General features: G+C 39.1%; 3 protein-coding genes across 7 annotated transcripts; all 3 read left to right on the top strand.

Moving 5' to 3' along the window:
• Nucleotides 1-3,576: 3,576 nt before the first annotated feature.
• Nucleotides 3,577-5,371, top strand: LOC308697181 (uncharacterized protein). The gene is made up of 4 exons (XM_081376326.1): nt 3,577-3,673; nt 3,777-4,109; nt 4,421-4,465; nt 4,585-5,371. The coding sequence occupies exons 1-4, from the start codon at nt 3,613-3,615 to the stop codon at nt 4,761-4,763; spliced, it is 618 nt and encodes a 205-aa protein (XP_081232452.1). The 5' UTR covers nt 3,577-3,612; the 3' UTR covers nt 4,764-5,371.
• Nucleotides 5,372-27,854: 22,483 nt separating this feature from the next.
• Nucleotides 27,855-72,431, top strand: LOC308697132 (protein NLRC3-like). 5 transcript variants are annotated; one of them, XM_081376248.1, is made up of 15 exons: nt 27,855-28,059; nt 28,222-28,276; nt 29,090-29,161; nt 29,502-29,618; nt 30,875-30,991; nt 32,559-32,675; nt 57,303-57,419; nt 61,146-61,262; nt 62,143-62,202; nt 62,287-64,077; nt 66,339-66,512; nt 67,165-67,338; nt 69,181-69,354; nt 71,080-71,282; nt 71,730-72,431. In XM_081376248.1, exons 3-15 carry the CDS (start codon nt 29,112-29,114, stop codon nt 71,774-71,776), a joined length of 3,258 nt encoding a protein of 1,085 aa, XP_081232374.1. In that variant the 5' UTR covers nt 27,855-28,059; nt 28,222-28,276; nt 29,090-29,111; the 3' UTR covers nt 71,777-72,431. The 5 variants fall into 5 exon arrangements, with proteins under 5 accessions (XP_081232374.1, XP_081232373.1, XP_081232375.1 ...); XM_081376250.1 differs by lacking the exons at nt 27,855-28,059; nt 28,222-28,276; nt 29,090-29,161; ... (1 more) ...; nt 30,875-30,991; nt 32,559-32,675 and adding exons at nt 35,859-38,191; nt 38,656-38,797; nt 39,328-39,399; ... (1 more) ...; nt 49,352-49,393; nt 49,495-49,689; XM_081376251.1 differs by lacking the exons at nt 27,855-28,059; nt 28,222-28,276; nt 29,090-29,161; ... (1 more) ...; nt 30,875-30,991; nt 32,559-32,675 and adding exons at nt 35,859-37,161; nt 38,081-38,191; nt 38,656-38,797; ... (1 more) ...; nt 49,352-49,393; nt 49,495-49,689.
• Nucleotides 72,432-115,886: 43,455 nt separating this feature from the next.
• On the top strand, nt 115,887-127,578 carry LOC308697168 (uncharacterized protein). Its single transcript, XM_081376308.1, has 6 exons — nt 115,887-116,173; nt 121,762-121,817; nt 122,111-122,398; nt 125,747-125,992; nt 126,103-126,165; nt 126,297-127,578. Exons 2-6 carry the CDS (start codon nt 121,763-121,765, stop codon nt 126,437-126,439), a joined length of 795 nt encoding a protein of 264 aa, XP_081232434.1. The 5' UTR covers nt 115,887-116,173; nt 121,762; the 3' UTR covers nt 126,440-127,578.
• Nucleotides 127,579-134,470: the final 6,892 nt, after the last annotated feature.

The following is a 134,470-nucleotide window of genomic DNA, read 5'->3' on the forward strand; positions in this document are numbered from 1 at the left end:
TTAATAATCTCTCCTGAGGGCCTGTAATAATCTCTCCTGAGGGCCTATAATAATCTCTCCTGAGGGCCTGTAATAATCTCTCCTGAGGGCCTGTAATAATCTCTCCTGAGGGCCTATAATAATCTCTCCTGAGGGCCTATAATAATATCTCCTGAGGGCCTGTAATAATCTCTCCTGAGGGCCTATAATAATCTCTCCTGAGGGCCTGTAATAATCTCTCTTGAGGGCCTATAATAATCTCTCCTGAGGGCCTGTAATAATCTCTCTTGAGGGCCTATAATAATCTCTCCTGAGGGCCTATAATAATCTCTCCTGAGGGCCTATAATAATCTCTCCTGAGGGCCTATAATAATCTCTCTTGAGGGCCTATGATAATCTCTCCTAAGGGCCTGTAATAATCTCTCCTGAGGGCCTGTAATAATCTCTCCTGAGGGCCTATAATAATCTCTCTTGAGGGCCTGTAATAATCTCTCCTGAGGGACTATAATAATCTCTCCTGAGGGCCCGTGCGGAGCGAGATTAAACTGTAAAGTGGCCCAGAACATCCAGAGACTTGTAATTCACCTTCAGAGTCAACAGTTTTACAGAGGATTCTGTCAGCATACTGAATATCTGCAGCTGCAGGTGTGCAATACATATCATCTACAATAATATCAGAATTATTTCATTATTATTGTTTAATGATGTGGAATCAGACATTATTGAGTCACTCATTTTGAAAAAACAGGCCTTGATAGTGCACACTTTCACTGTGTAATGTAGACTAGCAGAATACAAGTCAACTTTTATTTATATAGCGCTTTTCACAATACAGATTGCATCAAAGCAGCTTCACAGTATTAAATAAAATAGTACATCAGTCAGAATGACCCAGGAATTCAAGATATGAGATCAAAATACCTCTGAATGAGTCTTATATTTATATCATATAATATAGTTAAAGGGTCATCGGATGCCCATTTTCCACAAGTTGTTGTGATTATTTAGGGTGTTCATGTAAAGTTTGTTACATACTTTGGTTAAAACTCCTCAATGGTTGTGTAAAACAACACCATTTTTACCTCCTCTAAAACAGCTCTGTCCACAGCGACCCGTTTCAGTGCATGTCTCTTTAAATGATAATGAGCAACTGCCCCCCCCCCCCCTTCCATTGGGGGGTGTGGACACAAGACACGTAAAGTGATGCCTTGGTGGACAGTACACTACAGAGCCCCTAGAGGGACGTGTTGGTGGAAAACATTTGTGATGGGAGAATTTTTTTTATCAAATCTTTTGCGTTCCCACGCAAAACTTAGTTTGTTTATATTTGTTTATATATGCAAAACTTCCTTTATATTTGAGTCCAAGTTCAAACACTGAAACGCTACATTAACGTACGTAGCTCTTTATTTTTTATCCCATCCTAATTTGTATCCACCCCCACATCCCTTTAGGGGCTCCGTAGTGTACATAATGTATGAGGGCAGACATATGCTAATATGGGAAATATGCTAATAAAAGAAATATGCTAATACGGGAAATATGCTAATGCGGGACAGTCCATCTGTGGTCGTGGGCGGAGCATGAGCATTATGATTATGATAGTGCTCAGAAAATCCAAACGGCCTGATTATTGAGAGTGTTTAGGCTTTTCGAGGATTAAAGAAAAAGAAGTGAATTTTTCATTGTGTAGTGGTTGTGTCCACACACTGCAGAGACACATTTATATGCAAACACCATATAAAGTGAATTTTGCATCCGATGACCCCTTTAAGCACATCTGGTTTTTAATATTCTAACTGAAATTATTGATTAAATGAAAGAATTTGTCATAAAAGATGATGCATGCATCTAGGTTAGGAAAATATCCCTGTAAAGAAAAGAAAAACCCTTGGAAATCAATTTTAAGGGAGAAAATATCAGCTTGATATATGAAGAATAAAAGTTGAGTCAGTCCTAAACCAGTCAAGACAAACAAGCACAAAAACTCATACCGACAAATAACGTCATATTATCGTCATCAACAAAATCCCAGAAAATATCGAGATATCATAAGTGCCTAACAGTGAAGGTCTTGAAGAAAATACTTAGTATGTTTGCTTTGTATAAATGTCTTTAAATAAGTGTAAAGATGAGGAAGAGCGAGTCCAAAGTTGAGTCTGTGTTCCTGCCAAGCCATTTTTCCAACATTAAACTTCTTTAGAGTTTTTTTCCATGCCGCTGTTGCTTCTAACTGACCACTAGGGGATTTTAAGATGTTTTTTGAAAAAATGAACTACAGTACGTCCTTTTAAATATATATTTTTTTTACATATGTTGTAAATCACTTTTGATAAAATTTTGACTGTAATATCTTGTTGGTTTTTAATGACCTATTTTTGTATAAAATGGAATATTGAAGATATTCAAACTCAGGAAAAAACTAATTTTCAGGTATAAAAATAAACTTTAGCCGCTCTAAACATTATGCAGAGCCGTATTTGGTGCTCAGAAGCCAAGAGAAGCACAGTGTTTGATGGACTTTACACTCCTTCTGTATAAACCAAATGGATTAATATTGTGTGTTTTCTGCTGTCCTCATTACCTCACTGTGACTGTGAAGTTTTTAATCATCTAATATGTCCAAATGTGAGCAGTCATGTCTTCTGAGGACAGATATTGTGTTTTTCCACTATTCTGCTTTGAAGGGATATTGCAGATCAAGCTGTATGTGATCTGTGAAATATTGATTATTGTAGATCTAGTGAATGTGATGATACAGCTCTCCAGTACTACGGGAATACCTTTAAAACTATGTGAATTAGACATGTCTTCATCATTTCAGTATGCTAATGTCTACAGTATCTGTCAGAATTAATTCATCATGTTGAGTATTGTTGGGATAATTTTAAATTTATGGTTCTTTTGTTTTCATTCAGTTGTTTTCTGTTGCTCAGTATTGCTTTGCTCAGGGTATAAGAGGGAAATGAACTGTTGATTTGGTCACATGATACAGTATATTGTTCCCGTCTGTATTTAAATGCGTAACTTAATAAATAAGTGCCTCCTTGAAAAGTTTTGAGCATCTTTCCTTTCATCACTGATGTTTCTCACCTTTCAGAATTGCAGCGTAAGCTTCCTGTCTTACATTACCTCAGAAAGATAGACTTCCTCCTTCAGTAGAAAACACATGTGCAGTAATGCAGTGACATGTGAACCGAGAAGAGACATCATTTGTGTTTGTACATATTTGTAAAGAACTTTTTATGTAATCTGGTCAAAATAATGAATTAATCTTCCAGAATAGAGCTTCACTTGTATGAAACCTGTAATATTTATGATCATGGACTCAAATCTACACACAATTATAGCCAAGTTTTGCTCACCAAGTGTTTTTGCAAGCTAAATTAAACCACATATAACATATTTTTGAGATGTTAAAATATGTGTACAGGTTGCAATGAAAACAACAACAGCATTCATAATGTTTATTATAAGGGGAAAAGTACAAATACGAAAGTTGCAACACTTGAACTGATAGACTATTATTCAATGCTTTATATTTCTCTGACGGAAGTGAAACTGTGGTTTAAGTGTCTCTGCATGGATTTGAAACCTATTGTTTGACTGACACCTTTACGAACAACAGACACAATGGAGAAAGTCATTTTCTTCTGTGTATTTTCTTGTTGGATTATGCAAATCACATCCAGTGGTAAATATATTCTATCTCAAACATTCATGAAATTAACATATCAATCTCAAATATAATAACCATAAACATAGTCTAAAAGAATGTGTGTTTATTAATTTGTCAGCGGGAGGATCTTCTGATGTGAGAGTTCGGATGGGAGAAAACATCACTCTGAACTGCAGCATGAGAAACAGATATGAAGTCGCCTGGTATCATCTCAGATCTGAAGAGCTCGTTCTGCTGATTTCTGCTGAGAAGGACAAAAACGGGAGAAAACTCCTGACCAACTACAATCCAAACAGCAATCGCATGAAAATAACAGCAGACAGTTGGGTCACCAGAGTCTCTTTAACTATTTCTGGAGTAACAGAATCAGATTCAGGACTTTATTTCTGTGGAATAAAGTCTGACGCTCCAGAGATGTTCTTCGACAAACCCATCAGACTGAAGATTGAAGGTAACATATTTCAGTTTTCCTCATTATATCTTCACAAACTAGTCAATGTAGGAGGGGGTGGGTAAGATGAGCCACTCAAGATGAGCTCTGAACATGATTTTTGTTTTAGTGGTTTGTGACTGAGAGCAGTACATGAGAAGATATATAAACTTAGCACTAGACATTGCTTAACTAACCCACATTTTACAGTTAATTGAGGCAATTAAAAAATGGTTATAAAAACTTACAGAAAAAACTTACATCAAATTACAGAAGCAGGTTTTTGTGTGTGTGTTCATATATTTATGGATAAACATATAATATATTCACAGGTCTTTTTGTAATAGAAGAGACGAAAACAGAAGTTGAAATCACAGGTAAAGTTTCGCTTGTTATCTTGTTTGTTTAATTGATTTTTTATTTGTTGTAACTGCTCTTCTGTGGAGATCTGGCACTAAATGTTGTATGAATATGAATAACTCTTGTGTCTCTCTAGACGAGGTGACGGTGACGGTGACAGGGCGTGTGTTGATGTTCGGTGGTGTTGGACTGGCTGTGTTTGTGTTTTTTCTGACTACAGTCATCGCCGGAGGAATCATTTACCATCGTGGACAGCAGAAAGGATGGAGAGCAGCGAAACGTGCATCTATGATGAGCCACAAATCAGCTATATGACACATTTATGTGCTTTATTTGAAAACTTAAGCTTTACACTGCCTCTAAAATAAGCATCGCTGTTGGGAAACACAAATGACAACAGACAACTTTGGCTCAGATGCTTTTCCTATTTATCAGATTTCACTTTAGGAACTGAAAAGTGAAAGGGAAAACTGAGAAACTGAGATGTTGTGGTAAAGGTCGCCGTTATTCAGCACCAGTGAAACTTAAACAGTCTTTAATGGCTGTGGTGATTATTCAGGTTTGTGTCATTCAGTAAATGTTCAGTTAAAGTGCTGTCTTTAATGCAGTGTTTGTTAATTCAATATCAATGAACAAAGAATATGCATGCTAGAGTTTTGTAGAGAACGTGCCAATGTCCTTTTTTTCAAAGCAAACAGTTTCTTCTTAATGCAAACAAAAGCTTAATATCATCAGACCAGCAGGACTCGTAATAAAAATGAACATTGTGTCTGGCTATATCTTTAGACATTATATTTTTCTAGAGGAGCATTAATATGTACATATAAGATGTTTTCAAGAGAAAATATAAATGTAAATCTCTTCTGTGGCACATAAAGCTTTAATAAAAAAATATTTAATAAAAATGTCAACAGATTTCAGAGAAAAGGTTTCTTATCATTGTCATGCAATGCAGAATAATGATTTCCTGTCTGACTGTGTTATGTTTATGCAACTAAAACCACAAAATATGAGGTAAGGGTGATAACAATATGCCATGCTGACTCTAGAAGGGCAAATAAAGTAGTGTGTGTGTGTGTATACTGCGAACACCAGCACCTGTAAAGTTATAGTTCAGACACGCGCAGGAATTTTACCCTTGCTATACACAAGTAACAGACTCACACCAAAAGTCTTATAAAAATACAAAATTTATTTATACAGTAATTTAAAAACTAAACAACCGTATGCATAATCAAGAAAGTAAAAACATTAGATATGACTTCAATTCAAAGACTAGGGATATTATCACAATCTGGCGCCCTGGTTAGACAGCGAAGGAGAAGGGCTAACACACAAATCACGCCAATAAAGTCATATATAACAGCACACAGTCACACGTGAGATTTACACAGCAAGGACAAATAGCAAGTTTGAAACCGGTGTAAACACTTCAAAATAAACCCCACACATTAAGGAATAATGATATAACTAAATTGATTTGATCAGTATAAGAGCCCTAAAACCAATTCACATACAAACAATTGATAAATAAAACCTAGACGAGCAGCCGATATCCCACTAGACCGAGAGAAGTTTACATAAACAAAACATCACAACTATTACACAAAGCAGAGTTTCATTGAACAGTCAACAGTTTCGTCACTCACGACCCCGCCCACTTGGCGCTCGTAGTGCTAAGGGAAGGAGACGCTTAGGTGAGGCGATGACAGCGACACGCACACGCAAATCCCGGCTCTGGCGAGTTCCAGGACACGGGGACCAGCGGGGAAAACCGGAACTGTAGAGCCAAGCTGGGAGACAAAGGAAGGGCAATCAATCCCAAATAAATACACGTCAGTGCCCACTCTTTCGTAAACGATAAGAATTCACACTTCCCTCAATATGAATGAATAGCGCGCGTTGATTATTCTCGTGGACCTCTCGCTGCCAGGAGTCGATCGCGATCGTTGTCACTGCGCAGAGTCGAATACCCAACAAATCGGCACCAAGGCTGTCAAGCTTATCTCGTTACGTCCTCTCTCACGGTCAAGGAACCTCCCCAAAGGACTGCATGCTGGTTCTTATATTCAGTGGATCTACCAATAGCGTTGTACCACTGGCTCATCAGTAACATTGGACACACCTGCAACCAAAGACTTGCAGATACACATGTACACCTGGTAGACATTAACCCACCCTCACAAGTTGTCAGACAGTCAGTGTTATCCTCCCGTTACATTTTCCCCCCAACCTTTAATAATGGTCGCCCCGAACATAGTCCATAAAAGTCAAGCGGACAATGCCATGGAGTGTCCAGACGGTTAGAGTATGTAGCGCGCAGGTGTTTTGCCACGGGTAGCACGCAAGGGATATCGACGAGAGTCCTGATTGTCAATGACTGCACCAAACTCTAGGGCTGGGTCGTGACTCATAGCTACAGGAGGTAATATTACAGGGTCAAGCTCAGCAAGAGGCAACAGTTCTGGGTCAAGCCCAGGGGCTTCATGGGCTTGTGTGGCTGGTGCATAAGGAAGGGAAGTACTAGCGGCCAAGTCCACAGGCTCACAGCGAGGACTTGGAGGGTCAGTCTGGTGTTGGAGGGCAAGAGGGAGTGAAGCTAGAGGAGTGAAGGGCCAGGGGTGTTGTCCTGGAGGGTCAGTTTGGTGTTGGGGGGCAAGAGGGAGTGGAGCTAGAGGAATAAAGGGCCAGTGGTGTTGTCCATGGCTGCGTTGGTTGGGGCACTGACTTTCACTAGAACAACCCTCTTCATTGCGGCTGGTCGCTTGTTGGTCCCCAGGGCAAGGCCGCAGGTTATTGCGGTGAATTGTTCGAATGGGACCCTCTTCCGTCTCGGGCCGAATGCTAAAAACCGGTTGATCTTTGCGTGGCTGAGCCACCACTACAAAGGGTGTAGGGAGCCATTGTGGAGCTAGTTTTCCTTTGGCTCTACGGCGAAAGTTCCTTAACAGTACCCTTTCCCCCGGTAAAAGGGGCAAAGTTCTAGCATGCCTGTCGTAGCTAGTTTGGTTCCAGTGCTGATGACGTTCAACAGTGTTGCGTACAGTGGCATAAGCTTGAAGGAGAGTTCGATGGTGGTTCCTAACCCAACCTTCCACATCATCCCGGTACTGTGGCGGTGCGACTTCATGAAGCACATCCACTGGCAGTCTGGCATGGCGGCCAAAAAGCACATAATGAGGAGTCATCCCAGTGCTTGAGTGAGTAGTGTTGTTATAGGCTTGCAAAAGAGCCGGCAACTGGCTGGGCCATTTATCGTGCGAGCCTGCATCCATGGTGCTCAGGAGGGAAAGGAGGGTACGGTTAAACCGTTCACAAACTCCATTTCCCTGTGGGTGGTATGGCGTAGTGCGACTTTTCTTACAACCATACACTGCACAAAGCTGGTACATCAGGTCTGACTCAAAAGCTCCCCCTTGGTCGCTAAGAATACGCTCTGGGCAGCCAAATGGGAGAATAAGTGCCGTCCATAAAGCCTTGGCAGTAGTGGGAGCAGATTGATCTCTGGTGGGCACTGCCAATGCGTAGCGGGAGAACAAATCTGTAATCACAAGGATATATTGAAATGTGTCAGAAGGCCTCCCGAGGGACAGATAGTCTATTGCCACAATTTCAAAGGGGTAACTGACAGAAATGGGGCACAAGGGTGCTTTTTGTGATCCTCCCCGTTTGCCCACCACACAGTTAAGACATTCTGCCGCCCACATTCTGGCATTTGTGCTCATCCCCACCCAGTGGAATCTCCTCCGCAGTAGCGAGACCATTTTGTCGCCACCTGCATGACCTGCAGCTTTGTGATATTCTTCCCACACTTGTCGGGCTTGAGCTACTGGCACAATGATTTGTTGCACTGGAGCTCCAGTGTCTGGCTCAGTGACAAGTCTAACAAGGGCCCCATTATGGAATTCCAGCCGGTCCCACTCCCTCAGCAAGCAACGAAGCTGTAGAGACAAAGCAGAAAGGTCATTTATTATTGGGGGCTCACCTTGTGTTTTCCAGATGTGCAGCTGCTGCAGGTCAGGGTCCATCTTCTGCTGGCGCTCCCATCGTCCTGCCCTCTCGGGTGACTGCGGGGGTGTGGCGCTCCGTGCTGCATGTACCGCAATATCTGCTGTGTCTCCTGGTATTCGAGAAAGCACATCTGCATTCCTATTAGCAGTTCCTGGTCGGTAGCGGATTTCGTAGGAATAATTAGCTAGCTGGGCCACCCATCTCTGCTCCGTCGCCCCCAATTTTGCAGTCTCCAGATGGACTAAAGGGTTATTGTCAGTGTATACCGTAACCTGAGCTCCCCACAAATAGTCCTTAAATTTCTCAGTGATGGCCCACTTCAAGGCCAACAGCTCTAACTTAAAGGAGCTATAGTTTTGGTCACTGCGCTCTGGGGGATGGAGGCTACGGCTAGCATAGGCTATAACTCTCTCCCTGCCCTCTTGGACTTGGGCAAGGACAGCTCCAAGGCCACTCAGACTTGCGTCTGTGTATAGTCTAAATGGAAGTTGGAAATCAGCATAGGCCAGTATTGGGGCACTGAGGAGGGCCTGTTTAAGTGACTCAAAAGCGACCTGGCACTCGGGGGTCCATTGGATGGTTGATGAGGGGCGATGGGCATTTCCCTGCAGGAGCTGGTTGAGGGGGGCAGCTACCTTTGAGAAAGCAGGGATAAATCTCCGATAATATCCTGCGAACCCCAAAAATGAACGCACCTGTTTCACTGTTGATGGTGTAGCCCAATCGCGGACGACTGCAGTCTTCTCTGGGTCTGTTGCTACCCCCTGGCCGCTGACTACATGTCCCAGATAGGTCACCTTTTTCTGGAACAGATGGCATTTACGAGGTTGCAGCTTTAGGCCATGCTCCTGGAGACAACGAAAAACCTTCTCAAGATGCTGTAAGTGGGTGTTGAAGTTGGGCGAGTACACAATAACATCATCAAGGTAAATGAGAAGAGAATCGTAAACCTGAGCACCCAGGCAGCGTTGCATTAGCCTCTGAAACGTGGCTGGAGCATTACAGAGGCCAAAAGGCATGCGTTCAAACTGGTATAGACCAAAGGGGGTGGTAAAGGCAGTCTTTTCTTGGTCTACAGGTGACACTTCCACCTGCCAGTACCCGCTTGCCAGATCCAGAGTTGAATACCACTGGGCCCTAGTGAGGCTTGTAAGAGATTCTTCTATACGCGGCAATGGGAAAGAGTCTTTGTGAGTCACTGCGTTAAGTCTCCGATAATCTACGCAGAACCTCCACGACCCATCCTTTTTCTTTGCCAGAACAACCGGGGCAGCCCATGGACTTGAACTCTCTTTTACAACGCCACTCTCCAACATACCTTGTAGTAGTGTCCTCAAGTCGGGGTAAAGGTTAGGAGGAACTGGTCGGTACCTTTCTCGAATCGGTGGAGCTGTGCCTGTGGGGATCTGGTGTGTGACAACCGCAGTCTTCCCAAAGTCGTCTTCATGGGCCGCAAACACGTGAGACCACTTCCGCAGGAGGGCCGTCAGTTGGGCTTGCTGGCCCCTGGTCAGGTCCTCACCGCACAACGCAAGGGCTGGGTGATCTTCAGTCTGCGTCTGTTCTATGTGCATAACATCAACTTCAACCAACTGGGGTTCGAGGTTTCGTAGCACGAGTCTGGAACGTCCCTTTACGTCCCTTGGGTCTATCCGGGTCACCGAAGCAAGGGGGCGCCGTTGTGGCAACTCTAGGGGGAATGGATTAGGATTGCAGACACGGAGGGGAACCTTTCCACCTTGCACCCAGCTCAGCGATCTAGCAACACACCACTCCTGCCCATGGCGATCCAAATTTTCAACTAAGACAGCACAATTAGGCTGGTTGGTAGCTTGTGGGACATGGGCCCAAACGATCATCTCACTTTCAGGGGGTAACACTACAGGTGGTTGTCGCTGGAGTTTAGCCACTCCTTGGAACTCTACCTCAAGCATGGAGCTGTTTACTCTTTGGCAGGCGGCGAAGGCTGCATCCCAGGCTTTCTCTGCAGAAGGAGAGAACACAGATTTAAAAGCTGCAATACCAGGGTGTCTACCCTGGAAAATGCCCGCCCAACAGTCTGCCACAACATTCATCCCTAGAAGTCCATATTCTGTATTTATGCAGTCATCTCGTACGATAACCACCCCCTTCTCATGCACTTCCACACCCCCAATGTTAAAATTCAATACTGCATAACCCACGTAAGGAATTTGAAGTCCATTAGCAGCTCTCAAAGCCAACCAAGATATTTGACTGGGATCTTGCATACATTCGTCGCTAAAATGACGCTGGAACAAGGCTTGGCTAAAGAGGGTAACTTGAGAGCCAGTGTCTATTATGCATGGGATCCGTCGCCCCTGGACCAACACTTCAACCTCTGGGCACTTACCCACCATAGAGGGCCTTTGTAGGGACGTGGTTGAGGGCCCCTCCCGGTTCACTGGCCCTGCTGTGACCGGGGGTATCGAAAACCCGACTGAGCTGGACGTCTCCTTGGACAAAAACGCTGTATGTGTCCCCCTTCTCCACAATCATGACAGATGGCGCGGCCTTGAGCATCCCACTGGTAGCGCTGTTGGTTGGGGGGGGCTGACCCCAAACGTTGGCGACGGGGGTCACGGTCAGAGTGAGGACGCCAATGTGGCTGGAACGGTGCCTCAGTTTCTGGGGATTGTGTTGCTGAGGCTTGGCCCAGATGCCCCTTCAGTTCTTCTACCAGAGATTTCCCCAAGAGTGTTAGCTGCTCTTTTAATTCCTGTTGTAATTCGGTTCGCAATGAATCCTTCATTCGTTGCCAGTCAGAAGCATTCGTCCCTTGGTCCTTCACCCCAGTTGGTGTCGCTGCTGACCTTGATGGAGGAGTCAAAAAGGTTGGACAAACCTGAACCTCTTCCTCTGGGGCCAGCTCTTGTTCTAGCGCCTTCGCTTCCCTACAGGCATCAGCAAAAGTGGATGTTGGGGTCCGGCGGAGCTGTCTTGACAATTCCTGCTTTATCAGTCCATGTCTCAAACCCATAACACATTGAGTTCGCAGCAATTCATCATCTGTTCCAGCAGTCAGGGGTTCTCTGGCCCGCCACCTATGATGCAGCTCACGTAGACGAAGGGTAAATGGTCCTACTCCCTCCCCTGGTTGCTGTTTACAATTAAAAAACTGAATACGTAGTTGAGCAACAGGCTGCTGACCACCATACAATGAAGCTAGGGCATCTAGAATTTTTACATCAGTATTTCGTTCTCCTTCAGCTAATAGCAGAATTTCTCTTTTAGCATTCCCCTCCAATGCACTCAGCACAAAATCAACCTGCTGTACCTCATTCAGCCCCTGAGCCCGAATAAAAGCCTCAATTTGGTTTCTCCATTCTTGAAATTTAGAGGACTTCCCTCCACCAAATTTTGGGACCCATGGCCCCCCCATAAACCATGGCATTAACGTATTTACCTGGGGCTGCTCGTCGTGACTCATATCACTTGTGTATGTCAAGATCACCCTGCCGACTACGCCAAAAATGTAAAGTTATAGTTCAGACACGCGCAGGAATTTTACCCTTGCTATACACAAGTAACAGACTCACACCAAAAGTCTTATAAAAATACAAAATTTATTTATACAGTAATTTAAAAACTAAACAACCGTATGCATAATCAAGAAAGTAAAAACATTAGATATGACTTCAATTCAAAGACTAGGGATATTATCACAATCTGGCGCCCTGGTTAGACAGCGAAGGAGAAGGGCTAACACACAAATCACGCCAATAAAGTCATATATAACAGCACACAGTCACACGTGAGATTTACACAGCAAGGACAAATAGCAAGTTTGAAACCGGTGTAAACACTTCAAAATAAACCCCACACATTAAGGAATAATGATATAACTAAATTGATTTGATCAGTATAAGAGCCCTAAAACCAATTCACATACAAACAATTGATAAATAAAACCTAGACGAGCAGCCGATATCCCACTAGACCGAGAGAAGTTTACATAAACAAAACATCACAACTATTACACAAAGCAGAGTTTCATTGAACAGTCAACAGTTTCGTCACTCACGACCCCGCCCACTTGGCGCTCGTAGTGCTAAGGGAAGGAGACGCTTAGGTGAGGCGATGACAGCGACACGCACACGCAAATCCCGGCTCTGGCGAGTTCCAGGACACGGGGACCAGCGGGGAAAACCGGAACTGTAGAGCCAAGCTGGGAGACAAAGGAAGGGCAATCAATCCCAAATAAATACACGTCAGTGCCCACTCTTTCGTAAACGATAAGAATTCACACTTCCCTCAATATGAATGAATAGCGCGCGTTGATTATTCTCGTGGACCTCTCGCTGCCAGGAGTCGATCGCGATCGTTGTCACTGCGCAGAGTCGAATACCCAACAAATCGGCACCAAGGCTGTCGAGCTTATCTCGTTACGTCCTCTCTCACGGTCAAGGAACCTCCCCAAAGGACTGCATGCTGGTTCTTATATTCAGTGGATCTACCAATAGCGTTGTACCACTGGCTCATCAGTAACATTGGACACACCTGCAACCAAAGACTTGCAGATACACATGTACACCTGGTAGACATTAACCCACCCTCACAAGTTGTCAGACAGTCAGTGTTATCCTCCCGTTACACACCTTCCTCTGGTACGAGCGGTTCGGTCTCCTTTTATGCTTATGCAGGGTTTGTGCCAATGACATTGGCAGCTTGAGATACAGGGGAGTGGCCAGACTCATGCAGGACTCCACATCACACGCTAAACAATGCTGGGTTGTTTCAACCCATGTTTGGGTCAAAGGTGGACAAACCCAACATTTGATTTAATTTTTTTTTATTAAAAATTGAATATGGTTTGTCCACACTTTCAGAAAAAGGTACAAAAGCTGTCACTGGGACGGTACCCTTTAAAATGGTGCTACCATTTAGGTATTGATAAGCACTCTTTAGGTATAAATGTGTACCTTATGAAGGGTTTTCTGCTGCTTTCATGGATCTGCACTGTGACCTCGCTCTGGGGTGCGTTTCCTGAAAGCATCGTTAGCCAACTATGGTCGCAATTTCAGTCGTTATCAGCAGTTCAATGAGTCGGTGTTTCCCGAAACCATCGTTCCAACAAACATTCGCAAACAGTATCGCAGAGTTGTGTGTTTGGAGCGACAGCTCTCTACATGACATGTGGACTCAATAAATCCTGATCTTGAGCAAAATAAGCAAGCTGACATTCATTACAACCTGTGTCTTTTATTTAGAATACATACAAATGTCATTTACATCTTTTAGTTTGTCAAGAGATTTAAAGCACAGTTTTTGAAGAGCGCATGTGTGAACGAGCTCTACTATGTAAGAACGAGCCTATGATTGAATCTGGAAATAATGCAAAATAGTCCTCAGATGCATGTCTGTAATTTATATCAAAACATCTAGCGTTAATTCGATCTCAAACAGTTTCATTAACAGTAGTTATTACTCCACCACATGTATGACATCATTAACCAACGTGGTTGAATGACCACTTTGCGACAATATGGTTTCGGGAAACAGTCGTGACTAGTTGATTTCTTCAACAATGCATCGTACAATGGTAGTGAAGCAGCGAGCTACGGTGTTGAGCGGGAAACAAACCCCAGTGCGCTATAAAGACAACGGCCAAGGCGATCAGTCGTATTATCAGCAGTGGTTTAGTGGTGCTCAAAGCGCCACCTATGGTAAACCTTGGACAACCTTGTGCCGCGTCTTCTCTCTCCGTCTCTCAAAATGGGTTGGACAGGTCAGGACAAGCGTCAAAACTACACTCTCGCGTTTAGGAGTCGGGACATGACGGAATTGTCACTTGCACAATCGGGCCAGCATTGCATCGTAACTGAAGTTGATTATTTTCACTTCTTTACGTCTTATCAGTTTAAACAATCAAGCTGAGAGAGTTTATGGCTTCGGGAGAGGCGTGTGCACGTGTCATTCAGAACACAAGACTCCAGTATATATATGTTCCTGCAAAACAGAACATGACAAAATAATCGTTTTTACTCGATTGTACTATTTTGGTGATCGTTGGGAGTCGAAATCGAAATCGAAATTTAATTAATTGCACAGCCCTAGTTTCTCGCTTTTGGACGTGCCTGACAATCACTCCGACTCGAAATAAGCAATATCCCGGAGTAAATGTTACTCCAGTAACTCCGACAGTTAACTGATGGAGCTGAAGAGCACGAGCAGCTGACACTGAGCAGGCGTTTACTGCCGAACACACAGTCAGGTTCAGTCACGCTCGCTTCGGCCAGGTGGTGTTTAGAGGGGGCGGAACTTTAGATTCTAGAGAGCATTTGATTGGACAGGAGATGTGATGAGAAGCGGTGTCGTCATAAAGATCCGTGATCCATTTTAGCAGAAGTGAGAGACTAAGTTTTGAATACTTGTATCTCCTAAGTGCGAATTTTGTCATTTTTTTGGAACACACCAGCTTATTCATAACCTTCAGGCTAACATATTCATACTAAGAGCAAAAAAAACTTACATTTTGATTTCAGGGGGGCTTTAAGATGTCTGAACAGCACTCCGGTGAAGCGGACAGTATATTAAAGGGGTCATATAATGGTACATGCACTTTTACAAGTTGATTGCACTGAAATGTCTGTTGGCAGTGCCTGTACACAACCATCCTATCATGATTAAAATCCATCCAGTGGTTTTGTTTTAATCTCCGTATATGTTTGACCATCTATGAAATCAAGCCGTTCGATATTGTGATGTCATAAGATCGTACGCCCCTCCCGCGATTGTGATTGACAGCCGTGTTTCAACACAAGACCCGCCCTGAGCGAGCTGTGACAGCCGTCGTCATAGTAGTCCGCCATTGTTGATATGCTGGAGTAGAATGGCGTCGACGCGATTGTGGTGTTCTGTTCTTAGATGTAATAAGGAACACAGCAGTCATTTGGATGTTCCTAAATCTGAGCCGTTGAAGATGCAGTGGCTGAGTTTTGTTTTTGAAGCGATATGCCCAAAGGATTGACGTGGGGATTCCCTCACGGGGATTCCCCACGATCGTCCATGCTTTCATGTTTACGCGAATCATTTCACACCAGACAGCTTTACAAACGAGAAAAAACGGATCGGTACCAACGTGTTACTGCTGAACCTCCAGAAGATGTGAGTGTAATGTTTTATTAACCTTTATATTAGTATTTATATTAATCTTTGCGAAATTTGCAAACCTTGCTGCAGGCTTCACAATTAATGCGTCTAAGGTTTACACTCAGGGTACATTACGGCATGTTTTCTATGTACGACGTTCTCAATATAATTCATAATCACACGTTTATAACGAATAACACGTGGTTATTGTGTTAGATACGGTGTACCCACAGAACAGAGGGGCGGGGTGAGCAAAGCTCATTAACATTTAAAGACACATGCACTGAAACGGCGTGCTGAAAACAGAGCTGTTTTTGAGCAGGTAAAATTAGTGTTTTCTTACAATACTAATGAGAATTTTTAATTAAAGTATATTACAAACTTTTAATTTAGACCCTAAAGAATCATATTAGCTTGTACAAAAATGGCATTATATGACCCCTTTAAAGGTCCCGTTCTTCGTGATCCCATGTTTCAAACTTTAGTTAGTGTGTAATGTTGTTGTTAGAGTATAAATAATAAATAGTATAAATAAAATTATAAAGCTCAAAGATCAATGCCAAGCGAGACATTTTATTTAACAGAAGTTGACTACATCGAACGGCCCGTTTGGACTACATCCCTCTACTTCCTTTTTTAAAGACGTCAGTAGAACCGTTTTTTGACTAACCTCCGCCCACAGAAATGCTCCCTCAACTCTACCGAAATTCGTTTATGTAGCCTAATTGCGCAAGTCTGTGTTTACTCAGCTCTTACGGTGATTTTCTGAAGTAAAACTGACGCTTCATCTTTTGTGTGATGTACAATAAACTTTATTAAACTCATCAGTATATGTTTGATCATCATTCAGACAGCAGACTTGTAGGCTATTAATAATGAATGCATACAAGCAGATGACAAATACGTTATAATAACCGTAATTAAACTACTAAACTATACCTGTTTCATCTCTATACAGCACTCTGACTCTGTAGGCATTATTGTCGACTCGAAATGAACGCCGTTACTGAGAGTTTCTGATATTATCATCATTCCATGAGATGAAATTGTCCTGAGAGACTGTGCACGAGCTCATGAAGCTCCGCCCCCTAGGTCGTCCAGCAGCAGCTCATTTGCATTTAAAGGGCACACACTAAAACAGCGCGTTTTTCTGAGCCCCCAAAAATGACAATTTAAACATGCTGTAAAAAATGATCTGTTGGGTATTTTGAGCTGAAACTTCACATACACACTCTGGGGACATCAGAGACTTATTTTACATCTTGTGAAAAGGGGCATAATACGGGACCCTTAACGTTGAAACAAATCAACAGATCTTGCAGATCTTTTCCCTATGAGGTGAAAGGGAGTTTGCATCCTAAATTACCTCGACGATTGGTTGCTCTTAGCCCAATCAAAGGAGGAACTGTGAGTGCAGGTTGAGGAAGAGTGAGGAGGAAGAGATCTTCAGGGTAGGATGAGAGTAACGCCGGTTTCACACCGCAAGCGTCAGCGGCGCGTGAGCAGCGCGTATTTTTTTCGGCGTCCATGTTAATCAATGAGTGCATTTACACCGCACGCAGAAGCGGCGCGGCAGCGCGTAGCAAGAGCAGAGCAGGAACAGCAGTGCCGCGATAGTTTCGGCGCCCAGTCTATTTTTAACGCGCCGCTTACGCTGAATTAAAGTGACAATGCATTGATCATGGCCAAAATACACCGCTGTTTTATCCAAAAAGTGCATTGATGATATCTATTGTGTTTTAAACAGTCAATCAAATGACCAACAGCAATTTAAAAAGAAAACAAATGTCCAAAAACAAACTTGTTGCCAGAACAATAAAAACAAAGATAAACCAAACGTTATATGAATGAAATTATTAATAAAATAAGCTTCTTGACAAGTCTTTTCTCTTAAATGTATTTGAAAACGAAATAAAGCAATGCCAACTTATCCATTATAGAGTGCTCTGTTTGTACACAACCCGCGGTTCAGCCGTGCGTGACAAACGCTGCCAGTGTGAAAGCAAAACGCGCGTGTCCTGCTCCTGCTCACCATACGCACTGCTCCTGTGCTGCTTACGCTCTGCTCACGTGTGCAGTGTGAAACCGGCGTAACACATACACTTACACACTGCTGCTCACTTCTGCTGCGTGACGCTTCTGTAAATGTCAAATAAAAAAGATGCAACGTCTGGATGGAGGTTCCTTGAAATTTGCATTCTATTTGCTCTATATATTTGTATTTACTCTATATTTAGACTGCACCTCATGCCATTTGTTGACTGTATCAGCATTTAGTTTAAGTTACCTAGATAAAGACGTGGTCTGGTAACTGAAAGATATCCAATCATAATTCATAAAAAAAGAATTACTGTTTCTAATAAATCCATCAACTATTATTAAAGACAATATGGAAAGTATTCACAGTATAGTGAGCTTGTATACATGCCAAACTGAGAAAGGCTGTTCATGATTTCAGTGTAGTTTATATTGACTCTGGTCTACATTAGCTTGCATTGACACTTATAAAACAGTGTGTGTTTGATTTGTGAGTTCATGATCATCAATATCCAGGTTTCATAAAAGTTAAAGAGCATCTTGCATGTAAAAAAAAATCTAAATGAATATATAACCGTGTATGAAAATACCATATGAAAAGATAATGCAGGATTTAAAATGTTTTAAAACGACATAATGACACCAATTTAGTAGATAAAGTGAGCGTTTCTCTGACTGCTCGTACAAACCGCTTTTTTTCAACATCGCGTCATTTTACGTCACACGAGGGAGACGTGTGCTGTGCTCTGCCCAGCTCAGTGCAGAGTAGGCTGGCATTCAGTAAGAGCGGTCGTGAGTCAGTGTGTTTTCAGTAGTTTTTGTATTTCAATTTATCATCGTCATGGTAAATTTTTGTGTTTGTGGAGCTTGCAAAAACTCCAGCCTGTCAGGACATCGAGTCCACCGGTTTCCTAACAAGAAAAAGGACGATGCTATCTTTCGTGCCTGGGTGCGGTTTGTGCAGGTGAAGAGACGGGATTTCTCTTCCGCGTCGGCTTCGGAAAATGCACTTCAGATCGGAGGATTATCGTCCCGGCGATATGATGGAGTTCAACATGGGATACCGAAGTAAGAACCGGGTGAGACTCAGAGCTGGTGCGGTTCCTTCAGTGCACGCATCTTCGGGTTCTCCCGCCGGATGTAGGCGCGAGCACAACATCAACTGGCTAAAGCCTGTTTTATACTTCTGCGTCGAACTGCCGCCGTAGCTACGTCGTAGGCTGTGTGTAGCGCGCGTACCCTACGGCGTACCCTGACGTGCACCTCTCCAAAAATGTAACAACGCGTCAATTCTACGCGGACACAAGCGCTGTGATTGGTCTGCCAGAACCCCTCCCTCGGGGTTTCACATGCTCCCTAGGTGCGCGTCAACGCGGACAACGACACAGAAGTATAAATTAAAACCAACACGTTGCCTACGGCGTATAGGCTCCGGCGTAGGTCCGACGCAGAAGTATAATGAGGCCTTAAAGGCTGATTTATACTTCTGCGGCGGACCTACGCTGGAGCCTCTACGCTGTAGGCAACGCGTTGGTTTTCATTTATACTTCTGCGTCGTTGTCCGTGTTGACGCGCGCAGAGGGAGCATGTGAAACCCGAGTGAGCGGTCCTAGCAGACCAATCACAGCGCTTGCGTCCGCGTAGAGTTGACGCGTTGTTACATTTTTGGAGAGGTGCACGTCAGGGTACGCCGGAGGGTACACACGCTACACACAGCCTACGGCGTATGCTACGCCGTAAGTTCGACGCAGAAGTATAAATTGGGCTTAACGCAATGTAAGCGGAACGAAACTGAGCTACTCGTTATTGTGTTTGTGCCTGATCAAGCAACACTGTAACTGCGAGATCTATAAAGCATTTGAATTCGCCACTGAAGTAATAACATCGCTGCGAGATCTAGTGAGAAATATTTGCATTTCTCCGTTATTAACGGATCAAACATCGCTGACGTGAAAACCAGGAATAAACATTGTGTAATGAATGAACGAACTATCCAGTGTCCACAGATCAGCAACATTCACCATGGCTTTACTGTAGTAACACTAACTGCAACCATGGAAGTTTGTCATTTTCCACTAAGGCCCAGTATGCATCCACCTCCCTGCAACACTGACTTTCCTCAGCTGTAAACATTGCCTCGCATTTCCCACACAAGCACCTATGGAACAAAAAATGTATCAGGAATAAATATCTCTCTGTCTCTCGATGAGAAACCACTAAGTTATATCACGTAACGTTAGTCTGGGCGGATATTAATGAGCATGACAAACGCCTGATCAAAGCTTAGTTTCTGTTATTGTAAGTTCCAATATGTTCTGTCTAACATTAATCCTGGCCTGTCCCTGCTCTCTTGGCAGCCTAGCAGGCTCATAATTGTATGGCTGTGGTCCGTCAACAATTTCCTCAGCGTCCGAAATGTCATTGCGATCCACTTTTCCCTGTTGTTTGAGTCGACCGCTCTCCCTCGTGCTACGTCACACCCGTCACGACCATTTTCAGATGCGGAAGTAAAATTTTCTCACAAAAACGACTCCAGAAGCCACTGTTTTTTTCACCATTTATTTTTAAAGAAAATCTAGTTCCCACATTATTTTTCTATACATTGACTTGTTGGGTCTTCTAACCTGCAAGATGCTCTTTAAGCTCTATGAACAGCTTCTGGGAGATACTTTTAAGTAATGAAAAATCTTTACTATATTTCATAAATCCACACAAATGTAACAGGAAAAATAAATTAATTATTAATTGTGCCAAAATGTTTGTTGATGCTGTAAAATAATTCAAATATCTTCATTATTGGGGTGTATTTTTCCCCATTCTGTTCAGTTTAGTTTTGTCTTCATGGACTTTCAGTTTTTTGTCATTCATTACATGTGTTTCTTTGTTTTTGGCCCCATTTACACATACATGGTTATTTTGAAAAACTGAGACATTTCCCTTCGTTTGTGCCCTTCGTTTACATGCAAATGTAACACAAGGGATGGAAGGGACTACAAGGGATGGAAGGGACACAAGGCACTACAGGTAGGTAGCGGCTGACAGTGGGCTTTTTCTTTTCACAGGCCAGCATCAGATAACTGAGTGTCACCTTTCTTTCACAGGGCAGCGGGGATTGGACAGAGGACCAGGACCTTCCAATGAAGAGCAGCAGACAACAGTATGTGACGGGCAGAGAGCAATGACCGTCAGATAAGGCGCAGCACCCAACAGTAGGTGGTGGGCAGGACACAAGGGACTACAGGTAGGTAGCGGCTGACAGTGGGCTTTCTCTTTCCACAGGCCAGCAATGGCAGAATGCAGCGGCGGATGACAGGATCTCTCTGTTCACAGAACAGCAATGGTGAGTACAGAATCCAGCAGTTAACAACTGAGTCTTCTCTTACCACAGGACAGCAATGGCAGAATGCAGATCTTCACAACGACACACTGAGCTGAACTTCTCCTTTCTTTACCACAGCGGCATGAACTGGGACACCTGTACAGAGCTTTACCCACAGCAGTTCAAATTATTTCCTGACGCCCCACCGGGCTAAACGATCCCCGACAAAGATTTCAGAGTGCTGGCAACGTCTAATTTTTCCTTACTCGTGCATGCATCAAACCACTGTAAATCTTCACACGTTCTCACTTCAATCTTCAGGCACTGCAATGACACACTACTTCACAGTGAAAAGTATACCTTCACTCCATCTCGTCGGGGCCGGCCAATCCACCGTCGTGATCTTCAAAAGGGGGACATCAGGTTTGACGAACGATCCGAAGATCGGGTCCCACTCGTTTCTCTCACAATAACAACCTGTATGTCCAACAATGCTTGCGCTTGTTCCGTTCTCCCAGTCCTACTGGCCAGTCTCTTGTCCGTTCTCGATCTCAATCGTGCCCCGCGCCTCAGCCGCACTTTATTCTTCCCGTCTCTGCTTCTGTTGCTGACCCACCGCTTTTGCCTCTCTTACTCTCGTGACTCACACTTTGATCGCGACCTCTTTGCCTCTCGTGCATCTTCGAGCCGCCACTTTTAAATCCCCCGTTGGAGACACGCGCTCCAATGGCTGCTTGATTAGCCTCTGCAGCTGCCACTTGTCAACTCGATCGGCCATGACAGGCCGCCGGAACCGGCCTAGTGTCGCACCGGAAGTCTCCCCCAGGGCAACTTGTTCCGCTCCCAAAGTTCCTTCTATGTCACCCGGTGACATACTGAAGGGAAAGTGCTAGAAGAGATGATCATGGATGAGAAGGAATTTCCGAAGTTACCGGTGACCCCAAGTAACAGGCCAATCACCTGCTGTGAAGAAGAAAACAATGAAGTCCGTTAAGACTGCTTCCTCCAATGCTGATGTCATCGGCACACTGTCCCAACTTATCAATGAAAGGTCCGATTGCATTGAAAAGTTGGTGAGTGGCAACACTGAAAGAATATAATGAGCTGAGTAAGAAAGTTGACACTGCTTTTGCTGAAATTAAAGAGATGGAGAATAAGATGTGCAAGATGGAGGGTCGCATGCTTGCCTTGGAAAAGCCAGTCAAAATGCTTGAACAGCGAATGGATGAGATGGAGTCTTACTCCAGACGATGGAATCTAAGGCTATATGGTGTTTCAGAAGGTAAGGATGAGAATGTACGTCTGCAGGCCATCAAGATCTGCAAAGCTGTTTTACCTGAAGATTCAGGGCGGCTCTCGGAAACGATTGACATTGCACATCGATTGGGTAAGAAGAGCGCAGCTGACTCCCGTCCCCGACCCATTATTCTTCAGTTAAAATCGCGAATAAGAAATGAAATCTGGAAGCAGGCTAAGACTTCTACCTTTCTCCGAGCTAATGGACTTCTCTTCAAGGAAGACTTCTCAAAAGGTGATCGTGAGAGGCGCTCGAAGCTGTGGCCATTGGTGAAACAGGCTCGGGATCCGGGGAAAACGGCTTTCTTCGCGGCAGCTCGTGCATTTATTCACGGTGAAGGAGAAATTAAGATATGAATCTGTTTTTAACTTCCTTTTTTTCAGTCAAGTGATGGTTCTCGAGTTTTTTTCCCTTTAAACTGAAAGACTGTCCAGTAATGTTTTAAGTTGCTGTTTACTTGAAGTTGCGGGTTGCAGCGCACAGAGTCTGTTACGGACTTTTCAAAGGCTTTTTTTAGTTTTTGTTACAAGTGATGTTGCTTGGACAAGTGATATACTTTCTTCTAGTTACTGGACGATAATTTGTTCTTCTGTACTACTTGTTTTGTTCTTCATTTATGTCTTTATCTCTCGTTTCTCTTAATACTAGGGGGTTGAGAGACATTGTTAAAAGGAAGGCTTTATTTTTATTCGCAAAACAACTTAAAACTGATTTTTTTTTTTTCAAGAGTCACATTCTGTTGCTAATGACACAAAATTCTGGAGATCACAGTGGAATAATGATTTGTGGTTTGCTCATGGTTCTGAGAGATCTGCAGGGGTAACATCGTTAAAGAACACTTTTTCTGGAAATGTTCTGGATGCATTTCCAGACCTTTTTGGTCATTTTTTATGTTTACTTATTTCTTGGAACAATTTATTTTTAATATTGGTTAAAGGAGCTGTATGTAATAAATTTATTTCAATTAATCATAAAATGGCCCTGATATGTCACTAGCCATTAAGAAATCATGTTCATTTCAAATACTTATATCACTGACAACAGTAGTCCGGCCAGGATATTGTCATTTAAAAAGTGAATTTGCAGCCCTCAACTGATGTTGATGTTGTCATCTTGTGTTTTGGCCTGATGTCCCACCCTCCACCTATCTACCAATCACGAAGATAGTTGTGTTTCAGCATCCGGGTTGCCAGCTCTGCTCTAGTTACCACAGCTGCAGCTACAAACTGTAGCCTACGTTCCTGCTGGATCCTGCAGCCTATCTGGCAACCTCGAGTCAGGGGGAGGGGGAGGGGATACAGTAATTTGAAAGTGACTGCAGTACCAGTTTTGGCCACAATCTTACATACAGCTCCTTTAATATTTATGGATACAACTTTAATACAGAAAATGACAAACTTTTTGAGTCTTTAGATGATAGATTTTCATACTGGTTTCAGTAGTATCCACAGGCGTTCTTACTGGTGGGTGGTGATTTTAATATTACTTTAAATGACTTGGTCGACAGATGGCCTCCTAAGCAGTCGGGATCTTCTAGTAATGCTTTGAAAACCTTTATGCTAAAATACAGTTTGGTTGATATTTGGAGGGAGATGCACCCAAATCAAAGTACTTATACCTGGAGTAATAAGAATGGTACAAGGCAGTCTCGCATAGATTTTTGGTTAGTCACGAGTAACATACCAAAGGAGAATGTTTTAGTTAATATTCTTGTTACTCCCCTAACAGACCACAAGGCAATTTTTATAAATATTAGATTTTCCTCTTTTGTAGCGCCACATTGTAGTTCCTTTTGGAAAATGAACATTTCTCACTTAAGGCATGATTCAGTTAAATTAGAACTTAAAAAAATTAAAATTATTTCTGTACATTGGGATTTGGCACAAAAAGAAGGAGGCTTTGGCAGAAATTGGGAACTTTTAAAATATGAAGTTGGTAAATATCTAAGGTCCTATGGTGCTTTGCTTTCCAAACTAAACAGAATTTCAGAGGAGAAAATTGTGTCTGAAATCACCTCTCTTTCTATGGTGCCTCCTGACAAGATCTCACCTGAGGAGAGATTGCGATTGACTAGTCTACAATATAAATTAGATGAGATATGAACGCAAAGCAGAAGGGGCCTTTGTCAGGTCGAGAGTTAAGTGGTTAGAAAAAGGTGAACAAAACTCATCATATTTTTTCAATCTTGAGAGACAGCGGGGTAAGCGTAACACTATTCACCACTTGAGCGTCAATGGTCATGTTACTGATGATTGTCAAACTATTTCTCACTTCTGTCATAACTTTTTTGCCAATCTTTACAAATCCAGCTATTGTGCTGATACTGCCACTGTCTTCTTAGACTCTTTAGAAAGTGTACATTCAATTAGTGCTATAGAAAAAGATTTTTGTGATCAGGATATATTATTAGAAGAGGTTGCTGGTGCCATAAAACATCTCAAATGTAACAAGTCACCTGGCATTACAGCAGAATTCTACCAACTATTCTCAGATATTCTTCCCCCTTTTCTTTTGCAAGTATTTATTGAAAGTATTAAAAACCACAAACTTCCTCCCAGTGTGACTCAAGGAGTAATTTCCCTCATTCCTAAACAGAACAAAGATTTGCTTTTTATTGACAATTGGCACCCAATAAGTTTATTAAATAATGATTATAAGATTTTGGCTCACATACTTTCCAAAAGAATAAAACATGTGCTCGATTCTATAATAGATGAGGCTAAATCTGGTTTCATTAGTAATAGATATATCAAATAATATACGTTTATTTTTAGGTATCTTAGATTATTCTAGTCTAGTTTCTGATGATAGTTTTGTTCTTCTTTTGGACTTTTATAAAGCTTTCGACACTCTAGACTAGAGCATAGCTTTATTTTTCAGTGTCTTGAGAAACTTGGATTTGGAGATTTCTTCTGTAGTGCCATAAGAACTTTATACACAAATGGCAGTAGTTCTGTTATTCTAAATCATGGTGCAACCCACCGTTTTGAAATTTCAAGGGGAATAAGGCAGGGCTGCCCCATTTCACCTTATCTTTTTCTTCTCGCTGCTCAGCTTCTCTGTGCTCACATAAAAACCAGCAATCTGAAAGGAGTAGCTATAGCTGAACGAGAGGTGATTATCAGTCAGCTTGCTGATGACACGACCCTCTTTCTTAGGGATGCTATGCAGATCCCTTTGGCAATAAGTGTTATTGAGTCTTTCTCCAAAGCCTCTGGCCTGCGTTTGAATGTACAAAAATGTGAGCTTTTGGCCATAAAAAACTGCAATGACTCCTTTATTCACGGTATTCCTGTGAAAGAAAAGGTTTGTTATTTAGGAGTTTATATAGTGAAGGACCAAAAAGAAAGATTTAACATTTTTAACATTTTTAATTTTCAACACCTTACGGATAAAATTCAGAAGAGATTTAACCAGTGGCTACAAAGAGATCTCTCTTAGAGAGGCAGGGTACTTCTTAGGAAGGCTGAAGCCTCTCAAGGCTTATTTCTGCTGCTCAATCTGTTCATTTGGAGTCAAAGCCCAGTAAAAATATTGACTCTCTAAGTTTTTGTGGAAAAACTCAATTCATTATATTAGAAAATCCGTTGTAATGAATATTAGTGAAAAGGGTGGTCTTATGGATTTTAGTACTTTAAATTATACCTTTAAAATTAATTGGTTGAAACAGTTTAGAAAGAACCCAGGGTCTTTATGGAACTTTATTCCTAATTATATTTTTTTCCAGGTTTGGTGGTCTGGATTTTCTTCTGTTATGTAACTACAAAATTGAAAAATTACCAGCAATATTTTCTGCTTAGGCAGTCTCTTTTAGCATGGTCTTTGATATTTAAGCATAACTTTTCACCTCATACATATTTTATTTGGAATAACTGTAATTTTGTACAAGAATAAATCTATATTTTTTCAGAATTTTTCAGAAAAAAATATCTTGTTAGTCAGTCAATTAATGAATTAATTCTCTAATTGTTGTTTTCATATAAGGAATTTCTAGATCATTTTCAATTTCCTGTTTCTCCCAAAGAATTTTCAATAGTTATGTCAATCCCATCAGGTGCTCTTGCTTTATTGAGAGGAACTCAATCTCTACTCCGTCTCTTTGAGTTTGGTTAATACTTCTGTTGGCAAATTGTGCTTTGCTTTTCCTTATAAAAACAATAATAGATCAGTCCGTTCACTATTTCAGCAAGACATTACCGCCTGTGACCGCTTATCTGTTGGAAAAAAGTGTGGATGCTTCCATATCTCTTTTTTTTACCAATAAAGTAAAAGAAATTTCTTTTAAAATAATTCAGAAATGCTACCCTGCAAATCAATACATGAAAAAGTTCAAAAAGGATATTTCCTCCAGTTGCTCTTTCTGTTACATCTCTGACGAAACTGTAGTTCATCTTTTTTGGCATTGTCCATTTACGAAAATGTTTTAGCAAGATGTTTTAGGATTTATTAGGTCTGAAATCTATAATGAATGTGTGTTGTGTTGGAAGAATGTGGTCCTAGGCTTTGTTGATTTTGACCAATCTAAAAAATGCCATTTTTATGTGATTAATCTGATCTTGTTACTTGCAAAATTCCATATTCATAAATCTAAATATCTTATTACTAAACCTCTCTTTCTTATATTTGTGAAAGAACTTGGAACATACTTCTTCTCAATTAAGTTGTCTGAGAACAAAAAAGCCTTAAAAACATTATCTGTTTGTAACTCTTTTCCTTTTTTCAGTGTCATGTAATTCTCATAATTTGTTAATGTTTAATTTATATTATTTGCCCCATTGTTTTTTTTGTTTTGTTTTGTATTCTGTTGTTATCTGTTATTACGTGTGTATTGTTTTAAGCATTAATAATAATAAAAAAGAAATAACAAAAAGATATAAACAAATGCGTTTCGACTATACAGTATATCTACTGACATACAGCGCTTTTTTTCTTTGAAGAATTATATAAATGCCAAACGTCTGTTTTGTAAAGTTGATCGAACATATTGCGAAAATGAAAGGGAAAGTAGGCTACATGAGTGATCCGAACTTCCCGGGTCAATAACTCGTGAGCTAAACGTCCTTAATACACAAATAACAGCTCTTTTTAATCGTAGTAACGTAGACAAGCAGCTACAACATATTTTTCCTCGAAACCATAGACCGAAACGAGCTTTTATTCGCAGTAGACAAAATACATTGGCCTCTATGCGCAGGCTGAGAGACAGAGCTGAAGGGAACGTCTGCAAAGTGCAAAACCCGAAAAGCGTTACTACGAAAAGAGTCAATAACTTCACTGTCAGAGAAGTTATTGAATAATTTTCATAAAAATCATAGAAATTATACATTTACAATTGTATATACAATAAAAAATACCCCCCCCCCCCCAATAAAAAAGTGTTGTTGTATAACCAACAGGACAGCAGTGATGTGTGGAAGTTATTGAATATTTTTCATAATATTTATATCAATATATATATTCAATATTTCAACATTTTCTTTTTTCCAAAAAAAAGTGTTGTAGTATAGCCAACAGGACAGCAGTGGTGTGTAAACTGAATTTGGTGACACTAGTGCGTGACATTGAAGTTATTGACTCTTTTCGTAGTAGCGTTTTTCGGGTTTTGCCCTTTGCAGACGCTCCCTTCAGCTCTGTCTCTCAGCCTGCGCATAGAGGCCACTCAGGCCAATGTATGTCTACTGCGAATAAAAGCTCGTTTTGAGGAAAAATATGTTGTAGCTGCTTGTCTACGTTACTGCGATTAAAACATTTGTGTTATTTGTGTATAACGACGTTTAGCTCACGAGTTATTGACCCGGAAAGTTCGGATCTGTGAATTTATTGCCAACTTTACTGAGGTGAGTTACTGTTAACTTAGTTGTTTACAAGCGCCATTTTACACCCGGGTTTAAGAGCAACGGATCATCCAAGTATAAAGTGATGTTTGTATAATGTAAGTTTGATTTAACGTGCTGTTGATGGAAAACTCGAGCATCGAGGTGTTTAATAACTTTATTCAGAGCAAGAGTTCGGTGTGGCGCATGGAAATTAACTTAGCCTAACTTCCTCACTAACGTAAGTAACCATGAAATAACGTTACATTAAACACGAAATTATAATGCATTTTTTTTACTTATCAATTATTGGACATCACCCCATATGTTAGAATACACTTTTACACTTTTTATGTAGGTCTAATTTTCGTTTTCATTACTAAAAAAGTTTCTAGAAACCGCAGTGTTGTAACACTTTTCTCTTTAACATCTGTAGTGTTTGTTTTAACTTTTTTTTTTTGCGCTGTGTTTCTAAAACTTTGATATAATTTTCTGTGTAAATGAATGTCAATTACAAAGAGTGCTTTTGTTAAAATCTTGTAATGCATTTTTATTGAACATTTAATACCAATAAATACATTTATTGGTGTACATAAAAACCAATAGGAAACATTTTTTATTTTAAAATAGTTGGAAAAGATTTTGAACAAATATCTGTGTATGTTAGTCAGTTTCACAGATGTATTAAATGTGGGCTTACAGTAAACTGTCCCATTTGTCCAATATTTGCTTCAGTGGAAGAACATTAAACTCGTGTTACAAACTTCCCAGTCTGTTCAGCCGAGATATTTCTGTCTTAAACACACACAGATGAAATACTGGTGCAAAGAAGAGAATCTGCTGATTCAGATGATACCAGTTCTGAACATTCATTTACATGATTGAATATCACATTAAACCAGTAATGAAATGTTGATAATGTCTAATAATTAATGATTATAAATCATAAATCTGATTTGTTTGGTCTTCATAAACATAAATGTCATAATGTCAAATGAAATGTACTGTGTTTGAGTGTGTGTGAATGAGTGTTTCTGATCTCTTACTCGAGCAGCTTCATGAAGACTGAATGAATCATGGACGACACACACACATTCAGACATGGAGATTCTTCTCCAGGATTCAGGTACTTCAATCTTCATATGATCTTAATGTTATAGAAGACTCATTTTCTGCACATAACAGGGTGTTGTGTGTTTGCCAGGGTTGGTGTAGTGATCTGTTGTCTCTATCATATTCTGGTGTCGGAATATACAGTAGTTGGAGCCACTCAGGGTCTTTAAACACTGTCCAAAGACACACAGATACAGTAGACAGCTAGATGATATATGACATTATCCTTGGACAGTCTCATCACTCTTCAACACACTGTCTTAATAGACAACCTTCTCATGTGGGATTTATTTTCATGTTAAATCAGCCAAGATGATTCTTGTCTCTATTCTGTTATCTCTGTTCTATTAAAGTCAGTTTAAGGGTGACAGATCAATCTCACCGGAGCCCAGCTGTGTGTCCATGAAGAGTGACGTGTCTATGGGAGAGCCAATCAACTTTAAGGGAAAACACACATCAACTGATCTGAGGTACAACATTTCATAGATAGATAGATCTTCTCGAGTTACATGCATGCAGACTTTGGAAAAAGACTATTTTTTGGCTCTCAGACAGGTTTGTTCTATGCTTTTATTTCAATAGAGGAAAACAATATACATTTATTGAACTGAATCACATAGGCCCTGAAAAATTAAGATCCATGTTTCATTAACAGTTCGTGTTAATATTGTGTATTCACCATGGTAACTGTCGTTTCAATATTAACCCCAAAATGCGACTTTATTTTCACTTCTTGTAATTTTTTATATTTTTAAATGACTGGCTCATACCAACATTGTATTAGCAAAAGCTAGTTTGGGACTGCTATTTAATAGCTTTAGCATAGGCCTAATGTTTATTTCTTAGTAGTCTTTACTATTAGTCATATTCTTACAATTTATGTGTATGTTAAGTAAAGGGGGACAGTTTGTGTGTTCACAATTTTTAAGTAAACATGTATAATTATCTATCTATCTATCTATCTATCTATCTATCTATCTATCTATCTATCTATCTATCTATCTATCTATCTATCTATCTATCTATCTAATCTTCAATGTAAATTGTGATAATGTAATTAATAATCGCAATTACAATTTCAAGGGAATAATCGGCAATTATGATTTTTGTCATAATCGTGCAGCCCTAACATTTATGTTCAAACACCATGTAAAGGTGAGTTTTGCATTATAAGCCCCCTTTAACTCTTTACCCGCCATTGATGGAATTTTCCGGCTTTCTGTGTTTTCACTGTTAAACGGTTATACGGTAGGGGGCGCTATTACACATCTCCTGAAAGAGTATTAAATCTCCTGATCAAACCACATGCGGCGAAGGTGAAAAAACAAGCAATCTCATATGTAATCATATGCTTATGCAAAATAACACGATCATCAACATTAAACAGCATATAAATAAAAACTGCCTAATGTTACTTAGGTGTTGATAAAAGAATGTATGAAGCTAGAATAAAATTTTTTTTTTTTTTTTTTTTTTTAAAGGGAGAGGGTCTGTTCTTTCTTCTGATATATTGCATGTTCAGATATTCATACAAAAAAATATTCTGGGGACCATGAAAATGTTGTGAAAATGGTCAATAATGCTGGCGGTGGCTGGTAACTTAAAAAAAAGCTAGCGGGGAAAGAGTTAAGATAATGTTCTCATGTGGAATTTATTTTCATGTAAAATCAACCATATTGGTTCTGGTAGAGAATACCTCTATTTCTATTCTGTTGTTCTGTTAAAGCCAGTTTAAGGGTGACAGATCAATCTCACCGGAGCCCAGCTGTGTGTCCATGAAGAGTGACCAGTCTATGGGAGTGCCGATCCAATTTGAGGGAAAACACACACCAACTGATCTGAGGTACAACATCTTTGTTTAGACAGACAGAGAGACCACAGACACACACACAAATAATGCATGTATGGCATAATTTGGCAAATATCCACTTATCAAAATACAGAAATAGGTGATGATATTGTGTAAGCATGTATAACTCAGAGACTCACATTATTATTCACCTTATTCCGCCCCGCCCACTTTTAATACTTCACGCTTCTGCATTTTGTCATCCGACTTCCGTTAAACTGACACGGCACATCCGGTAGCTATTTCAGTTAGTTAGTTGGGGCATGTGGCTGTGATCATCCTCACAGTTGTCCACTGCAACACTGATGCTCATCGATAATCTATGGAAGTAATATAACCATAAACATTTTTACATTAGTACTTAAAATAGATTTAAATAGTACTTTTTAAAATTAGATTTAAATTAGTACTTAAAATGTAGATTTAAATTAGTACTTAAAATGAGAATGAATTATGATGGCACTCATACTTAGAACAGTGTGAAAAAGAAAGATGCATTAAAAACGAGACAGTATACACACAATCTCCTAACTCTACGTAGGTCAATATCAATATCTGAATAAGAGATGTAGCTAGCTGGCCTCCTTACAGGAATAACGTGAGCTATTGTAAGGTACCATAATATATTGTATTATCGTGAATATGCATTCATTCTTTATTTCAGACCCTTAGGTCCATATCAGAAAGTAAACGAAATATAAGAAATATGACATATAGGTGGCCAATGGTAATGCAAGATTCGTTGTATTTTGTGAACGGCTTGTTACTAATCTTAAATGTATTCATAGAACGGACTTCATCTAATGTTAGGCTAACAAGCACATAGATAGTAAGTTAGGAAACAACAGTTAGGTTAGTTAGCTTACCTGCATCTGACAACCTGTTCAGCACCCGGCGGGACTTCTTTACCAGAACACCGCAGCCGAGCCTTCACTCGGGGGAAGGGTGTTCGTTCGTCAGTCTGCTCCCCGTCCATAAAATGGTACGAACACACATAACACACATAGTACGAACACACAGCGCTTGGGTGAGCACTTCAAGTTTAGCGCCTTCCGCCATTGCCTCAGGTGCTCCTCGTGTAAATCGTAAAGTACACCACAACACTCAGATCGCTTTAGCCTACATTTTGTTCGTAACACCGTTGGTTAAATTAGTCTATCCTCTTAATCCAATTGTTATGGCAGCCCCTAACTGAGCTATAATACTTTACATATTTTACCGTTACAACTATAGAATTACGCTAGAAACTAGCGTAGGTCCTTTCAGCCGGAAGTTGAAGTTCCGCTCAGCCGGAAGTAAAATGACAAAATGAGCGTAATGGCGTCGCCCTTGTTGTCATGGAAAATAAGGTGAATAAAGCGCTGCAATAGCAGGAGTCGAACAAAACTGACAAACTCAACCAAACTAAACACAACTACATCACTTACTGGGAAACACAAACACAACAACAGATCACAAAGCAATGGTAAAAGATGGAAGGATTGATTCTCTGTGTGAGGTTTATCTACATAATATAATTAAGAATTCTTGTCTTTGTTCTTTTGTTTCTATTCTATTAAAGTCAGTTTAAGGGTGACCGATCAATCTCACCGGAGCCCAGCTGTGTGTCCATGAAGAGTGACGCATCTATGGGACTGCCAATCAAATTTGAGGGAAAACACACACCAACTGATATGAGGTACAACATCTTTGTTTAGACAGACAGAGACACCACAGACACACACAAATAATGCATGTATGGCATAATTTGGCAAATATCCACTTAGGGACCGTTCGGTATTTATGGAAGGGGCCACCGGAGGAAAATAGGGGAGGGTCATGTCTTTTTATTCTTTGTTGAGGGGAGGGTCATACAACTTTTTTTAGTCTAGGGGGAGGGTCACCCAACTTTTATATTCACGAAAACAGCAGCATTTCAAAGTGGCTTGTTTGGTGCTATTTTTTTCAATTTAGCTCCATGTTGATTTCGCGTTATCAGCCCCCCTTCGATATCAGATGGGTCTGACCCAACAAAAATCCAGTTTGGCGCTGTTTGACAGTGCGTGCGCACTTCAGTTCGCGCTTAGAAAGAGTGCATCATGTCAGAACAGAATGCCAAAGAAATGTTTACCCGGCAAAGCTTTAAAGCACGAGCAAATAATGAACTTTTGTGATTGCAAATAAGTGCACAGTGTCCTGTGAGTGTAACTCTACCGCTGCATTAACATGTGATGTGAATCTATGTCGAGTTTTACAGTATTGGGACTGAGGCGCAAGATCTGCAGATAGAATGTGCGCTGTAGCGCGATACTACCATATTTTAGTTTCCATTCTTATTTTGTTTCCACGATGTGTAAGATGTAGGGCTATACCACATCTTTAAATTACTATTAGTATTATTTAAGTTAACATAATAAAATATGTAGACCTACACCACAAAAACTAGTTGAGGATAAATTCGTTAAAATTGGGCGATTCCAGTGTTATAGACGTGACGTTTGTAGTCAAAACTTGAAATATAAATTCTCAGAAAATGCATTTAATAGCCTACCAATATTTTGAAACGTCTGAAAGGAGTCAAGACATTAGAAAAATATCAGTTTACACATGCGTTTTATATTTAATATGAGGGAAATACACGTGACACAAAAAATCTTTAACTTTTAGGTGGCAAAATATTTTTTAGGCTAATTAAATTACACTGTGCAAACCAAAAGATATATACCCACCGGATGAATAAAGATCGGCCTCCACAGAACATAAAATATTATTTTTATTTTATTTTTCGTGTTCGCATTAAATGTGAAAAAAACAACAAAAAAACAATGATACGGGTGTGACAGTTCTTCATTACGGACATGACTGCTCTGAAAGCAACTTTAAAAATTTCACAGAGACCTCAAACAGAAAGCACAAAGCCTTTCTTTAAAGTGAATTTTGTTTTTTTATTAATTGTATCTTAATTTTAATCAATGTTTCATTTGGATTTGAAGAGGTAAATATAGTAGAAAATAGATAATCATGACACGGAGGCGCGGGCGAGTGAACTGGACTCTTGTCTCATAAATGAACCGAAACTCAGCGTAAGGTATGCTACTTGCCTCACAGACCTGAGAAATATATAGAAAGCTTGAATTGTCTATTTTTAAACAGAACAATTCAAAACGAGGGAAAACAGACTGCTCTCTGCTTATGAAATGTACATTTCTCTCTGGTGCGTTCTGAGAAGATTGCGACGCATCGTCAACTTCATCTTTGCAGTCGACACAGAAAACACATGTTTATTAATAAACAATTAAAATGTCTCCATGTTATATTTGACGGGAAAGCGGGACACAAAGTAACGCTTTTTTGTGTAAATCTACTTATGGTTCAGATTATTTATTTTTTACCCACATTAATTTCCCACATGTCTACCACAATTATGTGTTTTTGTTTTATTAATACAGTATATACTTTTTTCTTGATATACCCCGAAAGAATGGAAGTGAAATGTGACAACATGCCCCATAGGTGGGGTACATTGTAACATGTGTGGGGCACATTGTAACATAACATATGACAGCTTAAAATGTTATCTGATCTAATAAAAAAAAATATAAAAAACAAACTAAAATATTTTCTGAATAAAATACAATTAAAAAAACTTTTTCATATAAAATAATGGCAATTTTTAATAATTAAATATAAACTCATTTTTGAGTTTTGACTACGAACACATGAAAACACAGCTATACAACATAGTTCAAAACAAATAAATAATTTGTAATTTCTGAACATTGACTCTCAGTCTCTCATGCCCAAGTCTCATAGGGGCATGTTGTTTTATTTATTTTTTATTTGTCTTATTTTAAATAAACACAAAAAATAGAGATGAAAAATTAACTTAAAGGGATAGTTCACTTTGAAATTAATTTTTGATATGTTTTAGCTTACCTCGAGGGCATCCAAGATGTAGGTGTCTTTGTTTCCGCAGTAGTTTCAATTTTGATATTTTTAGGTCAAACCGTTCTTGTCTGTCAGTCATATAATGCAGGTCTGTGGTCACTGTCTCAAACCCCAAGCGCAGAGTCCAAATTAAAACAATTCCCCATCGTCCAAATGAAACAATTCCCCATCATAAGTACACATTGATGGCCTAAGACACGAAACGAGCGGTTTGTGTGAGAAAACGAACAGTATTTATATCGTTTTTAGCTCTTGAAAACAGCACACCGTCCAAATGGTCTGACGGCGCGGGCGGGTATAGATGTATACACTAGATGTCGCCTTGGCTACTGTTTCGTTCCAATGAACTGCAGTAGCGAAGGCGACATCTAAGTATATATCTATACCCGCCCGCGCCGTCAGACCATTTGGACGGTGTGCTGTTTTCAAGAGCTAAAAACGATATAAATACTGTTCGTTTTCTCACACAAACCGCTCGTTTCGTGTCTTAGGCCATCAATGTGTACTTATGATGGGGAATTGTTTCATTTGGACGATGGGGAATTGTTTTAATTTGGACTCTGTGCTTGGGGTTTGAGACAGTGACCACAGACCTGCATTATATGACTGACAGACAAGAACGGTTTGACCTAAAAATATCAAAATTGAAACTACTGCGGAAACAAAGACACCTACATCTTGGATGCACTCGAGGTAAGCTAAAACATATCAAAAATTAATATCAAAGTGAACTATCCCTTTAAGTAAGAAATTAACTTTTGCTATGGTTTAATAAATGTCTATGGATATCTTCCAAAAAAAAATATTTTGGCGGAATTATATATATATATATATATATATATATATATATATATATATATATATATATATATATATATATATATATATATATATAGTGTTGGTATGGCAACTAGTAAATACACAAAGTTTCGTCATCCAAGCATGTGCGGAAGTATTTAAAACAAGCGTTACAACCGGTTACAACTAGCCCCGCGTACGGTTGTGCCCCGCGCTCCCTATTAATAATCATTACTTTTGCCGGTTCTTTGTGACAGCTTTTAGATGCTTTTTTGGCAGCGCCACCCACATGTTGAACGAGTCACACCGCATCAGCACCGAAACAATGATTTTCTTTTTTTTTTTCACATCTAAAATCCAAAAATCATGATACGAACCGAATCGTAGGTTTGGTCTATCGTTACAGTCCTAGTAAGATGAGAAAGCAAGATATTATGGTTTAAAAACAAACAAACAATGGCTATCTGAACATCTTTGCCAAGCGCAAACCAGTACAGAATAGGCTAATCATAGGGCTGGGAAAAAAATCGATTTGATTTAAAAATCGAGTTGGTAGGTCAAATCGATTCATATTTTCAAAAAATCGATTTTTTTTATTTTTTTTCCTCCCCCTCTTCAGTATAGCGTACAATACATAGCCTACATTTTGCATTCCCAAATCTTTCTTCAGAGTTTCCGTAGCACGCTCCCTGCGGCGCAGCCCTCGATGCTTCACGACATCACGACTAGCATGTTTAATTTTTTAACGGTCCTCCATGACGACGGCGCGCGAGTGAGTGAGTGAGGGAGAGTGTGTGTTCGCGAGTGAGTGTGTGTGACTGTGTGTGTGTGTGCGCGCGAGAGTGAGTGTGTGTGTGTGTGTGTGTGTGTGTGTGTGTGTGTGTGTGTGTGTGTGTCTGTGCGTTGGTGCGACCTGATTATGAGGACAAAAACCATGGATACATACCGACTCTATGAGGACATGCCGTAACTACGAGGACAGCACTAATGTCCTCATAAGTCGAGCAGTGTAGAAAGGCTTATCAGGCTGCGCCTAACCACCTCCCGCTTTTTCTCAATATGTCCTTATAAATCCGTTGTACCCGTTTTTCAGTGTGTGCCAGTGTATGCTCAGAGTGTTTAATCTCCCTCTATGTGAAATTCGACGTTACTGCAGTATCATACACATTTCATACACCCACAACCACGCCCAAGCGCGATTCATTGGTGGAACGCTGGAATCCTCGTCAGTGATTGGCTGCTGGAATCCTCGTCAGTGATTGGCTGCATTTCACATCCGTCAAAGTCAGCGCGCCTGCGCCTCTGATCTTCTATCGCAGACGTGTGGTGTGACGGTGTGATTAATCAGAAGATTAATCATCATAATGAAAGATTAATTAGCAGAATTCGAGCGAAGTTGACGAGCTATAGTGGGAGATTTTCACTTTATCACGAGGAAGGTAAGTGCGTTTATTTATATATTCTACCTTTATGGAGTTAAGTGTCATGAGTCAGACAGTTTTAAATAACGTTAGTTACATTACTTTAAACGTGGCCACTAATCGGGCTAATATAAGTCCATAAGCAGTTAAAATGGCGTCTCCAAACAACTTGCACATGCTATTCACGTTTTTTGTTTTGTTTGGTACTTAAACGAAATTCTCTTGTTGTTCATATAGACGCATACAAGTATTAGTATTAGTTGATGAAAGATACATCTCCATGGATGCTTGAGAGAATTAATTAACATTTTGAAATGAATCAAATGTTGTCATCATGATGACTGGTAAAGTTGAGTGGATGAATTTACAGTATAATACAGTAAGATACAGAAATATATGAAATAAACAGAAACGAAACTAATGTAAAAGTATACTTTCATTAATGTAACGTTACTGTCATTAGAATGACTTGGAAAAAATATTTAGTTGATTCATTTTAGGGCTGGATATTAGCAGACATTTTATGATTCCATTCAATTTTAATTCACATGCTGTCGATTCTATTTCCAATTCGATTTTACATTTATTATTTTAATGTAAATCAGGTGTAATACATGTAACATTTTCTAAAACTTTCTCTCTTTAGTTATTTTTTCTAAGTAACGAGTTTAGCTTCGTTTGATCTAAGGCGCCACATTAAAGAGTGATAAAATGGTATTAAAATGGACTGAATTTGAAATCGGAGACTGTTTCTTATCAAAAGTAACAAGCCTCAAAACCTCACTTATCAATTTTATGTGTAAAATGTTGTATTTATTGATATAGACTACAGTCTGACAATAATGTACTGTATATAAAGCATCTATCTATCTATCTATCTATCTATCTATCTATCTTTATAAATACATACTAATTATGTTGTCTGGAATGTTTTCAGTCAACATGTTTAGAAAGAAGAGAATAAAACCTGAGCAGGATGCAAAAGAACACATATTGTCGGGCAAAGACAAAGCCTTCATTGAGGGACGACAAATCAACACATTCAAAGGTAAATTGTGCACCACAAGGCAATTTGACTATGTTCAGACTGCAGGCAAATCAAATCATAAAGTAGGCATGCACTTGTAAGAATGAAAAGTAGGCCTATTGCTGGCAGTCTGGACATGATCTTTCACATTCACACATTTTACCCTTGGGTAAGCTGCTCATTTTCATTAAGGTTAAGAGATGAAAAAAAAAAACTTTAAACAATTTTTTTATTATTATTATTTTAAAATAAATACTTAAAACTATGTATACAGAGAATAGTGTAACCAAATTCAACTAGTAGGCTATATCACAGTGAAAACCAATGCTTGATTTTTTTATTTTTATTTCCTGCACCTCATATTACATTACACAGTTTTACAGGATTTAACTCTTTAAAAGGATAGGTTGGTTAGCTGTGTAACATATAGGTGCACTTGGATTCATGTTTTATTTGTATTATTATATATTATTTTGCCCTTTTAGGGAGAGGTGTGTTTGCACTTGAGCACATTGAACCATCCACCTTTGTTGTTGAATACCGTGGGATTCTCTCTCAAAGTAAACATGTTAAAGATGTACAAGGCAACTACTTGTTTGACTTCACATGGAATGGAACACGTTATTGGTAAGCTGGCTGTTTCTTTTTTGGTTTATTTATTTTTAGTTCATATTCAGAGCAAACTAGTTGCATGTAATTCTAATAAAAACAGTTATGATTATGATTATTATTATTACAATATAGGGCTGCACGATTTGGGGAAAATGTCATATTGCGATTGAGGTCAATATTGCAATTGGAATATGCGATTGCGATATAATAAACAAATGGTTTCATGAGTCAACTTGCTTGGATCTAAAGCAAAATGCACACACAGAATAGTGATAATTCTGAAATGTGTATTTCTCAACTCAAACTAGCAACAACAACTAAATGATTGATAACATCTAAGCCATTGATGTCTGGATATAAATAAATCCATGATGACAATATGATGCAGATTATTTAAAACAATTCTGCATGTCTGCTTTGTGCACGACGGATCCATGAAAGGGACACTAGATATTTAGACTTTGGTTGATACTAGAATTAGTTGCGGTGACCAATTGGCAAACATCCTTGCCTCAGTGTTGTACCTGTCTTTCTCATAATTACAGGAATTGTGTGACGAGACATCAGTGGCTGTGACTGAATGCAGTGTGAATCCTTCCTCATCAGTGAAACAGAAAGTAAGTGAGCGCATGTTCCTTCATTGTTTTCTTCTCTTTGACACAGGCAATGTTAAGTGTAGGATGGTTGGGCATCATACTAGACTGGCTGACGTGGACTGTCGTCTTAAAGACGCTGTTGTGACATCTCAAATTCGAGTAAAATGTACCTTGCTCGGTTCATTCATTTTCATAACTCGTGCGTTGGGGGATGGGCATGACACTGACCTGAAATGTAAGGACAGTTCTTCACTACGAGGACCGTCATGTCAGGGATAGGGTTTGAGGAAAAGATGTTGCTTTGGGTATGTGCCGGCTGCTTCTTTATGTGGATAAGCTGTAGACCCAATATGCACACTTTTCAATCTGGATATGCTTTGTGACTTTCAGTCACAGAGACGTAAACAGTTAAGGCCCATTCACACCAACCATAACTGTGTTAGGGTCCAACCAGCAGACGGTAATGTTCTGTTTATTGTGATCGCATCTTTGACTGCTGCTTATATACTGAAGCATGTTATAGCAGAATTGATTCCGATTGGCTGTCAATTAAGCAATGTATCGCAATACAAAAATGCAACAATATATATTGTGGAAAGTGACAATATGTATTGTGTATAGTACACCCAAAATAAAAATTACTGTGTGAGGGGAAACAATCAAGTTTACAGAGTTCGTGTCAATACTACATTAAACTACTATATATATATATATATATATATATATATATATATATATATATATATATATATATATATATATATATATATAATATATTAATATAATAATATAATGCAGTGGGGGAATATTTGTGGGTCCTGATAATGCCAAATGTCTTTTGTTACCAGTGAAAAGTGGCCTACATTAATTTAAATATATCTAGTTGGTGACAGAGTGCAAGCATATTTGTCTAAAACAGGGTTCACCAATCTCGGTCCTGGAGGGCCGCTGTCCTGCAGAGTTTAGCTCCAACCCCAATTAAACGCACCTGAACCAGCTAATCAAGGTCTAACTAGGCATACTAGAAACTTTCAAACAGGTGTGTTGGAGCTGGTTGGAGCTAAACTCTGCAGGGACAGGGGCCCTCCAGGACCGAGATTGGTGAACCCTGGTCTAAAACAAATCTGTTAGCCTATTCATTTCCTCCCCCAATGTTTTGCAAATTAGGCATTTTAATCAACAGTTAAAAAAAAAAAGTTACCCTTTTACCACGTCTTGGAGTATCTCTATAATATCGTATCGTGATATGTATCGAATCGTGACATGAGGGTATCGTTACACCCCTACTGCCAATGTTTCTAGCGTTTCTCAGCTGGTAAAATCGTTCTGAAAGTGATTTTTTTGTTTTTGTTTCTCTGTGGTGTTATCGTGTAAGCTGTGGTGTAGACTCTGCTATTCTTTAATACTGAGAGGATTTTTTAGGCCTATAATTTAGTAGATATATAGTTTTTAGTTTGAACAGTCCTTTTTTAGTTGGTAAAATTCATCCTGTCCTCAGCTAGCGGTGAGGGGTTTGCGTTTAGGGAGATTTTCTTGTCTAATATCTGCATTTTAGGGGGGAAAGCATAAACAACATCTGCGTTCATACTAGGGATGTCAATTTTCACAAATTCCCATGATCGATCGTCGTTTAAATTAACGATCAATTAATCGATTAATCGTTAGCCTTAATACTGCGATATGCGTCACCTGCAGTGGCTATGAGAGCATGACAGGGTCTGCAAATGCTGCTCAAAACGCTATGTTCCTCACCAAATCAATTAGAATAGTTTTCAATATAAATAAAGGGCTAGTAGGATTGTAAAATGTTTCGATGTGATTGATAATTAAATTAATTATTTAATAATCAAATATAACTACTAATACAACGTGTCACCAACGCCGCCTCATATGCGCTTAGAATGTGTGACCGTTGTGGACGCGCTCTTCCTGGAACAACTGCACGCGCTGAATGAATCTGCTACCGTTAAACTGGAGCACTTTGCTAGCACGTTATTTATCTAAAAAAAACGCATCCTATATGAGATTAATCCGATATATTCAGGGCTTGAATTTCGGCACGGGATTGCGGGTATTGCGCATATTTTGTATCATTCCCGCAGGTCTCCCATTTATAATGCGGGAAATTCCCGCTAACATTGATTCACTTTAGCATGTAGGTTGTATTAGTAAATTAATCCACACAGATTGTAAAATCAAATCAGTCATTTTAAAACTGTCTGCGAGACGCAATTTCACAAACGTGTGAAACGAGTGATTCAGCGGCGCTGCGTCTTCTATCTCTCGTCTCTCATATGGGTTGCACAAGGTAATTGTTAAGCGCGCAGCAGGCGGCGATAATACACTCTCGCATTTCGGGAGTCGGGATAGACGGAATTGTCACTTGCATAATCGGGCCAGCATTGCATCACGAGTAACTAAAGTTTACCATTTGCACGTCTTTTTAAGTCTCACCAGTTTAAACCTCCTCACAAACAGCTCGCGGGTAACAAAAGTTATTTTTCGTGGATTATATCGCTTAAACAGTCAAAAACATAAGAAAATTATGTCAATTTCGGTCTTAGTGATGTCCTCTAAACACAGTCGGTTGTTATGTCTTAAGCATAAATCGCACGTGACCGTATAATCAATGAAAACAGGATCCGTGCATTAGCTCTTAAAGCAGGGCTCAGTAGTTTCGGGATTTCTTCGCTGTATTCTCGCTTTTTGCTCGCAGGTTTCTCTCTAGAGCTCCCCCCACAGCTTCGGAATAGATATTTGACAACACTGTTGTAAAAACTCTTTGGCGATTCTCAGACACCAGAGGCTAGTAGATCAACGACATCAAAGCAGATGGGACATTCTTTAAAACGTCTTCTTCATTCGGGTTCGGACAGCGTGAGGGAGCGCAGACAGCATTTTAGCAGATTTCTTTTGGCCGTAAAGCAATTGTTTACATCGCGAGACCTGATATCACGCGAGACTTCCTGACGCGGCGGCCGCGGCCCGCCGGCTTAAAGTTGCAAGTGCGGATTTTCCGCTCACGGGCACCAGGGGGGTGCGAGACGACCACCATTCAACCCGAAATAAGTAATATAACCATTCCAATGACTCCGAAGCTGTTCAGTTAAGGTAAAAAAGTTACTTAGTTCACCTTTAAAGGGACAGCAGCCATTTGTCTGTCATTAATTTGTTTGTCAAAACAACAAAACATAGCTTTAATTTTAAGGAATCAGGATTGATAGCCTATGTATTTAATTTAATCAGGACTAAAATACTACCTAGTGTTATTTTACATTTGATTACTTTTTTCAGTCTCTGCGCAGTATTTCTGAATACTAGTTTTAGCAAAAACTTCTTTTTTTCTCTTTATTGGTATCTTTATTCTATTGTATTTATTTGTGCTACTTTTTTCAATTTAATTCAAAGATTGAAATCAAGCTTCCTTGAGCTGTGTAAATTCTTAAGAACAAAATTACCCCATTGTAAAAATGCAATGAGTAAGCCTACATTTAGGCGAGATAAATGTAAAAAAGAAAAAGTCTAAACTCCCCCCTCAAATTAAAAATCCCCCCCATAAGAATCACCTAAGGGGGGATTTCCCCCCCATTTTCCAAAATGAAATTCAGGCACTGTTATTCAAAATAAACATAATATTACAAATTATATCTGCACAAAATGACGCAAATTCATTCACAAGTGAACTTGAACTAAGTTACGTGCCATTCATTCAGAACTACTCATGTTGTGGATGTGGACGCGCTCTTCCTGGAGCAACGCGACATGGCAACTAAACCCAAATAATTCACAATGTTTTATTACAATATTGTTCTCTTTTAGGGATGTCAATTTTCTCAAATTCCCATGATCGATCGTCATTTAAATTAATGATCAATTAATCGATTAATCGTTAGCCGTAATACTGCCATATGCGTCTACTGCAGTGGCTATGGCCAACAGCATGACAGGGTCTGCAAATGCTGCTAAAAACGCTATGTTCCTCACCAAATCAATAATGGTTATAAATATAAATAAAGGGCTAGTAGGATTGTAAAAATGTTTTATGTGATTGCTAATTAAATTAATTATTCAAACTACTAATACAACGTGTCACCAACGCCTCGTATGCGCTTAGAATGTGTGACAGTTGTGGACGCGCTCTTCCTGGAACAACTGCACGCGCTGAATGAATCTGCTACCGTTAAACTGGAGCACCTTGCTAGCACATTATTTATCTAAAAGAAATGCATCCTATATGAGATAAATCAGATATATTCAAAATAAACATAATATTACAAATTATATCTGCACAAAATGACGCAAATTCATGCACAAGTGAACTTGAACTATTACGTGCCATTCATTCAGAACTACTCATGTTGTGGACGCACTTTTCCTGGAGCAACGCGGCGACACGGCAACTAAACCCAAATAATTCACAATGTTTTATTACAATATTGTTCTCCTTATAATGTTATGTAATATTACAGTCCCAATAGTCGTTATTAGTCGTGCACTGCCGTTTGAGCTGCGCGCGCTGAAGCTGACGCTTTACTACAGAGTTAATTCTTAACCAAATGCATCCAATATGAGATAAATCAGATATAGATAGGCCTACAGAAAAGAAACAGTATTACAACTTACATTTGCACAAAACAAAAGGCTGCGAATGCAGACGCAAACTTATAGTCATGATGAAGGTGTAAAATGGTCCCAAACATAACTCCGGCGCGCTCGCTTTACATGTTTCGCGGTTGAGCAGCGCGCACGCGCATGAAGACCTGCTTAATCGATGATCAATAAGTTGTATCGATTAAATGTATTATCGACAATTATTCGATCGTCGATTAATCGTTGACATCCCTAGTTCATACTAATTTGTTAAAGGGACACTCCATATCACGTGATGCTTTGCGTGAGGTTGTTGACAAATGACAGGCTGATCCGTCGTCCACGTTGGTGTGCGTCATTACGCATGAACCAAGGCTGATATTGTGGAGAGAGAGAGACGCACGGCACAGTGGTTTCGAGGGGAGAGAGAGAGACGCACAGAGAGACGCGAGTTTTGAAGAATACACAGAGAATAATGGATCATCAGAGATTGAGAAACATGGATCTAAATCAAGCGCTGGCCTTTTTTGATGCCATGGAGGATGATGGATTTTCTGGAGAAGAGAGCTTTTTGACTGATGAGGAACTAGATTACCAGGATGGTCTAGACCCTGCTGAAGAGTAAGTTCCATTTATTTATTTACTGTAAAAGTATATATAAAAAAAAACTAATATGATAAAATATAAATTTTCTAAATATGTAAAAATAAGTTCTGTAAAAGTAGTATTTCGTTTTTCTATGTTTGTTAAAGAGTAGTAAGAGTTGTGGATTACACTTTGTCTCTCAGCCATTGTTTGTCTGCGTTTACCTAGAGATACAAACAAAGGATAGTGGGGGGTTGGTCACACCTTTTGGCTGTGGAGAGAATGTCTCAAGGATGTTGTAGTGGGGGGTTGGTCACACCTTTTGGCTGTGGAGAGAATGTCTCAAGGATGTTGTAGTGGGGGGTTGGTCACACCTTTTGGCTGTGGAGAGAATGTCTCAAGGATGTTGTAGTGGGGGGTTGGTCACACCTTTTGGCTGTGGAGAGAATGTCTCAAGGATGTTGTAGTGGGGGGTTGGTCACACCTTTTGGCTGTGGAGAGAATGTCTCAAGGATGTTGTAGTGGGGGGTTGGTCACACCTTTTGGCTGGGGAGAGAATGCTCATATTATAGCTGTGGTGGGTTGGGGGTACAGTAGCAATCTCAGCCATTGTTATCTTATGTGAGAAATCAAATACAAAAACACTAATTGATCTGATATGTATGATCTAATATTTTGCTTTATTTGTTTTACAGTCATGATAATGAAGAAGACACCAGCCCACCCACCCGAGCCAGACAGGAAAGCGGCCATTCTTCCGCTGAGGAGGGCCCTTCCACTTCTGCTGCAGCATCCCAGCAGCTGCCAGGAATAGGTCATGGACGGCTGCAGTCACGGTCTAGAGGGAGAGCGCGGTCAAGGTCAAGATCCAGATCCGGCAGCTTGAGGGGTCGACAGAGTCCTGAATCCACAAGGTCAAGATCTAGATCACCACAGCCAGCAGCCCCAACTCCATCATGGAACAGTGAGAGTCAGCCAGACATCCCTCCAGTGCCCAAAAGGTTCGTCCCAACAAGAAAGCCAGGACATCAGCTCAGCCCCACATCCATATACACACCGCTGGACCTTTTCAAACTTTTTGTCAGTGACAGTGCAGCAACCACTTTGTGTAATAACATAAACACAAACGCTGCAAAAAACATTGCCAATGGCAAAAAATATTCCTGGAAAAACTTCACTGTTGAAGAATTTTTCAAATATTTAGGACTGACTTTCTTTTTTGCACTGGTGAGACTGACAAATATCCGGCACTACTGGAGGACAAACACCATTTTCAGCCAACAGTTTCCCCACTCAGTGATGGCACGTGCAGGTATCAGGTCATTTCCTGGAACATCCACATGAGCAACCCTGATGAAGATGTCCACAATGACCGGAAGAGAGGGACACCAGCTTATGACCGGCTGTTTCGTCTGAAGCCCCTTTTAGATGACATCAAACATGCATGCAGAGCATTTTATCACCCACGGCAGAACCTTTCAGTGGACGAGAGGATGGTGGCAACAAAGGTTCACACTGGCATGACCCAGTATATGAAGGCGAAGCCAACTAAGTGGGGCTTCAAACTTTTTGTGCTGGCAGACAGCAGCATTGGGTACACTTTAGACTTTGCTGTATACACGGGGAAGTCTGTGTTTGCTTCTGGTGAGGGACTGGCAAACGACTCGGTTATGTCCTTCATGAACAAATCATCCCTAGGGAGTGGCTACAATGTGTATGTAGACAACTTCTACACAAGTCCAAAGCTATTCATGGATCTCTACAGCATGAACTTTGGAGCATGTGGCACCTACAGGGGCAACAGACGAGGATGCCCCCGCACAACCACAAATGCCATGAACAAAAAGGATCCTAGGGGCACCATCAGGTGGATCCGTGACGGCCCTCTGGTTTTTGTAAAGTGGATGGACACTCTGGAAGTCTCTGTCTGCTCCACAATTCACCCGGCCTTCTCTGGCACACCTAAGATGGCCGACACAGCAGCAGTGCTCGAGTGAAGCTCCTTAAATCTCAGTCTGCTAAATGCGCTAATCAATTAACTTTCCTGCATATCTATCCCACGTTAAGTTCTGAGTGTTACCTCCTTTTTGTGACTTTTTGGATGGTCACTAATACAAATTGTTTACTTGATCATTTCACCTGTGCTTCGCTATGGAACAAAACGCAACTAACGCATTCATTTTGAACGCTCTTCAACAACTTAAGCGAGAGATGTTCACGTATTTTGACCCGAAACTTGACAACCTGCAAACAGCTGCCGATGCGTTGCAGTCTTCCCTTAAATCACTCGGGGATCAAGTAGGCGAGCTCGAATTTAGAGTCAGTTCAAATCAGGATAACATAACTGATCTAGAGCAACGCGTTGAGACGCTGGAGAAGCAAAATGCTTTCTTGCTACAGAAAGCCGAGGACGCCGAAAATCGGAGCAGAGCCCTAAATCTTCACTTCATTCACGTTCCTGAGCGAGCTGAAGGCACTGATACAATCGGCTTTATTGGACGTCTACTCACTCTTCTATTTGGCGAAGCCAGCTTTCCCATTCCACCTGTGATCGAGCGCGCTCATCGCACTCCTGGAGCCACCTCCAAAGGGAATTCCAAAGCTGGTTCAAGACCAATTTTGGCAAAGTTTGGCACCAGTGAATATCATGAGGCCCAAAACGCCTGGACTTCTTTTGGAAAAATGTAAATAGTTTTGGTTCTGTTCAAGTTATTATGTTTATTCCTGTGCTCCAGGACTCCAAAGACATGAACAAACTGTTTTCCAGAGGAAATTTGCTTAGCTTTTATTTATTTGTGTGTGATTTCAATAAATGTTTGAGTGATTCAAAAGTTTTATTTTTTCATTTGTCTTTGTGGTCCCATAACTTATTTTACAGTCAGGTGACATCAATGCAACACAAATATGCTGAAAGTTCAATTTGTCATGAAAAAAAAAAGAGGTGTGTCAATTGTCTGTGCACAAAAGGGTTGATGTTTTACAAGCTTTTTTTTGTAAATAACACCAGACGGAAAATTAATTAAAAAAAAACCCTTAGGTCTTTGAGGGTTAAAGGGTTATGTAAGATTGTGGCCAAAACTGGTACTGCAATCACTTTCAAATTACTGTACCCCCTTCCCCCTCCTCCCTGACTCGAGGTTGCCAGATAGGCTGCAGGATCCAGCAGGAACGTAGGCTGCTACAAGAAGTGGTGACTAGAGCAGAGCTGGCAACCCGGATGCCGCAACACTACTGACTCCGGGATTGGTAGATAGGTGGAGGGTGTTTGTCCCGCCATAGTCTTATCTGATCGGTGAGTAGCCGAATGTAGACGAACTGCTGCGCGTGTGACAGGGCGCATGTTTAACTGAGAGAGAGAGAGAGAGAGAGAGAGAGGTAGTATGCAAGCAAGTGCACACCATTTCGAAACAAAAACGAGGAGTAATTCAATAATTAGTTCGCAAAGTAACTCTTCACTAGAAATTGTGTGAAATGATTTCCAGGCGGTAGCGTAGAGTGGAGCTCAATTCTAGTCTATATTGATGGGCGGAGTAGTGGGAGTGGCCTGCGGAGCTGAGCATTGCAATGCACTATGGGTATTGTCTACAATCCACAAGCACTAAAGTCATTTTCTGCCTTTTATCGGCCAAGAAGGACCCAAATTAGAAATGTATGCTACTATTCTACTACATATATGACCCACTTTCAATACACATCCAGTGCATCCTCAAACTGACGACAAAACCTCATACAGTTACGCGCACACTTTGGAGACTGTCTTGTTTTCAATGCAAGGGTAGTAAGGAACTGGGGTCCGTTCTTCGTACGCCACTCAGTTAGTGGGATTTGATTGTGGATGATTTGGCATGATCTTGGATTGTTTGGTTCTTCAGTGCTCATCCTGGACTTGCTGTCATAGTGTTCCTATAGTGGTCCGTAACTTAAACCTGCTCGGAAGCTTATTTCATGTAAACCGGATTAGATTGCATCTTTTTAAGTGGGGTTGATTCTTAAAATATGTCCCAACCACTGCTAATTTATTACAAGAGTTCCTTACTGAAACTAATTTAAAACTGACAAAAGTAATTTAAAATAATAATAATGATATAAAAATTAATTTGAAAAAATGTGTTGAACGCCTGTGTACGAGTCAAAAGAAGTATACTTTGCAAGGCTGTGCATTCGACTGTGGTAAAAATTCGACTGTGGTATACTTCTGGCTTTAGTCTGGTGTTGGTTGTCTAGTCATAGCCAATGCAGACTGTGCATAGCACTTTAATAACACAAGATTTTGGCCAAATGTTTTAAACCAAAAACAAACTAAGCTCCCAAAACACAAATCTAACATTCGCTGGTCCAAAACATCGTAAATCTATTTGAGCTTGATTGACACATGAAGTGTCTGGCCATACATCATTTTATTTATTTATTATTTTTGAACTAATTTCTTGAATGGCAGCAGTTAACCTGCAATTTTAGCTGGTTTCAAAACACCTGGATATTACCTGCCATTGTGACATTTCCTCAGATAAACTTCTGAGATCCAAAAGCTAATGCCAGCATATTGACATGGTGACTAATAAATTGTGTGCGCATATATTTTAGATATTTATTTGAGAAAAAGGATACATGTTGATTTTGGGTTCATGTTTTATTTTTTATCTTCCACAGTAATTCAGTGTAAAGTGGTCCTTTTCGTGTTACACAGGACCAGAGACTAGTTTTCCCTGTGTGCTTATCTGCTGATATTTCACATGTTCCGAAACTGTTTGGATTGTAGGGCTGGAATACATTTTAATTGTTGTTTTTTACCCCTCAGGAAAAAGCCAAATGAATCAGGATGAAACTGAGAACTCCAGAGGTATTTAAACATTTGGGTATATTAAAGTTATTCCATGTACATACATATAGGTGTATAGGTATACATATGTGTATGTATATGTTTGTTTGTTTGTTTTACAGAGACCAAATTGAGGAGAATTGTGAAAAGGCCATGGAGCCCAAATGAAGTGAATGCTGTCATGAAACATTTCAGAGTCCATATTTCAAAGGGACACCTTGCAACAAAGGCAGAGTGTGAGCAGTGCAAGACTGCAGAGGACCCTGTTCTGAGAGAAAGAACGGCCCAAAATATAAGGGATTTCGTGAGGAACCGAGGTTTGATGTTGAAAAAAAATCTTCTTAGAGTTCTTCGAGAGATCAGTGTTGCCTTCCATTAAAGGTTGTATCAGCGATTTCAGGCCCAATAAAGGCCCAAATATAAATGATCACATTCATCTCATTTTTCCTAACGATCCGCTAGCTGGCCGCCCCATAAGCATGCCATCCAAAAACCGCGTCTCTGTAGGCAGCCTAGGCTCTGAGATCTGCACACAAAAGGTGGGGGTGTTGTGGTGTGAGATTTTGCGGTGATTGGTTGGAACTGTTGGTGATTGGTTGGAACACTGTTTATTTTGGTTTTGGTGGTTGGTGAAACCCATTGTTTTTGTGTGCAGATCTCGGCGCCTAGGCTGCCTACAGAGACGCGTTTTTTGGATGGCATGCTTATGGGGCGGCCAGCTAGCGGATCGTTAGGAAAGATTAGATGAATGTGATCATTTATGTTTGGGCCTTTTTTGGGCGTGAAATCGCTGATACAACCTTTAATGTCTGTGGGTTTTGTTCTCAAAAGTGTTGTTGGGCCAGAAGAGTGTTCAAGACATCCTTTTATTTACTTTTATTAAAACACTGTTTTGAAAGAAATGTACAAAAACATGCATTTACTGGAAGGCAATTTAATTTGGTTTTATTTTCAGTGTGTTGTTGAGGTCATTTTGAGGCACACTCCCTCATGCACTTTAGTCCCATAATGGTTAGAGATGCACCGATTACAATTTTCTAGGCCGATTCCGATTTTTCCGAGTTTGACCTGCCGATTCCGATTTTTTATTTATTTTTTTATTTTTTTATAAAACACCATATACTTCTACCCAAACTGAATAATAAAAACAAGTTTAAATGGGTGAATTTTCTATAAATATTTTTGAGTCTTCTTCATTTTCTTTTCTGACATAGCCTACTCCAGTTCTTGTTAAAACACACTAGACATGCAAATTCTGTGCATTTTGGGCACTTTTTGTGTGAAATCATTTATTTTGCCCATCAAAAAAAGTGTGCTTTCACTTTAATTGAGTGTGAGCAGCGCAGCAAAAATAGACTCTGCGCCGAAACCGCTTCACTGCTGCTCACTCGACGCTCCTGCTTGACGCTCACGCTCTGCTCCTGCTGCCGGTGTGATGCACTCATTTATTAACATGCACGCCGAAAAAAATACGCGCCTCTCACGCTTGCGGTGTGAAACTGACGTAATTCACAAGGTTTTCTACATGTGTGTTCCGTGTGCACGTGTGATGCTGATGTTGCGCGATGTTAATCATGCGGCACCCGAGTGTGTTTGACCGGTATAAAATCGGCAAGTGTCAGACTGACCGGCCGATCGGCGGTCATGACCGATCACGTGAAAATCGGCCAATTCCGGTCCCAAGCCGATCAATCGGTGCATCTCTAATAATGGCCTTATTAGATCTCAGTTGTTGAGCCTTTTTTTTACCATTTGCAAAATAAAAATTGCCCTTTCAGTTTAATTTTGTTAGTTTTTATTGGCTGTCTAGTTGCATTTCTTCATCTAATTGCCCTTTAACTAGTCTTCTATGAAGTGTAAAACTTGCTGATCTTTGTTCACTGAATTTTCTCCAACCAGGTTCATTTTGCACCACATGTGTATATGTTGGTTGATATAGCAACAGCACATTGTAGCACTATTTCCTTAGGTGTGCGTATTACTTTTACAGGTTTAGTGGCAGCAAAAAGATGCACAATCATTTGTGAATTCACTCTTTAATAGTTGATTTGGTTTAGTATGGTTAACTCTAATACAGGTACTCCTGCTATGTGTGGAGTTAATAGTGATGTCCATTTAAACCCAGTTTGTCCTCATAATCAAGGGTTAGTTAGGGTTGTGTGTGTGTGTGTGTGTGAGAGGTCCAGTTAAACCCAAAATGTCCTCATAATCAAGGGTTAGTTAGGGTTGTGTGTGTTTGAGAGGTCCAGTTAAACCCAAAATGTCCTCATAATCAAGGGTTAGTCAGGTGTTTGTGTGTGTTTGAGAGTGTGTGTGTGTGTGAGAGGTCCAGTTAAACCCAAAATGTCCTCATAATCAAGGGTTAGTAAGGGTTGTGTGTGTTTGAGAGTGTGTGTTTGAGAGGTCCAGTTAAACCCAAAATGTCCTCATAATCAAGGGTTAGTTAGGGTTGTGTGTGTGTGTGAGAGGTCCAGTTAAACCAAAAATGTCCTCATAATCAAGGGTTAGTCAGGTGTTTGTGTGTGTTTGAGAGTGTGTGTGTGTGAGAGGTCCAGTTAAACCCAAAATGTCCTCATAATCAAGGGTTAGTAAGGGTTGTGTGTGTTTGAGAGGTCCAGTTAAACCCAAAATGTCCTCATAATCAAGGGTTAGTAAGGGTTGTGTGTGTTTGAGAGTGTGTGTGTGTGAGAGGTCCAGTTAAACCCAAAATGTCCTCATAATCAAGGGTTAGTTAGGGTTGTGTGTGTTTGAGAGGTCCAGTTAAACCCAAAATGTCCTCATAATCAAGGGTTAGTAAGGGTTGTGTGTGTTTGAGAGTGTGTGTGTGTGAGGTCCAGTTAAACCCAAAATGTCCTCATAATCAAGGGTTAGTAAGGGTTGTGTGTGTTTGAGAGTGTGTGTTTGAGAGGTCCAGTTAAACCCAAAATGTCCTCATAATCAAGGGTTAGTCAGGTGTTTGTGTGTGTTTGAGAGTGTGTGTTTGAGAGGTCCAGTTAAACCCAAAATGTCCTCATAATCAAGGGTTAGTTAGGGTTGTGTGTGTGTGAGAGGTCCAGTTAAACCAAAAATGTCCTCATAATCAAGGGTTAGTTAGGGTTGTGTGTGTGTGAGAGGTCCAGTTAAACCAAAAATGTCCTCATAATCAAGGGTTAGTAAGGGTTGTGTGTGTTTGAGAGTGTGTGTGTGTGAGAGGTCCAGTTAAACCAAAAATGTCCTCATAATCAAGGGTTAGTCAGGTGTTTGTGTGTGTTTGAGAGTGTGTGTGTGTGAGAGGTCCAGTTAAACCCAAAATGTCCTCATAATCAAGGGTTAGTAAGGGTTGTGTGTGTGTGAGAGGTCCAGTTAAACCAAAAATGTCCTCATAATCAAGGGTTAGTAAGGGTTGTGTGTGTTTGAGAGTGTGTGTGTGTGAGAGGTCCAGTTAAACCAAAAATGTCCTCATAATCAAGGGTTAGTCAGGTGTTTGTGTGTGTTTGAGAGTGTGTGTGTGTGAGAGGTCCAGTTAAACCCAAAATGTCCTCATAATCAAGGGTTAGTTAGGGTTGTGTGTGTTTGAGAGGTCCAGTTAAACCCAAAATGTCCTCATAATCAAGGGTTAGTAAGGGTTGTGTGTGTTCGAGAGTGTGTGTGTGAGAGGTCCAGTTAAACCCAAAATGTCCTCATAATCAAGGGTTAGTCAGGTGTTTGTGTGTGTTTGAGAGTGTGTGTGTGAGAGGTCCAGTTAAACCCAAAATGTCCTCATAATCAAGGGTTAGTTAGGGTTGTGTGTGTTTGAGAGTGTGTGTGTGAGAGGTCCAGTTAAACCCAAAATGTCCTCATAATCAAGGGTTAGTTAGGGTTGTGTGTGTGTGTGAGAGGTCCAGTTAAAGGGTCATGAAACCCCCCTCTTTCAGCTCAAGTCTAGCTCACAATCTTTTTGAAAACTGCAACTTAATTGGGGGCGTGGTGGCTGTGAGAAGAAGGGAGGGGAGTGGGTGTGGTCAAAGCCCAAAGTGGCCAATGCATATCGACTGTCACTAAAAATCAATGGTAAAACGTGAGGAAATGCTAGATTTTTTATAGCTGGCCAAGTTAAAGTCTAATATATACATAATAACCTACTACAGTAATCATAATTCTATTTAAAACAAATAAATGAACATGCATATGTATAATTATGCCTTTATAAAATATATATTTGTTTACACACTATAAATGCGTATATTTGAAATAATTAATTTTCCGCTTAAAAAAAAAAAAAACGTTCCATACAGATCTACGCGCCCCCTAAACCCACATAATAAAGATGGACAGTGTCATAGAAATTTGCACAAACTAAGCATACTTTCCATACAATTGAGGTATTATCGAAATATCAAAATTTTAATAACGAGTGATTATTTAACAAAAGGCAAGTAAAACGGTCAGGGTTACATTTTAGACACACACACACACACCTCTGAAGCGATAGGAAAAGTTCTCGGAACCGCATCACTCGCAAGACCGAAACCTGCATTGGTGTACAAGGTCGAAGTCCACCTTTCTCCAGTTGAATGGTTGCACACACACATAGTTTAGATGTGTCCGTGGTTGATGGCCGGAGTCTAGCCCGGGCAGCATCGCGGGGAAAGATGCACTGGAACTTTTGGTCCACGAAAACAAACGCATGTCCCATTATTGCCTCTCTCATCTACTACGCGATATCACAGTTTGACATGTCTGTCTTTGGAAAGTTCCGTGTCATGAATAATTAAGAGCAGTGTCTTCTCATTGGATAAGAAAACTCAGTACATGAATAATTATGAGACACCGATACGTGGACATGATGAAGATTTTAAACCCGGAAGACGAAAATAGCGTAAAAAAACTAAAATTTAACAATTTTCCCCCTACTATTAAATCTAACAGATGCTAACATTGTCTTCAATAGTGTTCAACACACATACCTCTGTTCAAATCTCATAAAATTTGGTTTAGGGTTTCATGACCCTTTAAACCCAAAATGTCCTCATAATCAAGGGTTAGTTAGGGTTGTGTGTGTTTGAGAGTGTGTGTGTGAGAGGTCCAGTTAAACCCAAAATGTCCTCATAATCAAGGGTTAGTTAGGGTTGTGTGTGTGTATGCATGATTCATATGGTTACTGATGCCCAGTTAAACCCAAATGGTCAGCAATGTTCATTTAGATACTAATACGTCTTAAGTAATAAGTCTTGAGCAATCTTCTCTTTTCACATTAACAAAACCCAAACCCAATCAACTGGAAATATTTAGCTTTATTCAAAACTATCTTTAGACAAAACTTCTTCAAATCTAATGAATAAATTAAGACTGACATTCAAGGATCAATTATGAAAAATACTTGTGGGTGAATGCATTTGTCAGTGATGGTTAAATAGTAAACTCTCCTTTTGGTTTTTTAATTTCTTAATTTTTAAAGCTAAATTATTTCCGTATTTCACTTTCCCTCTTCTCTCTTTGCTCTTCACTCACTTCACACCTGCTAAATCTCACATTACAAACTCAGGTTAGTTTTCTGAAATCTCTCTTAAAGTTTAAGCCAGGTTGAACAATTGCTGATAATTTCCTGTTTTGTTTTTCTATATGCTGGTATTGAAACAAACGTAAGTGATGTGGCACTCTCATGGGTAAAGTTAGTCCAGGTTATACCAGGTTAGTCCTCATAATTAAGGGTTAGGTGTGGGTGTGTGTGTGTATGTGTGAGTGATGTCCAGATAAACCAGGGTAGTCCTCATAAATCATAATTAAATCAGGAAACGCCCACTCCTGCCCTGTCCTTACAGTGCTTCAGTTTGTCAGGTCTTCATATTACCAGACTGTTTTATTAGAATTAAATTCTGAGCAGTCAGCTTTTTACCCCATGCCATAAGGAGCAGTTTGATATTTCTTATTAATCTCTATGACAAAGGGAAAGGTGGGTCCCCATAAACCAGGATGGATCTTTTTAGGGGGAAAAGTCCTTATAAACCACCCGTACCAGTATGTGTGTGTGTGTGTGTGTGTGTGAGTGTGAGAGATAGTGTGTGTGTATGTGCGAGTGTGTGGATGTGTGTGTGTGTGTGTGTGTGTGTGTAGGCCATATGAGTGAGCTTGTATGTGCGAATGAATGAGTGTGTGTGAGACAGCTCGCGATGACTGGTCAGAAAACAACGTGTAGTCTGACATGTTTCTTGTCCACGACGTGACAAAATTTTTAGATGTCAAAATCGTGTAATCTGACAGTGACTATCGTAACAGACAAAAAAAATCGATTTGAATCGTAAATCGAGTTTTTTATTAAAAAATCACAGATTTTTTTAGGGGGGAAAATCGCCCAGCTCTAGCTAATCAATAAATTATCTGGGAGGGTCATGCCTTTTTTCACAATCATTTTGGAGGGTCATAGAAAAATTTATTGCTGGCGAAGGGAGGGTCATGTCTTTTTTGACAACAGATCTCAAAACTCCTCCGGTGGCCCCTTAAATAAAAAATGAACCTTATCAAAATACAGAAATAGGTGATGATATTGTGTAAGCATGTATAACTCAGAGACTCACACCATTATAAAGCGCTGCAATAGCAGGAGTCGAGCACAGGATCAGGTCTCCTCTCACAGCTGATCCAGAGCTTCAGTCCTTTTTTTTTTTTTTTTTTTGCAAATTAACAAAACAGTAACATACACAAGGTAAGAAATCATTGACATAAATACAGAAGAGAGAGAGGAACAAAAACAGAATAACATCAACGAGAGAGAGAGAGAAAAAAAAAAAGAAGCTCAATCTCATTGTTGATATTTATAATCAATAATAGTATATCAATATTAGTGGTGTTATTATCGATGATAATAATAATCATAACAATAGTAATAGTGTTAGTTTTAGTGATTTATAAAAAAAAAAAAAAAAAAAAAAATATATATATATATATATAATAAAATAAATAAATAGTAATGATAGTATTAGTAACAGTAATAATAACAATAATAATACATTAAGATCAGTCCATAAGTTATTGTATATTTGCTCTAAACTCTAGGTCAGGGGCTGATCCACAACTGCCAGTGAGCACAACCAGCATGTCCCCCCGACATAGACACCTCTCCTTGATCCGACAATCCAATCCCCCCCCCCCCCCACCGCCACCAGCGACACCCGGCCACAGCAATTAATCCTCTATGCTCCATTGAGTCTTCCTCCAATAAGTATGCTGGGGCACCATATCAGGCACCACCATACCAATCTCCCTTAGTCTGGTTGTGACCTGACATAACCAAATGTTATTTGTGGTTGGCCCTCTTGTCCAAAATTATTATTATTTATTTTATTTTTTTTCCCTCCATGGCTAGGACCATGGTGTGCACTGTTTAGCTACCCAGCCAGAGACACCATATCCAACCCAGGTATCAATCCAAATTATTTTACATGAGGGAGGGATTTGGCCGGAGGCAGTGAAAGGGGAAGGGTCAATCAGACCACTGAGACTACAATGACCATGACAACAGGGCATGCCAATCGGACCCACCAACAGCACCTAGAACAGACGCCCAACCCAGACGGTTTATATTATTAAAATATCTATATATATATAATAATTTAATATTTATACTTAACATTTTGTTATTTATATAATAAAGAGAGGACTGACTAATAATTATACTATAATATTACCAATATAACTATTCTTAATACCACCATCACAAATGAAAATAGAGCTTCAGTCCTGATGTTTCACTAACATCTACTGACACACAAAACACTGATAATCTGGACCAGAACAATACTGACAAACTCAACCAAACTAAACACAACTACATCACTTCCTGGGAAACACAAACACAACAACAGATCACAAAGCAATGGTAAAAGATGGATGGATTGATTCTCTATGTGAGGTTTATCTACATAATATAATTAAGAATTCTTGTCTTTGTTCTTTTGTTTCTATTCTATTAAAGTCAGTTTAAGGGTGATCGATCAATCTCACCGGAGCCCAGCTGTGTGTCCATGAAGAGTGATGAGTCTATGGGACTGCCAATCAAATTTGAGGGAAAACACACACCAACTGATATGAGGTACAACATCTTTGTTTAGACAGACAGAGAGACCACAGACACACACAAATAATGCATGTATGGCATAATTTGGCAAATATCCACTTATCAAAATACAGAAATAGGTGATGATATTGTGTAAGCATGTATAACTCAGTGACTCACACTATTATAAAGCGCTGCAATAGCAGGAGTCGAGCACAGGATCAGGTCTCCTCTCACAGCTGATCCAGAGTTTATACGCCCGTATAAATATAATTAATTATTATTCATAACGGATTATGATTAATAATTAATAATTAAATTATTTTCAGAATTTACTGTAGCAGAATCAATAGGATGATCATTTTATCAGTTCATCCAATGAACAGAAAGCATAAACAATTATTAACTCTAGGAAATATAATATCTTCCTGGCCAAGAAAGAATAATCCCCGCTAACAGTAAATTAAGAAATAAATCTAGGGTAAAAGCATAGGTAACTTAGAGTACAATGACCATGACAACAGGGCATGCCAATCGGACAATGTTCTGACAATAACATGCCAATCGGACATGCCAATCGGACAATGTTCAAGACAATAAATTCTAAAATGCGTAAGCACATAACACAAGTAACACTTCTCTTTAAAATTACAAACGAGGCTTTATTGATTATTCTAACACATAAAACTAATATCTAACACAAACACACACACACACATTCATACAAGTTGCAGAAAGGAAAAGAGTGAGGAAAAGTGAGATGATGATATCCCAAGTTTCTATATGCACTTATAAGACATGACCTGGAACGAACCATCAAACATTAATTAACCTTTCTATCGTTTCTTAGAGACAGGTTATTCAATTTATATCAATGCACCAGTTCAGTTTAAGAGTCTGGAGGTCTTTGCTTTTTGGGGATTCCCTTTTGTTGCGTGAAAGGGGTTTTCCCGGTCTGTTGGTTGGCTGGTCTCCTCGTGCTTGAATCGGTGTCTGGGGCGGCCCGTCACGTGGTGTTGGCGGATGAATGAAACGTCTTTGAAGTTGAAAGCGTGCATTGCAGACGTGAATTGTGGACCGAAACTTTGCAGCAAAACTTAACTTAAAACCGAGACTTTCAATCGGAAAAGAAAAAAGGAAAACTCAGAAAAGAAAGAAAATTGAGACGAGAGTAGGAAGATGGCTTGAATAAAGCTGTTGAACCCGTTCTTCTGATCTTAATTTGGGTTCTTTGTCTAGCTGCGCGTCTACATGGTTACTAGTCGGGTTCAGATCTTCATCTCCCGCTGCATTTTTGTTCTGCACCACACTTCTTGAGAGTGATAGCAGAGTTTCTTGAGGGTGAACCCAGAGAGCGAGAGCACAGAGATAGAGATAGCTTTGTTTCGGGTCTAAGATTTTAAATGTAAATCATGCGTTGTCTGGGATCTCCTTACTCTCCAAGCTCTAGCAGAGAGTACAGAGGCCACAGTTTAGACATTATTACTATTATAAGAATACGAAACATTTTACACAGATTTCAATCAAGCCATCTTTTGAATCACGAGCATACGATCCTACTGATATGAAACACACACTTTCATTCAAACATCTAACAGTTATAACCATTAAAGGACTTACATGGGATATAACCAGGGGTGCACATAACATTTTTGGTCTTGTTCTCAGGGGAGAACCTGGGGTTGTTGCTTGGTCCTCACATTTTCAAATGCATATTTCCCTTAACCCACCTCACGGGAGGAACAAATTAGAGGGATGCATAATATATTGTTAAATATCGTTATCTGACTATACCTACATCCAAAAAAATAAAATTAAAATTTTTTAAAAATAAATAAATAAATAAATAAATAAATAAATCGAGCACACTTTAAAATAGTCAAATTTTTATCAGGCAGTAGGCTAATATGGCCTAGTCGAGTCTATGCAGACTGCTTGTTATTATCAGAGATGGCAACGCCGGCGAAAGAGGTAACTTACGTGACAAACTCAAAAAAGGAGAATTAAAAACAAAGGCAATAGAAGGTCATCCATCCATTTTTCCCCCAAAACGCTATAAATCCATCCTTTTTATATATTTTAAATTGATGGTTTGTCTTTTTTTTTTTTAAGTATTTTGTCATTTATGAGGAAATCTCGAAATCTTACGTGAGTGACAGTTCTCCATTACGGACGCGACCACTCTGAAAGCGCCACGGTCGGCACTAAAAGACTTTCAAACTTTCACAGAGACCTCAAACAGAAAGCACAAAGCCTTTCTTTAAAGCGAATTTCGTTTTGTATTAATTGTATCTTAATTTTAATCCATGTTTCATTAACCTATGTCCTGATTTTAATAAATAAAAAAGTAAATAGGCTATTTTTTTAATTATAGCCTAAGTGTAAAATATTAGGCTGTGTATACCGACATGGATCAATTATTAATATTAAATTTCATCTGTCTTTTGTAGGCATAGGCTAGCTGATGGCGCACCAACAAAAAATCCTAAATGATGTGCCAAAATGCGTTTTCTATTAGGCTACAATGAAAATATTGTACGGTCAGGTTTGCCGAAGTTCGTTTAATTTAGGCTATTTATTCATTTAATAATTTATTTATTTATTTTTGTCCATGTGCGCCGATCGGAGACGGAGTTCACTGCTGATATTCTGAGGTAAGAGAGTTTTCTAGTCTCGCGGCTGTCATCAGCAGCGCCTTGCATTGCCCAATCAGCGGATGGCGGGCGGGTGCGGTTTTGAAAATTGGTCAAAAACGTTGGTGCGGATGGCGGACGGATGATGAGTTTTGCGATGCGGTTGCGGATGAAATAGCCCATCCAGCGCATCTCTAGTTCTGAGGCCTATCCAACACCACAGATTGCGCTCCTATCTATCCCCAAATCTTAGGTACGCAAATGAGGGTTGCGGCAACTCATCTGGTACGCATTGTTTAATTGGGTAGCGCATGCGCACCTGCGCACCACTTATGTGCATCCCTGGATATAACCAAGTGTAGACACATACACATATACTAGGTTGTAGACAACAAAGAATTATGTACGATAGTCTGATTATAGGTCAGTCAAGAATTGTTCTGGGATGAGTTTTATGCATTTTGATATGTAAAAATCTCAGTTCTCATGGTTTTAAGAGAAGTGAACTCTGGTTTGTCATTCAGAGGTCTTAACGGGGGAGGGGTCAGGAATGTTTGTGGGGTTCAGCAACAACCGATCCGTCTTTTAAAAAAAAACTCACATTGACAAGTTATTCCGTTAGTTTTTGCCATTACTAGGGTCTTTTGCAGACTCTCTGGCACCGGGATGGGTGACTTTTGGCTCTGGGTTTGGTGATTTGACCCTGGTATGTGAGGACTCTGTGTGGGACCTTGGTCTCTGTCTTTCTCTTAACCAGTCAGTATTTCGGCAACAAAGCTAGCATTGACCAGTTATTTCGTTAGTGCTGGGGGTCAGTTTTAAATAGCCCGACTGGTTGGCGCCTGGACCCTCATGACAAGATTGATGAGGATACGAAGTCCTGACCAAATCTTCCTCTTTGTTCGACAGGAAGTGGAAAGTTTGAATTAATTTTCTGGAAGAAGATTAGTTGGTGGTTGGTTCCTTCTCATTGTCGTTACAACTACATCACTTATTGGGAAACACAAACACAACAACAGATCACAAAGCAATGGTAAAAGATGGATGGATTGATTCTCTATGTGAGGTTTATCTACATAATATAATTAAGAATTCTTGTCTTTGTTCTTTTGTTTCTATTCTATTAAAGTCAGTTTAAGGGTGACCGATCAATCTCACCGGAGCCCAGCTGTGTGTCCATGAAGAGTGACGCGTCTGTGGATCAGCCAGAGAAATTCGAGGGAAAACACACATCGTCTGATCTGATGTACAACATTTCATTGATAGATAGATCTTCTCGAGTTACATGCATGCAAACCTCGGAAAAATATATTTTTTTGGCTCTCAGACAGGTTTGTTCTATGCATTTACTTTAATATAAGAAAACAATATAAATGTATTGAATTGAACCAAATAGGCCCTGAAAAATGTCAAAAAAGATATCAAAAGAAAATTTTGCTAAGAACTGAAATCTAAAAGGATATCTTTAAAACTTCTTGAGTTACAGACATGCAAACTTCGGAAAAATACACATGACAGTTTCTGCTTCAGAGTCCCAATTTTAAACTGTCACCGTTTGGCATATAGTGCAACAAACAAAGGCTTAATTTTCGAGTTGGACATGTGGGACAAGACCCCACCACTCTTTGCCAGGGTCGATATTTCACCTTCTGAAACATCTTGCAGCACGGATGTACCGAATACACACGAAGCATCTCCAGTTGACTAGCAAGAGTATTCATTTCATTAGTTTGTGTTAATTTCATTCTGTGAAATCAGTGTCAGAACGATCTCTTGTGTCTTCACACAGACAACAGACAAACACTTCAATTAAATGATTATAACATTAAATACAGATAGGGCCATTTCTGACCATTTTATTAATTCCCCCTTACAACTTAAACACAACTTACATGTTTCTGATCATCTTCTATATAATTAAAAAATATTTATTTTTTATACTAATATTCAGCTGCAGAATATACTTGTGCTAAAATACAGTGATATGTTAAAGTGTTAACAGGAGCGTTGAGGCCTTCATTGGCATCACTCTATCTGGCTCTATATGAGTACTATATGAATTCTTGTCTCTGTTTTCTCAACTCTGTTGTGTTGTCTCTGTTCTGTCCGTGTTTGTCCACAATTAGTGAACAGTCTATGGACACTCAAGGAACATTTAGGGGAAGACACATGCCATCTAATCTGAGGTACAACATTTTCGTCATAAAGATATTTTACTATCACTTTTACTTATTCAATTTATATTTTAATCTAATCATTTATTCTTTCAGTCGTGATTCTCAACTGGCCCAAAGCACATTTAAATCAAATCTGCTGAAGAAGTTTCAGTGTCTGTGTGAAGGAACAGCAAAGCAGAGAAACCCAACACTCCTGAATGAGATCTACACAGAGCTCTACATCACAGAGAGTGGAAGTGGAGAGATCAATAATGAGCATGAGGTGAGACAGATTGAGACACAATCCAGGAGAGCAGCAACAGAGGACACACCGATCAAATGCAATGACATCTTTAGACCTTTACCTGGACAAGACAAACCCATCAGAACTGTGCTGACAAAGGGAGTCGCTGGCATTGGAAAAACAGTCTCTGTGCAGAAGTTCATTGTGGACTGGGCTGAAGGGAAGGAGAATCAGGACGTCCAGCTCATATTTCCACTTCCTTTCAGAGAGATCAACTTGATGAAGGACAAAACACTCAGTCTTTCAGATCTTCTTCGTGTCTTTTTCCCTGAAACAAAAGAAATGGAAATATCCAGTGATGAATATAAAGTGTTGTTCATCTTTGATGGTCTGGATGAGTGTCGTCTGTCTCTGAACTTTAAGAGCAAAGTGAAACTGTGTGATATCTCTGCATCAGCCTCAGTGGACGAGCTGCTGATGAACCTCATTGAGGGGAATCTGCTTCCCTCTGCTCTCATCTGGATCACCTCCAGACCAGCAGCAGCGGATCTCGTCCCCTCTGAGTGTGTCCATCGAGTGACAGAGGTACGAGGCTTCAATGAGCCACAGAAGGAGGAATACTTCAGGAAGAGAATCAGTGATCAGAGTCTGGCCAATACAATCATCACACACCTGAAGTCCTCGAGGAGCCTCCACATCATGTGCCACATCCCAGTGTTCTGCTGGATCTCAGCCACTGTTCTAGAGGAGATGTTGAGTGAAGCAGAGAGAGAAGAGATTCCCAAGACTCTCACTCAGATGTACACACACTTCCTGATCATTCAGACCAACATCAAACATAAGGACTATAAGAAGAGAGTGAAAGATGAAGACATGATTCTCAAACTGGGGAAACTGGCTTTCCAGCAGCTTGTGAAAGGCAACCTGATCTTCTATAAGGAAGACCTGAGAGAGTGTGGCATTGATGAGGCAGAAGCATCAGTGTACTCAGGATTGTGCACTCAGATCTTCAGAGAGGAGTTGGGCTTGTATCAGGGGAAAGTCTTCTGCTTTGTTCATCTGAGCATCCAGGAACATCTAGCAGCTCTATATGCACACATTCACTTTACAAACGAGAACAGAAATGTGTTTGACAAAACCATACAAAGTTTCTTTTCTAAAATCTTAAATCAGAAGAAATATCATTCATTATCTGAGCTGCATCAGAGAGCAGTAAATAAGGCCTTCAAGAGTAAGAATGGACATCTGGACCTTTTCCTGCGTTTCCTTCTGGGTCTCTCATTGGAGTCCAATCAGACTCTCTTACGAGAACTACTGACACAGACTGGAAGCTGCTCCTACAACAAAGAGAAAACAGTTCAGATCATCAAACAGAAGATCAGGAAGAATCGCTCTCCAGAGAGATCCATCAATCTGTTCCACTGTCTGAATGAACTGGGTGATGATTCTCTGATGCAGGAGATCCAAGATTATCTGACATCTGGAGAAATAAGAGGAACCAAACTCTCCTCTTCACAGTGGTCAGCTCTGGTTTATGTGTTGCTGACATCAGAGCAGAAGATGGATGCTTTTGATCTATATCTGTTTATTGGAGCCAATAATACAGCAGATGAAGTTCTTCAGAAGCTGATGCCTGTGTTTAAAGAATCCAGATCAGTTCAGTAAGTCACTCTGACAACATTCATTACACTGATAAAACAGGATCACATTTATGATTTTAGCATGTGCTTTCGTACCAAAGCAATACTGTAATGGGAGAAATTCAAATATATCTTAAGTAACCCTTTACAATAACAGTAGACTTGTAGTCAAGACCGCCTAAACCGAGACCAAGACACTACCAAGACCAGAGGGTATCGAGACCAAGACAAGACCAAGACCAAGTCGAGACCAAGTCGAGACCGGAGGGAAAAAAAAACAGACTAGTGTTGAAGCTAAGCAATAACTTGTATGAATTCAAGAACAGAAGCATACTAGGGTTCAGCCGCAGTTTACATTCAATACATATTAGATGGTATTACTTCAACTGCACAGGCAGAAAGAGACATGTGTGTGACTGTGAGCTCACTGTAAATGTTTTTGCAGACTGGGTGAGATCAACTATGTGTAGCAATTGCATGACGGCTGTTACTGCACTATTAGAGGATTGAGACTCCCTTAACTTTTGTGTACTGTTGAGGACTGACATGGCTGGTACTGACTGGTTCATCTGACAAAACATCAAACACCTCCAACACCATCTTGCTCCTCCATCAACTGTCTAAAGAATGAGAAATATGTAACCAATTGAAATTATACTTAATGTGTAGATGAAATCATAACATCAAATTAAAGATAGGCCTACACAATTATAAACTTGGATTAGGCCTAATGTTTAGTCAACACAACAGAGATATGCAGATGATATTTAAAAGACCATTTATTTAGTCTAACGCCATCTTAAATACAATACTGTAATCAAACAACACACGCACGCACACACGCACACACACACACACACACACACACACACACACAGACAGATATCAAAGATACAAATTCATCTAAGCAAATGCCTGCCTATCTCTGCTGATTTCGGAGTCTCCAAATGAATCCATTCTGCAACTTTTAAATGCATAATAAAATGTTTAAAAACGAAATTATAGGCTTAAGTGCAGGATCCGAAAGTTGGTCGTTTTGTCACTATGGTTACACACACACACACACACACACACGTTGGCGGTGCGCTCAAAGTCATCTGGCAGTTGTGCAGTTACCCAAAATCTCCTGAATGAAGTTAAAACCCATCATGTCACTGATAGGTGTTTTTTTAAATCAAGTGATCAAAGTGCTCATTGCTGCCGCGATCAGTGGCGTGGATAAAGTGTTTTCTCGTGTGACTCGTGCCTCGCGCACACGGCGCACTGTCTTGACTCGGACGCGCGCTTCAATCCGTTTCGTTGCGGATAATAATGTTGCATTATCGAACGTTATTTTCGTTGTGGATATTGTAGTATTGTATTGATAAATCCCCCGACCACTATGTCGGTCTGAGACAGCGAGACCTAGACAAGACCGAGAGGTCCGAGACCAAGACAAGACCAAGACCAACGACCGTCAAGGCCTTCACAAGACCGAGACCACGTAAAGACCGGTCTCGAGACATACATCACTAAATAACAGTACATGAATAATCATATCCTAATACCTGAATCAAACGTTAATTCAACATGAACTCATGATTAGCGAAGAATGAACCAATGTAGAGCTATCCTTAACTACGACTAGACCTAAACTAAATCAATCAGGCTCCATAAGAATAAATAACTACTCTGAATTTGAATCAAACATGATTTAATACTCTCAATGTTGTGTGTTTCTCTCTTGTGGTGAATAATGAATGATATACAAAAAAGAAATATACCAAAAAAGTTTACCATCAAGTAACTGAAAAGGATGAATAATCTTTATTAGATTCTTTCCAAAACTTCTGAGGTCATTTTTACTTTTGATAGTGTTTTATGGTGTGTATTTCTGGACACCTTTAACCTTATTTTGATTATTCTCAGGTTAGGTAAAGTACGTCAAATCTGTCCTAAATCATAAGCATCTGAATTTTCATACAATCTATATATCAGAAGACTTCTTCATGGTCTGTTCAGTTCGGTATTTTAGAAATCAAAGACTTTTGGCAGACGAGCTTCTTAGTTTCAATTAAATATAGGTTTATTATTTACAGGTTAACTAGATTACAAAAAGGCATACTTGTAACAGGACAATTGTATATTTTCCACAACAATAGTTATAAGCATGATTGGATGATGTGAAGAGGTGACAACTGCTTTCATATACAAATCTGTTGAGGAGAAATTCATATATATCTTATCATTTATATCAGTGTTTCCTGAACTGAGAGACTGAATAGTGTCATTGTTCTGTACAGGTTGTATGATTGTGGTGTTACAGATGAAGGTTGTGCTGCTCTGACTTCAGCTCTGAGATCAAACCCCTCACACCTGAGAGAACTGAGTCTGACATGGAATAAAGTAGGAGATTCTGGAGTCAAGCAGCTTTCTGATCTACTGAAGGATCCTCACTGTAAACTGGAGAAACTGGGGTAAGATTGTATAAAATATCCCAACATAGTCCTCTATTTAATGGTAAATAATGATTGCCATACAAAAAAAAAATCTACTGTGAAATTATTAATGGAAATGTTGATTTTATTTTCATTAGATTTTTTTCAATGTGTCTGACATCATTTTACAATATTAATGATTAAACAAGACTGGATGATGTAAAGATGTGACAGCCGTGTTCATATACAGATATGTTGATGATTTTTGGGTATTTGCATAAAAAAATAATATTCGGTTACACTTTATTTTAAGGTGTCATTGTTACAATGTAATTATATATTTATGTACTGAGTAATATTAAGCAACTACATGTACTTACTATAGGTTAAGGGTAGGATTAGGATTTGGTTGAGGGTTAGTTGCATGTAAGTATGCATAATTTACTGTTATTACTATGGTAAGTTCATGTAACATATGTAACAAGGACACTGTTGAATAAAGTTTTATTGAATATTCTTGCAATTGTTATGATTTGGAGACTAACTAATCAAGCTGTTTGTAGAAGCGGGTCTGAACCTTAGACTGGACCTGTTAATGGTGCCGTGGATTAAGTGTCTGATTGTGAAGTTCTGCTTATCTGAGCTGTAGATCCTGAACTGAGAGACTGAAGAGTGTCATTGTTCTCTACAGGTTGAGTAATTGTGGTGTTACAGATGAAGGTTGTGCTGCTCTGACTTCAGCTCTGAGATCAAACCCCTCACACCTGAGAGAACTGGATCTGTCAGGGAATAAAGTAGGAGATTCTGGAGTCAAGCAGCTTTCTGATCTACTGCAGGATCCTCACTGTAAACTGGAGAAACTGTGGTAAGATTTTATAAAAGTCTCAGTGTTGTCTGTTTCTCTCCTGTGGTGAATAAACAATGATATACAAAAATAATATATACAAAAAAAGGTTTACCATCAAGTAACTGAAAAGGATGTTTAATCTTCATTAGATTATTTCCAAAGCTGCTGAGCTCATTTTACTTTTGATAGTTTTTGATAGTGTTTCATGGTGCGTATTTCTCAACATCTTTAAACTTATTTTGATTATTCTCAGGTTAGGTATTTATTTATTTATTTATTTATTTATTTATTTATACAGTTTAAAGTTACAGGGACAATGCACATTAATAAACATTTATGTAAATGTGCCAGTTTAGCCAACTTGGCTAATTTTCAACTGTAGTCCCTGGGCAGGTGTGATGTCAGGTCCAATACATTAAAACAATCAACAATACTTATACATACATTATATCGCATTTCATAAAATACATAAAGTACATTCAAACAAGGACAACAAAACATAGAACACGACAAGCACGCTTCAGGTGATTTAAATAACTAAAAAGTATGGGCACACACTTGATTGTCTTTCAACCATGATTTTAAGTTAATTTTAAATGACCAGTATGAATCACAGTCTCTGACAGACGTAGGCAGACTGTTCCATGTGTGAGCTGCTCTCACTGAAAAAGCTGACTGTCCAAAGGCAGTTCTCCTCATTTGTATTACACAATCACCTCTTGACACAGACCTGGTGTGTCTAACAACAGTTGTTTTCTGCTTTAAAAAAAGCAGCAAGTGGGGGAGGAGCTAAGCCATGTACAATTTTATAAACAAGACAAACATCTGTAAATTTGATAAGATTGTCCCAGGTCATTAAATTATGTTTTTTTAAGCAGTAACAGTGGTGATAGGTATTTGGCTTCCTATCAAGCACCTTAATGGCTTGATGGTAAAGTAGCTGCACAGGTTTAAGTGTTGTACTGGAGGCTTGTGCCCAGCTAGTCAAACAGTATAACAGATGTGGCATGATCATAGTAATAAAATATATAGTAGCTGCCTTTGTAGTTAAACAATTTCTGATATGACGGAAATTTGACAAGTTAAATTTGACTGTATTAATTACTTTTTTAATTTGTTTTTTAAATGTTAGATTAGAATCAATTAATATACCTAGATATTTAATGTCAGATACCGTTGACAGCTATTCCCCTGAAATGCAAATAGTGGGTGTGAAATTATCTGTTGACCTCTTTGTAAAAAACATACAAGCGGTTTTCTTTATATTTAAATGGAGACAGGAATTATTAAGGCATTGCATGACATCGGCCATCACTGCTGTAAGCTTAAGTGCTGCTTGCTGTTTGGTCGGTGCATGTACATAAATGACAGTATCATCTGCATACATTTGAATCTCAGACTCATTGCATACAGTGGGAAGATCATTTATGTATATGCTAAACAACAGGGGCCCTAAAATTGATCCCTGAGGTACACCAATAAAGTAGGTAAAGTACGTCAAATCTGTCCTAAATCATAAGCATCTGAATTTTCATTCTCACAATCTATAGGTCAGAAGACTTCTTCATGATCTGTTCAGTTCAGTATTTTAGAAATCAAAGACTTTTGGCAGGCGAGCTTCTTAGATTCAATTAAATATAGTATTATTATTTACAGGTTAACTAGTTTACAAAAATACATACTTGTAACAGGACAATTGCATATTTTCCACAACAATAGTTATAAGCATGATTGGATGATGTGAAGAGGTGACAACTGCTTTCATACACAAATCTGTTGAGGAGAAAATCATATATATCTTATTATTTATATCAGTGTTTCCTGAACTGAGAGACTGAAGAGTGTCATTGTTCTCTACAGGTTGAGGGATTGTGGTGTTACAGATGAAGGTTGTGCTGCTCTGACTTCAGCTCTGAGATCAAACCCCTCACACCTGAGAGAACTGAGTCTGTCTGTAAATAAAGTAGGAGATTCTGGAGTCAAGCAGCTTTCTGATCTACTGCAGGATCCTCACTGTAAACTGGAGATACTCGAGTAAGATTGTATAAAATGTCCCAACAGAGTCCTTTATTTAATGGTAAATAATGATTAGGGGTGGGACGATACAGGTACCTCACGATTCAATTCTGTGGCGATATGTGGTCCACGATATGACAATATCACGGTTCGCGATATCTACGATATTCAATATATTGGAAGAAATTTCATCAACGATATATCACAATATATGTGACTGAAAAGAAAAAGAAGGAATAAGGAAATTTTATGCATTTATTAATGCCAACATTTCCAACATTGTGCAAAGAAATATGCATTTGCATAATAACTCACTGCCTCCTGGTCTTAAATGTAAACACTGTACATCTAGACAGATAAAAGTGCATGAACATTACAAAACAACATGAACATTAACATGTGTTAACCATAATACTGAAACGTCAGTAGCGAACGAGGTGCATTTGCAGATTCGTAGTGTTGCTGTTATATTTTATCTTTGCAAAGCAGTTCTTGCAGATTGCATAGTCTTTATCCAGTGCCTTTCCGTCTACTGTCTCGTAAAACCCTTTAGAGTGGAAACTAGCGGGTGGGTCTTTGATTAGTTTTTAGCGCAATTTTCCACCGGACAAAATTGCGATTGTTAACTCATGATTTCTGTTCTGTCTGTGCGCACCAATCTTGCACTTCTATCTTCTCCTCAACCAGACCACCTAGAGACTTCGGGTTTTCAGCATTATGTTAAGGAAGGTCTAATCTCGGGAACGCACAAAAAAAATCCAGGAAAAGATTTACTATCTCTTAGTGTTGTGATCCCATGACGTGAGAAAATTGCGCTAAAACACTCACTGAGTTTTTATTACTTGTTTATTGTTTTCCGCCATTCTTCCCGCTTCTCTTTTTTTCTGCAATTCTCTGTTGTCGTTAGTTAACTTGTGTTCTTCACCGGCCGCTGTTTGCGCCACTTTACCCCTATTTACTCGAACAGCGCCCCCCGCAAACAGAATGGTAGATATTGGGTAGTGACAGTGACACTGACAACGGGTAAATTAATCATTTTGTGTTCTAATAAAATATCGATATTGGGCGTTAGTGTATCGATTATTTATTGCGACAGAGAGCACAACAATATATTGCAATATCGATTTTTTTCCCCACCCCTAATAATGATTGCCATACAAAAAAAATCTACTGTTAAATTACTAATGGAAATGTTGATTTTAGTTTCATTAGATTTTTTCCAATGTGTCTGACATCATTTTACAATATTAATGATTAAACAAGACTGGATGATGTAAAGATGTGACAACCGTGTTCATATACAGATATGTTGATGATTTTTGGGTATTTGCATAAAAAAATTATATTCAGTTACACTTTATTTTAAGGTGTCATTGTTACAGTGTAATTATATATTTAAGTACTGAGTAATATTAAGCAACTACGTGTACTTACTATAGGGTTAGGGTAGGATTAGGATTTTGTTGAGGGTTACGTGTAATTATGCATAATTTACTGTTATTACTATGGTAAGTTCATGTAACATATGTAACAAGGACACTTCTAAATAAAGTGTTATTGAATATTCTTGTAATTTTTTATCAAATGGAAACTAACCCACTCAAGCAGTTTGTAGAAGCGGGTCTGAACCTTAGACTGGACCTGTTAATGGTGCCGTGGATTAAGTGTCTGATTGTGAAGTTCTGCTTATCTGAGCTGTAGATCCTGAACTGAGAGACTGAAGAGTGTCATTGTTCTCTACAGGTTGAGGGATTGTGGTGTTACAGATGAAGGTTGTGCTGCTCTGACTTCAGCTCTGAGATCAAACCCCTCACACCTGAGAGAACTGGATCTGTCATTGAATAAAGTAGGAGATTCTGGAGTCAAGAAGCTTTCTGATCTACTGAAGGATCCTCACTGTAAACTGGAGATGAAGGATGATCCACATTATAAACTGGAAAAGATCAGTGAGTAGTGATGATTAAAACTGTTCATATTTTAATTAAAAGTTAATTTAGTTTCTTAGTTTACTTTCATTGTGAAGGTGAATTACTCACTAAAAACATGTTTAATAATGGAACATGTTTCATTATAGTTTATAGCAACAATCAAATATCTTCAAGTTCCTTTTTATTTCAAACAATTCAATATTTTGCTTTTATCATTGTCAATGTTAATTGCAAAAAAAGATAATGGTAAATATTTATCACTAGATTCTTTATCATAAATAAAACTGACCCAGTGACATAGAAAGAGGACAGTCATACAGGATTATAGATAAGCTTTAACAATCGTGTATCTCAGTATTATATTATAATCTCTCACTTAATCATCCAAGTAGTTTCTTTTAGTTGTTCTAAAGTTGATAATGCAATAATGTCGCACACATTTGACTGTCTGTGTTTTACTGACAGGTTTTAGATGTTGTCTGACCTTCTGTGGATCAGCTGATGGAGAATAAAGATCCTCTACAGACACAATCACATTCAACAGAATCAACAGACACAAACCCACAGTGATCATCACACACACATGTGTGTAACTTTACAGAATGATCCAATCCTTCATCCAAAGTCAAACAAGGAAACCTTCAACCAGATGGAACTGGATAAATATTCTGAATGTTCAGATCCAATCTGACCTCTGACCTGTAATGCCTGAATCATAATCACACACTGTTTGTTCGTTGGTCAGAGGAGAACTGAGCGACTGAGTCTGGTTTCTGCCAAGGTTTTCTTCTCCATTCTGTCACTGATGGAGTTTGAGTTCCTGCCACTGTCGCCTCTGGCTTGCTTAGTTGGAGACACTTAATATTCAACAATATTAATGATCTGCATTGACACCATTATATGAGAACTGAACTGAGCTGGACGATGACATCACTGTTTTCTCCAGAGCGGCTGTATAGATAAATGAACTAAAGTAATAACCTTTTTACAACAGAAATTAATCAACACTGAACTTACTTAAGCTGGACTATGGTATTATTTTCTTCTAGATCTGTTGTACAGCAGAAACAAACTTTGTTGCATTACTTTCCTGTTATCACTGTAAAGCTGCTTTGAAAACATCTGTATTGTAAAAAGCGCTATATAAATAAAGGTGACTTGACTTTTGTTTCTACAGAAGTGACATTTATACTGCAAACGCTCTACTACAAACATCTCCATATATAATATTTTTTATTGATTTAATATGAGTAATTCAGCCCACAGAACATATTCAGATGCCTTTGATTATAGTAACATTCACAATTAAATCATCTATTGTCTTTTATTTTTTATTTATTTAAAAGCAACATTGAAAAAAATGATAGTGATGAATAGGGTCCTTTTGTATCACATGATTGCAGTTGTTTTACAGGGTAGCCTTCATTATTTCTTGTTGATGTGTTTCAGGCAACTAGTTCATAGGCTCGATGGATATTACCGGTAACTTGTATTGTTCAGCCCATGGCTGTCACATCGTTTAGTTTTTTTATGCTGCCAATAATCTAAAGTGGTCGCACACCGTACAAGAAGTGCCGCGCCGCGTCTATAACAACTCCAGGTATCGCACACCGGACGCGCACTTTGTCAGTTTATGGCCATCAATATTGTTATGTTTAAGGATATTATGGAATTAAGATCATGCCTGCACTATGTTATGATTGTACTGTACAATTAAATAGAATCGTTGCTTAGTCTGCAGTCTGAACACTTTACCTCAAAGGTGTCTGTTAACTGAATGAGTTGAGAATATCACCTGAAAATCCAATAACATCAGCAATTTTCATCCACGCAGCTGATTTCTGTAAATGAGTGTAAAACTGAATGTATATTGCAGCACAGGGTGAAGTCAGTATATACATTAACGATGACTTGAGACCATGTACACTTTTTAAAGACGTGGCGCTGCGCTTCTCATCTGGTGTGCGACCCCCTTTAGACATGTAGAAATATAGTAGGCTAATTCTTACATTGACTGATTTGTTAAACACAAACACAGATTTAGTAACCTCCTACTGTCATGCTTTCCGTCTATATGCTATTTGGATGGTTATCTCTGGGCCTACACTCAATGAACAACATCTCAACACTAAATTAAAGGCCTTTCTCATATAGACGCCTGTCTCAAATACAAGCCAGTGCAGTTCGCGATTTGGGAAAATAAAAGCTTGGGCTATTATTTGAAGTTTTACGATAATCAAAAATATCTTCATTTGTGTTCTGAAGATGAATGAAAGTCTTACGGGGTTGGAACAACATGAGGGCGAGTAATTACTGACAGGATCTTCATTTTTGGGTGAACTAACCCTTAAGCTGTGAGCAGAGGTGTCAAGTAACGAAGTACAAATACTTCGTTACATTATTTAAGTAGAAATTTTGAGTATCTATACTTTACTTGAGTAATTATTTTTCAGACGACTTTTTACTTCTACTCCTTACATTTTTACGCAATTATCTGTACTTTCTACTCCTTACATTTTAAAAATAGCCTCGTTACTCCTAGTTCATTTCGGCTTGTTTTCATTCCGGCTTGTCGTCGTTAAAAAAAATAATTGGCCAATTACACAAACGGTTAAGAGATCTGAGTCCCGCCTCCTGAACAGACATCGCTAAACTGATTGGCTTTGTGTTTTCTTTCTAACTTGTGAGAGGCTGTAGCTACATGTACATTTTGTTGTGCGAAGCGCCAAAACTCCTCCGAGTCCTAAGGAAACCTAGATGCGGTAAGCGAGGGAGAAACCAACAGTTCTGTGCTCAAGAATACGGGGCAAATCGCGTCAAATATTGATTTGGGGACAGACGTTTTTACAATATAATGACAATCGTAACATAACACTAACATAATCGTTATGTGTGTGTGTGTGTGTGTGTGTGTGTGTGTGTGTGTGTGTGTGAGAGCGAGAGAGAGAGAGAGAGAGAGAGAGAGTGTGTGTGTGTGTGTGTGTGTGTGTGTAGGTGTGCGAGCGTGAACGAGAGAGAGAGTGAGTGAGAGACTCTACATTATAGGGTCAAAATATCCCCACAAAGATGTCAATATCCGAAATCCTTGTCCTTCTGGGGAATTTTTTTTTTCCTTTTCTTTTTTTCTTCAGAAAACAGCTTATAAATCAGACTTTTGTTTTTTGAAAATGTAAAAATGCAGACAGTTTTCTGTGATAGGTAAGGTTAGTCTATAGAATACACAGTTTGTTTGTACAGTATAAAAATCATGTCTATGGAAAGTCCCCATAAAACATGAAAAAATAACATTGCTTGGTCTGTTGAAGGATGATGGTCTTGTTGAAATGAGAGGCCTGTTGATCAAATCATCCCAGTCTCATCAGCTGGACTAAAAGAAGTTTCAGTACTCTTAGGACACTGAAAACATGGCTCAGAGCAATGGTCATAAGTGACACTTGACAGTATTGCTGTGTGTCGTGTCCAACAGGACAAACTGGACAGTATTGATGTGAAACGTATGCCAACAGTTAATTTCTGTAAATGATTAGTTCACTTAGTTAAAAATGAAAATTCTGTCATCATTTACTCACTCTCGAGTTGTTTCAAACCATTTTCTTTCTCCTGCTGAACACAAAAGAAGATATTTTGAAGAATGTCGATAACTAGACAATTGATGGTAGCTATTGACTTCCATAGTATTTTTTTTTTTCCTATGGAAGTCAATGGGGTCCATCCACTGTCTGGTTATCGACATTCTTCAAAATATATTCTTTTGTGTTCATCAGAAGAAATAAATTCATACAGGATTGAAACAGTTTGAGGGTGAGTAAATGATTTTATTTTTTGGGTGAACTATATCCCTTTAATGAAAGATGCAGACGTGTTTGGCTTCTTCAAAAAGCAAGGAACAAGACAGTATTGCACTATTGCATTGCACTATGAGCGGAGTAAAGTTAAGTCTCTGTTAAACTGCCACCATGTCTTTATTAGTTATTTGCAACATTACAGAATTAATTAATTTACGTATAGTTAAGGTCAATATAGACTAAAAACCTTAATACATTATCCTATTAATTTCCTGATTCCTCCACTTATTTAGCTTATTTATTTAGAAAATTAATTTTCTATGGGCATACGGCTGAAACAGGTAGCCTAGTGCATCATCCCACATTTTTCAACATCAACATTTTAATATAATTATAGTCAAATATGGCCTTTAGAAAAATGTGTTTTTTTGAGGAGCTGGGGTAGTGCACTATAGGGCCCTGTGGCGCGGCCTAAGCTTTTGTCCTTAACCCTTGTGCATCAATTTAAAAAAGTTACTCATAGGTCCAAAGAGGACAAAAATGTCCATGTCAAAAAACGGTCATAAAAAGTTGAAGCTTGGGAGCACAGACTTAACTTTGGTATCATTTTAAAGAATACCCTTGGCAGATTATTGCTAAAGTTAAATTTTTTTTATAAGTAAATCCAAAAAAAAGTTATATAAGTTTAAGTTTATTAAAATTATTTATGAATATTATTTTATATAAAATATATATTTTATGAAACAAGTTGAACTCTAAAACGGCTAGAAAATCAAAGCCATAAATCTAAATAAGTTGTGTTCCAAATTTGAGGTTGATATCTCAAAAAATGAGCTTTCAGTAAGATTTTGTTTGGGCGCAGTACCAAACTTTCCCCATTGGATCCCAGCAAAACTCATCTGGTCACACAGTGATTGGCTTTGTTATTTGCAGTTGAGTTTTTCTCTATCAATACTACAAACACACAAACACATTTTTTTTTATATAACACACATACCAACCACACTCTGACATCCATACCAACACACGCATACAATTATCATTGCATAATTTATCCAGTTGGCTCTATAATAGCTCAAAATTCATGCAGTTAACAGTAACAAAAAACAAAAACTTACTCATAGGTCCAAAAGGGACAAAAATGTCCATGTCAAAAAACTCTCATAAAAATGTTATGCTTGGGAGCAAAAACTTAAGTTTGGTCTCATTTTAAAGAAGACCCTTTGCAGATTGTTGTTGAAGTGAAAAAAGTGAAAAACGTGCAACCAAACTTTTTTTTATAGAAGTTTAAGTTTATGAAAAATATTTATGAACATTAAAATTAATATTTTATATAAAATATATACAAGTATTTTGTATAACTAGTGCAACATTTTTTTTTTCAAATGAAATGGGGGTGAAATAGTAAAATTACAATAAAAATAGACACCTGTGCCAAAATTTTATGCAGTAAACATAAAAAAACCCAAAAACTTACACATAGGTCCAAAAGGGACAAAAATGTCCAAGTCAAAAAACTCTCATAAAAATGTTATGCTTGGGAGCAAATACTTAAGTTTGGTCTCATTTTAAAGATGACCCTTGGCAGATTGTTTTTGAAGTGAAAAAAAACTGAAAAAAGTGCAACCAAAAAAATGTTATAGAAGTTTAAGTTTATGAAAAATATTTATGAACGTTATAATCAATATTTTATATAAAAAATATATTTTATGAAACATTTGGAACTCTAAAACTGATATAAATTCAAAGCCATAAATCTAAACAGGTTGTGTTCCGAATTTGAGGATGATATCTCAAAAAATGAGCTTTCAGTAAGATTTTGTTTGGGCGCAGTACCAGACTTTCCCCATTGGATGCCAGCAAAACTCCACTGGTGAACACAGTGATTGGATTTTCGATTTGCAGTTGAGTTTTTCTCTCTCAAATATTACAAGCACACAAACACACTTTTTATTTTATTACACACATACAAACCACACTTAGACATCCATACCAACAAACCCACACAATTATCGTTGCATAATTTATCCAGTTGGCTCTATAATATGCCGAAGCAGAAAACAGGAATAAAGCGAGTATTTGCTTTATAGGCCTAACCTGAAAAAATGGCACCATCTGATAAAAAATGGTAAAAATGTCAATTTTGAAGCCTTGCCAACAGAATGAAAGCCTATTAAAAAAGATTGCATCATTTTATAGTTAAACGGCACAGGGATTAAAAAATGCAGTTTTAATGGGTTTCAATGGGGACATTTTTGTCCAAAAGGCGCTGAGAGGAAGTATTTTGTGTAACTAGTGCAAAATCGATTTTTTAAAGGAAATGGTGATGAAATAGTAAAATTCCAATAAAAATACACACCTGTGCCAAATTTTATGCAGTTAGCATTAACACAGGCAAAGTGATCCAAAAAACAAAACTGAAAAGGACAAAAATGTCCTCAAGGATGCACAAGGGTTAATGGCATTTTTTTTCCTTACATTACTTTTACTTTTATACTTTAAGTAGTTTTGAAACCAGTACTTTTATACTTTTACTTGAGTAAAAAGCTTGAGTTGATACTTCAACTTCTACAGGTCTTTTTAAACCCTAGTATCTATACTTCTACTTGAGTAATGAATGTGAATACTTTTGACACCTCTGGCTGTGAGATTAAAAAAACATTAAAAAATGATGTTCTCTTCACACATGATGTTTTCCTTCCACCTGTAGACTCTCAGACTTTGACTAATGCGCTGCTTGTGATTGTGTTTCCACTGGTTCTGCTTCTGATTTTATTAGCTGTCATAATGTTGTACCAATGTCTATGTCCTGAACATGGGCTCTAGCATCTCCCAAAGTAAGAAACTGTCAAATTCTTCATCTAGCAATGAAACACTGGATATTTTTCATTTTCCTTCAAGATCCAACAGATCTGCAGAGGATTCTGTCAACATATTTCTGCAATACATATTTATTTTACAACACATGAACATTTGGACTGCAGCCCTACACCCAGAGGCGGCCTTACCTATGTTTCACCCGTTTTAATTGAAACAGGCCCCGCCCTCCAAGGGGAGCCCCCATCAGACCAGCAAAATCCCATTCATTTTCTCTGTAGGATATTGATTTTCAGCCATAATGTCTAAACCATCCAAGTTAGATTGACCACGAGCTACGAGGTTGTGAAACAAAAGTTTCTGCTCCTATAAAAGCCACAAGGTATAAAAATCAACCTTGTTATTTGTGATCTTCTGGAGAAATACTACACTACCCATAATTCTAAGCAAAACACTTACGTCTCTGATTGGTCGAACTCTAGTCGTGCCGCGGTTACCATGGCGACGTTACGACCCCGCGAACGGTGATCTGAAGCAGAGCCCGTCTACGGAGAGCCTGCCCACTCCCTATTAAGCTCTGTTGTACCGAATTTTGGTTGTAGTACCACCAGAGTTCCACTGGGGGCGATCGCCATGAGTGCAAAATGAATGGGAGTCAATGGGGCTAGACGGCTAAATTTGTCTCTTTCACCCGATTGCCGTTGAGAAATCTCAGATCTGATTGTAGATTTTGCAAGTTCAACATGGGTTATGGGTTGAAAGTTGAATGAACGAGTACTTATGTCCTTTTGATTTCTTACAGGTTGAGTTGTTGTTGTCCATAACACGCTAGCATTCTGCTAATGAACGCTGATTGGTCAGTGAAGGACTGATTACGACCAGAGATCCCGCTTGATGGCATCGTGTCATCCGAAGCGGGACCAGAAACAAACAAAACAAAAACTCTTCTAGCGCGTGTATTTACCTGTGTCAGCTGTGTTGTCGATGCCTCGAGAGAAAAGAAAGTGCAGAGCGCGAAAGCACCAGAGCGACTGAAGGATTGCCGTTAAGCAGTATCTCTGGTCGTACATGTGTATGACGTCATTGACACTTTAAAAGACTTTTTAAAGCAAATAAGTGACTCTAAAAAATCTAACACCCAGCAATGTGTAATTTATTTGCATTTCCTTTCGAATACAACATTCAAATTACTAGATAAAAAATTATATCCTGAGAAAAGTGGATTTTTATTGGTATAGCGCCATAGACCTCCATTCATTTTGCACTCGTCTTGTGAGCGCCCTCATATGGAATCAGAGAGGAACTGCAACCAGTTCAGAAGCCGGAAGTTCAGTGAGAGTGAAACTTCTCACCATATTAGACATTCTCTGTCTGAAGTAAATAAATACCGGTAGTTTATGTGTTTATACTTTGCCTTTTTTCCGTAAGGTTAAACGTCTTTTTATTTTTAGCAGGAAAATAATTTGAATAGGAAATGAAACGTACATATGCCAGTGGTGCTGAAAAAAGAAAGATATCAGACAACAAAAGAAAAGCTTTATTCAGTCTACCAAAAGTGACCTCTTTCTTTGGTCCAGCATCTGTAACGTTAACGTTAACCCTACCGGCGACAGCAGCGGCCGAACCCCCGTCACAGGATGCTAGCCAAAATAAAGATTATCCGTCTTCAGCTCATACTGCTAGCAATAATGATGACCAAACATTGTTAGAACAAGAACATGACGATGAAGTTTCTACCGCTGAGACATTTGAGGGAGATGCCAGGGAGAAAGCCCCGTTTACAGAGACAGACCCGGGGTGCTGGCCAGAGCATATTGCTGATGACCAACGAATGGATATTGTTAGGAGCGGTCCCGTTCAGATAGAGGAGTTTAACTTCCCACAAAGCCAATCACACTGCCGTTTTACCAAGGACAGATATTTCATGAAGATGAAAAATGGAGAAAAGATACGCAGGCAGGCCCGGATTAAGAGGACTTTGGGCCCTGGGGCTATAGCAACACCAAGGGCCCCCTTTCATCTGATTGCCACGCCACAGTCTTCTACCGCAATAAATATTTTTTTTATTGTTATTAATCAATGTATTTAATTAATGTTTTTCTTTATCATTATTTATTATTATTATTTTTGCACACTAAATAGTTCAGGCTATTTAACACATTAACCCTCTACTGCACAGATTTTGATGGAACATCATGATAAAAATTACTCCACATAATTTCTTGGTTCATTTTGGGAACATTTTATTGATAAAATATGTTTACCCCCTCCTCCATAAGTGCTATTTCTCTCATTTTTATCTAAAGGGACAAAGTAAGCATTAATAAAACATTTTTAAATCCCTTTCTAAAGCCCTATTCAGATGATAATTGTTTCTCAAGTGGATATCTGTAAAAAATTATTAATAGCCTACATTTACACTGCATTTATAATCACATAAATGCTATGATTGTTATTTTATTTAATATTTAAATATAAAATTATTTATAATTATTATTTTTTATTTAAAGGGTAGGGCCTACTTTAATTATGAACCTAAAACTCACATAGTTGGCGGCAAGTCACTGTCTTAATAAGCGAGTCATTCATTCAACCGATTTGTTTAAACGGCTGTTTGATTCAACGACGAAGCAAACGAGGAGTCAATGAATCATTAAATGAACCCATTCGTTCAAAACGCGGATTATTCAGTAACGAATCACCACTATCAGTTTCAGAGATTGTTTCTGCTGTGGTTTCATTTTGGAATTTTCATTGGCGAAATGACGATAAATCAAAACGTAACTCTCAATGTTAACTTATTGGTCAACTCATTTATTGTTGCATAATATATAGCCTATCACATTAGCAATTGTGCTGATATTTGGGGAAAACTGTGCTTTACTTGTGTGATATATTTATTTTATATTATGTAATATTACAAATACAATAAGACAAAAACTCATCGGGGCAAAAATGCCCATATACCTTGGATATTGGACCTTGATGTTCGTCAAAAAACAGTAACATTGTTGGGAGAAAAAACACTGACATTCTGGATTCAGACTTCAATAAAATCACCGACTACATAGCCCCTATAAATATTGAAAATACCTTACGACTCCACGAGAAACAATTACCATCCAAATAGTGCTTAACTCATTAACTTACTTCAGCCACTTGCTTACCTTCTTCGACATATAAAACAAGCGGATCAGCGACGACGCAGGAGGGTGAAGCTAACTGTGGGCTGCTGCCTGGCACTGCACTCGGGGTCTTCCACGGTCACGGTCTGGATGGAAGTTAACCAAAGTAGTTAGTTAGTTTAGGAATTAGCCTGAACTCATCTCATCTTTAACCAGATCTCTGATACTGGGTGATTTACAGTATGCCTGTACCTGTGAACTGTTTAATATTCATATACCAGAACCATAGTGTGTCCGTGAATTTAGAATAAAATGAAAGTTAGAATATTATGCCCACTTGTATGAATGGCTAATAGAATTAGAAATGAGCAAACATTTTACAATCAGCATCTGTTGCTGAGCTGTTATGGGAACAGTGTGATCGTAGTGAACCGCACACAAATAACACCTGTGGAAATGCAACAGAAAGCACTGGATAAACTTCACATAACTAAATTAATAACATAATTATCTGCCTACTGTAATTCCTAGGTCTGAGATCTCATTTCTGCATTCTTCAATGTTACAGTCCTTCATGATTTCTTAATAGCCTTATTATATACAGTATATATATAAACTCCTATTTGTATTCCAGATAATCAGTGGAATTAAGAGATTAAAACCTTCATGAATGAGTAAGACATCACTTCAGCACATAACTTAACCATTCTATAAATAAATTTCTTGATCTTTGTTGTCTACATTTACATTTCTAGCATTAGTATTAAAGGTGTCATGAACTGTTCTCTGAGGCCCACTTATAGCAAGATTATAGAAATATTTTTTTTAACCAAAAACATCATTATTTAGAAGTAATAGGTTATTTTATATCCTGTTTTTACTCTCTCTTTGAAACACTCTGTTTTGGTGGATGTGGCCTAAAAAAGGACACCCAGAAATTATTTTTATACATTAAAAAAAAAAAACTCACAAAATGATATGATCACACTTCTTTTTCCTTAGGTTTCTATAGAACTGAGGAGGAATTGAGAGGAATCATATGTCTTTGTAGTTTTTTTTAATATGCTTATATATATATTAATTACCTTAACCTGATTGCGTAATATTTGAATGGTTGTTGCATTACTATTTATTTTTACACTTCTATCGTTTATCACTATCACATTTGAATCTGTTACCACACCTCTTACAGCATGAACTTCTTGGAGGTTATGACATCCAAAAAGTAAAAAAAAACCCATTGATGTTTTTAACATTACTGAGGTGTGAAGCAGAGCACGAGTGCTAATGAGAGACAGATCTCAGCGCCACACACAAGTCTCACAGATATAAAGAAGACATTTCATTCTACCGAACTGACCGCAAGTGCTGAATTACTCACTCACACAGGTCCGTTTATTTGACATATTAAACTTGTGATGTAACACAGCGCTGTTTCACTTGGTCTACACTAAACAGCATATGAGTGTGTTGAAAGTTCTAATGTTATTGTCTGTATGAGACTAGCAGTAAGCTATAGATCAACATTAGAATAACATACTGATCATATTCTAACATTTCATCATTTGTTGAGCTATAGCATTGATTAGTTTTATGTACATTTTGCTCACCTGTCTAATAAAGTATGCAAGAGCGGCGTCTCTGTCAAGTCGAAGTTAGTCGTGGACGTGGAGCTCTCGGCATCTCGAAAACGCTGATATTGATCCTCGTTTTAGTTCTTGTGTCCCAAAGTCTGCTTGCCATGGCCATAAAGTTTGAACGAAACAACAACAGCGTGAGCGCGCCGCTAGACGTAACGCAGTTGTCCACGTCTGTCGCCAACTATGGCAGTACGAGCGGAAACAAGGGATAACGCGGATATTACTTCATTGACAGGCGACAATGACCAGGGACGAGCCATTGCTTACAAATGGAATTTCTCTGAAATGAAAAATCTTTGGGAACGTTTGGGATATTGTAAGCACACAACTGCAGGAAATATATCACACTGTGCAAGTGATTTTTGGATATTTTATTACAAAAATATTACATATTGTACCTTTAAACTTAATGAACATACATACATACATACATACATATACATATATATATATATATATATATATATATATATATATATATATATATATATATATATATATATATATATATATATATATATATATGTATATGTCAGAGTTTCCGCTAGAAAAAAATGGTGCCGGTCAAAGTGACCGGCAGAGGTTTCGTTTTCCGGACATTTTGAAGATATGCCGGTCAAATATCGCCTCTTAATTAGTCAAGTTGAGGAAAACTGGAGGAAGGCTATGTAACTTAAAAAATGACATAATCAGGCCGAATGCAACATATTTATTCAGCCCGGTCTCACCCCAAAACGTCACATACTGACGCGTCTTGACCAAATGTTTATGAGCCGCAGTCTAATCCTGTGTACATGAAATAAGCCTGCTCCCGAGCAGGTTTAAGATTGCGCACCTGTTGCTATGACAGCAAGTCCAGGGGCTCGTTCTTCGTACGTTGCTTAAAACATCCGAGATCAAATGAGACATCCAAGATGATATCATCGTGCTAATCATGATCCGGCTAATTAGGTTCTTCGAACACACTTGCCGGATATGATCAGTATCGCTGGATTGAGTTATCTGAGATAATTGCGCGTTCATGCGCTGGTTAAAAGGGGATATGTATCGATAGTAGAAACATTGATTAGCAACGTTTGTTTCCAACAAATGAATAATGTAAACGACAATCTCACGAGTCACGAGAAAAAATATATATCTCAGAAAGTGCACTATCGCGCTGCGCTGGACTTCCTGTATCAGCTCCGCTTATGAAGCCGCAGTCTAATCCTGTTTACATGAAATAAGCTACTCCCGAGCAGGTTTAAAGGAGAACTCGGTAACTCTAGCGAACTCTAGTCACTTCTTCGCTGATTTTCCCTTTTGTTGTAACATGTTTTCCCCACGAGCTCCCCCTACAGCTGTGGGGCGTATATTTCACAACACGGTCGTAAAAAACTCACTTGCGGCGGCCTCCTCCCCCTCTCTACCGCTGCTCATGTGCGTTTGTTTTGATCGGAGCAAGCCAACTGTATCGTGTGGAGCTATGTCTACCGAGGTGGGTAATCTGGTAATACATCATACATGCGTGTTTGTTTATGTCGAATTGCCGTAAAGCAATTCGTGTTTCGCGCTCGTTCTCATTCTCGTTCTCGCTTCTCACGAGACTTCCAATTTCTATCTTGCCGGGACGGTAGTCCCCAAGTTGCAAGGTTGGTTTTCCGCCTGGGAACGCTGGGGGGAGCGGGGAAAGTCACCAATATCACCAGAACAGGTTGTTTAACCATCCAAATGATTTCTAGACAGTTTTATTACGTTAAAAAAGTTACCAAGTTCTCCTTTAAGATTGCGCACCTGTTGCTATGACAGCAAGTCCAGGATGAGTGTCGAAGAACCAAACAATCCAAGATCATGCCAAATCCCCAACAATCAAATCCAGCTAACTGAGTTAGCGACGTACGAAGAACGGGCCCCAGGTCACATGATAGATTGAAAAACAAAAACAAAACAAAACAAAAAAAAAACACAAAATTGATGTTTCCTAAATCAAAATCATTTTCTAAACTCTAGTTCAAGACGTGTGGCATGTGCCTCTATGAAATGGCAATGTCATTACCAGTGGCGGCTGGTGCTAAATTTTTTTGGGGGGGCACAACAAACTGAATTTTTAATTCAGGACTGAATGTAGGCTTATTGTTAAATAACAATTTAACAGTGATAATAATGTAGCTATCATAAGCCTAAAGTTTAGCTAAAACTTCAGCCGGTAGGGTTGGGAAATAGCCAATTGCCAAATAAATCTGAATTTTTGGGCTAAATGGCATAAATGGTATAATCTGAGTATTTAATTATTATTTTTCTATTTGAATAAAAAAAAACCTGTATTTAATTTTTTTTTTAATATTTAATATCCTGATCGATATTGTCCTACAATGTTTATATTGAAGGTTATAAAAACAAACATAGTGCAACCTTGCTGTCTATCTGCAGTCTATCCAAAAAAGGGGTCAAATGAATCACATTACATTCTAACATTGCAACATTACAATCTAAAAACAAAATAAATGTTTTTTAAAGAAGTAGTTAAATTTTCTAAACCAAAAAAAAAAAAAAAAAGCTAATATCATAAAAATACACAGGTAGGTTTGAAATTATCTAGCACATTTATGTTCACCAACAACAACAAATATTCAACAACAAATGTTTTAGATAAATATATTTATAATTTAGTGCTAATGTATATTTTAGTCAGAATAATTGCGCTCCTATTCTATTGCGCTCCGTCTGTTCGGCGCGCATGCACGCGGGGGCGCTCGTTCACGGAAGTATAGCTTGCAGAAAGCTCGCCCACTCATGACGGCAAACTGGACTTTCTAACATTTACAGATGGAGAATATGTCCGTGAAATGTAAGTTATGCACTGAGGAAATTATTGGATGTCACTTCAGCTTATGGCTAAATACTAATAGAGGTACACTTGTTTCCACCAATCGCTGCACAAGTTAAGGTTACGTATGATGACGAAATCACGTTAGTGCGAGCCCTCCCGGAACCCATAGAGAATGCATTGCAGTGCCTGCAGTTCGAAAAAAAAAATGAATGAATGTAAGTCTATGGGAAGACTCTGGGCGATTCTCAGGCAGAGTGAAATCGCCCAAAAAGAGGCGGTACTCCACAGAACGTGACTCGGCGCTGATTGGACTATATCCAGAGGCAGAACAACAATGAGTGACTGCTAACCATATTAGACATTCTCTGCTGCTAGCGTAACTCTGTGGTTGAATGAGATAGTGATAGAAAGTCCCTTTCACACTTTGGTGGTGCGTCGCCCGATCGCCCTAATGAAGAAACCGCCGCTGGTCATTACAATGTTGCTATTCCTATAGCGAATTAGCCATTTATGCCTTTAAAATTATTATTTTATAAGCATACAGATCCACGTGGTTTACATCAGTAAACTACATCTGTGTGACGATAACGTTGTTTATTAATTATGGAATGATCACTTTTGTACGCCGTGAACTTCGGAGACACTCCCTGTTGTTGCTCAGAATGTCCAATATAAACATCAACATCTCCTGTGGAGACTTTCGCTTTGATTTCTTACATTTAAATCGCGCACGACATGCTGTAGTTTACGCAGTCTTGACCCCCGATGAATAAGACTTATGCAGAACTTTCACTATGTAAGTTTTCATGTTTTTAAATATAAATCCAGCCGGTGTGTTTTTGTGTTATAGTAGCTATAGTTAGCCTATATCGTTTTTCTGTTTGTGTAAACTATGCGGAAATGAGTCATGATGTTTATAACAATTATGTTTTTTTTTTTGTTTTTTTTTAGCGAAATTAGGACTATATGATAATTACATTTATATACTCTTCTGTAATCTAACATAATTTATAAAACGTGTTGTTTATGTATTGTGTTTGACTGATATTTTTTAGTATTACAGAAGTAAAACCAAAGATTCAGATTATAGATGGATGTTTCTATCATATAAGTTTGACATGTGTTAAATATTCAGACAAAATGAAAGTGAATGTTTAGTATTATTTTACCGCTCAGGAAAGTGTTTTATACCTGTATAAATGTGTTTGTGATGTGTCTGGGTCTGTCACATAAACCAGCTCTTCTGGCTTCTCAACACAGGTTTCCGAATTTCCTGCTGCTGCTGTTTTGCTTTATCAATTATAGCGGTTAATATCATTATTGTTTATAAATTGTAACCATTTTTATTTTCAGTTGCAAGTAGAGTTATTCTAGTTTATAGTTTCTCTGTTGTGTAACTTAGCCATGTGACTTTGGTTGACATTTGAAGATTAATGATGAAATTTCCTACCATATTGCACCATCACACAGTGTGACATCACTGACTTATCCATATAGTTCATTTCAGTCAATTAATTAATAAATAATGTTCAGGAATCCACTACATCTGATACAGCTTTATATTGTCATCAACATTTGAAATGTTAAAATGTGGCAGAGCTAATATTCTTCGCTCATTATTACTTTCATTTATAAACCTTTTTTAATACAGTTAACTAAAATAAGAATATTTAATGATGACCTTGATTACAGAGAATAGACACAAACACATTTTTTCAGTATTGATACTTAATATTGAATTATTAATCTGTCTGTGTGTGCAGGAACCCCCCAGGCAGGAACCAAAGTTATACCTGTGACAGCGGAAAAAGGAGGCAATGTCACCCTGCCATGTGACTTTGAGGCTAGAGAGATATCTCATTATCATTTAAGCAGTTGGTCAAAAGTGATCTATGTTTGTCAGAATGAAGAATGTAAGAGTGAAAATGGCCGAGTATTTAAAAAAGGATCATGTGACGTCGTCATCAAGGATCTGATCTATAGTGATGCTGGGAAATACATTCTGAGAGTTTATTACAAAAATGCTCAAGCAGTGCTGGAGCGACTAACCCTGGAGTATCATCTTCATATTCAGGGTAAGGTCGAAACTGATCAAACCATCATCATGTGCTTTCTGGATTTCCTAATGATGTTGTAATAATGTTTGTACTGCATACAGGGCCGTAACCAGCAAAGACATTAATGTGACACACAGCCCCTCTCTGAGCAGACAGTAGAGTCCAGAAGAGAGGTGGAGCAGAGGCAGAACAGGGGGAGGGATGGAGTGTTTGTGTGGTGGAAGGAGGACTGGAAACTGAGGCAGATTGGGGGGCCAGAGGGGACCAGGCAGATAAAGTAACCAGGGCGAAGCCAGCAGGACTGAACTGGAGGAACTGGAATAAAGAGCATAGACAGGTTATGGTTATGCATGTCAAAACAGGCATAGAGTTCTTCCCCTTCGCTGGCCTCCATAGGCATGGCATTACAGATTATGTGGTTATAAAAGAACAGGCTGGAAGTTCCGACCTCCATGGTCAGTTCATAGGTGACCTATTGTCAGGGAAGACAGAGTTCATGAGCGGGCGCCGCCGACTTAGGAGTAGATGAAGTGTAAATGGCCCACACACACACACAGGATTGCAGTTGCCATCACTGGAAGCACAGCATGCGGTGGAAGACCCCTGGACTCAGGACCACCGGAGCACCGCAAGGCAGTCCATGAAGGGGCTGTTGTCTTTTACTTTCATTTTGTATTTGTTTATTTTATTGTTCAAGTTTGGTGAACATTAGCCGGTTCCCGCCTCCTTAATCCCACAATGTCTAACTTTGCTACAATGACTGTTGAGGACTCTGGCATGGCAGCCATGATGGCTGATAACACCATACTGGGCCAAGCTATTCAGGGGAAGGGTCCTCCTCTACTCCACAGTAAAAGAGGAGCCACATCAGCATCAATTAATAGTCCACATAGTCACACAGAGTATCCAGGGAGCCAAGATTTTTACAGGTTTATTTAATACAAAACGAAAAATGTCTTTTAGTATGATTTCATTAGTGCTTGATATGCTAACTCACCAAACTGCTGCTGGATTTGTGCATGGTGAAGTCTAGAATTACAGGTTGAAGATCTAAATGCAGCTTTAATTTAGGGTTATCCACAGTCGTAATCTATAAAAAGACACGGGCAAAAGACAAAAGCCATGAAACCAAGATATACAAACAAGACTTTGCAATGGATTTGAAACACAGGGCTTATAAAGGCAGAACTAATAAAGAAAATGACACACAGCTGAACATAATCACACATTATGGAATGGTCAGGGAATGGGAATGGGAAATGGAGTTCATGATGAGGTAGTAAAGGAGACGGAAGGAGTGCCCTCTTGTGGAGACCATGGGCACTCCAGCTGGCGGATGTGACGCACATCCCAACCAATAGTTAGATGACTGAGGATAACTTGTCTTTCTGTTTCTCCTCAGATGAGATCTTTGTGAAGGAAGGAGAGGAGCTGAAGTTGGATGTTTTGTTATCCAACGCTGATAAAGTTCTGCATCAGAGCAAAATCAGCTCAGAGTGGACAGAGGTGTGGACGAGAGGTCACGGGGTCAACAATGATCGACTGACTGATCATGATGGAAATCTGACCATTAATGAGTTTACAGCCAATGACACTGGAACATACAGAGTTCTGGACTCTGAAGGAGAAACCTTGATCACAGTCTCAGTCACAGGTGAGAGAAGATCAGTGGAAATACTTTTTTTAATTAGACAGCCGAGGTTTATTCCACATGATTTGAACAGTAAGTGTTCAACCTGTGTGTCTAACCTTTGAAATCCTCTACAGAATCTAGAACTCAAAGGGAAAATGACTCAAATGGCAAAGTGGACACAGATGATGACAAAACTGATAGCACTGAACATCCTAGTAAGTAGGAAACAATAATATGGGATACATTTTCTGCCACAAGTATTGCCGTCATGGATCAAAATGTTTTAAGCATGAATCAAAACTTTAAACATTTATATATTTTTTGTTTTTTACTCCAATGCTGTAATGTATAACACTTTAATGTTACACTATACTATAATGTTGACGGGTACGAGTGAGCATCAGCAGCTAAGAGTATGAAAATATGGGCAAAATTCAGAAAGCACAAAAGTAATATTATCAAGGAAAACATGATTTTGTGTGCGATTCAAATAATCATGCCTTTTTGTGCAATATCATTTTAAATGTATTTAAAGTTTTGATTCATGCTTATTATTTTTAAAGGGTCATGAAACCCCCCGTTTGATAGCACTAGTTTTGCAACAGCAACAGTTCTGATGCAGACAAGATTTTGATCACATTGAGTTAAAATCATCAAAGCTTACCACAATTCATGTTGCAAAATCACTATTACATACAACAAAATTAACATATGGTTTTGTTGGCTCACCGTCAATTACACAAATTCACACATACGATGTGATATCTATAGTTTAATGCACAAATAAATGCACACCATTTGCATTTTTATTCCATAATGATTCAAAGATATGAACGCGCGGTCGTAGGCCTGTCGCGATAGTCGATAAGTCGATTAATCGCACGATAAAAAAAATGAGCTCGATAATTTTTCCGGCCGCGATAATTCCATTTGCATGCTTGTTTGTTTTCCTCGTCTCTCTCTCTCTACCAAAGAGACTGGATGACCACTCTCGCTCGGTTCTTTAGCGTATAGGAGGAGTGAACCCTCTTGTTGTCAGTTGCATGGTCTTTGTGTGGGAAGGCGGCGCTTGTCAGTCACATGGTCTTTGTATGGGAAAGCGCCGGCGGCCGCGGGACTGTTTGCGGCTACTGCCGGGAGAGAGAGAAGACGCTAGTTGTGAGTTGCGACAGCGAGCCCAATCACATGAAAATGCATATCTATACCACAAATGTTATTTCTCGTGCCATTTATATGCCAAAAATAGTTTTTGCGTGCATATGATACACTCTTTATGGCGTGTAATACGCACGCACTCCTCACCCCTAATCCTAACCAAGTATTTTCAGTGCGTAGCATACACGCAATAAAGTGCGTCTCTGTCTTCCCGACAGTACACAATCACTTGACAAAGTAACAGGAGTAACAGTGCAAAATTTGGGTGATATGGCTTGTTGAGGCTTTTTTTATTTGTTTACAAAGGTCCTAACTGTCAGTTTTGCCTGTTATGGAATGTATCACTATTTAATAATGTCTAAAGCCTAATATTTAATATTTTTTGAAGTGCAATTTTGTTTCATTTTTTTTTTATTAACAGACATTTATTTTGTTAACAGACACTAAGAGTCCATTGCTTTCATTGTTTTTGGTTGTTTTGTTCATTTTTTTGGATATTTAAAATGTTTTCCGTTTTCAATGTTTAATATTCTTTAGAAATAAAAGTTTATAGATCGTTGAAAAGGTGTACCTGCATTATTATGCCATTATAATTATATTAAATGAAAATGGTCTCAGTACGACAATATTATCGTTTATCGCGATAATTTCTTGGACAATTTATCGTCCAGCAAAATTTGTTATCGTGACAGGCCTACGCGGTCGCATCATTAATACGGTTTTAGGCTTATTTTGCTGCGTTTTGATAAGCCGTTTGATCGGTTATAGGAACGTAAAGACCGGTTACATTCACAGTGTGGATGAATTGTGTTTGTGTCGAAGACTGAGGATCTATTGAAGAGAACTTATGTGATGCAGAAACTCTTACAAAGCAAAAACAAACACTCCTTTTTGATCCATTAATGCATCTCTCACTTATGTATGCGATCATCTCACTGTTTGTAGCGCCTGTCATAGGAAATCCATGCATGCTGTCGTGAATAATTAAATGAGGCGTCTTCTCATAGGATCATGCATAATTATGAGACACCAATTTATACTTACCTCATGTTTGCATTGGTGAAATCATTAGTGAGAGTGCAGAAACTGCGTTGCAATGATAAGATCTTCATTCACGCGATCAACAGACTGTCATCTGCTCAATGCTTATCACTGCAACCTTTTATGTGATGGGAAAAGATCTAAATACTTTAAAAACTTCTCACGATTCGTTAATCCCGATAGCTGTAATAGTAAAAATGTATAATAACTGTAATAATAAAAGTTTTCGAGAGAGTTCCACATGTAATGCTAGATATTTCATATGCAAGCATGTCAGCCAATCACAGCAGTGGGCATTTACACTGTCTCACACAGACACGCCCCTTCAAACAGAGCGTTCAAATCAGAGGCTAAAATCAGGCTAGGAAATATGCCTTTAATTTCTAAATTATAACAACTTTTGATCTGAAAAACATACTAACATTTTAAGGGCACCCCAGGAAACATTATAAAATAATAAAATAATTCATGCAATGGGACCTTTAAAGCCGGCTCTCGGGATGCTTTAGTTTGATCCCTGCTGAACGCGTTCATGCCTGTGTTTAGAAGGAGGCGTGGCTTTGGAGATGCTCTGAAGGGAGGGTTGGATCTTATGATTTCAAAGCTAGCTTGCAGGGCAACCTTTTTGGCAACCTAGGCGAGATTCCTATTGATCCCCTCAACCCCCAAAATTTTAATTTGGCATTAACAGTTTCACATGTACAGGACTTTGTTGCATTATGCTGGATTAATGTTCATAAATCACACCTGCAAACTTGTCGCTTTTCGGCGACAATCGTCGTTTTCTTGGTCAGTTGGGTCATTTACGTAAATCGCGAAGAACCGAAGAGTTTTTGTTGGGGGGCGGGGGGAATTAAAATTTCGTTATTTCAAATGTAGGCGCGTTGCGCGTGGCAAGCGCGCTCATAATCCGCCGGCGCGACCACAACATTGTCCAACATCAAATGGCAAACGTAATGCAAGCGGAACGAAACTGCTCGTTATTGTGTGGTTGACGGACCGTTTATCAGTTTTGACCAAAGCAGCGCGAGCCGATCTTGATAAAGCGACACTGTTACTACACAGCGATAAGAGATCCAGTAAAGAAAGCATTTGAATTCGCCACAGAAGTAATAACATCGCTGCGACTCCTGCGAGATCTAGTGAGAAACATTCACATTTCTCTGTTATTAACGGATCAAACAGCGCTGACGTGGAAACCAGGAAGAAACATTGTGCCATGAATGAACTATCCAGTGTAGATCAGCAACATTCACCATGGATTTACTGTAGTAACACTAACTGCAACCATGTAAGTTTGGCAGGAATAGTAAGCTATAATGCCTTCAAGTAACATTACGTCGGTTTTATTTTGACAATGTTATGAATACAATTGCTGCCCTCAAATGTTAATCATTCTGAACTAAAAAAAAAACCTTTGTTTATAACTACTACAATATTTTTTCCAAGGAGCTGTTTTGTTTTATATGCTCCTAAGAAGAGTCAATTATAGCTCCAGAATTGCTCAAAGTAAAAAAAAATCATACTTTATGATGTTAGTTTTAATAAAAAAAAGAATAAAAAAAATGAAATCAAGGAAATTTCTCTGGCATTTCTTTCTTTTTGCTGTATCAAAAATGTACCAAACCGAACCGTGACACAAGTGTATCGTATCGAACCGAACCGTGAATTTTGTGAACCGTTACACCCCTACTGTTTACACAACAGATGATGCGAGAGTAAGTGTAACATAAAGCAATTTGGCAACTGTGTTAATCTCTTAATCTCTTGTTGCGCCGCATAATCTAAACACACACACACACACACACACACACCCCGACACTGTCACCTTTTTTAGTCTCAGGAGTTTGCAGGTCTGATAAATGATCGTTCTTTCCCATAGGATTTTGTGAAAATATATGTTGGGTGGACCTCTGTCCCACTTGGGTGTTCGGGGGTTTGCTCCCCCGCAAGAAAACTTCAACTTCAACCCATGAACTGTGAACATTGAACAAAGAAAAGGCATTGACTTGTACCTGGACATTAAAAAGGGCTCAAACGTCTTTTTAGGTATGATAAAGAGTCTTAGTCTACATTACTACATTACATTATCACTGGTGTTTATGATTTATATAAGTATTCCTATGACGTAAAATCCATATAGCCTATAAATGTACTGTATGAAAATGAATATTTCAAAAGTATATTTTACATTACACTGTAGTGTAGGATAATTACAATACTTTTGTCCTAATTTATTCACTTGCAAGAAATAAACCCTTGAGCTTTTATTTTGGAGAAAACACCAGATCACCATGCTGATTGCGTGAGCAAAGTGCGCACTTCTCTTTAAATCACGCAGCACAAACAGAATGCCTATAGGACACTTAATTAAAGTCTTGTGCTGTTTTATAAAGGCACAAAGCCATATCACGGTTTCGATTTTAGTTTGTTGGCAAAATTTAACGCTAGGGACCTTTATGTTAGGCTATAAGTGTTACATCTCATGTGAAAAGGGAGAAGAGCGAGTTCGGCAAAAGGCGGATTCGAACTCGGGTCGAATGCGTCAAAAGCTACTTTCAAGCACCTCACGCCCTACGACCTATGAACTTTTGCTAAAAAGACAGGCACTTAGTGCAAATATATGCTCCGTTATCGGAAATGTAAAAAAAGAAGGATTTATCTTCCACTCGCTTAGGCGAGAAAAAAAATCTCTTGGTGTGGTGTGTGGTCTCACTGGCGCCCCCAGCTGTTGCGCCCTAGAACACCGCCTAGTTTACCTATGCCTAGAAACCATAGACAGTAAAAGAAATGGACACAGCGAACCCATTGGATTCAACAGAGAAAAGTGAAGGCAATTAGAAGTTATTCATTTCTCTACTGTGCGACAGAGAGTCGCGTGGTTATGACGCAATCGTTAGCCTATTTTTACAAAAACTGCTTCTACGGGGCCATAACGTAAGATACAAGGTAATGGAGCATTTTATACATTGTCGTGTTTCTTTAGTAATAAATAATGGACAAATGGAGTCTTTAAACGCCTCAGATGTGAAGTTATTCGCTGTCAAAGTGACCCCAAAATGAATGGGAGTCAATGGATGCTAACAGCAGGTGGGGGTCCGCTAATGAATGGCGGCGCCCGGGGAAGCTTCAGTTTGTTCTGAAACATTACCCCCTTGCTAGAAACGGCCCTGCTAGTTCGCTATTGCTAGCCTGTAGCCTCTCCGAAAATTACCTACCCAACCTTTAAATGTTTAATTCATGCTTTGTTCTTACAATCCGTGACCTAATGTTTTGCTATTCTGATAATTTTGCTATCGTTTCTCAGTTTTGTGAAATATATATTTACATGTTTTTCGTTTCACACGTATTATTTTTGATCCATGACCTCAATACTTTTGGTGGAAAGAAAGTTAATCCAATACATTTAAAACTTTACAGATCATTTAAGTCTTGAGTTTAAAAAAGAATAACATTGAAAAAATGTTTGTTCTCTTCCCATCTTCCAGCTGTAATACATTGTATTTTGAGTGCTGGAATGCTTTTGTTTGTGATTCTGCTGGTTCTGGTTTTACTGGCTGTCATCAAGAAACAACAATTTCTGAACAAGAAAGCGGAACATGATTCCTCCCAATCTAATAATCCGTAAAGAGGCACAGTAGTGACGTCTCTGGTTACTTGTAATTCTCCTTCAGAGCCAACAGATCTGCACAGGATTCTGTCAGCCTATTTCTGCAATATACTGGCACTGAACTTAAAGTTGACATGAACTAGGATTTAATGTTTCTATTGATTCCATCAACTTTTGTGTATAAACAAATGAAGAACGTATTCACAGTGTAAACAGCGAACAAACGCATCTATGCCAGACTATGAAAGACAAAAAGTGCAACTACTGTATATTTTGTAAAAAATTTTTATTTTTTGTTCTTGCCACTTTCACCTTTGGCAAAGAGTATAGAAGTACCAAGAGGCGAAACTCCGTTGCAGTTTTGACAACAGCCACTAGGTGGCGCTTCGGTAGCGCGGCTGCCATTTTGGACTGAACCAACGGCTTTACCGTTAGCACAACTACCGTATACAGCATTAACATTATGTCTGGAAATAATTGGAAACAAAGAAAACAGTGTTCTGCCATCAACTGCAACAACTACCAGTGTACAACCAACTAGCATTTCATAGATTCCCCAAAGATCCAGAGAAGTAAAGTAGAATAGGTTTTTATTAACTTTAAAGTGAGCTGACGTCAACGATAACAGGTGCTGTAACGTTAATGTAAGCTATCCCATAACTGCAGTAACAGTTCGCTAACGTTATGTATTTGGTCGAAATTGTCAAGACTCGAAATGGGCTTTTTAAATCGCCTACTTTCAGAGATATATGAACACCTAACCTGGCAAATGACCGCTTTTATTAATTCATTGTTATCACTAAATTAACCCTTTAACTGTCACCTTTTTTTCGCATAAATATGAAAATCACTATCCAAACTTAAATGGTTGTAATTCAAGAATGCTTTGGAATATAGACCTATGGTTGGTCTTGTTTTAAAGAAGACATTTGTCAGATTATTGTTGAAGTGAAATAAATTATGAAAGTGAAACAGAAAAAAGTTATATAAGTTTGAGTTTATTAAAATGTACAAATTTAAAAATATAATTATTTATATTTGATATAAAATATATATATTACAAAATATATTTTACTCTAGAACTGCAAGAAAATGAAAGCAAAAAATCTGAACAAGTTGTGTTCCACATTTTAGGTTGATATGTTGATATCTCGCTCCCTCACCCTTTCTGCCGTGTGCTCTAACGTTACACGGTGCGCTCTTGCTCACTCGCTTGCTCTAGATTCCGGGAGATTTTAGCTAATTTGTGGGCATCAGGGAGCCGCTATCAATATGCGGGAGACTCCCGGAACTTCCGGGAGACATGGGATGTCTGCTATAGAGATATTAAAAACTAGAAACTACTATTTAGTTCATTTAACCGCTTTTGAATTTGAACCGGTATCGTTCAATTCTATGACAGCTGTGTTGTGTTCAGTCCAAGATGGCGGCGCTGCAGCTCTGCGCATGGGGGAGTTTGTTGCAATGGAACGTTCTATTGAGTTTCGCCTCTTGGTACTTCTATACTCTTTGCCTTTGGTCTTGCTCAGTTGTGGTTTAAAAACACCTAATATTCAGCACTGAAACTTTCAACAGGGGACAACAACTAGTCTAATAAAAAAAAAGATAAGAAACGTAAAGCAAAACTAACATAAAACATAAAGACGCTGCTTGTTCTGGCTTGCATGTCTGTCGTCTCTCCTTTCTCCTCCTTGGCGTCTTTTATCTTTCAAATGATGAACAGATGCAGCAACAGAAGAGAAAGAGAGCATGTGCGCTAATAGCGATAGAGCGACACCAAACAATGGAGGGACAACAGAAAGTAAGCATAAGACACAGACTAAACCAGCGACCGTAACAAACACTGAACTGACTGGAAATGAATAATGTCCTTACCGCTGAAATTACAGCAGAATTGAACTTTGTTTGCATCATTGATCATTATTTTCCTGTTTATCACTGTAAAGCTTTGAAACAATCTGTATTTTATAAACTGTATGATATCTGTAAAGTATAGAGTATTTTAAATATGTATGTTTAAATAAAATGTACATTTAATATGGCATGAGGAAGAGTCTTGCTTCATCTAAAGTGTCTTCATCATCTAGAGTTTTTTTCTTACTGTTGTTTTCGTCCGCTCAAGTGGAGATTTGCATTATTCTTTGTAAATCTGAATTGAAGTGTATTATGAAAAAACACAAATTAAAGCATATTTGTAAAAAACATTTGTAAGATATTATTATTTAAGACGACAAACTGGAGAGACTTGTTAATTTTTAATGATATAGTATGTTTGTTTCACTCTTGTTCTTTCTCCAGTGTGAAGTGAGTAAATAACTCAGACTGACGCCATATGCCCGTGACTCTACACTGGATCTTTGATTTTTAATGGGATGATAGCGAGGCTGTGAGGGACAGACAGACATGCATCTCTTCAATGGGCTGAACTGTTATTTAATGTGTTTTTGGATTGTTCTGCTCATGAAACACTGGAAAAATATATTTTTAAGAAATTTCAGTTGACAAAAAACCTATTAGGAGGTTTATACAGATTTTCACAGCGGATGCCATTGGAAAAAGTGATTCCCAAGCAAAAATATATACAGTGACAAAACCTAAGGCAAAAGAAATTTAAATCTACAAGAGGTTCACATGTGTATTCTGGCTATGCCAATATCCAGGCCCAAAAATACAAGGAGTGATCCCACACTCCTAACACTCTCCTTAGGAGCCGTTTTATAGAGTTAGGCTCCTCCCACTTCTGGAACATACCATGTATAAATAAATGAGAATTTTAAAGCAAGATAAAACTACAAATGGTATTAACATGCAACCTATGCATCACACTATTAATTACAAAAAGTCTAAACATTGCACAGAAAAATGTCTGAGAAATTTAAGTGATTTCCCCTGTGATGTCACTGACAATGAAAGTGCCCTTCCTACTCTTTACTGTCTGTGTTCCTACTGGGCAAATAGTGGCTTTAAAATGGCAGCCGTCGCTCACATGGGTTTGCCAGTAGAGAGGTGACCCCGTGGGTATAACAGTATTTTATGTGTATATGTTATTGTTACAGGGGAAATAAACTGTTAACATTTGTAAAAGAGTTTGGTGTGGTTTCTTTGACTGTTAAATCATATAACAAAACAAAACATTAAGCATTGAGACAACACAAACAACTGACAAAAGAAAAGAAAATTATAAAGGCCTAAACAAAACCATGGAGCTAAGCAGAGGGCCTATTACACCACCTAAACAGAAAAATAATCACACATCTAGTGTATATTATGTTATTTTGCCGGTATCTATGTGTTTGTGTGTATATTGGTGTAAACTGTTTATGGGTGTTCATGCACTTCAGCAGTCCTTTCAAAATAAGAGTTGTAGTCACAGGCTATCTGTGACAAGCATGTTTTAAGCAACTGATTTTTATGTATAAGAAAAGCATGAGTCAGGTTCTGTCGCAGCCAAAACAATCAAACACATGCTTGAATATCATTAGCTTTTGTTAGAAATGAAAATCTTTAGACATTATATATTTAGGAGCATTAATATGTACATATACGCTGAGTTTAAGAGAAAATATTAATGCCATATATTTTATGGCACATAAAGCTCGGCTATAAATAAAAATGTCTTCAATGGTAAATGTATTTTTGGGAGTTCTGATCAAATAAACAGCAGTAAAACTAAGAAATCCCATGTGTTTGTGTCAAGTCAAGTCAAGTATATTTGTATAGCGCTTTTCACAATACAAATTGTATAAAAGCAGCTTCACAGTATTAAATTAAAATAATACAACAAGGTTTGTTTCTAGTGGAATTTATTGATTGATAAAAATAAATTAATATCCCCAAAATATTGTGTGGTGGGAAAGAAGAGTGAAAAAAGTAAAGTACATTAATATGTGACAAAAAATTTGTCTTCCTATTGTGTGACAATTGCTTTTCCTTTTTTCTTGAGCGTTCATCTGAAGTGTGTGCAAACATGATGAAGCAGCAGCAGCAGCAGCCCTGTGTCTGGTGTTTCTTAAAGGGATAGTTCACCCAAAAATTAAAATGAATTCTGTCATAATTTATAATGACCAATCACACTCCTCCTTAGTAATAATGGGCAATTAATTGCTGGAAAAATCATTTAAAGAGTATATTAATGTTCGGACAAGGAGCATCTAATCATAGAGTATAAACTTCATATTCAGGGTAAAGTAAAAACTGATCAAACCACCAACATGTGCTATTAGGATTTCCTAACAATGTAATACTGGTATTTTATTCATTGCAGAAAAAGTGCAAAAACACTTAAGTATGATTACTTCACATTTTTTTGCTGTTGTTGTAATCTTTAGTTATATTTAGATAGCTCCTGCTGACTCATCTCTGTGTCAGTGGGGAAACCTTCATCTTTATCTTCATACTCATTCAGCTATACTACACACAATCTGTTTTAGTGCATATCTTTTTCTAAGCCAGGAACCCACACACACACACACACACACACACACACGTCTATTGTGCTTTCTAAAGAAGATACATTTTTTTATAATTTTACATTTTATAATGATGTAAGATCCACATGTGGATGAACATCTTTAACTAAAGTGAGTGAGTGTATAATGTGTGTATCTGTCACATAACAAACCTTCTGTTTTCTCCTCAGGATGAATCTCCTTCTTCTGCTGTGCTTTATCAGTTATAGCGGTCAGTGTCATTTATTTAATTTAGTTTTTTAGTTCAAGCTAAAGTTATTCTAGTGGATTGTTTTTCTGTTGTGTCTCTCAGCTCATCTCTAGGTTTATACTGTCATCAACATCTGAAACTTGTGTAATGTGGCACTTCTAATATTATTGGCCACTTGTTGTCTTCATTTATTTATTTTAATCCAGGTCACTAAAATAACTCCACTAGAATATTTAAGATCATACTGATTTAAGACATTTATTTTCCAGTATTGCTAGTGTGTATTGAGTGAATATTGCTGTGTGTATTTGCAGGATCCTCCACTAAAGCTGTGTCAGGAATAAAGGGAGGAAACGTCTCTCTATCATGTGGATCTGAGGACAGAGAGATTGTGGAGATCAGATTAATCAGTCGGTCTAAAATCATCCGTGTGTGTGAGAAGAGAAACTGCAGTGGTCGAGTGTTTAAAGAAGGATCATGTGACGTCGTCATCAAGGATCTGATCTACAGTGACGCTGGGAAATACTTTATACATGTTTATTACAATAATGATCAGACAGAAGTGAAGCGACAGACCCTGGAGTATCATCTTCATATTCATGGTAAAGTCAAAACTGATCAAACCATCATCGTGTGTTTCTGGATCTCCTCTTATAGTGTTGGTATTGTGTGCAGGACTAGAAACAGCAGAAACACTGAAGCGGACAAGCTTAATATTCAGAGTGGATTGGGGTTTTCCAGTGTTTACATCTGGTCCCTCAATATTAAATATGTGATTATGGTCTTGATTAAATGACACTATTATAATAATGATTAATGATGAATGCTGAATGTGTGTGTTCCTCCTCAGATGAGATCTCTGTGCAGAAAGGAGAGGATCTGAAGTTGGATGTTCTGTTGATCAACGCTGATAAAGTGGAGAGAAACTCTAGTGAAGGCTGGACAGAGGTGTGGAGGAGAGGTCACGGGGTCAACAGTGATCGACTGACCGTCAGTGACGAGACTCTGATCATTAATGAGTTTACAGTCACTGACACTGGAACATACAGAGTTCTGGATTATGAAGGAGAAACCTTGATCACAGTCTCAGTCACAGGTGAGAGAACATCAGTGGAGGAGAGATATTATGTTTAATCAGTAAATTAACCCTAAACTGCACGACTAACCTTTCAATATTCTGAACTGAATCTGTTCTAGACTGGAAGGGAAATCTGATCGACACAGATGAAGACAAAACTGACGACACTGAATATCGAAGTGAGTAAAACATGAGGCATGAGAGCTTTACAGGAGTTATTAAACCCTTAAACCCGAAGTGTCCGAGTTTGAAATATATGATGTTTTATTAACAAGGTTCGGGAGGAGCACGCTCAGATAATTAACACAAGTGGAGAGCACTCAGCAATCAATGGTAAGAGGTGTATACTCAACAGTCTCACCTCATTCCATTGACAGTTTTTGCAGCATCCCTCCACCACCCCTTCTCCACACTTCTAGTCCTAAACACTTACATACGGGGGGAGTACTCTGGGTTCGGGCCGAACTCCGAGCTCGGAGCCCTCCCTCCCGACAGCACGCCAAATACGCATTAAACTTACCCATTCAAATTATATGTAAGTGTGAACTCGTGAAACAGTGAATGTAGCCAATTTGATAAACTCATTAGTAGTGCTGAGTTATTTTCTGACCATTATTTTCAGCAGACCCTCACAATTAAAAAAAGCCCAAACTCGCCATAATCCATCACTCAGATCTAAAGATATTCCTCGTGACGTTTCAGCTCATAACTCAATGAAACATGCATGGATTGTGAAAAATCAAACATCTTTATTGACAGCATATTCCTCACGAAATGATGCATACTTAGCTAAAAAAAACAAGTCTCTCGTCTTTCCGGGGTGCAAAGTGTTTTCCAATTTTCCCAGAACCGTCCGTGCTCGTTTTCAAACGTGGAATAACACAAAATATGTGTCATCTTAAAGCTTAGAATCTCATCTTTTTAAAGCATCCAACCACTTCGATCACTTCGATGAACTCTGGACGAGAGCTGACTCACTGTAAACTGGAGTGTACCGCCCGCAGGCGCCACCTAGCTGCGAAAATATTCATTATTATATTTTTCAAAAAAATTGCCTTAAATCAAAATTAGTGTCATTTGAAAGCTTAGAGTCTGAACTTTACACTGAATGTAGCGAATTCAAAAAACTCTTAAGTATTGCTGAGTTATTTGCTGATAAATATATATTTTTTTTTTTCATAATCTACAAAATACTATTTTGTAATATGTACTGCAATGTGTCAAAAAAAATTATACAGCTCATGAAATATTCACAGATCGTTGAAAATGGCACTTAATTTTTTACAGCATATTATTACAAATAAAATGAGCCTAAAATAAACAATCTATTGCTTTTATGACAAGATATTCTTCTTGGAGAAACATTTTAAAATGCCCATGAGGAGGCGTCAAGGACCCAACAAAAAAGGCTATCTTGGTTCCAGATGCTGTAACTTTTGATTTCTTTATCCAATCACACACTGTTATCCAGATGCAGCTCATATATAGGGGGACTTCACCAAAAAATAATTTTCCTCCTACCTTATTTCCTTCCTGAGTTATTTCATGACAAATAAGAAAGATATGCAAAATCCATCATAAAAATTATATATATATATATATATATATATATATATATATATGTATTTTATCAGCAGTTTCTCGGTAGGAGAATGTCCAAATGTAATGTAATTTATATTTTCAAAATATGTGAAAAGTGTTCTATCAAACGATACCTACTTTTGACTCTCCTTGTTATAGTTTTGGAGTTACGAGTCTTTACTTCTGTGAGTCACTCAGACAAAACAACTCTAAAAATGCCTCCAGGGCTTAAGGGGTTAAACGGGGAATTAAAAATAAAACTCTCTTTCTCCTTCACCTGTAGATCACTGGATGCTGCTGGTTGGACTGACTGTGGTTCTGGTGGTTCTGCTGGTTCTGACTGCTGTCGTGATACACAGACGTCTCCACAGAGATTACTCGAGGAGGAAAGCCCTGAGTTCAGGATGCAGAAGTGTTGAGGTCAATAGCCGTGTTTCTACCGTCACTTCCGGATCCTGATCGGGCCTCGTCTGGGCCAGCGGACTGGGTTTCTGGCCCGTCGATTATCTCAGTCCACAGCGGCTTGAGGAGTGGTCATGACCAGAGGAGTTTATCTGAGTCTGGAGACGACAGCGGCGGATGAGTCCATGTACCAGAAACATCAGCATTAAACACTTCAACAGCATTTATACCTCAAAACTCTCTCTCAGAGACAGCAGCGAGTGCTTGAAGAACTGGATCATGATGAATCTAGTGCTGTAGTTCTCCAGTTCAGGCTCTAGATGCTTCTCTATCGTCTCAGCTGTGCCTGTCTGCCTCGCTGCCTGCTGTGAGTGTGTTTGCTTCTGTGCTGTAAGCTCCGTCTTAGCCTTGTATTTCCTTGTTTTGAACCATCATTTACTGCAATTTCTAGTTGTTTATACTACTACTAAATACAGCTTACCCAACATCTCAGATTAACCTTACATCGCTAGCTTCCGTTACTACTAGCACAACACGCTAGTAATTCACTAGCCTGTTAACGCGCCACCCGTGCGCTCAGCTATTTTTATTTATTTATTTTTCTCTCGCGCGCCCGAGCCTTTGAGTTCATAAAAAGCTCAGGTGAGTAAGAATCAGTCAACAAACACGGTGAGTAATGTCTTGTCCTGTTATTGTCACCTGGCCTGCACTTCATGTCACATGTTTAGCATAGACTTCTCTGTTGGCAATATAGGATTTATATGTGATAAATGCAAGGAGTCAGTTAGGCTGACAGAGAAGAGAAACACGAACTAGAAACACGCATCCAAACTTTAATTGAGGATAGTAAGAGTGCTAGAGCTTTAGATACTTTTTTGGATGTGCCTAGCGTGAACTCTTTACATGAGTCGGTTCCAGCTGAATTAGTGCCTGAGCAGCCGGGCAAATGGGTGACAGTGAGGGATCGCTCTAGTCGCAGATCAAAAAAACACTCTTCCGTTTCGATTACCATATCAAATCGATTTGCCCCACTCAGTGAAACACCCACTGAGAATTCTGTTGATTGTGCCCTAGTAATTGGTGATTCGATCACACGGAACGTGAAAATAGAGACACCAGCGACCATAGTCACATGTTTGCCGGGAGCCAGAGTGCCTGACATCAAAGCAAATTTAAAAGTGCTGGCTAATGCTAATCGTAAATTCTCTAAGATTATTATTCATGTCGGCACTAATGATGTTCGACTCCGCCAGTCGGAGATCACCAAAATTAATATTAAAGAGGTGTGTGAACTCGCAAGTACGATGTCAGGCACTGTAATTTGCTCTGGCCCCCTTCCTGTTCACAGGAGTGATGAGATAGTTAGTAGATTGTGTTCTCTGAATCGCTGGCTGTCTAAGTGGTGTCCACAAAATAATATAGAATTTATAGACAATTGGAAAAGTTTTTGGGGCAAACCTGACCTGTTGAAAAGAGATGGTATTCATCCCTCCTGGGATGGTGCTGCTCTTCTATCTAGTAATATGGCTCATAGTCTTAGAGCTCAAACATGACAATCTGGGGCTCAGGTCAGGAAGCAGACAGACTGGCTAAACCGACCGTCTGCTAGCGGCCTCGCGTCACCCAGGTCAGATAAATCCCATCACATAGAGCCTCTTTCACCTAGCTATCATCAAATAGAGACTGTGTCTGTTCCCCGAATTTGGAAATCCAAAAAACGTTTAAACCCATCTAAGGTTAAAAATTTAATTGATGTTCAACAAATAAAAAACAGCTATAATACAGATGAGCAAATGCTAAAGCTTGGGTTGCTGAATATTCGATCCCATACTTCAAAAGCACTCATTGTTAATGATATGATTACTGACTATAACCTAGATGTGCTGTGTTTGACAGAAACCTGGCTAAAACCAAACGATTACATTACTTTAAATGAGTCCACCCCGCAAGATTACTGTTATAAACATGAGCCTCGTCTGAAACGCAAAGGGGGTGGTGTTGCTGTAATCTATAGTAATAGTTTCAAAACCACTAAGAAATCAAGTTTTAAATATAATTCTTTTGAAGTGTTAGTGCTTAATGTAAAAATATATAGTATAAATGATAAATCACGTTTGAGATTTGTGCTGGCTACTGTATACAGGCCACCAGGGCACCATACAGACTTTATCAAAGAATTTGCGGACTTTCTATCAGAGTTAGTATTGGCTGCAGATAAAGTACTAATTGTTGGTGATTTTAATATACACATCGATAATGAAAAAGATGCATTGGGATTGGCATTTAAAGACATTGTAAACTCAATTGGAGTTAGACAACACATGTCAGGACCTACTCACTGTCGTAATCATACTCTAGATCTAATATTATCACATGGAATAGATGTTGATGCCGTTGAAATTCTGCAGCAGAGCGAAGACATCTCAGATCATTATCTAGTCTCGTGTAAACTTCATTTAGCCAAGGCTGCAAAGCCGACTCCGTGTTTCAAATATATTAGACCTATCACTTCTGCCACTAAAGATTGCTTTATTAATAATCTTCCTGATCAGTTTCATCATCTTAGCATCCCGGATAGCTTAGACGAACTAGATATTGCAACAGAAACTTTTAACTCTCTTTTCCAGCACTTTAGACACAGTTGCTCCTTTGCGCTTAAAGAAGATTAAAGAAAATAGTCCAAAGCCGTGGTACAACGAGCACACTCGGGCCCTTAAGAGAGCAGCCAGAAAAATGGAACTGGAAGAAAACAAAACTAGAGGTATTTCGCATTTCATGGAAAGAGAGCTCGATTGCTTACAGAGAGGCTTTAAAAATTTTTCAACCCTATTAGAAGAAAATAAACATAATCCTAGGTATTTATTTGAAACAGTGGCTAAAGTAACGAAAAAGAAAGCTTCAAACACAGAAGGTTCCAAGCAGCACAGCAGTAATGACTTTATGAACTTCTTCACTTATAAGATTGATAATATCAGGGACAAAATTATAACTATGCAACCGTCTACTACAGTATCGCATCAGGCAGTGCATTGTAGTCTCCCTGAGGAAAAATTTGATCCATTCGTTGCTATAGGAGAGGAAGAATTTACTAAACTCGTTAAATCATCTAAATCGACAACATGTTAGACCCTATACCGACTAAGCTACTGAAAGAGATGCTTCCAGAGGTCATAGATCCTCTTCTTAATATCAATTCGTCTTTGTCTCTAGGATACGTACCAAAAAACTTTAAGCTGGCTATGATTAAACCGCTTGTTAAAAAAACGCAACTTGATCCTACAGAATTTGTTTTGGCATTCCTTATCTAGTTTAAACCAAGTTTGCCATCATGCACACAGGTAGGGGTGAAGTTTCTACGCAGACACACAAAGATTTTCCAGAGATTATTGCAGTTGAGGTTTGTGGTTTATTGTAATAAATTGTACAAACAGATGAACATACCAGTTGATTGTTGTTTCTTATCTTGTACCCAGTTGTTAGCGTGCCGTGTATCTGATCTGTAATCCGTGCTCTGTTGTCTGTGGTCTGGTGAGAACTGTGGGCTACCACTTCCTGTCACCTATGCCCCCTTATATACAACCATGTGCATCTAATCACTGTCACCCAGTGTCCCAAATACTAATATAAATCTATCCAAACAAAATAAAATATTATGTAAACAATAAACATAAGTGGCTCCTACACACCGGCCCCTAATTGTCTTATATAACAATTACCAAAAAAATAATGAAAGGAGCTATATACATTACACCTCTTTATTTTTTGGGTCAGAGGTGTCCAGAACATGGCACATGGTGAGATATGGTCTTTACCATCAGTCCTTCTCAATCTCAGTCTCTTTAATCAGACATATCTTTGTTATTGGTCTTTCCATATGTGGCAGGTCTAATGAAATATATCCTGCCTGCAGGTGGCTGATTAATTCATTTGAGCTCGTCCTATCAGTGAGCTGTAATAGCGCATATAAACAAGCTGGTTAGAGTGTATGGTGTCATGAGGCACCGCCCCTTCCCGTGTCGTCATTCAGGTATGTTGGGTGTTGTGAGCTGGCTGATCAATGGCATACTGTAGCTAACATTAGCTTATTTTCAGGGCGACATGCAAGCTTTCGCGGCTGGCATTCGGCTGAGGTTGTACCCTTGATGGTCAAAGTATGGTTGTTTATACTTCATGTCCGGAATGCTTAGTTATTGCCGACGCGCACGCTGTCCACCTGATAGATGGGATGAGCCCACATGTATGTTGTCTGCCTGACTGAGTTGGTCCCCAGAGATCGCACCTAAAAGGTATGTAGTTTTAAATTTGCGCCTAGGTTAAATGGCAATCTGTTGAGAGAAACAGCTTTTAATAATGGTTAGCAGTTAAATCACAGAGTTTGTCTGATTGTTTATTTGTAAATTTATAGATGTAGTACGGACCAATGGGTCGCATCTGCACCACCGATTAGTTTCCGTGCGGTTGACTGCGTGGGACTACTTCTGGAGGCGCTGTTGCTTTGCTGCTTTATGGCTTTGCTGCGTTACCCTTTTTTTTCGGTTACTTTACTCCGCTGTGGACTAAGGACTGAAAACACTATCCTTTGTGTCTATTTTAGTGTGTGTGCCTTCATGTGAGCCCTTTTATTTCGGGGTTGTTTCTGTGTTTTGTGACACCAGGAAAATTTCCTTTTCATTTGTATTGGCTTTTATTTTGTATTTTGACTCAGAATTTTGTAATATGTTTAACGTGAAATTGTGAATATCTCTACTTCAATTTCTGTCTCTTGGAGTGACAATTTTGAGTGTGTCTTAACAGTGACATTTCTGTTCCAGGAGCTGAGTGCACAAAGCAGGGGCGGATTGCTGGTGGTGGTCTCCCTCACGAGTGTTGTGTGCTGAGTGGTGAGAGTGTACTGGTGTGAGTGTATATGCACAGGTGTACGGAAAAGGTGACTTGTCGTGGAGGCCTTATGTGCCCTTATCCACTGCTCTGCCTCGGCTCCTGTCCCGCTGACTCAGGTTGCTCCATGTGTGTTTGTTGAACCACAAAATTGTCTACATTGAGTGCTGTTGATGTTTGTGCATTTTTATATTGATTATATCTTTAATAAAACAAATTTATATATTTTTTTGTACCCACGTCTCCTGCCGCCTTACTGTGGACGAACCTGTGTTTCCTTAAGTAACAAACTATATTTTATTTTTCCCTGGCAAGATTCCAGGGTGGCGTAGTCGCTAGCAGAGATCATTTATGCTTGAAATAATTCCATTTATCCTCGTGCCGCTACACATATATTGTTTTTTGTATGAAGCCGAACGGTACGCACAAAAATACTAGCCTTTTGTCCTGTAACATTCAGTCTTTTCATCAAGCTTTCTGTGCAGAAGGTAGATGAGCTTCCATGATCCAAAAAGGCATAAGTTTGCAACACTATGTCTCCCTTGGGGGTCTTTACTTGTACTGGAACAATAGAGAAGAGACAGGCTTCTTCACCGGCCCCAATATGCCCACATGTATGAGGTGAGAGAACGACATTGCTCCCAATTGATTTCTCATTCAGTTCTGTATTCTTTCCCATGTCCTTTTGTTCAATGTGAAGTATTTCAGGATGATTTTTATTGCACACGTCACAAGTCAGACGACTATTGCAGTCTTTGGTCATGTGTCCTACTTTCAAACATCCAAAACAGACTCCCCTTTTCTTTAAGAAGTCTATTTTTTTTCCCTGTGCATCTTTTTCCTGATTTGTGGACACCGCACCAATGTATGACCACCTCTATCACAGAACAAACCGCAATTTTGAGAATTCGTGGCAGATACATTTTTCGTTTCATTTGTTGTAATTTTTTCTTGTTTTTCTGTTTCTACAGGTGTTACAGTAGTTGCAAAACTGCTTCCTCTTGGTCTCGGCTTTTCTCTTGCTTTGACAAAGGTGGAGCTTTTGACAGATGTAATTGTCTTAGCATCCTGGATGTTTCCAAAAAGTGGATCTGACAATATCTTCACCTGTCTCTCCATGAAGTCTACCAAGTCAGAGAAACTAGCTCGACGTCCATGTTGTTCTTGGAGCTGACATGCCCTATTCCTCCACTTGTCTCTGAGCTTGTAAGGCAGTTTCAGAAGAATGGTCTTCATACTGGAAGCAACATTCAACTCCTCCATATAGGTGAGCTGTCGCATTGCATTGCAACAACCTCTCAGGAATAATGAAAACGCTTGCAATGCTTTCACATCCTCTGGCTTGATCACTGGCCAGGCAAATCCTTTGTCCATGTATGCTGTGGCAATCTTATGTTCATTACCAAAATGTTCTTTAAGCAGATCTTTTGCTCTTTTATAGCCCTCAGCTGAAGGCAAATGTTGGCAGCTGTGGACTAAATCTTTTGGATGCCCTCTGGTGTATTGCTCTAGGAAATGCAGACAGTCACTGTAGTCATCGGTCTTTCCACTCCTCTCTCAAATGCCCTGATAGAAACTCCATATTGCAATGGATCACCATCATAAACAGGAATGTCTCTTGGTGGTAAAGTAGAAGAGAGATTTTGTTGAGGGAGAAGAGCTGTGATGTCACTTTGCCTTTGAATTATGTGATAGATATCACCTTGATTGTCATCTTTAAATACAGGTTGTTGTGTTAGAGGAGTCATATCCTGAGCTCTAGCAGATGGTCCATCAGCTCTTTCCTTTGGTCGAACAACCTGTTGCTGGGAAGAAAATTCAGTTCCCATCCGCACATTCTGTCTTTGTTGCACTTGATCAGGTAAATAGGTCTTTGCATGTGGATTTAATTTGACTGACGTTTTCTTTTGAGCAGTTCCTTTCCTCAAATACGAGTTCATCCCATCAGATACGCTTGAGCTGTTTCTTGATCCCATTGATTCAAGTACATTAATTTTTGCATTGGTTGCTGCCAGTTCGGTCTCTAATTCCAGTTGTTCTTTCTTCCTTTTCAGTTGTTCTTCCTGTGCCTCAAGGTCATGCCTTTTCTGCAGAGCGGCAACCCGTTCCATGAGAGCAGCCTTTTCTGCCTGAGCTTTAATGCGAGCAGAGGATGTTGAAGATGCTCGTGATGAAGAACTTGATTTGTGGTTTGATTTATGTTTTGACACATTAGAAACACTGTCATCCGGTCCAATGTCATCTGTGTTTACACTTTCAGCAATGGTGTTTTTTATGCCACCCAACCTCTGACAACCACACATTTACATCCTGTAAAAAAAAAAAAAGTTTCCATTTTTTGTTGAAACCAGTGATTTTTGCCTTTCAAGTTCATTTTCAGGCAGTGGTAACTTCACCAAGGACTCATGATTTCTTTTGGCTTCATCACAGATGTTGATTATTTTGACTAAGTTAGATTGCACTTCATTTGCATTCTCCTTTGATTTCATGAGCTCTTTCAGCAATTCCACTAACTTCATGGCTTGTTTACATTTCAAGTTTCTAATTTTCTGACAGTTTTCAATGAACATTTCCAAACCTTTAGCAGTGTGTTTAATCACCCTTTTTTCTCTTTCAGAATCCAGTGCAACATCGCCATCTTGTGACCGAACGTCAGACATGACAATGGACATATTTGTTTCACTTTATAGCATGATCCAGTAAACCACACGGCAATCACAGAAGGTTTCAGACAGCTAATATTGTGGTAAAAGTATATGCTTCAGTCAATGAAATCCGTTAATGTAGCTGTTTCTGGCTTTTCCAATAAAGCTTAATGTTGCACATACCCCTCTGCCTGCGCGTTGTCATTCGGAGTTTCCGATCTCCGTCAATCAGCTCCGCACAGGTGGCGTCAATGTTCGCTTGATTGGGAATGACGGCGTCCAGTCATGAAAGAAAACAATCAGTTTTTCCGTGGAAACAATCTTTATCCAGTTCCAATACTTTTACAGGCTCAATTTTCACTCATAGAGCATAGTTCTCACTTATGTTTTGGCAATCCTTATCTAGTTTAAACCAAGTTTGCCATCATGCACACAGGTAGGGGGGAAGTTTCTATGCAGACACACAAAGATTTTCCAGAGATTATTGCAGTTGAGGTTTGTAGTTTATTGTAATAAATTGTACAAACAGATGAACATACCAGTTGATTGTTGTTTCTTATCTTGTACCCAGTTGTTAGCGTGCCGTGTATCTGATCTGTAATCCGTGCTCTGTTGTCTGTGGTCTGGTGAGAACTGTGGGCTACCACTTCCTGTCACCTATGCCCCCTTATATACAACCATGTGCATCTAATCACTGTCACCCAGTGTCCCAAATACTAATATAAATCTATCCAAACAAAATAAAATATTATGTAAACAATAAACATAAGTGGCTCCTACAGCATTAGTCAGTTACAGGCCAATCTCGAATCTGCCTTTTCTGTCAAAGATACTAGAAAAGGCAGTATCTTCACAACTGTGTTCCTTTTTAGAAAGAAATGATATCTGTGAGGATTTTCAGTCCGGATTTAGACCGTACCATAGTACTGAGATATCTTGACTGTAACTCGACACCCTTGCCTCATTTAGTATGCGCGGTTCTATGAATATGCAAATGAGCCCCGCCTCCACTCACTCACTCAGCTCAGAGATCCACTGGTTGACGATCACACGTTGATCTGATTGGTTACAAGGTAGTTTGTGACGTCAGAAACACCAGCGATTTCAAAGCGTGTTTTTGAGACTCTCTTTGGTTCACTGCAGTTTTAAGGAGGAAATACTCAGCAATGGTGTCGACTTATGAGTTTACACATGGTTTGTCTTAAAGCATATTAAAAACACCACATAGACACATAAACAACATTAAACACTGGATTTTCACCACAGATGGACTTTAAATCTTCACTCTGATTATGGGAGATGATCTGCATTATTGGTGCGCATGTAAACACAGTCAGTGTTAGTGTTGAATGAGCAGGACTTGATGCGAGTTGTGTGTGTGTTCCAGATCCTGATGTGAATGTGTCTCACACACTCCTGGTTCTGCTGGCGTCTTTGCTTCATCTCCTCCCACCGTGAGGAACTGAGATAACGACCCATAAATGATCATCTTTATACACACACAGCATTACAACAGCATTAGCCCTCATAACACCAGAACATTACCAAACCATCAGGATTATGACCAAAAGTGCATTAAACTGTTCTAGAGCGTTCCTCTATAAACTACATGCTTTTATATCAAATTTCAGATTTTTATACTAAATTTGACACCAAGTTACACTGCCACTTTATAATGTGAAAAATGCTGTACTGTATGTATATTTATATTAAATATTTATATATTTAAGTGTTTTGTGCACTATTTTTTCTCTTTACGAAAAGAAAGCTGTAAATTATACAGCGACTGCAACACTTGCTGGACAATGATTTGCATTATAAATGGATTTACAGTGAAATAGTATTATAGTCATATTTCTTTATTCATTTGTTTACATTTTAATTATTATTTGATTAAATAACAACAAAATAAATACAAATATTAAGAATAATAATTGCAATTAGATTAGATATTGGTTCTGCCTTTTATTAATGAAATAATCCACATGCAGTTTCATGGCCTGTGCAAAATATATATGTGTGGTAAATGATGTCCAGTCACTGACAGGAGAGGGAAGATGTTCGTTTCAGACACTCATGATCATATAGACCACATCCAATAATATATATATACACTTTTTTTATATATTATAAATAACTATGGCATTGCTTAATGCACATAAAACTTAAGTGTAATAAACCACAGCTGTAACAAACACAGCACTTTAAATGATGTTGAACGTGTGTAAGCTTTAGTTATGAAAGGAAATGGAGACGTGTGGTTTCGTACAATCTAAAAAAAAGTCATCTTGAAGTTCTCCGGATGTGGAGTTTGTACTTTTTCTCTTTTGTGTGTTTCTTTTTTTTTTTTTTAAAGACTGCAAGTGCTTGTGCCACAGTAAACCCAATGGCAAGCCAAATTTAACATTTAATCCTTAAAACATTTTACTATGTATTTTCATGCTACTAGTACTTATTATTTTATAGATATTATAGATTCCATTAGATAATAGTGCTCATTCTTTAAAACTACCTTTGTAAAGATACTAGAGCTTATTAATTAGACACAAGTGTTCATTCCAGTAGTGTTTAATTATACTTTACTTGTTAAGAAACATTGGATCTAGTTAACTTGACCTACTTATTTTTTGATTACTAGTAATTTTTTTTTTACTAAGATATCCTGAACTTAATAGGCTACTAGTACTATTTAAATGTACATTTCTTCTCAGTATTTTAATACTCAAAGGGCCATACTCATAAATATACATCCACTGTAAAACAGTTTTTAGTATTCAGAAAGCTGAAAGGGCTATTTAACAGAGAGAAGGGCAAGAGGCCTGTGAGAGATTAGAAAGATATCAGGCACTGGGGACGCCATCGTATTTGTCAGGTGCGTAAATTACCACTAATGGCCACTAAGACTGCTGTCAATCAAAACATTCCTTAAAAATTTTGAAGATTATTTGAAAAACCAACTTTCACAAACTAGTCCTAGGATGTTCACTCAACTTTGATAAAACCACTGCAGCACAATTCTCTGGACTCTCTTGGTTAATAGTTGTTAAAAGACAAGTTTGGTATTTTACACTTAAAGCCCTGTTTACAGATCGTTTCTGATGAAAAAGAACGGTTAAGATAAAATTTTGGACACATGCTGCTGACCCGAGAATTTTAGGTTTCTTTCGCTTTCCCTGCCCACAGTAGACTGGTTGTATTGGTGCACTGGGACAATCCTTCCTAAAACGCATTAAACCTTCGTTTACAAAGATGTGAAACTCACCGAGTGGTCAGGGGTGTTCACTGATATGCTCACACAAAAATCGCTGCAAACTATGCTTTCCAACAGGTGTTTTACCATTCGTTGTAAAACTGTGAACCTATTTTTCCAAACGCCTCATACCCGTAGATTCTTCCGTCGAGAGCTTGAATAATAGACACTCCAGCCCAGTTGGTGGCGATAATGCACCTTTGCAAGCAAACCACTGGCATTTGTTTGCGATCCGCCGTAAAAAAAAAAACACAAGAAGAAGAAGAAGAAGAAGAAGAAAACAACCCCATTCCAGTTTCCGCGGCGGAGTAATACGTACCTCACAGCACATCCAATACAAGTCAATGGAGTTGGACAAAAACTACGATAAAACCTGTTGGAAAGCATATTTTCCAGCGATTTTTGTGTGAGCATATCAGTGAACACCCCTGACCACTCGGTGAGTTTCACGTCTTTGTAAACGAAAGTTTAATGCGTTTTAGGAAGGATTGTCCCAGTGCACCTATTCAACCAGTCTGCTGTGGGCAGGGAAAGCGAAAGAAACCTAAAATTCTTGGGTCAGCAACATGTGTCCCGAAAAAAAGAAAAGAAAATTGTATCTTAACCGTTCTATTTCATCAGAAACGATCTGTAAACAGGGCTTTAAGTGTAAAATACCGAACTTGTCCTTTAAAATAAATGTTGAACTTTGTCATTTTTATAGCTATAACGGTGTCATTAGAGAAGGGGCGTGTCCAAGTGTACCAACAGCCGATCATTCCTAAACGAACTCAAATCTTCATGACATTAGGAGAACACAAGCAACCCGTGATTTTAAACAAGCATGCAAACGTTTAAGGAGATTAGGCCTAGGTGGCGCTATAACTTTTAAAAAAAACAAACATATTTCTGTAGTTAAAGGTGCATTGTGTAATATTTAGGAGGATCTGTTGACAGAAATGCAATATCATAAACATAACTATGTTTTCAGTATAAAGACCTTACATAATGAACCGTTGTGTGTTTATCACCTCAGAATGAGCATTTCTCTCTACACACACCCATAGACAGTATATAAACTGGACACAGCCACCCCATAGGATTCAACAGAGAAAAGTGAAGTCAGTTAGAAGCTCTCTCTTCCTGATGGTCGAGCGTACTGTGCAGACTCAAACTGAGCTTGACGACGTGGATGTGACGTGAGCAACCCGTCTGTCTTCTGAGTGTGAGTAGGAGCTGTCCATGAGCTGGAGCAGGAGAAACTTTTGCTAGGTATTCTGATTAATAATTTTGTCACTTTGCCTCCACGTCCCCCCGATTGCCCGCGAGCTTCTCCTCCTTTCCATACGGTAATCTCTCTAGTGTGCGACAGACAGTCGCGTGGGTATGACGCAATCGTTAGCCTATTTTTACAAAAACTGCTTCTACAGGGCCATAACGTAAGATACAAGGTAATGGAGCATTTTATACATTTTCGTGTTTCTTTAGTAATAAATAATGGACAAATGGAGTCTTTAAACGCCTCAGATGTAAAGTTTTTCGCTGTCAAAGTGACGCCAAAATGAATGGGAGTCAGTGGAATGCTAACAGCAGGTGAAGGTCTGCTAATCAATGGCGGCGCCCGGCGGTGGTACGCTTTCTGGATGCTGGATTACCCCCCTACACACACATCGACATGTTTCTACAGTGGCCCTGAGCGGACAAACGCGTTTCGTCACTATATTGTTCTTCATGATAAGAAGCGAGCTAAAGTCAGCAAATAAAACACTGACACTATGATGAACAAGTAACAATAATATTTGTAATAACATATCGATTTACTGAATAATTAAGTAAATATAATTTCTTAATTTATCTTTGTAAAGAAACCTCATTGCTGAACTGGCTACTCTCTGCTGTCTCTGCTGTGTGTCTCTGTCTTTCTGTCTCTCTCTGTATGTCCTGGTAAACCCTTGTGGGTGTAAAATGCCCCACAATTATTGCAATAATACTTATGGGGACAAGGATTTTTTGATCCACAGGAGGAAAACAGCGTATACATTTTCTAAGTGGTGTTTTTTGAAAATGTAAAAATGCAAAAAGTTTTCTGTGATGAGTAGGGTTAGTGTAGACTATTTTTACACAGTTTGTACAGTATAAAAAATGTGTGTGTGTGTGTGTACACTTTGTGATGGGCACTTACATCATGACAACAGGCTATTTTATATGTGCTTGCTATTTAAAAAGATGTATAAATCTGACAAATCATGTTTCTAGTGTTGACATTTTTAAGTCTAGTGTTTTGCAAGTGTTTAAGTCTAGTGTTTCTGTAAGGGTTGTGTTTAGGGCTGGGGCTTGGTCTAGGTCATATTATGAATTATGAACTTGATAAAAAAAGTGGAAGTCTGCAATGCTTACTAATATAGTGAAACAAATGTGTTTGTCAGTCAGTCAGTCTGTCAGAGTCTGAGCTGACTGCGAGAAGGAGTTCAGTCAAACACACTGAGCTGACTGCGAGAGGAAACGGTAAGGAATTCAGTCAGTCACAAACACACTGAGCTGACTGCGAGAAGGAGTTCAGTCAAACACACTGAGCTGACTGCGAGAGGGAGTTCAGTCAAACACACTGAGCTGACTGCGAGAGGGAGTTCAGTCAAACACACTGAGCTGACTGCGAGAGGGAGTTCAGTCAAACACACTGAGCTGACTGCGAGAGGGAGTTCAGTCAAACACACTGAGCTGACTGCGAGAGGAAATCGGTAAAGAGTTCAGCCAACTTTTACCAAGTAAGTTTTTATACTTTAAATATAACGATAGCTTGTGTGTGTTTGTGTTCTTATACCCCAATAGTTTTGTCTGTTTGTGGGAAACTCGACCTGCTGATGTGAAGGAGAGTCAAAGAAAGTATGCAGAATTTTTTCAGTGGATATATTAAGACAATTATTTTTATGGTTTACGTTTTATAGTGGGGTTATTAATATAATTGTATGTTTTAGCATGATTACTCCTCCGATTGGTTAGTAGCTGGGAAATTAACCTCTAAAACATGTTGTTTTTTATTTATTAAATATAAATTCATACATTAATCTAAGTTCTTATTAAAGAGACTCAAGAAGGAATAAAACGGTTGAAATCTATAAAGTTTACTAAATGACAAAACAGAGAGAACAAAAATGTTTAAGAGAGATAGAGAGGGAGGATTATATCCAGGGTTTCCAATGCAATGCACTTGTACATAATGATTAGGGATTTGGGATTATTTTCATAGTCGATTAATCTGTTGAATGTTTTCTCGATTAATTATAGAGAAATGATAGGCCATTATAGCCTGTATTCTTTGCTTGACCATCTAAATCATCTAATGACCATCTAAATCTCTGTCATTCCACTATACAAGAGTAATCCATCTATTATCTTAAGTCTTGTTAGAAAACCAACAAAAAAATAAAAATAAATAAACCAACAAAAAAATAACTGTTCTTGAAAATTCTTAAAAAAAAAATGATTGTATGGAATAGGAAGCTCCTGCTTTAACGTTAGGTGCATTAGCTCAACAGGTAGCCTCAAGCTACATGACACAATATAATTTATTAATATTACACTTTTACTTAAAGCTCACTTTAAAACACCATCGAGTATTTGTATCATATTCCGGTCGCGGTTTAAAATTGTTTTAAGTCAAAAAAAGATTTTGAAATATGTTATATTTAGCATTTTATATGAAGCTAGTGGCTATCTTTACAAGCATGCATAAGTTACTGTAAACATCCTTTGTTCCTATAATAAAATAACCAAAATCGAACAGAAATCACACACACAAACCAGATATACTTGAATCCTGCATTTATTAGCTTCTTGAATCAGATGAAGAGATGTGTTTAGTTTTGTCTGTCTCGTAGCTCAGAAAGAGGAAGTATCCACAGGCAGCTGATGTAACATTTGTACCGAGCAGTCGGAGCTTGTGTGGAGAAAAAATGGGCGTGCCAGATGAAGCCGCGATTCGAGGCTTGTGTTTGTTTACGTGAAATCACGTGACTAATGACAAACGAGCATAGACAGGATAGCAAACGAGGCCTCGTTTGTGTGTGTTGTGAGTGTCGCTTCCGGATAAAAGGGGTTTCGATTAACTCGCGCTTCCTTGTGGGTGTTGTCAGGAGTAGTAGAAGCAGTTGTAGTTGTAGTAACGTTAAGCCCAATTTATACTTCTGCGTCGAACTTACGCCGTAGCTACGTCGTAGGCTGTGTGTAGCGCGCGTACCCTTCGGCGTACCCTGACGTGCACCTCTCCAAAAATGTAACAACGCGTCAATTCTACGCGGACGCAAGCGCTGTGATTGGTCTGCTAGGAACGCTCCTTCGGGTTTCACATGCTCCCTCTGCGCGCGTGAACGCGGACAACGACGCAGAAGTATAAATGAAAACCAACGCGTTGCCTACAGCGTAGAGGCTCCGGCGCAGGTCCGACGCAGAAGTATAAATTGGCCTTTAGTCTCCCCCCACCATAAGCACTGCACTCAACACAATCTCACTTTTGTAGGCATGTAGGCTAGTTTGGGCTTGTGACTGATGAATCTTGATGCAGTTGTTGCTTCCTGCTGGCAACACCGCAAGAGACTGGTCAACACGGACAGTAATGCAGCGCAATATGAAAGAGGTTTAACAACCTATGAAACTAATAATGAACAATATGAAACTACATGCTTAATTTAAAATGTGGATAAACGCTATTTCCGAATTTTGGGAGGTGCGCAAACGGCGTTTACGTGCGTTTAGCCTCCACTGCATCCTCGCGAATGCTCGACGCCGCTTTATACACAAATCTTTCTTCTCAGTTTTCAGACACGTTGTGTTTTTCTGCATATTTGGTCTGAGTTTGTTATTTTACACTGTTTGACCAGCAGAGTGGGGTTTATCCAGCGTGCTGGATAGACCTGTTGATCTGAGCAATGGAACAAACAAAACAAGCCCTGAACATTCATAAAAGAACACACATTATACAGACACTTGATATTTAATCTTATTAGATGATAAGCTAATCATTTGATATTTTATTTGATATTTTACTTTGCTGTGTGTCTGTAAAAGGTATTTTTCTGCATGTTTGGTCTGTTTGTTGCAGTTGCACTGTGTGACCAGCAGGAGTCGCCAGCGTATTGCGTTTCCAAATAGCGAATCATATTGCGAACAAATTGGTTCAATTGATTCGAAGCTTTGAAAAGCTTCGTTTCTCCCATCACTACAGTCTTCTGTATGATGGGTAAATACCATATTCACAAAGCAAGATACCTTAAATTCAAACCTTGTTGCAAAATTTTTGCTTATGATTTACAGTTAATATTGTCTTCACTTCAAAAAATCCCCTACAATAAAAAAGCTTCGAAAACATCCTGTATTATATAACAAGTTTTATATAAATTGTAAAAATATTTTATTTACTGTTATTATTTACTTTCATTTTCTCTGTATCCCCACATGTTCATGTTCATGATCATTGTTCTGTTTTATTTCCATTGTACTGATTTATATTGTAATGCAATAAAAAGTAAATTAAAAAAACCAGTCAGGACACTAAATAAAACTATAATGCATTGCATACAACTGCAAAAACACTTGCATAATAATAATAATAATAATAAAAATGTTAGGCTACTTAAAGGTAGGGCTGCCCTGCCAACAACTATTTGAGGGGACAGCCATTTGTAGTGGTGTCCGAAAAACCATAGTGGAAATTCTGTTCAAACATCACTGCTGTCCTAAATTTGAATACCTTGTTTACTGTAAGTACACTACACGAATATTGACACAAAAATCTTACTGTAATTCACTTAGTGTTTTTTTGTTTTTGTTTCAAATGTTGTAGTAATTCCCTAGTGACCAGACTGACATACTACAGGTAAAATGTTCACAAATACCTCCCTTACTGTACGTACAGTACACAAATATTGATATGAAAATATTACTATAATTCACCTAAAGTGTTTTTTCATGTTTCAAAGGTTGTAGTAATTCCCTAGTGATACTGACTTACTACAGGTGAAAGTCTAGCTCACAATCTTTTTGAAAAATGAAACTTAAAGGAGCATTTTACCCATGGCAACATTGATCTTTATTGAAAGTGGGTCATATATGTAGTCGAAATGTAAAATAAATATCGAATTTGGTCCCTTCTTGACCGAAAAAAGACAGAAAGTAACATTAGGGTGCATTTGTATGAAAGACAACAACTCCCACAATGCACCACATTGCACAGCTCCGCAAGCCACTCCCACTAATCCAGAAAGCGCATATCTGCCTATCTTTTCACTTTCTAAAGTGTTCACTGTATTTACAGCAAGGCAGATATTGGCAAAATCTCACCTGTAGTAAGTCAGTCTGGTCACTAATAAACACAACAACCTTTGGAACATGGTAAACACTTTAGGTGAATTAAAGTATTCTATTCGAATTAAAGTATATATTTTCATTAAAATATTTATGTACTGTAAGAACTGATAAATTAGGAAATTCCGGACAGTCTGTTTCGGGGGTGACCAGACCCTGAGAGGACAAAAGGGATGTCCTAATCTACATCTCTGTCCCTCTCCCTTCACCCCCTCTCTCTCATGCTCAGATGATCACCTGAAATCACCCAAGAAAATGTATGGTTTAATGTGAATGATTATCACAGAGTATTTTTCATGTTTGGTATCATTTTAAATGTCTCAGTGCGACTGGTACAAATGTCTAATTTACAAATAAGTAAAACAAAAGGTAATAAGGTTTTTAAGAGTTTAGAGATAACTGACTTACATAGGAAGGTCTCCAGGCAAATGGTCACACACTCCCAAAAGGTGCGACCTCTGAATGCAAATTTCTTTTGTTAGCATGTTTCCATGTGAAAGAGGTTCTGTCTATATAATGAAATGCAGCAGGGAGATCGGGGCCTTTCTGTACCTCAGATGGCCAGTGAGGCGGAGAGGGAGATCTCTCAGCACCATGTATTTCTTAATGTCGGGTTGCATCTTTTTCTTTATTCCAGAGGATTTGATGTTTTGTATCTATTATCTTTGAATTGATCATTAAATTGTCATGATACATTTACCTGACATAATAAATTGTTACATTTGATTATTCTAACTGACTTTGACATTATTTTCATTAAACAGTTAAACGGAATAGTCAAACATGCGCTCATAATTAATGATCTACAGATATCATTAAAACCTTTTCATTTATGGAGTCAGATAAAATAACGAGTAAATACATATTCAAATGTATTGCATTTAATCAAAAAATACTTTGCCTCGAGAAAAGGACAGTAACACGTAGAAGACCTTCAGCGCTGGTCAGATGCCGGACTTTGGGCTTATTTAGCGCGAGTTTACAGTACTGTACAGTAAGGGAGATATTGGCAAAATGTAAAAATTATAAGTTTTAACGCAGTTGGTGTAATTGGCAGACGTTCCCTCAAGCATTATGAGCCGTAACAGCGCATTAAAGCACTCTCAGGTATAAATATGCAGCTATAATGCATGTAAGGTTATTTTTAACGAATATTTCATGTCGACATAACTTGATTGACTACTGTTAAAAGTAATATTGGTATTGATATATAAGTAAGACTACCGACTCTATAGAGCAGTGGCATGGAAAAACTAATGTCTGGCGAATATCGAACCTAAAACTAACTTTACCTCGCTTTGTAAGCGATAACCAGCAGGACAGCAGTGATGTGTGAACTGAATTTGGCAACAATACAGTGAAGTAGAGTGAAGTTATTGAATATTTGCACTTTGCAGATGCTCCCTTCAGATCTGTGTCTCTGCCTCATGACATGTTCCTCTGTGTATTTTCAGTGCTAAGAAAAAATTAAACGGAAAACACCTTTTAAAAACAGATAACATAGTAAAATATCAACTGCCATTAACTTATCATCTAATAAGATTAAATATCAAGTGTCTGTATAATATGTGTTCTTCTATTAATGTTCAGGGCTTGTTTTGTTTGTTCCATGGCTCAGATAAACAGGCCAATAAGAGACTATTAACTACTATTATTCCTTTTAATTATACTAATGTCTAATTACACCGTCTACAGATGAATAAAACTGATCAGAGATCAGGTACAAACCATAGACACTTGTATGTTTCACTGCTGAGGACAAATTCAATGAATCCGCATGATTCTCTCTCTCACACACACACACACACACACACACACACACACACACACACACACGTACGTCCATTGTGCTTCCTATGATGGGAGAAACTAATATAAAAACATTTTTTAATGATGTAAGATCCACATGTGGATCAATATCTTTCAAATAAAGTGAAAGTGAGTGTATAATGTGTGTATCTGTCACATAACACACCTTCTGTTTTCTCCTCAGGATGAATCTCCTTCTTCTCCTTCTTCTTCTTCTGCTGTGCTTCATCAGTTATAGCGGTCAGTGTCATTTATTTAATTTAGTTTTTTAGTTCAAGCTAAAGTTATTCTAGTGGATTGTTTTTCTGTTGTGTCTCTCAGCTCATCTCTAGGTTTATACTGTCATCAACATCTGAAACTTGTGTAATGTGGCACTTCTAATATTGTTGGCTACTTGTTGTCTTCATTTATTTATTTTAATCCAGGTCACTAAAATAACTCCACTAGAATATTTAAGATCATACTGATTTAAGACATTTATTTTCCAGTATTGCTAGTGTGTATTGAGTGAATATTGCTGTGTGTATTTGCAGGATCCTCCACTAAAGCTGTGTCAGGAATAAAGGGAGGAAACGTCACTCTATCATGTGGATCTGAGGACAGAGAGATTGTGGAGATCAGATTAATCAGTCTGTCTAAAATCATCCGTGTGTGTGAGAAGAGAAACTGCAGTGGTCGAGTGTTTAAAGAAGGATCATGTGACGTCGTCATCAAGGATCTGATCTACAGTGACGCTGGGAAACACTTTATACATGTTTATTACAATAATGATCAGACAGAAGTGGAGCAACTAATCCTGGAGTATCATCTTCATATTCATGGTAAAGTCAAAACTGATCAAACCATCATCATGTGTTTCTGGATCTCCTCTAATAGTGCTGGTATTGTGTGCAGGACTAGAAACAGCAGAAACACTGAAGCGGACAAGCTTAAAGGACAAGTTCGGAATTTTACACTTAACGCCCTGTTTTCAGATCGTTTCTGATGAAATAGAACGGTTAAGATTGAAATTTGCACACATGCTGATGTCCCGAGAATTTTCGGTTCCCTTTCGTGGTCACTCCGAGTTACGTCGGATGACAACGAATGGGGTTTCGCTTAGAAAGCCTCTCACCTTCGAGTATACAAAACGAGCCAATGGCAATAAAATGCCATGGGTCTGCGGAATTTGCATAGCGTAAGTCCGCCCCACCTCATGGGTATATAAGGAAGTACACTGAAAACATGCAGATATGTTTTCGCTTTGGAGCCAAGAGTTTTCTTCACTCCTGCAAGCCATTCTGAATCATCTTCACTCTACGAGACTAGCGGCTCTTCAGTGTGTTGGAGTGATGGCACATTCCAGCGAGATCGCATTCCTGCTGCTGTTTTGTGCAGTGATCTGCCGACAGTGTGTGTGTTTCTCCCTGGGCGCTTCAGCACTCTGTTGAGCTTTTTCCTCTTTCTAAAAGAGCTGCACGCGGCACGTCTTTTTCAAGACGGCTCGCCCATGTATTTACTGGATGTGTGTGCGCATCTGCCTAACGGTCACAAGCGCTGTTTCGCGTGTTGGGCTTAATCACGCTCGACATCGCTCGTGGATGAGTCATGTTTTCATTGTGGGAACATGACCATCGCGATGTTTATAGATCGAGACTCAATGATCCTTGTGTGAGAGTCCCCTCTGCCACACCCCAATCTATCTCTTCCTCGAGAGGGGATACTTTGGCTGGTGGCCAGGGTGATCTGAGGGTTACGGTGTGGCATGATTCCGACGAGCTTTCCTTGGGCCACGCCCCCCTCCACATCGCAAACCGTGGGGCTTCCGTGTGTGCCTGGTTACTCTCGGGGAACCAGTGTTTTCATTCGGGGCTTCAGCAGATGGTGTCATGTCACTCACAGCATCACAAGGCGGGCTTGATTCCTCTGGAAATAAGGATTCGACTGCGTTGCCTCTCTCAGGAGTGTCAGCGTTAGTTGAGTCAGATCCAGAGCTGATGGCCATGCTTTCCCTGGCAGCTGAAAGCATCGGTTGGAGTGGCGCCGCCCTCCCCCCGAGCGCTGTAGGCTTATGATTGGTTCCTGGGCGCGTGTTGCTCTACAGCACTCACTCCCAGTGCCTTTCTCCCGGACGTGCATCAGGACGCCTCCGGCTTGCGAGGGTCCCAGGCTGTCCTGCTGGGTCGCAAGAACCATCAGGCTCGGCTACGCGATTCAGTTCGCACGGTCTCCTCCCCGCTTCAGGGGAGTCCACTTCACTTTGGTCGGTGGCAATGCCCCTGTCATGAGAGCGGAGGTCACCACCTTACTGGCGAAGGGTGCGATCGAGTCTGTCCCTCCAGCCGAAATGAAGTCCGGCTTCTACAGCCCCTACTTCATTGTACCGAAAGAATCCGGTGGGTTACGGCCAATCCTCGACCTGCACGTCATGAACCGCTCCCTTTACAGGCTGCCGTTCAAGATGCTCACGGCCAAACACATCCTCCAGTGTGTGCGGCAGCAGGATTGGTATGCAGCGATCGACCTGAAGAACGCCTACTTCCATGTTTCCATTTTACCTCGACACAGACCGTTTCTTCGGTTTGCTTTCGATTGGCAGGCATACCAGTACGCGGTTCTCCCATTCGGGCTAGCCCTGTCTCTTCGCGTCTTCACGAAAGTCATCGAGGCAGCCCTTGTTCCCCTCCGGGAACACGGGGTTCGCATTCTGAACTATCTCGACGACTGGCTGATCCTAGCTCACTCTCGAGACCAGGTTTGCGTAAACAGGGACCTAGTGCTCTGGCACCTAGCTCGTCTGGGCCTTCGGGTCAACTGAGAGAAGAGCAAACTCTGCCCCGTGCAGAGGATCTCTTTTCTCGGTATGGAGATCGACTTGGTCGGTATATGGCATCTGCAGCTGCAGTAACGCTGCTCGGATTGCTTCATATGAGACCGCTTCAGCTTGGCTTCGCGATCGAGTCCCGAGGTGGGCATGGCAACACGGCACGCTCCAAGTCCCAGTGACTCCAGCCTGCCGTCAGACCTCCACCCCGTGGACGAACCTCAGTTTTCTACGGGCCGGAGTGTCCTTAGAACGAGTTTCCCGGCATGTTGTATCAACAGATGCTTCCACCACGGGCTGCGGCGCCATGTGCAATGGACATGCTGCCGCGGGCTCCTGGACAGGACCCCAGAGCCTTTGGCATGTCAATTGCCTCATATGTGTATTCCAAGTCCACCCCCCCCCCCCTTCAGGTTGGTCATGATTGCATATTTCCACTGAGATACGCTTCCCAGTGTACCTTGGTATTCCTGTGTTAAGTAGGACTCCTTCGTCTGTGCTAGTCTCACGACAGGGAGCTCAGACATACGCAGGGCACTGGAAGACAGCCGAGGTGGCGTGATTAGACTGGGGACCCCATTCGTCGTCATCCGACGTAACTGGGAGTGACCACGAAAGGGAACGTATCGGTTACGTATGTACATTACGTCTTTTTGACACTTCCGCTGGAACGCCTGAGTTCAGTCTCGGCTCCTCAGCGAAGACATATCTGCATGTTTTCAGTGTACTTCCTTATATACCCCCAGGGTGGGGCGGACTTACGCTATGCAAATTCCGCAGACCCATGGCATTTTCTTGCCATTGGCTCGTTTTGTATACTCGAAGGTGAGAGGCTTTCTAAGCGAAACCCCATTTGTTGTCATCCGACGTAACGCCTCCGTTCCCTACTCAGGGAACGAGGGTTACATACGTAACTGAGACGGTAGCACCCCCCCCCCCACCCCCAAAATGGCTGAATAGGTGCACTGAAACAATCCTTCCTAAAACGCATTAAACTTTCATTTACAAAGACGTGAAACTCACCGAGTGGTCAGGGGTGTTCACTGATATGCTCACACAAAAATCGCTGCAAAAGATGCTTTCCAACAGGTTTTATCGTAGTTTTTATCCAACTACCACAGAAACCGAAAATTCTCGGGACATCAGCATGTGTGCAAATTTCAATCTTAACCGTTCTATTTCATCAGAAACGATCTGAAAACAGGGCTTTACGTGTAAAATACTGAACTTGTCCTTTAATATTCAGAGTGGATTGGGGTTTTCCAATGTTTACATCTGGTCCCTCAGTCCTATATGTGATTATGGTCTTGATTAAATGACACTATTATAATAATGATTAATGCTGAATGTGTGTGTTCCTCCTCAGATGAGATCTCTGTGCAGAAAGGAGAGGATCTGAAGTTGGATGTTCTGTTGATCAACGCCGATAAAGTGGAGAGAAACTCTAGTGAAGGCTGGACAGAGGTTTGGACGAGAGGTCACAGGGTCAACAGTGATCGACTGACTGATCGAGATGGAAATCTGACCATTAGTAATTTTACAGTCACTGACACTGGAACATACAGAGTTCTGGATTATAATAATAAAATCTTGATCACAGTCTCAGTCACAGGTGAGAGAAGATCAGTGGATGAGCAGAAATATTTGAGCTGATTTTATATCAGGATTTGAACAGTAAATTGATGCTAAACTGTGTGAGTAACCTTTCAATCTCCTCTACAGAATCTGGCTCAGGATCAAAGGGAAAACTGGAGACAGAGGATAACAAATATAATGAACAACATAGTAAGTAAAACAGGAGACTTTGAGAACTTTAAACTTTTTAAGCTAAAAAATCTTTAAGCCGTGAGTTTAAAAAAAGAAAAAACATTTTTAAAAACTGTGTTCTCTTCCCTCCTTTCTCCTTTCTGCTGTAGAGTCTTTGATTATTGGACTGTCAGTGTGTGGAGCTCTGCTGGCTCTGGTGTGTGTGATTGTCTTTGTCATCAGGAAATCCCAGCGTCTGAATAGACGTTACTTGCCGCCACCAGATCAGAATGCAGATGAACCAGACCTGTAATAATCTCTCCTGAGGGCCACGATTAAACTGTAAACGAGGCCCAGAACATCTAGTGACGGCACTGGTTAGTTGTAATTCACCTTCAGATCAACAGATCTACAGATGACTTTGTCAGTACTGAACATCTGCAGGTAGAGGAGTGTGGTATTAGTATTGGTGGTGTTTGAGGAGATTCCCCCCTTCTGTGTAAAGCGATTTGAGTGCAGAGAAAAGCGCTATATCGAATTATTATTTATCATCTACAATAATATCAGAATTGTTGTTTTATTGATTTGGAATCTGACATTATTGAGCCTCTCATATTGCAAATTGTTTGATTTTCCCCTAATTTGTTTCTGTCTGACTGACTCTCTGTACAAAAGGAAAAGTGTGTTTTTCCCATATTAATCATCTTTAGAGAGATTTCTCCTCGCCGCTGTTGCCTTTAACTGATCTCTACAGGAGATTATAAGGGGCTTCTCTTTGTAAACTGAATCCTCTCTTGCTCTGAAATGATCTGGCATCAAGATAAACTTCTCTCCTTTTATCACTGATGTTCCCTTCTTCAGAATGTCAGTGTAAGATTCATGTCTTACTTCACATTAGTGATGGACTTCCTCCTTTAGTTTTTAACAACAGAAAACACATGCGGACTGGTCTGAGAGTTTAACCAGAACACTTAAACATTACATGAGTTACTGAGATCTATGTAAAGTTATATTCACTCTTTAACTCAGGTTGTGACATGTAAACCAGGAAGAAACATGATTTATAACTGAATAAATAAATGTATCATGATGTGATTGATATTAAAAACAACGCTGGGAAATCAGGAGGATTTTAATACATCTCTGCACACAGTGGTTTGATGCAATGCATCTTAGTGGGAATGAACTGATATAGTGAAAGACAGTGTGTATGCACATATGCATAAATTGTAAAATATTGTTTTTAAATATTTATGTTTAATATGTATGTTTAATATGGCCTTTGGAAGAGCCTTAGCTTCTCCTTAAGTGTCTTCATCATCATCTTCATCATCATCTATAGACTTTTTCCTTTCCACTGATGTTTGTGTCTGCATAATAGGGAATCTGCATTATTTTTTGTAAATCTGTGAGTAGTATTGTGAAAAACGCAATAAATTAAACCTCTTTTGTAAGAAACATTTTTGTTTGTGTATTTTTTTTTTGGTATGTATTTTTGTATTAATTAAATATTTTGGCTATTTTTTACTATGTTCAAAAAATGTTTTTTTTAGATTCGATTAGATTCGATTAGATCAACCTTTATTTGTCTCACAAGTGAGAAATTTCAGCATTTACAGCAGAAAGTAGATAGCATAAAGTAAAATAATAAGTGACATTAACATAATACTAACAATATCAAAATTCAAAATAAATTATGCAATACTAAAATAAAAAAGAATATATATTTACACCTATAAAACAAATTACCAAATATAAAAACAGTGCAAGTGAATATATTAGCGATGCAAAGTGACATTGTGCATTGATTTCCACTCAGTCTCTGAGTTGTGGTTTCTGTTTAATGCTTAACAGTGCTGATTATAAAGTGTCACGGCCGCAGGAAGATAAGATCTTCTGAATCTCTCCTTCACACAGCGTGGGTGTATCAGTCTGACACTAAAGGAGCTGCTCAGTGATGTTAGTGTCCCATGAAGGGGGTGTGACGAGGTCTCCAACATGGATGAGAGCTTAGCTGTCACCCTCCTCTCTCCCACCACCTCAACTGGCTCGAGTGAGCAACCCAGGACAGAACCGGCCTTTTTAATCAGTCTGTTTATCCTCTTCTTGTCTGCCATTGTAATGCTGCTACTCCAGCATACCACACCAGAGTAGATAGCTGACGCCACCACAGAGTCATAAAAAGTCCTCAGGAGTGGACCCTGTACTCCAAAAGACCTTAGTCTCTTGAGCAGGAACAGTCTCTTCTGGCCCTTCTTATAAAGGTCCTTAACAGTGTCTGTACAGTCCAATTTATTGGTAACCTGGAAGCCAAGATACCTGTTGGAGTCCACAATCTCAATGTCCATCCCCTGAATATTCACAGGTACCGTGGAAGCACGCTTACTCCTGCGGAAGTCCACCACCAGCTCATTAGTCTTTGCTGCATTGATAAGGAGGTGGTTTAGATTGCACCAGACCACAAAGTCCTGATTCAGTTTTCTGTACACTCTGTCATCCCCATCAGAGATGAGACCAACGACAGCAGAGTCATCAGAGAACTTCTGGAGGAAGCAGTCTGAGGTGTTGAAGGTGAAGTCTGCAGTGTAGAGGGTGAAGAGGAATGGTGCCAATACTGTTCCTTTAGGTACCCCTGTACTGCAGACCACTGTGTCAGACTGACAGTCCTTAATCCTCACGAACTGTGGTCTGCTGGTGAGGTAATCCAGGATCCAGGCTGAGAGGTGAAGGTCTACTCCAGCGTCCCCCAGCTGGTCTCTCAGCAGTGCAGGCTGGATGGTGTTAAAGGCACTGGAGAAATCATAAAACATGATCCTCACAGAGCTTCCAGCTTTTTCCAGATGAGAGAGGGATCTGTGGAGAAGGTAGATGAGAGCGTCATCCACTCCGATGCCAGGCCGGTAGGCAAACTGAAGCGGGTCCATCAATGGGTTCACCAGGGGACGAAGATATCCTAGAACGAGTCTTTCAAATGTTTTCATCAGATGAGACGTCAGAGCCACCGGTCTGTAGCTGTTCATGTCCTTGGGGTGTGGCATCTCAGGCACAGGAACCAGACATGATGTTTTCCACATGTGGTACTTGCCCCAGCCTCAAGCTCAGGTTGAACATGTACTGAAGAGTCTCACACAGCTGGCCAGCACAAGACCGAAGGAGCCCTGGACTGATAACATCTGGTCCTGCTGCCTTCCTCATCCTCAGTCTCCTCAGCTCTCCTCTCACCTGGTTGACGGTAAGAGACAGTTTAGTAGTTGGGTGCCCAGGGCTGTGAGTAGTTGTAATCTGGGGGATGGGAAATGGAGGAGTAGGTGTACTGGAGATGTAAAAGGGCTCTGAACCAAGTGTCAGCAATGGTAATGTGCTCGTAAGGAGAGTCTGGACAAAGGGAGGGGCAGATGGTCCACCTCAGATAGAGGTGTGATGACTTTATACCCAGAGATGGTATTCAGGCTCCTCCAGACACCTCTGACATCGTTACTTTGCAGCTGATCTTCCATTTTCCTCTTATAACTGCATTTACCATCCCTGATCTTCTTCCTCAGCTCCGTCTGCACAATTTTTAGCTCCTCTTTATTTCCTGATCTAAAAACAATTAAATAATAATTGTTAATAATAAACTCCTGGTTCTGCTGGCGTTTTTGCTTGTCCGTCTTCTCCCACAGTGAGGAACTGAGATAACGGCACACACACACACACACACACACACACCAGCTTCTAGTGCCAGACTAATCCTGCTCTTCTCCACTGAAACAAGTCAACGATGATGTCTTCATACACACACAGCATTACAACACATGATCATCTTTATACACACACAGCATTACAACACACACATAATCATCTTAGCCCTCAGATCACCAGAACATTACCAAACTATCAGGATTATGACCTAAAGTGCATTAAATCGACTGTTCAAGAGCATTACTCTATAAACTACATGCTTTTGTATCAGATTTAATATTTATTTTTATACTGAATTTGACACCAAGTTACACTGCCACTTTATAATGTGAAAAATGCTGTACTGTATGTATATTTATAATAAATATTTATATATTTAAGTGTTTTGTGCACTATTTTATCTCTTTACGAAAAGAAAGCTGTAAATTATACAGCGACTGCAACTCTTGCTGGACAATGATTTGCATTATAAATGGGTTTACAGTATAATAGTATTATAGTCATATTTCTTTATTCATTTGTTTACATTTTAATTATTATGTGATTAAATAACAACAAAATAAATACAAATATTAAGAATTATAATTGCCATTAGATTAGATATTGGTTCTGCCTTTTATTAATGAAATAATCCACAGTTTCATGGCCTGTGCAAAATATATATGTGTGGTAAATGATGTCCAGTCACTGACAGGAGAGGGAAGATGATCGTTTCAGACATTCATGATCATATAGACCACATCCAATAATAAAAAAAAAAAATATATATTTTTTTATATATATTATGTATAATTATAGCATTGCACAATGTACATACAACTGAAGTGTAATAAACCACAGCTGTAACAAACACAGCACTGTAAATGATGTCGACCGTGTGTAAGCTTTAGTTATGAGAGGAAGCGTGTGTTTCAGTGTCTCTGCACTGATCTGAGACCTGTAGTTTGATCAACAGCATTACGAGCGACAGACACAATGGAGGACGTCATGTTCTTTTGTGTTTTGTTTATTCTGTAAATTTACTCTATGCTTTAACATGACTGATCATAATGTAGGCAGAGTAACGTATTTCCAATGAGCCTGGGGTTGGGAAAGTAAGGCTTTAACTGAGAAATGGGCCCTTAAACTATTGGCTTCAATGACCCCTATATGTCTTAACACTTTGAAGACCAAAACATAAAACAAGTCCCTATTTCATTCCTGGAAGCCGGGATAAAGAAGCAAGCACTATTACTGCATTCAGATATCAAATACTGACATTAAAGAATACATGAAAAGAACATTTCAGTAATCACACTGGTAACTTCTATAATAAAGTAAAATCTCCAGAGAAGTCATTCAACTTATTTGATATTTAGAAGGAAAAAACATTGATTAATGCCTTGATTATAATCACTTATTACATATACATTGATTCCACTGTGTAACCCGGCAAATTTCTAGTTGATGGTGCCTTGATGCAAAATAAACCTCATGCAGTGTGAAAAGAAACATACACCAGAGGTCAGATTTAGTTTTATTCATTTTTAATGTAGAACGAGGCTTAACACATAACACATTCAAAATTTAATTAGAGGTTGGTTCTTGCTAAGCATCAATATTGCCATTACTCATATTACACATTAAATTCATATTTACATTCAGAAACCACTAGTAGGCAACATTTTCACACACCAGTCAGAACCAAAAAAACACCACATGTGAAGTCATTTTCATGGTATTTTGAGCTAAAACTTCACACACACACTCTGGGGACATCAGAGACTTATTTTACATCTTGTGAAAAGGGCATTACCACCCCTTTAAAGAAGAAACATGAAAAGTTAAACATGATGTTGTCACTAAAACACAGTTTTAGTGTGTTTTTTTTATTATTATTTTTTACAGTAAGCACGCTCTGCCCAAGATTGTGAATGAGATATTGAGTGATTCCAGGAAGCATGGAAGTTTTCTTGGTTTAAAATCAGATAGAAGTTTCTTCTTCTTCAACAGCCATAACTGTTAAATACACACAAAATATTTTACTTAAGCTAGGTTTGTTCATCTTTCACTGTATTGGTTTCTCAACAAAGGTATGCTAAAGGACAGATTCAAATGAATTGATTTGTATTGTCACAATACCTCCAGATAGCAAGCAAAAGAAAGCTGTCACAATTGGCCAATTAAATATGGGTAGCCTAATGTTGATTATGATTTCTAATAAATCACTCAGGTGTTTTTCCTCTCATTTTGCAGCATTTGTAAATCAGTACGACTGTCAATATCAGATATGGACAAGCTGCCAGTGCAGAACTGAGCATGTGGAGGACAGAGATCTGAGAGTCTGAATGAGACCCTGAAGAATGAAACCCTGAAAAAGAGACACACAAGCACTTTATCATGCACTATATCTGAACGAGGGCATATGAAGAAATAAATCAGCTCAGTTTCATTGACTCTCACCTCTGACTGAGATCCAGCTCTTGGGAGACTCTCCTGTCTTTGGGTGTTTGCAGTAGTAGAAACCCTCATGTGACTTTGAGACCGTAGGGATGATCATCTCTGTAGTTTGACTCTGGATGAGTGATCCATCTTTATAGAAATCAGCTCTGAGTTTTGGTGGGCTTATATACGGATAAAAACAGCGTAGAGTCAGATTATCTCCCTCAGTCACAGGATGAACAGGACTCTCCAGAATCACACCAACTACAGAAACACAGGAGACATGCAATGTTTGCAAATAGTCAGAAGAGCTGATTGCGTTGGGAAGCTTTCACTGTTTTGCTGACAACACTCAACTGTATTTCCAAACGGTTACATTGTCTTCTAAAGTTAAGCACTTGGGTGTTATGTTTGATAGCAATCTTTCTTTTGATAATCCCATTGTCAGTGTTAACAGTCTTTTTTTCACCTAGAAATGTTGCCAAACTATGACATATACTGTCTAATGGTGAAAAATGAAATAATTCGTTCATGATCTCAATACTAGATTATGATAATGCTTTGTTGGATAGATGTCACACAGGCTCTAGGAGCTCCCTTACTAAATCCTAGAAATATGATCACATCAGCACCATTTTAACATCTCTAAATTTGATTTAGACTAAAAATTTCAATTTTATGAAATCTAAAAAACTTTGGTTTATTTTTTCAGTTTGTTGATATTTTACAGACTCAAAGACTCATATAGACCACTGGGGGTGGAGTATATGCTTTGCGCTCAAGTGCACGCAGAAAGCTTGCCGCAAAGCACTGGCAAAAGTAGCCTTGAATGTGTCAGGAAAAAATAGCAAAGAGACATTTTAATTGTTTAATAATAATAATAATGTTAGTGGTGGCTGCAAAGATGAAGTTGACGTTGCTGACTCGTCATCTCCACAGTATAGTGAACGTGTGCATGCCTATAGATAGAAATGCACCTTTCATTTGGATTACATAATCAGAGAGTATTTGTTTTCGATTCAGATTGGTTAATTTAAAAGTAGCCATGTCAAGCTTTCTATATGCCTATGTCTCATGTCTGTGAGGCAAGTAGCCTATACGCAGAGTTTGTGACCCGCTCCAGTTCTTCTTGTAGTCGAAGACAGAGCAACTTTGTGCTCTCAGTTTAATCTTTTCACTGTCAAGTGCTTCATTTGTTGTGTTGTTTGTCTTGGCAGCAGTTTTCTTGTCGCAAATATTTCACCTCGCGCTGTTGGCATCGAGTCTAGTGAAATGTTGCCACACTTTTGATCTTTTCCACATCTACACCAATGGGGGTTGGGACGCTTACACGGTGTCCTAACCAGTCGCGATGCGATAAGATTCCAGCGACAAATTCTAGACAAAAAGCGTCTGTCCACACTGGACTGAAGATGCATCAAAATCAATCAAAATCAATCAAATCCCAAAGCCAATCAGAGCAGCGTGTGGGAGGCGTCTCGCGGCAAGTGCACGGCACCAGAGAGTAATCTTGACGAATCTCACAAATATTACACCATTTAAACTATATTAAAAATACATAGGCTGAGTTAGTAAAACAATCTTTGTCAAAAAATACACTTGTTTGTTCACAGTTTGAACGTTCCTGTTTCCATTTGTTTAATTTCAAGATCTGAGGTGAATTATCCATTGCTACAAAGCTGGAGCACTAAATGATATTCAAAGTCACATTGCATGCTTTTAACATTAAATAAAGCACATAAACAGTAGCCTACCTGAAATTATCATTGCCACACTTTGTCTATGTTGTTCCAACCGCGATGTTGCGGAAAAATAGAAACCGTTTCTAAAATAGAATCGTCGCGTGACTCGCGTGACGCCATCGCCATCGCGGCTGGATAGGACAAACACTATTAAAATGGAAAAGATACCTTTCATCGCGTGTCGTGTCGTGGCGTCGCGTCGCGTGTTGTTAGGACACGGTGTTACACACTACAGTCTCATGTGTGAACCACGTCTCTGAGCGTAACCGCCATAAAATAGTGTTTTTCCTTGATGCCTCACAATGGTTCTGGCCACAGGCAATCAATGCTGCATGCTTATGGCTCACTGACTTACCCCTTAGGTATTGAAATTTGGTACCGAATGACAAGACATTTTTTGATACTCGATGGTATTGAGGCAATTTGGTCAGTGCCTAAAAAGTATCGAGCTCTAATATTGACTGTATAACAACATTTATTATTCTAATAGATTTCAATAC

Source organism: Scardinius erythrophthalmus (genome assembly GCF_964197995.2).
Source record: "Scardinius erythrophthalmus genome assembly, chromosome: 10".
NCBI classification, from domain to species: domain Eukaryota; kingdom Metazoa; phylum Chordata; class Actinopteri; order Cypriniformes; family Leuciscidae; genus Scardinius; species Scardinius erythrophthalmus.

Bases quoted from the DNA above. Each gene is read 5' to 3' on its own strand.
- LOC308697132 (XM_081376248.1), top strand. From the start codon at position 29,112: ATGGACGACACACACACATTCAGACATGGAGATTCTTCTCCAGGATTC. The intron at 30,992-32,558 runs GTACAACATCTT...ATTCTATTAAAG, and splicing joins CACACACCAACTGATCTGAG to TCAGTTTAAGGGTGACCGAT. The intron at 62,203-62,286 runs GTACAACATTTT...TTATTCTTTCAG, and splicing joins CACATGCCATCTAATCTGAG to TCGTGATTCTCAACTGGCCC.
- LOC308697181 (XM_081376326.1), top strand. From the start codon at position 3,613: ATGGAGAAAGTCATTTTCTTCTGTGTATTTTCTTGTTGGATTATGCAA. The intron at 3,674-3,776 runs GTAAATATATTC...TTAATTTGTCAG, and splicing joins TATGCAAATCACATCCAGTG to CGGGAGGATCTTCTGATGTG. The intron at 4,110-4,420 runs GTAACATATTTC...ATATATTCACAG, and splicing joins CATCAGACTGAAGATTGAAG to GTCTTTTTGTAATAGAAGAG.
- LOC308697168 (XM_081376308.1), top strand. From the start codon at position 121,763: ATGAATCTCCTTCTTCTCCTTCTTCTTCTTCTGCTGTGCTTCATCAGT. The intron at 125,993-126,102 runs GTGAGAGAAGAT...TCTCCTCTACAG, and splicing joins GATCACAGTCTCAGTCACAG to AATCTGGCTCAGGATCAAAG. The intron at 126,166-126,296 runs GTAAGTAAAACA...TTTCTGCTGTAG, and splicing joins CAAATATAATGAACAACATA to AGTCTTTGATTATTGGACTG.